We start from the raw sequence: 101,414 nt of genomic DNA on the forward strand, positions 1-101,414 counted from the left end.
ATCGGTTGCATTTGCGCGAATGTAATCGGTGCGATTATTGGTTGCGTTTTTCAAGTTCTATAAAAGAACTTTTATCAAACTTTTATAGTGTAATCCCGGCCTTAAGACGCTTCAGTTATTCCCAAAAGTGGGATTTTGATTAAGACTCCGAGCAGGTCAGTCAATTTCCTGAACACCGCAAAGAGAAATTTCAGCCCCGATTGCCCCAGCCTAGTTACGGCCCTGCATGGCGGAAAAATCTGAGGATTTCCACAGGGACATATGCTTCCTCTTTAAAAGACATTTACATGGCAGACACATTACGAAACTTACGTAAATGCGCAGTTTTTTTAAGGTCTACATTAAGATTCAGCGCAGCCATCTCAACAGGGGTATAATGGTAGTAAATCACCCCTGTGGCGATAGAGTCAAGACTGTGGTAAAGTGTAGTAGGAGGTTTCGGAAATGGTTGCTCATACATGCTCACCCCACGGCCCGCAGGCTAAATATGGCCTTCGGAATCTTTTAATGTAGCCCGCAAAAAATAACCAACCCACTCAAGTGGTCCACGAAAGATTATCGAATCCACATTTAAGTGGCCTGTGCCACATTTCCAGATTACTTCAGTGGCTCGCGGCAAATTTCTAGAGCATTTAAGCTGCCAACAGCGTATACCCAGATTACTTAAGCGATCTCGAGCAATCACTTGAGTGACCCACGGCAGTACTTCAGTTCACTTAGATGGGGCATGTGATACATTTACCGATCACTTAAGTGGCTGGCGACACATTTCCGAGTGATCCGCGGCACTCTTCGAGATCACTTGAGTGGCTTGCAGCACACTTACAGCAAAGTCGAAAAGCACTGACTTTGTTTCAACTGCTTGAGATCATCACATATGGTTCGGAGTTGCTCTGCAGGACACTGCAAAAAATGCAACAGTTCACACAACACACTGCTGCATGGAACGGATGTCGATGCGACGGCTTCAGTCTTTACGTCACAGTTTTCGCGTACAAGGAAGGCATCGACATCCAGTTGAGTCATCTTGCCGACGGCCATCGTCAAAGGGGTTCGATAAAATGGGTCCAGCTCACACATTCAGGGCACTTCTCGACTCTGGGAGCATACGTTCAAACACTTGGTCTCTGACAACGTAATTGCGACTTGAATCTCTCTGGATTATCGTCAGCCAAGCTTGGCAAGGTAAGAGGACTGGTTCATTTTGACATATCTTCACGAGACAAGGTATAACGGGCCACTCAAGTGACCTGCGACACACTAACAGTTCCCTTAAGCGGCCCGATGGCTCGTTTCCAGATCATTAAAATTACCCGCTTGACACATTTCCAGACCATAGCGAGGGTCTTGGATTAAAACGCCTGCCTTTGTTTCGATTTCGCAGCTCGACAAGGCGTGGAATTTTCAAACAGAAATAAACTTCGGATATTTCTGAATTTATGCCCATTTTTTAGATGTTTTTGTTCAGCAATTCTGAAAACATTAAAGCATTAATTTGCATTCTTTCCCTTCGGCAATGATATCGATATCACCGAACGCAATATGTACCTGTTTAAGCCAAAGAATTCGGCAGGTGTTCGTAAAAAATTCATCCACATGTTTTATCGAACTTTTTTCTTTTACCTTCTCTTTCTTCTTGATTCCATATTTATCTTTCTTTTCCTTCTATCTGGAAAAGATAAGTTTCTTTTTCTCAGTTATTATGATTTCTTATACGCTTTGCCAACACTAAGGGTTTTTTTCTCTCGCACGCGTAACGTTAAAAGCATGGAATACGTCAAATTTATCGCGGAGTTGTTCTTCGCCGTGTCCATCCTCAGTAATGTTGATGATTGTTACGCCAACAACTGTCCGAGCATGGCCCCAGATTCTTCGTGCGAATGCTCGGACGGGGGATACGGGAAAAGGATCACTTGTTCCGAAATGGACTCGGAACTGGATGTGGATCGCGTGCTACGGTGCATCGACAGATTCCACGCCGAAGAGTTCGTCATCAGCAACTCCACTTTGAGGTACATCATCCAAGGCAGTTTCAAAGACACAGGTTATGAGGTTAGTACGTATAAATAAAGATGATTCACCTTTTTATCATGGTTTACTTGTCTTTCGAGGGACAGCTCATTGTACCAGATTGAAAGCCTAAATTACGCATTCATCGAGTAATAAAGATTTAGATTCCTATGTACAATCTGACAGCAATCCCAATCAGCAGTTACTCAGCACCTCCTAGAGATAGGCCTCTGCAGTGTTTGCCATAAACGTCATTCACACTACGTAGCACACAGCATCCTATTTCTTTTTATTTTGGCGTAGAATCTTCCTGATTGGCTCACAAATAATGCATGGTGATTGGATGTGGGGCATAGAAATCACCCCGATCGAAGTCCGTTTCCGTGTAATGCTTGTTATGTGTAGTGTGCTGCCATCTGCCATCAAATTTTCTAACTGCGAGTGTAGTGTAATAATTGTATCATTGTAGGACTGTTGCTCTCTGTGGCCGAGACTTTAACGGGGAGACTGGCTGGCATTTGCGCCTTGAAGTTGGGAACAACAAAAAAAACCAACTTCAGCCCACTGTGGCGACGGTGGGATTGATGGCAGCAGTGGAACACGGAACGCGTATAACTCTGACGACATACATACGTTCTGGCACGAACCAATTCGTAATAAATTCCTCAGAGGAATGTTCACATTACATTAACGTTAAATAGCAGTTGCTTTTCACTGTTCATACCATAAGGTTTTCTTAGCGGTTTACAGAGCAAGACTTAAAGCTCTGGGCGGGGTACCATGATTTACAGCTTGATATCGACGGATGGAGGACTTTCATTGAAAATCTGTAGCAATTCTTGGCGAGATAGAGAAGCGACCGGTACAAACCACACGCGATGTTAAGCGAAAGCCTGTCCGTGTTCCAAACTTCTCTCCGCCAAATATTTTTACGTCTGTTCGATGATGAACGAGTTTGTCTCCAATACCGATTACCGCGAAGAAATAGATGACACCATTCGGGGTGGAAATAGAGAGAAGATGAAGAGCTCCGTATATAGTTGGAAATTGAACCCTGACTCGGTATACTTCGCCATTCACCTGACGCCTCCACCAAACACGCTACAGGGCTCCCACTATAATTTTAAACTAATTTTTTTATTTATTTTCACAGTACTATTTCAGAATTCTACGAGATTGACTCAAGCCAAAGCTAAATGATACAGTGTGTCCCACAATCAACTGACGGTTTTCAAAATGGGATAGCAAGAAATATGACAGATATTAAAGTCATTCTTGCGGAGTTTGAATGTACGAAGTCAGGAATTTCATCTCGGTCATTCATATTGCAAAGGGTTGTTATATAGTTAGTCGGACACCCTGTGCCCCAAAATCCGATTGAAAAGTTGTTCCCCTGTCCCTCCTGACTCAAAAAAGAAAAAAAAAATCCACGTTTCTAAATGTAATATTCGCAGGGATATCTGAATTCGAAAATCGGAAAAAAGTCGGGAAAGAAGCGTTGTCCGTTAGTTCATGCTTTCTTTCCCAACTTCCCTCCGATTTTTGAATTTAGAGATATCTCCTGCAAATATTGCACTGAGAAACGTCGGATTTTTTTTTTTTTTGGTTGGCATCAGGAGAGACAGGGCAACAACTTTCTAATTGGGTTTTCGGGCAGAGGCGCGTCCGTGTAAAAGTTGATTTGTTTATTTTAATAACTATACAAACCCTTGCAATATGAATGACGTAGCTGAAATTCCCAACTTTCATACATTTATAATCCGCAAGAATGACTTTCATATTTCTTGCTATCCCATTTTGAAAACCGTCAGTCGATTGTGGGGCGTTTTGTAGAGAAATAACAAAAACAATTTTGGGTTTGGGCCAAAACACCCCACTAGCAACCACTGATATTCTTTTCTGTCTCTTCTCCACGCCTTTTCGAATTGAAATTTTTTATTTATTACTATACATTTTTTGTATAGGTAAAAGTACAGTTTGCATAGCAACAAAGCAAGGGGTTTTTTTGGGGTGGGGGAAGAAAACTATAGAAGTGACTTAACAGTGAAAGGGATAGGAGAGTCGCATAAAGAGTGAAAGTTGGGGGAGGGGGGGGGGTGAGGGAGAGAAAATTCATAACGAAAAAGTGAAACGCTTTCTTTCCCCCTCCCCTTAAAAAAAAATCTTTGCTTTGTTATGCAAACTGTAGTTTTACCTATACAAAGAATGATGCGCACCATAATTTTTAAGGATGAGTAAATGTTAGCAAATGTACAATGAATGTACAATGTCTAAGACCATGAAATGTTAAATACAAATTATTTTTTCCACCTAGACAGAAGTTTTCGGTGACTATTCAAAACATTGACACAAAATGAGTTTTTGAATCCTCAAACTAAGCAAAATAAAAAATTAATAAACCAAATATTACACATACACCCAGGGGCGTAGCCAGAAATTTCGTTCGGGGGGGGGGACCAAAGGGACAGAACAATGGATTTGGCCATCTTTTTCCCTTTTTTCGGTCATTTTCTCACATTTCGGGGGGGGGACCAGACTCCCAAGTCCCTCCCCCCTCGCTACGCCCTTGCATACACCCCCAAACAACCTGAAGAAAAAAACACAAAAACACGATGCAAATTTTGCTTCGGCAGAAAAATCAATTGCAACCTACTACATTTCCATTATTTGGCAATATATCAATGATTCCCTTTCCATTTAGAAAAAAGTTCGTTATAGATTTTGTTAAGATTTAGTGAAAAAAAATTAGGAAAAATAGGGCAAGTGGGAGCCTCTGATGCTATCAGCAGTACTCAGACAGTGCTATTATGACACGAATTCACAAGTAATGGTGTGTCATTGCCATAATTGTTGAATAATGCTGATTGAAGAAGACGGAAATAGCTGCAATGTTTTAATCTTGAAAAATGTAGAATAATGCAAATAATTATTTGCGTTATTTATTTTTTTTCAAAAGAGGGCGATTTCAAAATAAATTTTTTTTTAATTCAATGTATCCCAAAGAATCCACTACAACAACTCAATAGTAAATGTACCTCGTGGACATTCCTCAGCGGTCTTTCTTAAAAATCGATATTTGCCAGAATTCGTGTAGCGAGTGTGTGAGGCCACTAACGTTTCTGTTGTTGGAGTTATGCTTGTTTCATGCTACTGGTGCTGTCATCTGTCTTTGAAGTGAGAATGGCAAATGCGTGAATTTTTCATGTTATGTAAGTATCGTTTTGAAAGTCTGCCTGCTCTCTGGGGAGAGACTTTTTCAAATGGTAGACCGGTTCGCATTTACAACTCGAAGTTAGAAAACCAACCTTAGCCGACCAACCACACGCCAGCAACAGGCTTCGAACCTACACTGGTGAAATAAATTAAGAGAATTTGCATATTTTATCGAATTTCATGAAAAGAACTGAACTGAATGTAAAACCACTGCTTCTAGACAAAAATGCAAATCTTGTACGTCAAATACGTAAGCGTACCTTGTGTGTGTAGGCGGAGCCAGTAGAGAAACAGGCTTTATAAGCGCGCGTAAGTTAAGACGTATTTCGTTCGCTAGCACACCTCGGCGAATTTTGTTGGTGTTATTTTGCAGCAATCGGTTAATTTCAAATTGTAACCGTAAAAATGAGTAACCACCAACGTTTAGATGATGGAATGAGGTGGCGAATTGTGGGGAGGCTAGAAGCAGGCCAATCTCAAGTCCAGATTTGTAGAGAGTTCAATTTAACGCCTAGCGTCGTGTGTAACTTATGTTCCAGGATACCGGATCCATCGAGAGATAGTCTGGGCAAGGTCGTCCAAGAGCCACGACGGCCAGAGAAGATCGCCATTTGTCGATTATAGCGAGGCGTAACAGGAGTGCTACAGCTTCTCAGCTCTCTCGTGACTTGTATGCAGCCACAGGAACCCGTGTATCAAGGGTGACTGTTTCCAAAAGGCTTCATGAGAGAGGGTTGTTTGCAAGAAGACCTGCTGTTTGCGTTCCGCTCACTTCTACGGACAGAAGAATCCGTTTATCATGGTGCAGAGAGCATAGAGATTGGAGTATGGATCAATGGGCGACCGTTCTCTTCACTGATGAGTCCCGGTTCAGCCTAAGCAACGATTCTCGTCGTACGTTCATATGCAGAGAACCAGGGATCCGCTACCTACCCTCCAATGTCCGCGAAATCGACCATTATGGTGGAGGAGGTTTAATGGTCTGGGCAGGCATCATGTTGGATGGCCGCACACCTCTCCATGTCTTTGGAAGAGGCACTGTGACTGGTGTGGGGTATAGGGATGAGGTCTTGGAGCCCTATGTTCGCCTTTCCAGGGGTGCAGTTGGCCCTGAGTTCATTTTAATGGACGATAACGCGAAGCCACATAGAGCTCTTCTGCTCGACGATTTTCTAGAGAGTGAGGATATTTTTCGGATGGATTGGCCAGCCAGATCTCCAGACCTTAACCCTATAGAGCATGTCTGGGACGCTCTGGGGAGGGCAATTGCAACTCGCAACCCCCTTCCGGGAAATGAAAACAGCGTTGCCGAACGAGTGGGACCAATTGCCATAGGAAATGATAAACTGCCTTATCTCAAGTATGAAATCACGCTGAGACCTTTGTATATCTGTAAGAGGGGACCATACCCCCCTATTAACCCATTTTTTTGTTTATTCTGCAACCGCTGTTTCATACCTTCCGACTCCAACGAGTGTTACGCACGATCATGCGCGCGTGTGCATATTACACACACGCACACACAATTATTGAATGGTTATTTGTTTTGTATTGTATCAATGTATGTACATATCAAATTTCATTAAAATCGGTGCAATAGTTCTAGAGATAATCGACCAAGTCTGCAAATTCTCTTAATTTCTTACACCAGTGTAGTTACAGGTGCTGGGTTCTAAGCAGGCTATAGCCTAGGGCGTCAAATTTGAAGAATGAGTGGTAGAGAAAATTAGATTAGAATGGGAGGTGGGCGACAAAATTTGTATATCCCTTAGGCCTACTGCACGCTTCTGTCAGCGGTGGCTTCAGAATATCATAGGGAACTCGAATCATTGTTCTACACAACTCTGTAACCACTCTTCAAACCGTAATTGGCCCGAACATTGGCTATAGAAAATTATAGAGATTGAATAAAAAAAAAATCTTCTGAAAGATGGTTGGATCAATGCTTGCTAGGCCATCTTTTTTGATGTTCGTTTCAATCGATATTTACTGTTCAGAAAAAAAGCTGTCCCTCGTAGACGCGGCCGCAAGTTTTGACGTAAATAAGCTTTTTTTTGTGACTTGCATCGCGTGGTAGGTACTGACATAATGAAATTATGCCATTATTATCGGCTTTGCTTTTGGAATAGCTAAAAACTATACCAACGTCGCTTATTTTCGTTGTGAACTGCTCGAGATATAGCGAAAAACACTTTGTTACGAATCAGAGCAGCGGGCCTGGTGCCCAGACGGGAAGAGAGATTAAAACCGGAGTGATATTATTTGATTTGTCTTTGTAATTTGCATCTGACGATATCATTACTTCTGACTTGCGTTGCATACTTTTTGAGATATGAGCATTTAAAGAATTTCGTCCCGCAACTGTTTTGCGAATGCTCCCAGCGTCGCTAGATGATTTAAAAGACGTATTCATGTCAAAAATTTCTCTCCAGACATTTAAAAAAAAAATGTTTTATTATTTTTCTAGATGGTGTCGATTCAAGACACCGTGCTAATGGCATTGACTCACGGGAAGACCGCCTTTCTCGGCCTCGAGGACATCCTGCACGAGATCCGGATCATCGGCTGCACTTACGCGAACAAATGGGATTGGAGCAGCCTGAAGAACCTGCGTAAACTGGAAGCGATCGACGTTCGGAAATCAGACATAAATCATCCGACAGGTTTCGAACAGCTGTCCATGAAGTCCCTACAACGGATATCGATGACAGGTAACACGGAGTTGACGAGTTTTCCGAAAGGCGCTTTCGCTCATCTATCGGCACTGAGGGAGCTGAAGCTCATAGGAAACGCTATTGAGAGCATAGAAAGGAACATGTTACCAAATAGCCTGGAGAAGCTCGATTTGGGGTACTACAAATTCATACATAAAAATTACGTAATCTGATTGGATCTTCAAACGCAAAAGCTGATGACTTCTCTTCTCTCACCCATGTAGTAGTAACAGAATCCAAGCCTTGCCCTCAGATATCTTTGAAGACCTTCCAAGATTGACAACAATTAACCTGAGTGATAATCTATTTCATACGATGAACGAGAAAGTTTTCAAGCCAGTCTGGTCGAAGCTTTACCTGCTGGACTTGAAATGTGAGCCATTTTCAATTTGCTGTTTTTGTATTTACCAGCAGGTATAGGTGTTTCTTTTCCCTTGTCCGTGTGGGACTATTACAAATTATGCCATAAAAGGTGAATTTTCTTGACCGAATCTTCTAAAGGGCGCTACACAGTGCTCTGACCACAGTACTACACAGTGCTCGTGGAACCACATCACGTCATAGAAGTATGTAGCGGCCTTAAATCTGCCGCCCTTGATACTATATTTAGCTCAGTTACCCCCCCCCCCAACACACACCTCTTCTTGCTCTTTTTCTTTCTTTCAAACCGATTACTATTCTAGTTTATCGCCAAGGCCAATTTACTACCGAATGAGTCGTGTTGGAAGTGTGCATGTGTAGCCTACCTAACCACAGCTGACCCAATTCAAGGCCAACGAAGCTAAACATCACGTGACCTTATCTGTCCGAACGGCAGACATGGTCGATTCGATGAGTTTGGTCACGTGACCTTCCGGCTGAAGCACTGGGGTTGAACTTAGGGAAGAAATTTATATTCGTAGAAAATATATTTAATCGTAGGGAATATATTCCCTAGGTTCGGGTGGATAAAGCTACGTGATCGCAGCTTTATCCTCTATCATAATATAACTTCGTTGGCTTTGTGATGAGTCTTCCGTGACCTAACAGGCCCTAAGTGCGTAACTAATGTTGTGTGTAAAGTCATTTTTTAGTGTTGCCCTCGATTCTCAAAATATGAATGAAGCGTAATGACAATATTTCTACCGTTGTATGTCTGTTGCGAGACTTTTTTTTAACGAGGGAGACTGACTTGCATTCACGTCTCGAAGTTGGTCCACTGTTAAGTTGTCGCTGTGCGATTGAGTGTGGTCATAATGACGGAGTCGCAGCACGAGGTCCCGGGTTTGAACTCCACCGGCAACACAGCGAAGCCTGGCTGAAGTTCGTTTCCTGTGGTTCCCAGTTTTGAGGCATGATTGCGAGCCCATCTCCCTGTTAAAAAGTCTCGCTACAGAGAGCAATAGACCTATAATGGTACAAATATCAAATCATTACACTTCACTCATAATTCGAAGTATAGATGGCAACACTAAAATTCACAAACATTAGTTACGTACAATTCCGCCACAACTCAATCAGTAGCAAATTACCTATGGAGAGAGAGACTGAAGTAGTGCTCGGTTTAAAAGAAAAGCAAGTAGATGCTTATTGGGGAGGGGATCTGTCAAAAAAATTAGGCTCTCGTGGGAGGATTTGTGATAGTCCTATACGGGTGAGGAAAACGCTTGCCTGTTAAAACAAATGGTGCTAGCGCTGTAGTCAGAAATTTATTTCAGAGGGGCGGAGGGGGGGGGGGACAAAGTGATAAAACAATTAGCTTATGCACGCCAGCCATTTTGTAACATTTCGGAGGGACTAGATACTTTAATCTCCCCTTCTTGCTACAGCCTTGAGAATGGCATCACTACAATATATTCCGCCAATCATCCAGATTGATTGGAATGGGAGGTAAAATCCTACTCTGCCTAGAGAGCGTGAGACTAGGTCAAAAATGAGTGACCAAAAGAATAATCTAGAGTTTGCAAGCAGGTAAGTGGCCAAAAGAGTGACTTATACAGGGGCAGGGCTAAGCGAGCTGTAGTCTGGGGTGATAAATTTGAGGAATGGGTGATCAAAAAAATGAAACTAGAATGGGAGAAAAGGGAGGGGGCGAAAATTGGTGTGGCCAAAACCTCAAATCTGCCTGACCATATGGAGGATACAATGTAAGAATAAGACACCACTGCCATCTTGCCATTAGGCAAAGGCTGCTATCAGGCAGAAATTTTTCTTTCAGAGAAGGACCACTTGCATTTTGTGTGTGTGTGTGGGGGGGGGGGGGGTACCAAAGAGATAAAATAGATTTGGCCATCTTTTCCCCTTTTTCAGTCATTTTCTCACATTTTGAGAGGGGGGGGGGGCCTTGGAGTCTGACCCCCCCTTCCCCCCCCCCTACGGCCTTGCCTGTAATTGTGACACACAACCTCAAGTCGTAGCCATTTCAACACATTTTGTACCTCCAGCATACAAGATAATGGAAGCACTTCTAAACACACAGAATTCCAGACATACACATAAAATTCTTGTAATACTTTTTTAAATACTCTTGACATCTCGTGTTATGGATTTCACATGTCAGCGAAATTCATTGCATCAGCAAATAGATGCTTCGGTATCTTTTGTGCTCATCTATCTGGAAGAAGATCATCCATTAAACTGAATGATATAGAATTCAAGTTTAATCAGAACTTGTCAATAATGCCCAGAGAAAAATTATCTGTAAAATCGTGATTACAGTCTTTCTGGAAACTGCCAAGACTGAAGTCAATTGGATTCAACCAAGTCAATGATGCAGACATTTATTTAAGCACATAAATTGTATTACCTAAACATAGTGATGAAAAATATTTTGTTCTTTTTCAGTGAACCCGTTGGTATGTGACTGCCGAATGAAGTGGATTGCAGAAACTTCTTCTTTGCCAATGTTTTTAGAAGTGTACTGCGAAGCTCCGCAGCATCTAAAACACATGAACATCAGGAACATAACAGCTGCTGAATTATCGTGTTGATTGAAAAAAAAGGGAATGTTGTCTCCACCATTTAAAATGTAAATAAAATTATTTCACGGCAACAGCCCAAATTTCACAGTTGTCCACAGTTACTATTCAAAAGGAATAATTTACCTATGTGATATGTTTGATAAGCTGCCTATGAAAGGTTTTCTAGATTACACATATACAAACAATAATTTTACAAAAGATAAAATTTTCATAATTTTTTTTTTGAGAACAGCTGACTGAACTCATGGGCTCACCTGAAGAGAGGATGGCCTCTCAGTGCATGGGGGAGGGGGCAACATCTTCCAGATGATGCTGTTAAGATGACCCTTTGTATAGAAGTAGGCCTCGTACAGCAAATAAACCATGCAGATATACCATTTCATAATTAATTAAAGAAATAATGAATCAAGCTTTGAAATTTTCTTTTCCAAATAATGAAAATGGGGGTCAAATCAGTTCAAAATCGCAAGAAGCATGGTTATCGAATATGCAACCCAAATAGTGCTTACCACATCTATGATATGGTATTAATTATTATCTTATTGACAATTGTCCGACGGCATGATTGATACCTTGGCCCAATGGCTGAGAGATGCTGAGTGAAGCAACAACGTTTTTCATAGCCATCAGAGCACTTAGCACATATTAGTAACAAAACATTCAGCTCGTTATTTCAGTGCTAATTGGCCAGGTAATCTACCAGTAACACAATTTTTTTTTAGTATTAGTAAGCCTCGTTCATTACCAGCATGCCAAGAAAAGCAAAGTTCAATAAGGATCATATGATACATTGACAACCGATATTAATCTATATTATTAAATACTAATTACATGATGTGCAACTGGAAATGACCATTTTTCACTGTAGCAAACTTGTTTTACCCAAGAATTTGATAGCAATAATGAAAATTAAGCATTTACTTATCTCACTAACTTATCTGTCAGCCTGATAAGCAATTCTTGAAAAGGTATCTTCACATTCTTCTAAAGTGATCCTTCCACTTTTCAAGGGCTTAGTTCATCCTGGACTGGAGTATTGAAGACCATAACTACAGAGGGACATAAGACTTGGTTGAGGATGTGTAGAGAAGAGATATGCACGCTCTTGTTGGTACACAGGGCTTGAGCTATGAAGAGAGACTTCACTTTTTTAATATAACTCCACTGGAAGAACGTAGATGTCAGGGGGATATGATTGAAGTTTTTAAATTTTCAATGGAATGGGTAGGATGGAATCATGAGTTATTCATAAACTGTCAATTGAGTGTTTCGACAAGGGGACACTAGTATCAATTAGTGAAGGACAACTCCAGGGTGGTGTCGCAGGGAATTTTCCTCTAACAGGGTTGTGAATGAATAAAATAGCCTGTCCCCAGAAGTCCCGAATTCGACCGAAATGAATACACTTAAAAAGAAATACAATGTTTTTGATGGGATGAATCGATAAGCTATCCATAAGTAGATGAAGACAACCATAATGTTTTATGAGCAGTGTATTTTATTTTACCATAATCATTTGTTTGTGTTAGGTTAATTTTATTGTTAATTTTTTTTGTGATTTGGTCTTATTAGAGTTCTTTCTTTCTCTCTTTCACACCGAGCACAACTCCAGTCTATCACTATGGGCAATTTATTAATCATTGAGTTACGCGAGAAGTGGGAGTGTGTGTACCTAAGTCTGAACCTGTATATAATATTCTATGTGAATTTTAGTGCTGCTGTCTATACTTCAAATGAGTGAAATGTAATGACTGAATATTTGTACCACTATAGCCTGCTGCTCTCCTCTTTGTGGCAAGATTTTTTAATGGGGAGATTGGCTTGATTCCCCCCTTGAATCTTATTTTGTGTTGCTGTTTTTAGTTTTACATATGAATATTATAATACATTTATAGTTTTTTTCTGGGCATTTTTTTAACAGCTATTCCGTTGGGTATTTTGCCTGTCGTGGCTTTTGTAGTTGTGAAATTTAAACTATTTCTAACATAGTTCATAAAGCACAAAATATTCAAAAATGCAATGAACAGACAAGGTTAAAGCCACCTAATTCAATCGATTCTTTGAGTCCAGGTATTTAAGAATTTTTCGGAGTCTGACTTGAATTTCCCGGCATGTCAGAAAAAATGGGTGTTCCTGACATGCTGGCTAATGTGTGTGTGTGTGTGTGGGGGGGGGGTATTTTTGGGATGTTTTCCCTTCTAGAATGGCTCAGGAGCAGATGGATTAAATTTTTCATCCAAATGACAAGGATTGGATTGGATTTTGATTTTATTGGCACAAGGTCTATCTAGATCAAGCTGCGCCAAAACAAATGTTCATATAAAATTAATACAAGACATTTTTTTTTTCAAACCGAGCACAACTCAGGTCTATTGCCATAGGCAATTTACTACCTAGTGAAATACAAGACGTTGTCATGTCAAAAGGTAAAAGAATGCATGAAACATAAAACAATAACATAGATTGTAAAAACTATAATTTGTCGTATAAACCAATGGCTTTGATGAATTTAAAAATGTGAGATGCATCGCAATGGTAATTTCAAATGTCATGATCCAATAGACAAGCGTCCTTTTATTCTGGTTACCTTAGACGGTTGACTATAGCTGCCTCATGACGACCCCCCCCCCCACACAAGGGTGGGGCTGACATGAATCCAGCCTGGGCACCTGGGACGAGCTTCATAATTTTTTGTTTTTTCACACTATAAATTCACTATAGGAAGGGGGGGGGGTTCCTCTAGGGATGTAACTAAACTGTGGCAATAGGCCCCCCCCCCGAGCCGAATGGGGGGACCTCACAAATAATGTATATTTATTTTGCATAATTTTTTCCCTTTTAATTGATGAAATTGATGTCTGTCCGCCAGAAAGGCACACTACAGCCCTAGGGCCCACTAAAGATCTCAGCTTAGGAGGGAGGGCGGATGGGCTGCCTAATGGTAAAGCTGTTTCCTATTTTGTTTCTATCCCAAAATAATTTTAAAGCGGCAGATAATTATTTCTTTGACTGGCAACAACAAAAATTAAATTAGAAATGGTCATATTATGAAAAAGGGTTTTTAAACACGTATTTATACATCTGGACATTTTACGAAACTGAACAAACGTGAGAAAACTTAATAATACATTTCAAGAGAGTATGTTATTTTGAAGTTAAATTCCAAGCTCTTGATTAAAAATGTTTTCTAGGGGGAAGAAAAAAGTTATCTCGGCACATCGAAGAATGCTTTGATCTCACAAACAGCCCTATCAAAGCTGCTGCATTCAACAATCCTGTTACACAGCCATTTTGGTAGATATTTCAGAACAGAACTGCCCGCGTATCTATAGTCCAGCAGTAAAATGACAGCATAATCCATCTTATGACGAATAGCTCTTCCTATTGATTGATTCACTGCTTTCATACACTGTATGTGATAAAAGTCTTGATTATCAGTATAAAACCGGTTATAATAGGTTATCTTTTCCTTCAGCTCAGAATCTTTTTTACCGTAAGGTAAACCAATCATAACGACACACCGGCACAGGTCATCCGAAAAGTTTATACCTTCGCTCATTTTCCCCCCGACGACGCTGAACAGAATCGCTCCAGTTAATTTGATTTTACTCGACTTGGCTTCTTTTATGATACGGCCAAAGTCCATTAAGACTGTTTCTGTTTTATGAGAATCCTTTGGTTCCCGCATGACCAGTTTGTAGGATTCGATTTGTTTCAAACAACCTTTTTTGACTAAACTGTTATAGATGAAATTTTCGTAGCCGTAAGATGGAAAGAAGCAAACAACACCACCTGGAACTGTAACGGAAAGTATTTGTAGAGCACTGCCAAGAGCATCTACTACACTACTGCTTTCACGTGAACCATAAGTAAAGTCTAACAATATGTTCTTGTCCCCATGCTTTACGGGAAGTACGGTAATGTTTTCGGGCGGTACTACATGATCGAAACAATGGTGTACTATTCTTTCTTTTTTGGCACCAGCAGGAACAAGTAGCAAGTTAACAAACTCGGATATTGGTGACATTGTACCACCAGCTAACACTACTGATCTCGCTTCGCAGACAATTTTTTTGAAATGAACGGCAGGATTCAAATGCATAAATTTCAGTGACGAATCTGTAATTTTTTCTTTCATAACGCAAATAAACTTTCCACACTCAGGGGGTAGAGTCATCGTTTTCAGAAATTCCAAGAATGACAAGAATGATGAGGGTTGGCATGTAACTCCTGCGGAATCTTGATCGTTATTTCTGATGGTGCCACTATCATTCGAGTTGGCATTCCTGATTGTCTCCAAGAACTGTTTTGTGGATGTGTGTGCAGTTTTGTTCGTTGGTTTGGGTTCGCCTTTGACATTGTTTCGACAAGCAATATGATACAGCTTGTTCCCGATGTGGCTTTTATCACAGAAGTTGATCATTTCGAAGACGTTTATCTGCTCAAGTCCAGTTTTACATAGCAGGTCATAACAAGAAAGAATCATAGCGCTTTCTTCCGATTTCTGATCATCAGCGGCAGTTTTTTTCATATCAGAAAAGAATTTGAGAAGCGTTTTCAGTATGTGAGAGAGCTGCTTAATGTTACGTATTGAATTGGGAGAAAAGTTTCTATTGTATTTGGTGAAATAGCTGTTAAGTTGCCGGAGACATTCTAAAAGACACGTTCCATCAACATAAGCGGAGTACATGGAGTTGACAGCCTCTATAAGGTTATGAGCTTCATCAACAATAACAATGTTGTTTTTCAGCTTGATCCCGTATGATTCACGAGTAGGTTCATGTAAAATAATGTTATAGGGAAGAAGAACCAGTTCAACTTTTTGTACGATGTTACGAGTTGCATAATACGGACATGCTTTATAACCTTTCCCGAGCTTCAACAGATCCTCAACATCACAAGCTTTTGTGAGGACGTTTTCCTGTAAGCGTGAGATTTGTTTGGTGTTGTAATAAGGGCAAGAGCAAGAAAAAGATTTTCCATTTGATTTTGATTCCTGTTTCTTTGCTTTGTTGCTAAGAAGTTCGGCACATTTCTCATTGACCATACTATGAGTCTTGAGCTTTCGAACTGAGTCATGAATACATAAATTTGATCTGGAGCCAAGAGTTGTGACAGTTACATCACTGTGATATGGTGATTTTTTTATCTCATTTATGAACTGGAACAGCTGAGAATGTGTACGAGTAGCGTAAAATATTTTGACAATTTCGTGCTCTGGTTCTTCATTTTTCGACGGACTCTTCGGAGTATCTTCATCAGAATCTGATTCATCAATCAAGTCAGATTCTTTCTTCCGCTCGAAGTCCATTATACCATCACTTTTCATGGATTCAGAGAAAAAACTGGATTTTTTGGTGTTATCGTTCAAATTACTGATTAAATCTTGTGGATTGGTTTGTCTCAAAGCACGTCGAAGACCAGAAATGTATTCACTTCGTTTACGTAAGAATTCAATTTCTTCCTTGGCCGAAGCTAGCTTTTCTTTTTTCTCTTTTTCTTCAGCAAAAATGGAAATCCAGTCATCTGTGGATGAATTCAAATCTACTTCAGAGCAATCCTTTATGACGGCTTCCAGATCCGCTTCTCTTTGCAGCTGTGTATCTTTCAACCATTTTAATGCACCACATATTATGCTGAGAGATTTACCTGTTCCTGTTGGACTTTCAAATATCCCGATCTGTCCATTTTTAAGAACGTCATCCAGAGCTCTCATGAAATTCAACTGGGAATCATATGGTTGAAACGGGAAACAGAATCCATCTGGACTCACATAGGTTTCTTTCTTGTCCATTACCAGTAACCTGAAATAAATACAGATGTGCTCATAAGAACTCATGTTTTAAATCAATACTGTTGTATATGAACTCAACAGCATATCCAGTGTAGCAAATAGCAGCTTGGTCAGTGGAGGGCAAGCACAGCCTTCGGTGCCCAAGTGTGTGGTGTTCGAAGGATGAATTTGGTGCCTATCTGGTTTGACGAATGGGCACCAAGCTTACCTGCTCGTTCCTGGTTATCAGGCGATAAAGCATTGGCATCGGCAACTAAAGAATTGGTCTGTGCATAATTACTGGCTCTGGCCCTGCCAGCCCTACCCTTGGGGGGGGGGGGGTGGTCATGATGTGGTACATGTTCATAATTATAGTCCTGCAAGCATGAGATGCAGATTGGCTACATCACGTGAGACGATTCTATTCTTCTAGGTTAAGCAATTGTGCACTAAGAATCACACATTAGCAATTACACTTTCTTGTTTGGTGTCTTTAGTGCTATCTAGGTCAGGGCTTGACAAATCTGGAAAATATTCATTTTTCCACATTCAAAATCAAGAATTCCCCCCCCCCCACCCCATAAAGATTTTTTTGCTAGTACCCCTGAGGAGACCATCAATAGATGGTGCCTTCATTTCCCACCCAACTCTACTGGTTGAAAATTGCTGTATGGCGGTACACTGAAGTTGGTGTGCGGTAAAGTAGTTCCATCTCCAAGTCTATGTTTTTTTAAAGGTCTAAAAATTTATTTGCTGCAGCTTTCCAAATGTTCTATCTGAGAAAAATATTATGTATACATAGTGGTTAATATATATTTACATTTGTTGCATGAATCGTAATCTTTGAATTCATCAGGGAAAAGTATTTAAAATTACTAAAAAAAATAAATAAATGAAATTTGTCATCACTCACATTATAACGACCCCCACATTTTTAGCAGCCATTCCATTACAACGACTGGTAGCACAAGTCCCAAATGATTTACCAATAATGATATACCTATATGTTTTCTTTTCGATATAACAACCATTCAATATAAAGTCTGTTTTCAAAGGAACGATGGGGGTCGCTATAACGAGCATAGACTCTATTAATGATATAACTGAAATTACGAAAGAAAATAACAAATTTCAAAACGTACAAGGAATTTTTTTATTCAAAGTTCAAAGCGAACATTTCAGGAGTGAAATGACACTGGCGAAACTGCAGAAATAACTTGGTGATGAAAACCAATTTGCGCCAAGACAGCGTATTAGCAATCCGAGAGAATTCTTCCTGTTTCCCTGCATCAAAATTGCTCCCTTTTCACAGAAGGGCATTCCGAAAACTCTTCTTGTGGTTGTACCAATATACTCCGAGGAATGTTTATGAAGTGCGCATGATTAATCACTCAGAGAAATGTTAATGGTTAAGTAGTGGTGGGTGTACACAGAGGCGTTGGAAGTGTTTTAGAGCTCAACTTAGTCTTTATGTAAATTTTGCTTTCTGAATTAATTCTGGGATGCTCAATCTGGGGGCTTCAAAATACTGTGGGTACTAGAGCACCCACTGTATCTGTGCCATTGGGTGTAAATACTGGTGTGCTATATAGTTATAATCATTATAATTATGGAGTTTGTTATAATCTCGTTATAACCAACTCCAAGAGACCAGAGAAATCACATTATTATAACAAAATTCTAGATTTTTACAATGTTACTATGTTAACTTATCTGGGGAATTAGAAAAATTTTCATTAAAACAAGATTTTTACTATAAGTATATTCATTAAAACGGGAATCAACTGTATATGTCACATATATGCTTGTATATTTCACTATATGGTCACTATATGCTTGTATATTTCATGCAGCCTATATTGTGTCACAACTAATGCTTTGAAACATTACTTGTGACATAATAGACAAGTGAGTTTCATGAGGATACTGAAGTCTAAAGACTAATAGAAAACTCCATATACAAGTGATGCAGCGCATATACTGCTATGGTGCTCTTCACACAAGAATATTGGTGTATTGGCGACGAGATATCCTAAGTCATGAAGTAACTGGCAATCTGGTGTGCTAGCGAAACAGCACATTTGTAGCAAGACTCTGAATCATTTATTCATATTTTTGTCTGTCAAGGTTGTGCGATGAGTGACCATGCATTGGGGGAAGAGGTTCAACTTTTATTTTCTACAGAAATTTTCCCTGATGCATCCCCCCCCCCAATAATCTCTCTTTTGATTGGAATGCGTGTAATGTAAACACAGTCTAATCCCATTATAACGAACTCCAAGAGACCAGAGAAATCACATTATTATAACAAAATTCTAGATTTTTACAATTAACTTATCTGGGGAATTAGAAAAGTTTTCGTTAGAACAAGATTTTTACTATAAGTATATTCATTAAAACGGGTATCAACTGTATAGGTCACATAACGTGCGTGTGGGAGGATATGGATATAATCCTATACCCTTCCAAGATAAACACAGTTACATTTTTATCTCCGTACAGTAACAGTATAGTCAGCTCTTATCGAAATAAATAGAGCTTGTTCCTCTTATAGAACTACCAGTCCCTTTGAAAATTTGATATTTACTGCATAGGCGGAGATAGATCTGAAAAATTGGGGGGGGGGGGGAAAGGAGGCACGAGGATGTCAATTCATATATCCACATATACATTAGATCAGACGACTCTGCTCATGTAGTCCTGAATCTGAAGGATTATTAGCAGTCGTTAATCAGGACATATCTATCATTCCCTCATTATATAATAAACCTCATAATTCCGGGTAAGTGACTAATTTCCTCATTCCGTAAATTGCTAGGAATTTAGAATACGATTCCTGGCCAAAACAAATAGTCTACATATTGAATGCTCTTTTCAATGTGTATGGATGGACGTATAATTTTCTTGTTTCTGCTTTTATCGCGGAGATAATACTACTACTAAACCACACATGTATCTTGTCCGTATTCCTCTGCGGAACATGTTAGAATGTGCACGTCAGTGTTGTGAACCTAATGTGAAGCTTGTTTCTGTGTAATGCTTGTTATAGTGCTGCCATCTACCACATATTTTTCAAACTATGAGAGAAGTGTAATGTTTGATGATTCTACCATTGCAGGCCTGTTGCTCTCTGTGGCGAAACTTTTTAATGGGGAGATCAGCTTGCATTTGCACCTTGAAATTGGTTGGGAACCAACTTCCAACTCGGAGATAATACTGTAGGATAATAATTATTTACAATATAATATCATCTTCATCAATGCCTGAAATTTTATTTTATTGTATCCAAAGGTTTGATAAGGAGGTCAACTAAACACTGTGTAGTTTTTACTCATTCTTCTCATTTAGTAGCACTGTGTGAGGAAGAACTGGCAACTCTATTTGAGTATAACCAACCTGTAACATACCTCCAGAACAGGACCGTAGCCAGAAATTTATTTGAGACGGGGTAACTGACATTTTGAAGGGAAAGGGGGGGGGGAGGAACCAAGGTGATACAACTATATACTCAAGCATGCTTTCCCATACATATTAGTCATTTTCCAACATTATTAGGGGAGGACAGGATTCTTTCCCTCTCCCCCAGTCTTCCCCCTCATTACGACATTAGAATCACTACCCTAACCAGTAGTGTATTCAGTATTTTCTCGGGGGGGGGGGGATGCAATGTTTAATCTTTTTTTTTTGCAAAAATACACTATAACCTGAACTCGGGGGGGGGGGGGTGGTGCCCATGTGGGTACAGATGCAGTATAATCCACATTGCCAAGGGCACCGTAAGTCGCCAAGGCAGGCATAATGGTGCCAGGTTAATCTAATTTTTTCTTTTGATTTTCCATTCCAGGTGGTGCTAATAATGTGGGCTATTCAAATGGCATCTCCCCTTGTGTAATAGTATTTGAAATAGCATCATTTCGTTTTCCGTTGTCTAAACGTGTCGTTGTCTGGTCTCCATAGGCGGAGATAGATTTGGAAATTTGGAAGTCTGTCTATACATATATACATTCGATCAGTTGACTTCAAGGGCTTAGGGGGGGGGGACTTAGGGTCTGGTCCCCCCCCCCCCAAAATGTGAGAAAATGACCGAAAAAAGGGAAAAAGATGGCCAAATCCATTGTTCTGTCACTTTGGTTCCCCCCCGGAACGAAATTTCTGGCTACGCCCCAGGTTGACTTCATCTTTGATGATGGGGGGGGGGGGGCAATGTTTCTGTCAGGTATTTTTCCGATATATTTACTCTTATTATTTATGTAGCTTCTGCCCTTCCGTTTTCAATGTCGTAAAGAAATATCATTATTTTATATAGTTTACTATCGCTGTTCATTGGTCCGGATACCCAGAGTGATTTGTGCCCAGATTGGTTAATTTTTCAAAGAGAGTCCAGGTTTTATTTTTTTTATGGAGAATATTTATTTTCACAACTAAAAGGAGCCGTAGTTTATTCAAGAGGGAATTCCTAAAAAAGCTGGATACCTAGAGAAACTTATGCCCGTATCGATTTATTTTGAAGAGAGTCTGGGTTTTATTTTTTTCATACCGAGAATATTTATTTGTAATAATACTATTGTTGTTTTTCGCTTTTGTTATGCTTTCTACGCTGGTTTTTTGCCTTGGCGACTTTTCCTCGGGCCGTGTTTGGCACCGAAAAAACAAAAAGGCTCCAAGGGATCTGGATTATACTACATCTGTTTCCCCCCCCCCCACGCGTAAGCCTATGGTCCTATCCCATCAACCACATGGTGTATCATAAAAATACATGAAATAAAACACAGGCTCATGAAATTTGATTAAGTAAAAAAAAAATTACCGAAGCTAGATTCAACACGTGCAATCTATGTACCCGACTTCTAGGATGTCAATCGAAATTTACCGACATCTTTCGAGCGATTTAACGACTTCAACGACCTCTTCAAAACCCGACCACGATGTTTTTGTTGTTTTCCCGCTCATTTGACTCTGTTCTGATGATAGTGTTCGGACTACGGGAGATTCGAAGTCCTGCCGGCAGAAAGAAATATTTACCATCAAGACATAGCTTCTATGCTACCATCTATCGGTGAGTGTATGTACTTACATATTGATTGGTCACTCATTGAGTGATTGATAGATGGTAGCACATTCCCCAAAATTGGTTAATTTCTCACTAAATCACAAGTCATAATGGCGGTAGTTGGAGTAACGTAGGCTGACCATATTTCCTCCAGAGAAATACGGGAAATTGGAATTCCAAATACGGGAAAATACGGGACATTGCCAATTATCGCCAAGAATGACGTCAAAAGTGCACAAAGTTGCCAACTATAGCTGAAATTACAGAAAAATCGAAATGGCGGGAAACGAAGTGTTACTGCGAATTGCAGTGTATTAAAATGAATTCCACGAAGTAAAACGTTCAATAAGACAAATGCGGGAGATTAATGTTCTTATTTATAGTTGTAATTATCATAATATAATTTATGAGATGAAAAATAATTTCAATCGTTGACTTCAATGAAGAATAAAAATCCAAGTAGGCGTCATGTAAAAAACGAAAAAAACCGGGACACTTTTGCAAAAAAGTCGGGACGGCCAGAAAAAGGAAAAAAACCGGGACTGTCCCGGGAAATACGGGACGTATGGTCACCCTAGAGTAACGTTAATAAGTTGGCAGCAAAGCTGTCTTTACATCATAATGATCACCATTATTCTATCGAGAAAACGGAAGTGATGAATCTCTCCTAAAAATGGGAAATTGCCAATTCCGGCCGGATAAACTTGCCAAAGGTGGAAATAACTGCTAATTATTTAGGCTAGGATTTTTATGACCTAAAAACTGGCAGAATATGCTTCATAAAATTTCATTTATGCCCTCTAGAAAAGCTGAAAATATGCCTTTATAAATAAGCTGACAATATTTTCCTGGAGGAAATTACGGGGAAATCATAATTTTTGTCGATTTTTAATCGCCAATTATCGTGAAAAATTATGCCAAATTAAAGGTACACAAATGAAATTGCAAACTTTGTTGCATTTTTGTTGCTAATATCGCCAGTCATTGCTGAAAATGATGCTAAAGGTAAGCAAAATTAATTACCGCTACTACTAATTATAATTACTACCAATTATTGCTAATACATGGGGTGACCATACGTCCCTTATTTCCCGGGACAGTCCCGGCATTTTTTGTTTTTCCTGCTGTCCCGACTTTTTGGCAAAAGTGTCCCGGTTTTTCCCGTTTTTTACGAGAAGCCTACTTGAATTTTTATTCTTTATTGAAGTCAAAGATTGAAATTATTTTTGAACTCATAAATTATATTATGGTAATTACAACTATAAATAAGAATATTAATGTCCCACATTTGTCTTGGTGAATTTTTTTTTTCCGTGGAATTCATTTTAATCCACTGTAATTTGCATTAATGCTTCATTTCCCACCTTTCTGATTTTAGCGCAATTTCACCAATATTTGGCAACTTTGTTTAGTTTTGGCAATAATTGGTGATGTCCCGTATTTGGAATCCCAATTTCCCGTATTTCTATCGAGAAAATATGGTCAGCCAACTAATACCGCCGAAAAATCGTCAATAATGGGAAACGAAACTGGATAAGAAATAGCATTGGAGGGGGAATCCCTTTTCATTGTTCTGCTGAGATATGCAATAAAATAATATGCAGCTAAATATTGCCCTAAAATATGTCTTAAATTCTGAAAATCATTAAAAAAATATCTCGAAATTTCTGAAAATCATGTAAAAAAAAAGATTTAAAATTGCTGAAAATCGCGGGTTAACACGTAAAAATAGCGAAATCCTAGCTTTACTAATCATCGTTAAAATTGCTGGGAAAAAAAGTTGGCCTGAGTAAGAAATGAGTGCTACTGCAAATCGCAAAGGGATTAAATGCAGGTTATATACGAAAGAAAAAAAAATTGTATATGAAAAATTTACGAGATGAATATACTGTATATACTGCCAAAGACAGGGCCGTCTTAAGAGGATTAAGGGGCCCCCGGGCCAAGTGGCGGGTGAGCCCATGCGTTAAGACGGCACTGGCCAAAGCCCGAAATTGGCCAGGTCACGAAGTAGATAATTTCATTTTAAATTGACTTGGCCAATAGCGGAATTTCGTGGTTTGTCCATGCAGTTTGCGAAGTGGCCGTGGATCCCAGGCCACTGTCCGATGACAAAAGACATCAGTCGGGGGAATCATCATCAAGTTTGCGTATTTTTCCGTGATAATTATGGCCACGTTAGCTATGGCAACCCATCTTATTTGGTCACGACATCCTATCTGGGTAAGGGAAGGTAAGACACACACACAAAGAAGCATTTTTTGTATAGCAATGTGGAGGTCGGAAATGAAAAGTGTTGGCGGAAAAACACGAAATGCTAAGGAAATGAAAAAAAAAAAAAACTTTTTATGTACAACATTTTGTGAAAGTCTTGCTGATAAATGATAAATGCCGAAACGTTCGACCATTAAGGCCTGCAACGATGTTAGTGGTGGCACATTTGAGCACTTACTGTAATTATTAATGTAAATAAAAAGCTTTTCTCATTTCCTCAGCATTTCGTGTCTTTCCGCCAACACTTTTCATTTCTGACCCCACATTGCCTCATACAAAAAATGTGTTTCTTTATGTGTATCTTACCTTCCTTTGAAGTTTGGCTCATGAGTTCAGGGACACCCTGTATAGCCATGTATCACCCAATGCAATTCAATTCGCCGACAATAGCCCCGGCGAATCGTCTAAGGACAATTTACTGCCGAATCGCCATGTATCACCCATTGGTGATCATAGGCGGAGATAGATTTGGAAGACTGGGGGGGCACGATGATGATGATGATGTCAATTCATATATACATTAGATCAGTCGACTCCACCTTTGACGCTGGGGGGGGGGGAAGCAATGGCCCCCCCCCCGTATCACCGCCCATGTTGGCGATTACAAAAAAAGGAATCAGCGCCTACAGTACCGTCTTACATCATGTCGCACCGATGGGCCCAGCACATCGAACTTTGGCCAGGGATCTCCGGCAATTCTCGAATTGGCCGGCCAAAGTTCGAATCATTTCTGAAAATCGGACTTTGGCCAAAACTCCCGGCCGTTACCTGATTGGGCCCACGTGTTAAGATGACCGTGTCCCAAAGTTTTACGGCATTCTGGCAGAACAGTTAAACAGTTACGGTTGTAGACAGCTCAGAAGAAAGGCATTTCGACAACACAGACGCCATTGCAAATTGACGAATGCAGGCAGCGGTCGGGAGAAAAGGCACCAATTTTCTATAAAAGTAAAAGCGGATTCGCGTGGAAATTTTTTTTTATAGAATCGATGTTCTTCATGTACGTAAATCAAATTACATAAATGATGATTATTCAGCCCAGTTGGTTCAAACATTAAGGTTGAAAACACCCCCTCCCCCCTTCCCAACAAACGGCTAATTTTGAGGCAAGCAGTTATTACACCGAGTGGCAAAAACACCAAAACTTGAAAATCACATGGGCTGTACTTATTTATTCCTAGAGCAGTGTCATCAATTACGTAGTCATGACATTACATAAACCTGTAAATCCCATTAAACCATATCTAATAAATGCATGAACATTAAAGGAAGTAATTACTGTCAGCTTTCTCTAAGGTTCGTGCAAAGAAACGTCCAAACGCGCTGGGAAACCGTGTAATTTAACCACCGATCGATAACGTTAAATTACAGTGTCGGCAGTCGGTGTTTTTTACAGCGTCGTAATTAGTGTACATTATTACATTACTGAAATTGGAAAAATGTCAGATTTGTTGGAGGTTTCTCAGGAAACAGTAGAGAATAGTTTCAAGAAATGGAGATGGGGTCCGTATTTCATTCGTACACGCACGTGGGATCAAATCATTTATTTGTTGGAACGCCCTGGAGCGGCAGTATGGCAAGATCCGTTGTCGAGTCTCGGTTCTTTTTGGCGGTCCTGTTGAAGACCCTCGCCGTCGCGATTTGTGCGTCCAATAAGAACGAGCAGCTCTATCGGCTGGTGGATTTGGACATAGCCTGCGAACCTAAGGCTAAAATATCGGCCATAGATGCCTATTCACTTTCAACGTGTGCCTCGGCCTGCAAGCTCGATTCCCATTGCGGTCTCTTCGCGGTAAATTATTCGAAGAACTCCTCGGACCTACAGAGACCGAAAGGACGCGGCAAGATCGGCTGCGAATTGTGCAGGAGCGGGAATGTGACGTCGACTGCTGACAGGAAAGGATGGTCCGTGTACATGGTAAGCGATGTTTACATGGGTTAACGCTGAGATTTTTGTGGTTTATAGCAAATCAAATGCGTCAAATAGCAAATCAAAATCTATATGTGTTCTTTTTCGCTGTTGAATGTATATAATAGAAAGACGCATTATGTGTGAGAGAAAAGTCATTAACAGATAGATGCCCAAAAAACGGGTAGATATCTGGGAGTGTTGTGGATAATTAAAAAACACTCGCAGTATTTGTGGCCTTGGGGGCTGAGAAGATGAATAGTTCAGAAGTCATACATAAAGCTCAAGCCGAAGACCCACAGTTCTGAAACATTTCCGTCGCCCTCTGGCGGTATCTATGCATAGATCTCATTTATGCAAGGTGGCCCAGAACTCTAATGCCAAGGGGGCGCCAAAGAGAGGGAGTGAGAGTATACGTCAAGACAAGCAATTTCTGCGATTTAACCTTAAGTCACAAATGAATACTTTGTTTAGCGCATTTTTACATGTGATCTCAGTCCCGAGTTCATTTGTTGTACTGACAACCATTCAATGTTTTTCGGTAGAGTTCTGGGATACCTGTTTATACAGTGAATCCCACCTTACCCTATCTATTCTTTAGTTTACCACAGGTTCCATTGGTTGCACAGGTATAAGATCCATATCCGACTGTAAGGTTCATTTGGCGTAAAATCCATTTGACACCGCCTCGTGGCTCTACCCCAGACGATTCCTACTATTTTTTTTTGTTTTTTTTTGTTTTGCACATTGAAATTCACTGTAAAGGAGCCGATAAACTAAGATCTGGGGCCCCCACAAAAGATCCTCCAAGTCTAGGGGCCTTGCTGGAGGATGTGGGGGTGGCGGAACCATGCATAGCCTCTACCCATCCTTTCACGTGACCAAGCTATAGTCGAGTATTGAATTCTTTGACATTATCGGGACTTGGTCCGGCACGATTTCTGATTATGTTCATGGATTTCAGAAATGGCAGCGCGAGATCAAATTCCACATCATCAGGACGGACGACCAGGCTTCGCAACCGAACCTTCCTCCTATAGAGCCGTGGAACGTCGACTGCAACCATCCAGACATCACCAACCATAGGAATGGCATGATTATCGGCATATGGTAAGTGAGACCGTTGATCTTTTTTAGTGATGAATCAGCTTATATGCAGGATGAACGTGACATGTTCTGCCTAACGAAAGGGGAGGGATAGACGAACCTAAGTGAAACACCCTACCAACAGAGGCCCCGACGTGAAGAAAACATTGGGAGGGCTGAAAGATGTTGGTCGTCCCGTATATACGGGACTTTAGCACGTACGCAGATGAGGGATGGTGCATTACATTGTTTTTTCAGAAATTATTGTAGGGGCTCAGCCCCCTTAAAAAATTTATTGTCGGGGAGGGACTCAAATGGCCTCAGCCCCTAGGTTCCGGCGCCTATGCCTACCAACCTTGTCTTATCTCCAACGGTTTTCGAGTTATGGGGGGGATAATCGATTATGGAAAATACATATTTTTTAGTTTTTATTTTAAAATGCGGGTCATTTAAGTGATCTGGGAATTTACCACATGTCGCTTAAGTAATCTGGAACGGTGCCGCGGGTCACTTGAGCCATCTGCGATATAACACGGGCCGTTAAAGTCATGTGGAACTGCACCGTGGGTCACTTAAAAGTATCTGGAAATGTGCCGCATAGTTGATTTTTTTTACAAAATTAGGTTTGAAGGGTCCCATTTGTCCCGCGGGCCACGGGTCGAGAACATATTAGAAAATCATCAAATCGCGGTGGATATATAACTCTGGTATTTAACCATTCTGTCTCGGCCTTGACCGTTTTGTTAATTATTACGAGAGAAAATACATTTCTTCTTGCAAAAAAAAGAGAATAATAAGAAACCATAGGAAAAAATAAAAACGCAATTATATTGTGGCAAGGCCTGTAATTTTGTACTGTTGGTATCACGCCCGTCCGTTATTATTGCTCGCATCCTTGATAACATTAGCGGATAAAATAATGATTATGATGTTTGGCCTTGACTTTTAGCCATCATGGCACCTTTTGGAGGTACATTTGATAAGTATGAGACTGATATTTTCGGTTTATTTGAGATGAAAGTGAATTTCGATTTCGTTCATCTCGTGTTGATGATGACACGAGTTGGAAAAGACGTGATGAGAAACTTTATGTACATGATTGTGAGTTTTGTGGGAAAATATAGATATGTAATATTTTATACTGAAAAATCATTAAAAAGGTCAAATTTAACAAAAAGAAAGTGGTTTCGAAAACCGGAATGAAAAAATAAAAAATTTAAATGTAAAAATACATTAAAAATAATGTAATGAAATTGATGAAAAATTAGAAAAAAAAGTGAAGAAATTAGATTGTTTTTTAAAAAAAAAGAGAAAATGAAAAAAACGTTAAAATGTTAAAAATATAAAAAAAAATTAAATCTGAAAAATATCAATAAAAAGAATTTAAAAATATTGAAATAAAAATTTTGAGACGAATGAAATGAAAAAAAATTGAAAAAAAATTTTTTTTTTAAAGAAAAAAGGGAAAATAACAATATCAAAAACAAGCTGGAATTTATTAATCAAAATAACAAATAAATAAATAAAATATTCGTAACTAAAACATTTACGCAAATAAAATATTATTAAATAATAAAATAATGAAATATGCGTAAATACTCGTAAACAAAATAAATTAAATTTTTTCCCTAAATAAAGTAAATAAAAAAGAAAATAAGTAGATGAAATAAATAAAAAATAAGTGAATTAAATAGATAAGAATTGATTTTTTATGCAAAAAGAATGGCAATTTTTTTTTCAAATTGAAAAATTTTTATTATAAAAAAAGTAAAGTGGTGTTAAATTTAAAATTTAAAAAAGAAAAAGAAGAGAAATAACAGAAATACAGTCAAACCTCGTTAGTGCGTCACCTGGTTAACACGTCACTCCGCTTACCAGGTCGATTTTTTTAGAAGTCCCAATTGTCCTGAGGCAGGAACTAGCACAGCTGTGGCTTACTCCGTTTAACGAGTCACTCCGCTTACTAAATCATATTTTTGCTCTCCCGAGAGTGACTCATTAACGAGGTTTGACTGTATATATTTAAAAAAAAATTAAAAACCGAAAGGAATTGGTTAATTACGGGAAAGGCAGAAATTAAAAAATTAAAATGGTTAAAAGTTGAAAAATTAAAAATAGAACTTTTTTACGATAACAGAAAAAAAAACCAACCGGAATTTTTAAACTACAGTGAAACCTCGCTACAACGATACTCGATATAACGACAAATCCCTTTGCAACGATATTTTTTCAAATCTTGTTTGAAATTGAATTTAGTCTAATGCTAAACTCCACTCGATAAAATGATATCCTTAAGTACGATAAATCCCTCTATAACGATATGTTTTAGGAGATTTTTGAAACCGCTATAAAAGAAAACGGTATTTTTTTATATTTTGCCCAAAATCGTTTTTTTTTTTAAGTTTATTTAACACGACGAAATAGTACATAATAATCTTCGTACGTAATAATAACTAAACATCGACATTTTGCACTAAAGGATCACCGAAAGCTAAAGGAAGTTATTGGCGTCGCTGCTTTCTGTGTAAGACACGAAAGTGCGATGCGGTCCAAGTTTATTAATTTTCATTACAGTCGAATCCCGTTATAACGAACGTCAAGAGACCGGAGGAATCACTTCGTTATATCGAAATTTCGTTATAAAGGAATTCCAGGGTTACCTAGCATTGTTCCTATATAAACTTATTTGGGGGATTAGAAAAAGTGTTCGTTAAAACGAGATTTTCGCTATAATGGTATTCGTTAAAACGGGATTCGACTGTAATGAACTTATCAATTACAACTTTTTACGACGAATAAACTATAAAAGTGCATGTTATGGTGGTATTGACAATGCTGATTCAGAAATGATGACAACGACAGCATGCGTTTTAATACACGTGAAGATAATGTTGCCTCTCCATATAACGATATTTTTTCTTGTTCTGCCGAATATCGTTCTATCGAGGTTTCACTGCATATATGTTACTTACAGAACCCGAGATTAGCCATTTCGTAATGTGACCGGCCACTTCGCGAATTGGCCAATCTCGTTAAAATATTGTGCCGGCCAATATCCGAATTTCGGATATTAGCCGACCAGTTTGGGAAATGGCTACTGCTACAGTCGAAACCCGTTATAACGAACGCCAAGAGATTGGAAGAATCACTTGGTTATAACGAATTTCCAGGTTACCTAGCATTGTTCCTATGTAAACTTATTTGGAGGATTAGAAAAGTGTTCGTTAAAACGAGATTTTCGCTATAACGGTATTCGTCTGTACTACTAAATCACACATGCAACTCGTCCATATTCCTTTGCGGAACCAATAACAAATTGGTACATGCGTGTACGTGTAATAAAACCTGACGTGAAGTTTGTTTCTGTGTAAATGCTTGTTGTGTGTAGTGCTGCCATCTGCCACCAGCTTTTCTAACTATGAGTGAAGTTTAATGATTGAATAATTTATCGTTGTAGGCCTGTTGCTCTCTGTGGCGAGACATTTTAATGGGGAGAGTGGCTCGCATTTGCGCCTCGAAGTTGGGAACCACAGGAAACCAACTTCAGCCGACCACCACTGTGGAGACGGTGGGGTGCGAACCTGGATCCTCGCGATGCGAGTCCGTCACTATGACCATTCACTTGACCACCACAGCGGCTTTGGGAAATGGTTGGTGATACTCGGCCAAAGTCCGATGATTATTCGGAATCATCACCAAGTTGGAGTATTTTTTCATGATAATTATGTCAGCGTAAGTTATGGCAACTCATTAAACCGAAGTCACGATGCGTTAATAATTTTTTTTCCAAAATGTGGCAGTAAAATCCAAATGTATATTTAATAATTTTTATATAGTGTTTTTTTTCTCTCGTCACATGGAGCTAATCCAATGACGAGATAAATAGTATAGCAGCTGCTTTATCCATTGCAGCTGCTATACAGTCAGATCCCGTTTTAACGAATACCGTTATAGCGAAAATCTCGTTTTAACGAACACTTTTTCTAATCCCCCAAATAAGTTTATATAGGAACAATGCTAGGTAACCCTGGAATTCCTTTATAACGAAATTTCGTTAAAACGAAGTGATTTTTCCTGGTCTCTTGGAGTTCGTTATCACGCGATTAGACTGTATATAGACATGTATCACACATCGGCGATTAAGAAAATGGATTTGGCTCCTACCGTGCTGTCGTACATCAGCACATCGAGCTCTGGCCAGGGATCTCCAGCCACTTCGCGAAATGGCCGGCTAAACTCCAAATCATTTCTGCAATTCGGACTTTGGTCAAAACTCTTGGCCAATTCACGACGGAGTCAGCCACTTCACAAATTAGCAGTAACATTCGGGCTTTGGCAGTAACATACAATTGAAAAACTAATTAATCGTGATTATTCTTAAATCGTCACCGCAGCAGATTTTAAATAATACAATACAATACTTGACTAATTATGTATCGGTAATCGCAGGGACGACAAAGACGGATTCAAAGACCTGGACAAAGTGAAATGTTTTCTTTGGGGCGACCATGACTTGTTCAGTGATAAACCATCCAGGCTACTGCACATCCATCTCGAAGACTACAGGCAGTGCCCCAGGAACTACATCCTCACCGGTGAGTATATAACGTAGCATGATGGCAATACTGACCGTATTTCATTGAGACCTGAAAACGGGACATCAGTCTAACTATCCTCTTAACGGCAGAGGTTCTTAACCTTTCCCAACCGCGACATAAAATCAACAAGAACAAGATCAGCTTCGCGACCCACGGGATTTTGTTTTTCGAAATTAGTGAAATCGGTAACGCAATAAGTGTATTTATAACAGGACTGTACGTGGATTTTTACGACCTATCTAGGAACCCACTGCGAATGAAGACTGGGTCGTGACTCATAGCTTAGGAATCCCTTGCTGTAAGTGAATTTGCACGACCCATCTCGGAATCCCCTGGGAATGAAGTTTGGGTCGTGATCCATAGCTCAAGAATCCCTGCTTGTTAGTGGATTTGTATGACCCATCTCGGGAAAAAAAACGCCCTGGCCGTAAATATACGACCTATCTCTGGAGCCCACCACTAATGAAGTTTAGGTCGTGATCCATAGCTCTCAAGAATCGATGGATGCAAGTAGATCGGTACGACCGTTCTCAGAAACCTGCGAATCAAGTTTCGGTCGGGACCCATAGCTCAGGGTACCCGGCTGTTAATGGGTTTGGACCATTTGGATTCGGACAACGACCCATCTCGGAAGCCCTGCTACCCAAGTTTTGATCGCGACCCTTAGGTTAAGAACCCGTGCTTTACGGTATTATTTGTCACCGAACAGCATTAAATCAAAATCAACCAAGTTAAGCCAAACCGAACCCCAATCCAGCTGATTGCTGCTGGGAAGTGTCGCGGAGTGTAAAGGGTCAGAAACAGCCAAGCTGAACCAAAAAACAAAATGGGATGTAGGACCACCCTATGGATGCCAACTATACAGTTCTAACTTATCCCATATTATTTTCTAGACGCGAAGGCCAATAGACTCTTACGGTTTTTTACATAGAAAAAATTGCTCGAAAAAGATTTTCGAAAGAATTCGTGTAATTTGCGAGACTTCTTGCCAAATTAGCTAATCTAGCGCTAAATGTAAAAGTAATGTAATCTAAACGTGAAGACCGTGCCTAGGATTCAAGGTTACTGTGTCTTTTCTGACCCACACCAGAGACACGCCAAATTAGTTGTTGATTAACAAGTGGAGTCACTCCCTTTGAAAATATGATGAAACCTCACATTTTTGGTAGAACGATTTAAATGAAACATTCCCTTCGAAAAGCTTAAATAATGAGTGAAAAAATGCAGAAAACAATTCACACAAGTAATATAATTCGAAGAGATTACGACCTGAAAGAAGGTCCATTACAGGGGAAATACCTTACTGTAGACATTATTTTGTACAATGAAGCTATTATCCTTTTTGAATTATTTAATTACAAACACCAGAACCTATCAGAAGAAGTATGTACAGTCGATCCCGTTTTAACGAATACCGTTATAGCGAAAATCTCGTTTTGACGAACATTTTTCTAATCCCCCAGATAAGTAAGTTTACGTAGGGACATTTTCAAATAACCTGGAATTCCTTTATAACGTAATTTCGTTATAAAGAAGTGATTTCTACGGTCTTTTTGGAGTTCGTTATAATCGGATTCGACTGTATTAGGCAATAAACTGAGAAACTATGTACAATGTAGAAAATTAAATTAATCCGAAATTTTTTTTTCATTGAATATTAATTTCCATTGATTCAGAAATTATTTTTTCATCAAATAAGAATTTTCATTAATTCAGAAATTATTTTTCCATCAAATAAGAATTTTCATTAATTTAGAAATTATTTTTTCATCAAATAAGAATTTTCATGAATTCTGAAGTTATTTTTTCATCAAATAAGAATTTTCATGAATTCTGAAGTTATTTTTTCATCAAATAAGAATTTTCATTAATTCAGAAATTATTTTTTCATCAAATAAGAATTTTCATGAATTCTGAAGTTATTTTCTCATCAAATAAGAATTTTCATTAATTCAGAAATTATTTTTTCATCAAATAAGAATTTTCATGAATTCTGAAGTTATTTTTTCATCAAATAAGAATCTTCATGAATTCTGAAGTTATTTTCTCATCAAATAAGAATTTTCATTAATTCAGAAATTATTTTTTCATCAAATAAGAATTTTCATTAATTCAGAAATTATTTTCTCATCAAATAAGAATTTTCATTAATTCAGAAATTATTTTTTCATCAAATAAGAATTTTCATGAATTCTGAAGTTATTTTTTCATCAAATAAGAATCTTCATGAATTCTGAAATTATTTTCTCATCAAATAAGAATTTTCATTAATTCAGAAATTATTTTTTCATCAAATAAGAATTTTCATTAATTCAGAAATTATTTTTTCATCAAATAAGAATTTTCATTAATTCAGAAATTATTTTTTCATCAAATAAGAATTTTCATTAATTCAGAAATTATTTTTGATAATGAAATTGAATTTTTCGCATGGAAATTCCTACTCAATAGGAAAAATAATTTCAGAGTGAATGAAAATTCCTATTTGATGAAAAAATAATTTCAAAATTAAATAGGAATTATCATTAATTCAAAAAAAAATTTTTTCATCAAACATGAATTTTTATGTGAATCTAAGATAATGAAAAATTCGGTCCTTCTTGAGGCCCGAATCGGCCAATCCGGTCACGTACCGGGGCCTCAAGTATGTAGAGGGCCTTAGCTATATGATCTAGTCAGTGCCGTAACTATCCATTCCTGTGCCCTATGCAAGAATTTGTATCAAGTCCCCTTTTCTGGGGCCCCTTCCAAGTGGGGCCTGCGTGGGTGCACCTGTTGCATCTGCCTAGTTACGGCAATGAATCTAGTACCAATTTTCGATAGTAAGAATGAAATCAATAGGTAGATACTTCGAGCCCAGTAAGTTGCCCCTTAACATTATTCGGCCCGCTGGAGCCCCATGATGCTGCGAAAAAAAAAGAGCCTTTATCAATATATTGTCATCTTGTTTTTTCTCTCATTCCATGAAGCGATAACGGCCAGCAACTCGGAATTCCGCAACGTGGACAAAGGTAAGTGTACGCCACTGCTGCCGAGGTACGAGATCGACTACGAGCGTTGCGTGACGGTGTCCTCGGACGGACAGGACGGTGGTTCGTCGGACGAATGGCGTCCGTGGAACGTTCAGTGTCCGACACTCGGGCCGCACGTCGCCGTCTCTCTACACCGGAGGAGGAGGATAAACACTGGCCTGAAGTGTTGCGTCCTCGTGGGACTGAGTCCCGACTGAGCAATCACTGTATTATGTGTACGGTACTATTACAACGCAAATAAAATAAAATGTAATCAGCTCGGAGGTGTATGGATTCTATTTTGAAGTGAAATTTTTTTTAGATAGATTCAGGTCCGTCATTTGTCTCCCCCCCCCCCCCTCCCGGCTTTAAAAAATACACCATGAATGGTACATATGTATGTTATTTCCAAAGCGCGAAGTTGGCCACTTCACGAACTGGCCGGCTCAGTTTATCCGAAGTGCCCGAAATTCGGGCTTTCACCAGCCCCTTTATATGTCGATCCCTGTATATGTATCACTAAGATATCGATATTCAGATTCCTTTGATCGTTAGGGTTGCCATAGCTAAGCATAGTAATTGTGGTTAGCTATGGTAATTATAAATGGCCGTAATTATCACAAAAAAAGTACGCCAACGGGGTGATGACCCTGAATAGTAGGGTTTGACATATAGGGCCAACCACACCCGGTGAAAGCCCGAATTGCAGATATTTGCCGGTTCAACTGAGCCTTTCCAACTTCGAGGCGCAAATGCGAGCCGGTCTCCCCATTAAAAAGTCTCGCCGCAGAGAGCAACAGACCTACACAACGATAAATTATTCAATCATTACACTTCACTCATAGTTAGAAAAACCGGTGGCAGATGGCAGCAAGCATTACACAGAAACAAACTTCACGTCAGGTTTCACTACGCGAACACGCACATTCCCGCGTGTACCAATTCGTTAGAAGTTCCGCAGAGGAATATGGACGAGGTGCATGTGTGGTTTAGTTGTAGTAGTTCAACTGGACTGGCCAGTTCGTGAAGTTGACAACTTAGGGCTTTAGCAGTAACAAATACATGTATGTATTGAGTATATGGTCTTTGCCGTCCCCTCCCCCGGAAAAAGTTGAAATGACGCGGGAATAGGCCAGGGGAGGGAATTTTTGTGAGGGAAAGGAAATTAACCACAAAAAGTGAAACGCAGAATTACTGATTATGTGATGAAGTTCCGAGAAACGGATGGGTTGTGGTGGTGCGGGTATTAATAAAAATTCGACCATGAAAGAAAATAAAGTTGGGGGAGGAGTTGGTTTGAATGATTTGTGTCGGACAAAGACAGTTCTTTACCTTTCCCTACCGTGACGCCGCACCACCTGGTCAGAACCCCCGAGAGTTAATCGACCAATAGTTGATCGCAGTTAAAAATTTTAGTTGAGTTGCTCTACTCCTAAGTATTTCCCGTTTAAGAAGAGTTATGGCGGATGGATTCTAATGTCATTTTAAGCAACTTTTCATTTTCAAGGACAGACATGTTTCAAACATGAATTTCCGGGATCGACTATATATACATAAAAAAAAAAATTCCGATAATTATTCTCTTATATTTAATTTTTGACGAACAATCGAATGCTTTTCCGTCAATAGCGTCCATATATTCGACGATGATTTAAGAGTTCAGAGTTTCGTTCGGTTTTCTTCCAAAAAAAAAAAAGAGTCGATGAGGTTTTTCACAAACACACACAACAGAATAATAATATCCTGTTCCCTCAACAAGTCAATTTATTCGACGGGGAAGAAACGAATAAAAATCGAAGTTATCGTCGTGAAAGGTCATCGGCCATCTTGAATAAGGTTGTCAAGGTTGAGATCTTTGTTCGATGAAGGAAGGAAGAGACTGACGTTTTCGATGTTTGTGAAAAGGATTTTCTTATTGATGATTTAACGTAGAAATTCACGCCTCTCTTCGGTGACCAATACGTTCTCTTTCCTGTCTTTCGAGCTCGTTGGACGACGAAATGCATAGAAATTGAATGGCACGAAAACCACATAGGAATTAAATGACGAACTTCCAGAAATTAAATGGCGTGGAAAAACTGCATAGGAATTAAATGACAATGACGAACTTCAACAAATTAAAGAACTTGAAGAGAAACTAAATGAAGAACTTAGAGAAAAATTAAATGAAGAACTTGGAGAAAAATTAAATGAAAAAGTTGGAGAAAAATTAAATGAAAAACTTGGAGAAAAATTAAATGAAGAACTTGGAGAAAAATTAAATGAAGAACTTGGAGAAAAATTAAATGAAAAACTTGGAGAAAAATTAAATGAAGAACTTGAAGAAAAATTAAGTGACGAACTTCAGATATTAAATGACGAGCTGCAAGCAATTAAATGAGAAGAATATGTGCATGAAAACTGCATATGATTTAACTGATATGATGACTGCATACAGAGTGGTTATAAATAAACTTACGCTACTCGGAGTATGTAGCGCCCATTCTGATAGAAGTATTTTGATGAAACTTGATAACAGTTATATAGGATACGTGGACCATGGGGAAAGAAGAAAGATTCAATAAAAAAAATAGTTCAATTTTCGACTATCAGGTGAAAAAGTGTCGCTTTTTATCGGTTATCTTTTTCCCATAGGTCCAAATAACGTATATGCCAAGTTTCAATGAAATACACCCACTACAAAAGGGTATTACGTAGGTCGGGGAGTAGTGTCAGTATAATTTAAGCTGGACGTATTTCATTGAAACCTGGTACACACGTTATTTGGACCATGGGAAAAGATAACTGCAATAAAAGCGTGCCACTTCTCCACCTAGTGGTAAAAATTGAACTATTTTGTTTTTATTGAATCTTTCTTTTCCTTCATGGTCCTTATATCTTATATATGTACCAAGTATCATCAAAACACCTTCATCACAATGGGCGCTACATACGTCTGAGTAGCGTCCGTCCTGTATAAGGAACCTTCTCTTATATGTCGTAAAAACGTTTGATTTTTGGAGAAAAAAATACTCTCTAGGAGTGAGTTTTCTCCAACCACAAAACTTACTTCATGAACTTTACGGGACACCCTGTACATTAGAAAAATATTCAAAATTTGTTTGGGTTCCGCGGGAACAACCACAACCTCATAACCATCAAGAATGAGAGATTTTACGTTAGAAACCTCTGCCCTAGATCTAAAAAAAAATAGGTTCTTGTTATGACTAATTTAAGCTAAATAGTTTTTTGCGTCTGTCTGCTCACAAAAATTCGACCACCCCATCGGTCCTTACATTTTTAACCACCATTTCTTACTCATTTCCCTCTCTTTAGTATTTCTTCTTCTAAAAACCATCGACGCTAATATTTCAAGAAGGCTATTCTCGGAAGTGAACACGCAACTCTCTCAACCAGACTTTTCCTGGGAAAAATAACAACCCGCAACGTTGATTTAAAATAAAAGAAATATATACGTTACTGCCAATTCGCGACGGGGCCGGTCGCTTCGCGAATTGTCCAAGAGTTTTGGCCGAAGTCCGAATTGCAGAAATGATTCGGACTTTGGGCGGTCATTTCGCGAAGTGGCCGGAGTTGCCTGGCCAAAGCTCGGTGTGCTGATGTAAGACGACCAGGTAGGAGCCAAATCCATTTTTTTTTTCATCTCCAACGTGTAAGGGGGCCGTTCAAGTATTACGTAAGCAAATTTTCAGCCATTTTTGACCCCCCCCCCCTTATCAGCAAAAGAAAGCAAAACTCTGACCCCCCCCCCTTGTCAGCAAAATTTCGTCATCAGCTCTGCCCCCTCTGAATCCTAACGCATATTGGTGGGATCAGAGACGTACACGGGGGGGGGGGGATAGAGGGCGCTCGTGCCCCCCTCTCCCACGATCACAAATTTATCTTTTTAATGCTAAAAAATATTTTTTTTAATTGAAATTTCGGAAGAAAATACCTGTATATGTTATTAAAATCAATTTCTGTTAATTTCAATGTTATTTGAAGGCTAGGAACTCAAAATTTATCTTTAATAAACTCAATGCGACCCACCCTCTAAGTCGTATAATGTTAAATCCCATAAAGGCCCTTGACCCGTGAACCAAATATGGCCCTGAGGGTTATCTGATGCGGCCTCTCTCCTCAAACCTAATTTCGTAAAAATGAACTAAGCGGCACACTTACAGATCGCTTGTGTCCCGTGGTACAATTCCAGAACATTTAAGTGGCCCGTGGCATATTTTCAGATCACTTAAATGACCCAGGACACAGTTCCAGAACACTTAAGCGATCCGTTACACATTTAAAGATCCCTTGAGTGACATGTGACGTAGTTTATGAGCACTTAAGTGGCCCCCAGTGCGGTTCTACATCACTCAAGTTACCCGCGGTACATTCTCAGATTATTTAAGTGATGCGTGGCACAGTTCCAGAGCACTTAAGCGGCCCGGACACACGGATCCGCGAAACATTGAGGGATCACCAAAGTGGCTCTGTAGGGCACTTATCAATAGGAGAGATGTTACTTCAATTACCCACAAACTATCGAAAGGTTTTTCTCGTTTTTGGCGCCCCCAATAAGATGCCATTAAAAATATTTCATATTTTCATAAAGGGTGGTTGATGACGTAAGCATTATCCAAACCCGCCCCCCCCCGTCATCAAAAGTCAGCAAATCGGAACCCCTTCCCCTTCCCCATCGATCATGACGTAATACTTGAACATGACAAATATGTGAGATGAATATTTATATTTAGTCTTATGTCATTATGACATAATTTATAAATTATGCAAATTATTTCTATCCCAGATTCTAGTAAAGGTTATGTTTTGGACCAAGCTCCCTTAAAAAAAACGGGACATTTTGTGGGAAAAAAAATTCGGGAAGGGCAAAATATACAGTCAAACCTCGTTAATGAGTCACTCTTGGGAGAGCAAAAATATGACTTGATAAGCGGAGTGACTCGTTAAACGGAGTAAGCCATAGCTGTACCAATTGCTGCATGAGGATAATTGGGACTTCCAAAAAGTGATCCGGTAAGCGGAGTGACGTGTTAACCGGGTGACGCACTAACGAGGTTTGACTGTATTACGGAAAAATACATGGATCATGTTAATGAGTAAGTCGGAGCGTCAGGCATGTAATAAATTCAATTATTTTCGCCCGTGTTTAACTCGGAGCCCTGTTGGACATGTATGAAGATCACACTGTAAATCAGTTAAAAAGCCCTTAGAAAGAATCTGGATTCTTATAATTATAAATACATCAATATGAGATAGTGAGATAATAATTCGCGGGATTCGTGAAGTTTCGATTCGGCCCGCGCGCGATGTCTGAAAGATTGAAGACCACTGCGTCTAAGAAAATCAGCCCTGACCGCAAATAATTGACGTTATATAGACAAGGTGTCGTTACAACCAAAGTCGTTAGAACCGAGTTTGACTGTAATGCACACAGTATACCATACAGTCTGGGAGCCGATTATCTCGATTCGTAAATTGTAGATCGCAATATTTTTGCACAATTTATCTCTTTTACTACAGCATTTCTCTACCTTTCTGAACCCAAGGACCAGTAGAATCTCTGAAACAATTTGACGGACCACTTGTGTCCCGTATTACGGGGCATTCCTTTAATTTTGATTGTTCCGATTTCTTTATACAATAAATATTGAATTTATAATAATTACTAAGGTCCACATGAATACACAGCATTTTCATGATATATATAAATTATATAGTATTATGATAATTATGATAATAAATATTCATCTCGCGTGTTTTTCAGAATCAATGGTTTTTTTCGCTATTTTTCAGCAGTTTTAATAACAACTGGTGATTGTGCCTTCTTCTGGCAAAGGTTTTGGATGACAGTTGGCGATTGTCCCGTATTTTATATCCTATTTAAGATAACAGCTCAGCGTATCTTTCTCAATAAAATATGGCCGTCTGATGATGTGAATATTTTGTTCCCTTGAAATACAGTTTTTATTCACTGCAATTTTTTTTTTTTTAGCAGTCCTTCATTTTCCTCCCACCCAGCAGCAATTAGCAAATTGCCTTTGAGGCAGTTAATTGCATTTTGTGATGAAATCCAGTGATACTCCGTATTTATCGCATCCCGTAGGATCGCAAATTCCCAACATTTTCCAAGATGATGTATGCTGAACCCAAGTATGAAGGTATAATTTTTATCTGAACTCATATGAAAAAAAAAAAACCTAACATTAATTACAAAAGGCTGAACAATTTTTCATTCAGTTAGAATTTCATTTTATTAGAATTATATTTATCAAATCTGGTTGCGGACCATGGGTTGAGAAACACTGCCCTATTATCAAGGAAACATTTTTAGTTTCTGGATATTATGCTGAGGTGACTCGGAAAGAAAAGTCATCTTGTAGGCGGACGAAGCTTATAGCGCTGAAGTAGAGGCTACTAATGCCTCTACTTCAGCGCCTCACGCCACAGTGCGTGAAATAAGGAAGGCAGGGTAGTGTCTCTCCAGTAGTGTAGATCAGTGTTTCTTAACCTTTTTTTGCCCGTGGCCCCCCTTTGAATCATATTTTTTTCTCGTGGCTCCCCTGTCTTACCCAGGGTTTTCGACCCCCATCTAGAAGCAAAATCCTTTATACGTATTGAATTTATTTTTTTCAGTGAATTTATACTGAACGAAAATTTTGCAAATAAGATTGGCCCCCAGCCCCACTGTGGCGTAGAATTTATTGAGCTCCCCGCTAGTCCAAGTTCTATTCAGGGCCATCTCAACATGATGGGTGCCTTAGGCAAAGTGATGCTATGGTAGTCCTATACTTAGCTGGAAATAAACAGCCTACATATTTCCTACTTATTTTCAAAATTTATTGTACTATACAAAATATCACAAGGTGGGGTCACTTATGGACATGAGACCCCTGGCATGACCCCTCACAAGAGTGGGACTGACAGAACTGAAGTCCGGGGGCCTGATATGGTTTTCATCGTTTTTTGTTTTTTCACTCTAGGATGTGAAAAAAAATCTAGGAGCTGTGAAAAATCTAGCCGAGGGCCTGCGAAAACCCCATCCTAAGGAACCTGATTCAAAATGTAGGCGATGAGTCCCGGGTGGGTCCATCCCCAAAGACGGCCCTGGTTTTATGGTTGATTATGTTGGATTCTGTAAGTGTATAGTCACTAATATAAAAACTTTATTTCTTCACACCTTCATTTTTCTTAGCTCTCTGCAGCAATCCAAACAACCTGTCATGGCCCTTTTCTCCATTTTATTCCATGGCCCCCGCTTGAAGTATCCCAATACCACTAGGGGCCATATGGCCCCCGGTTAAGGACCACTGGTGTAGATGGCGGCATGCTTGCCCAGTATGCAGGAGGACCTGGATTCGTGTCCCGGCGGAGACAAGATGACTTTTCCTTCCGAGTTCACCTCAGCATAATATCCAGAAACTAAAAATGTTTCCTTGATATCTTGGGCTGAGAAAAAAACCCATCATCTATCTCTCACTGCCCTATTATATATTCACAATTACAACCTCAAACTGCCGGAACAGTTCCTCGATCTCAATTTCGAAATCGAAAATACTATGGCGAGCATTTCTCGGGATGAAATCGACTCCAATGGACTTTTAAGAACGACTTTAAATCTCAGAAGCAATTATATCGAGAATGACATGATAAGAAACAGATGTAAGTGACGTCACGACCAAGTCTCCAGGATGCATCATAATTAGCATCAATATTATTATCGTTTCTTTTCCCCTCCTCATCACGTTTTTAATTCCCTCGCCCTTGTGTCTCCATCTCGTGTATTAATCTTTCTCCAAAGAAGAGAGTTTCTTCTTATATTATCCGAAAGGCAAAAGAAAACACGAAGAAAAGAAGTAAATAAGAGAAGAAAGTTATAAAACAGGTTCTTACGTAAAAAACAGAAGTGGAGATTGCGAAAGCGAAAAAACGGCAACCACCACATACAAAACTTGGCTACCCTCTTGGAAACATTTCTTATCGCACTCTTGTCACACTTGTCTCAGGCAAGAAGTAGTGAAAAAGACGTTTTCTCTTCTATTCGTAGACACCATTCCAGGTCCAAGTTGTCTTCTCTACTGGGAAAAAGAGTCTACCTATCTACCTTGGGAATACGGATAACTAACTAATACTGGTATATAGATTGTTTTTTCCCATATTATACTTGAAACAGTGATTATGAAGCCAAATATTAATGATTAATTTATTAATTTTTCTTTAAGGTGCTCGTAAATTTGCCGGAAAAGTTTATTCTTCAATTTTTAAAATACTATACAATTTTTTTTTTGCGTCTAGCTGCGGTCGAGTTTTTTGTTCTGCCTGCATTTTTAAATATTTTAATATAAATTACCGGCAGGGATTATGTATATGTTAATGTTTTCCATTAAAATGCTATTTCAGGGGAATAGGTGCACGATCTTAGCTTCAATGCTTTCCTATGGAGGAAATCCCCTGACTTTAAGGAAGATTTAAAAATTTTCTAGGCACTCAATTGTTTCCCCCCCCCCCACTTAAATATGGATTATGTATTTTCCTATAATGGATATTTTTATACGATTTAAGGAAAATTTTTAGGATTTTAATAATTGGTTATTTGTGAATTATTTTTTTTGGAATTCCAATTTCAACAACATTCACCTTTTTTTCAGAAATCACCAAATTTTATCCATACTCCAATGCCAGAAAAATTTCTTCTCATCATTTTAATGAGAAATCCTCCCGTTAAAGCATGTAACATATCAGTGCTGAGAAATACACAAAGTGTTGAAAGCATCACTCTTTGGAAAGCGAAAATTGCGCACCCATAATACAGCACTGAGTATTTTTTTTAAATACAGATGAAAATAAATACAAATACAACGCCATAACAAACAAAATGCCCAACGAGGTGGTTGAGAAAAAGATGCCCATAAAAATATGGATGTCATATATTTCAAAAATACAGCAACCCAATTAAAAATGCAATTAATAAAAATTATAAACAATATATACACGTGATAAAATATTGTACAATGCCCATAAAGAATACTTATGGTTGTCTTATTCTGAGAAGATGTTGTAAGAAAATTTTTAACTGAAACAATCATACACCAGCACAGCAATTTCATTAATTCGAGTGGATTTTTTTAATTATCTGAAATAGTTAATTAAGGGTAAAATTTACCGTTTGCCTTAATGTTAACTGTAAACAGATAAAAGCTTGCTCAGTAAAGGTGAATAGTTTTTATCTTGAATTTTACTTCGAATTCCGTCAATTTTGAGTAAAATTTCAACAGCTCTCAAAAATATGACACCAGCAAGGAATCAACTCTTTCCAGATAAAAAAGTGTTGTACTTGTGGAGTCGTATTTTATACTGAAAATGACACTAAAAGGTATGCTTTCTAAAACAACAGAAATGGGTATTATGGGTGTTTTTTTTTTTACCATATACAGTGTACGATAGCTTGATTGTTTTGACCACGTGTATGATCCTAGAAGCATACTTTCAAACGGGAAAATGTATCCAAATAACGTGTAGACCTCAGATACAACATTCACATTACAAGAGGGTTGTATAGTTATTAAAATAAAATTGGGTTTGAAATAAAATTTTGGGTTTTGAATTGGGTTTTTAGTCACCCTGTCCTAAAAACCCAATTCAAGAGCTGTTGTCTTGTCTCTCTCCTGAGACAAACAAACAAACAAAAAATTACATGTTAACTGCAATGTTCACTTAGATATTTGAATTCGCTGAAAGTGAGAGGGAAAAACAACATATATATGAAGCGTGAAATGAGCTTGTCCGTCAGTTTATGCGATTCTTTCCTTCATTTTTAGTGATTTTCTAATTCAAATATCTCAGCGAATATTGCACTTAAAAACATGGGTTTTGTTTTGTTGTGATCCGGACAGACAACAACTTTTTAATTGGGTGAGTAAATAAAGAAGTTAATTTTTTTTATTTTAATAAACTATGCAACACCTTGCAATATGAATGACATATCTGAGGTCTACACGTTATTTGGAAACTTTTGTCTACTTGGAAGTATGCTTCTGCGATTATCGGTTAACGAGTTACTCTAGGATAGAGAGACTTTCCTATGTACTCTGTCATGGCCCCCAGAAGGCGAGGGCTGACAGGGCTCTAGCCCTAGGGCCCGGGACGATTCTAATCATTTTTTGCTTTTTCATGATATAACTGAACTATAGAAGGGCCCGTGAGAAGTCTGACCGGGGCCCCCTCGAAAGATCTCAGCCCAGGGGCCCTACTCCTGGATTTGGGGGGGCCATGCACTCTGTATATGGTGATGTTTTCAACATTAAAAAATGCTCTTTTCTAAAAACAATGTATTTTTTGAGATACAATGTATATTTTGCACTGAGGTTTTACATGCTTTGAAGAGAAAATTTCTCATTTGAAATGATTTAAAGAAATTTTATGGTACAAAATATGGGTAAATTTTGGTTTAAATGTCGTTGAAGTTAAAATTCCAAAAAAATCAAAAAAAATCGACTGTCAAAATCTTAAAAGATCTCATTAAATTGAATGAAAATATTCACAAAATTTAAAAAAAAAAATCGAGTGCTTGAAAAATGAATAGAAAAATTCTAAATGTTACTTAAAGACAGGAGATTTTTCCCATTGGAAAGCATGGGAAGCGAAGATCGTGCATCCATCTTTATTCCATTGGAGTTCACTTGAAAATAATGAATTTTGAGACGGATAAACGTTTGAAATTTCATATAGTCTTTACATTAATTAATTAATCAATCAATTAATTATTTTTTAAAGGGCATTTTGACATACAATATAAACGCAAATCAATCAAAAAAATTTTTTTTTTTTTCTCTTTCTAATAGCTAGTTTTGGCTCAGGTTTGAAAAGGTTATTGCTATTTACTTCTACGATCACAGTGAAAGAAGACGGCCTAACCGTTCTTTTATACCCCCAGAACAAAAATCGCTGTTCTTCAAGAAATTGTTTACCAGTGTCTTAGGCCCAGTATTACACTATAAAAGTTTCATAAAATTTCATTTATAAAGCTTGAAAAATTCAATCAATAAGACTATCGGTTGCACCTTGTTGGTTAAATTATTCAAGTTTTATAAATGAACTATTATGAAACTTTTATAGTGTAATCCCGGCCTTAGGCATATTAGTGTTGTATCTAATTTATCGAGAAATTAATCGATATTTTTTTTTAAAACGATGATCTTACCTTTTTCCTCTAAGAGATAGCTTTTCACGTCGTCCCATTTTTACGAACTGAGATTCGCATAAAACAACTATACGTCGAATTATTTGACAAGCTCCTATATAAGTCGCTGACAGCCGCTGTGGTGGTCGAGTGGTTATAGTGACGGACTCGCGATGCGAGGATCCGGGTTCGAACCCCACAGTGGTGGTCGGCTGAAGTTGGTTATCTGTGGTTCCCAACTTCAAGGCGCGAATGCGAGCCGATCGCCCCGTTAAAAAGTCTCGCCACAGAGAGCAACGGTCCTACAACGATAAATCATTCAATCGTAACACTTCACTCATAGTTAGAAAAACTGGTGGCAGATGGCAGCACTACACATAACAAGCATTACAGAGAAACAAAAAAAAACTTCACGTCAGGTTTCACTACATGTACACGCATATTCCCGCATGTACCGGAATTGTATTATTAGCATAAGTGGAGGCAGACATTTGTCAGTCCCTGTTCACTATACAGTAGAGCAGAGATCTCCAACCTTTTTCTCCAGTCACGAGCACTGCCTGTACCCATCATCAAAAGAAGAGCACACCTTACAGAAAGTTTGACATAGGAAATGCATGAAAAACTAGGATGGTTTCAATTTTTGAATGCAATTTGTACAAGGTGTTCAATTGGAACGTTGATCCAAAAGTGCTCGCGAGCACGAAATCAGACGTAAGCATCGAGCACTCTGGGTGCATCGGACAGCAAACACAGTGGTGATCGCGAGTAACGGGCTGAAGATCCCTGCAGTATAGCTTCTCGATAACGGACACCTCGTTTATACGACGTTTGGCTTCGGTCGTAATTGGTTCGTATAATTATGTTACTGTGTGAAAGTGATAGACTGGTGGTCATGCACAATCACCAATCGTCTCGATAAAGGAAGTTTCATTGAATTTCACTCCATTTATATCACTTTTATCGGTGATTATGCTTAATTACCGATTAAAGTTGCAAAATTTCATCATGATCGGAGTAAGATCGAATGTAGTTTTGTATGAATTACAAACACCAAAACAAACGGACACTCTTCTTTACATATATTCATGTCAAAGCCCCAAGTTGGCCAGTTCGCGACGGGGCCAGCCCAATTATCACACAAAAAAATACGCCAACGCGGTGATGACCCCGAATCATAGGGACCGATATAGGGATCTATAGAGATCGATATATTGAGGCCGGCAACAGCTCGAATTTCGGACATTGGCGGATCAACTGGGCTGACCCCGTCGCGGATTGGCCAACTTCGGGCTTGGGAGTAACGTATATATACAGGGTTCACAGCAAACGTGGGAGCGGGTATGGCATTTTACTGGCGAACCGTTGATCTTGGAGGTATACTTGCAATTCGCAATAGTTTCTAAATAACGGGTGTGTAGTACGCAGATCAGTGCAGTCTTAAGGCATGGGCCCACCCGGGCACGGCCCGGGGGCCTCACAAAAATGGGATCTGATTGAGATTTTCGAAAATTTGCCTGGTAGGGCCTCAGAAAAATCATTTGGCCTGGGGGGCCCATGATGCTCTTAAGACGACCCTGACTCAGATATGTCATTCATATTTCAAGGGGTTGTATAGTTTTATTAAAATAAAAAAAACATTTTATACAATCCCCGTATGCCCCAAAACCCAATTAGAAAGTTGTTGCCTTGTTTCTCCTGATGCCAACTAAAAACAAATTCCATGTTTTTAAATGCAATATTCACCGAGATATACGAATTCGAAAATCACTGAAAATGAGGGGGGGGGGTAACAGTTCTGAATACGGAAAACCACCTTACCCGCATTTAACTGTTTTTTTCGAACTCGAAAATATCTCACTTAGTGAATATTACACTTGGAAACATGGAATTTTTTGTCGTTGGTATCAGGAGACACAGGGCAGCAAATTTCTAATTGGGTTTTGGGGGGCATACGGGGACTGAACGAAAAGTTATTATTTTTATTTTAATAACTATACAACCCCTTAAAACATGAACGGCATATCTGAGTACTACACTTTATTTGGAAACTTTCTCTAGTTGGAAGTATACCTCTAGGATCAACGCATCGCCAGTAAAATACCATACAGCCCCCTCCCTCTTCCGTTTGCTGTGCACCCTATCTATATATTCAATGTTTTTTTCCATAAAATACATTTTTCATTTCACAGCATTCCTATTCCTTCAAGTTCCTTATTTCCAAACCATTGGCGCAATTTTCAAAAATCACCAATTCTTCCGGCAACTTTTCCCGTGGCAATCGGTGATTTGAAATATAATTCCCGTATTGACAATCTCTTTGTCTCGATAAACGTGGTCGTCTCAGAGAACGTGAAAGAAAACCAATCAAATTCACGCTTAAACGAAACGAAAGAGCAACACTTTTCACAATGAAGTGCTGTCGAATAGTCTTTAAAAACGCACCGCGCCAAACAAAGAAACGGCTTCATTGTACGTGAAAGTGAAAAATCGATCCTAAATCATCAAGTAGGTCAAAAATCTACACGACATGAATACGTGACAGCTTTCAACGCGTCACATGAGGTGTCCATCATAAAAACGCGTATCGTTCAGTGACCACCGCTTTTTTTGGGAAAAACCCGATCAGTCGTTTCCGTAAGAAAAAGAAACCACACCGTGTGAGTGTGTGTTTAAACTTTTCATTTTGTCTGCGGTTTGAACTAGTTTTGTGTTTAACGAGGGAATAGACCGTGTTATAATTGGATATAAGTTGCTTTCCTTGTGTGTGTGTGTGTTTGTATGTAATTCCATTTCGACATCCCGCGTAAACAAACTAAATGTGTTTCCTCTTCTATTTCTTCACGTGGTCACCTGACCCACATCCTCAAAGGCTTCTGTTGACCTCCATTTCAACCTTTTCAGACCGAGATGGCATTAAAAAAAATATATATACCATGGTTCTTATTTCAATAGAACATTCATTATCTCTGTGCAATTCGGTGATCACTAGCACTTTGATGTAAGATAATGCTTGGATGATGAGAGTCTTGTTGCATAGTATGACGCAAATTTAAGAAAACCAGAGACACTGGGCCGTTTTAACCGCATCGTCGGGGGGGGGGGGGTGGTGCCCAAAGCCTCCTAGAAGTACTAGGAGGTAGTATATCTAGGAGGTTTTGGGTTGCCCCTACTAAGCTGTGTAAATGCCTTCCTACTAATTCACACACGGTGCAAGCCACTTATTGTGATCACATCGGGAAACTTGGTTTCTGATAGCAAACAGCCGATTGATAACTATACCTGAAAAAAAACCCGGATATCAGTACGAAGACAGGTGTTTTTTATATACAGTCGAATATCGTTATAGCGAAAATCTCGTTTTAACGAACACTTCTCTAATCCTCCAAATAAGTTTGCACAGGAACAATGCTAGGTAACCTGGAATTCCTTTATAACGAAATTTCGTTTTAACGAAGTGATTCCTCCAGTCTCTTGGCGTTCGTTATAACGGGATTCGACTGTATATACAGGGTGCATAGGTACTACTACTTCTCCAACTCTGGCCATATCGCTATATTGCAATTTACTGCCATAAATGAGATGGAAATGAAAGCGCTGTCTATCGGCGGTCTCGCCTCAGGTTCGTTAGGGAAAATATCTTATCTACACATCCTCCTTTGGGTTCGAAACCGGTACCGTGACAGCAACCTTCACGGTAGTAGACGAGCATCTTACCACCACCCCCTCACTCGGGGCCCAGGGCGCATAGCTAACAACTGGCACCACAATTTACTCGCGAATCGTTGATCCTAGAGGTATACTTCCAATAAGGGGAAAAATACCAAAATAACATTGTGGACCCCTCAAATGCGTCGTTCACATTGCGAGGGATTGAAATGTCATTTAAAGTGAAAAAAAATAACTTTTTATATGAACACCCTGTGCTTAAGAACCCAATTAGAAAGTTGTTGTCCTGTCTCTCTTGAGATCAATAAAAGAAATCCCTCGTTTCTAAGCGAAATATTCGCTGTGATATTTGAATTTAAAAAAACGGAGAAAAATTGAGGGGTGGGGGGAGAGTATAAACTAATGGTAAATTTTTTTCCTTCATTTATGCTGTTTTATTCCCAACTTTTTTTCCCGGTTTTTGAATTCAAATACTTCAGCGGCTATTGCACTTAAAACGGGTTTTTTTTTTTGGTTTGCCATAGGAGAGACAGGGAAAAAAACTTTCTAACTGGGTTTTTGAGCACAAGGTGTGTAAATATAATTTTTTCTACATTTTAATAACTGTACAACCCCTTACAATATGAATGACTTATCTGATGCCTATACACGTTATTTGTACAGTTTTTCTAATTGAAAGTATACCATTAGGATCAACAGTTCGTCAGTAATTTGCGGTGCGAGCTGTTATCTACGCACACTGTATCTATGCAGAAGACAAAATCTGAAAGATTACGATGATTTGTAATGCGATTGATGCCGGGATCACTGAACTTAGACCTGATGTCAATGAAGATCCAACCAGATACCTAAAATATAAGGTTATTCCCGGGCTTTAACAATAAATTCGCGTAATAATTGCATCAGACGAAATCTCGTCAAATAATATAGCGTAAGGCGAAGGATGACTTTACTTTCTTTTTTTTTTTCTTTCTTTCAAACCGAGCACAACTCAGGTCTATCGCCATAGGCAATTTACTACCTAGTGAGTTGTGCCGGAAGTGTAAGTGTGTGTACTTAGCAGTCTGAGTGCGTATCTAGTGTTGTGTATGATTTTTCAGTGCTGCCATCTATATCTCAGAAGTGAAGTGAGTGATGTGTAGTGACTGAATATTTGTACTGTTTGTAGGACTGTTGCTCTCTGTGGCGAGACTTTTTAACGGGGAGATCGGCTCGCGTTTGCGCCTCGAAGTTGAAAACCACAGAAAACCAACGTCAGCCGACCACCACTATGGTGACGGTGGGGCTCGAACCCGGACCCCGCGATGCGAGTCCGTCACTATGACCACTCGACCACCACAGCGGTGGATGACTTTACTGTAACAAAAACGGGACATTATTACAAAATGTAACATAAGTGAAGGACCGGAATCCTTATAGATTGAAGATTGATCTGAAGTTGGCTTTTCGACAACTAAGGAGGGAGGGGGGGATGGTGGAGGAGAAAATTAGAATTGGATCATGATACGAACTTCGAAACTAGTTATGGGGCAGAATGTCATTGAAGAGCAGTGGCAAGCGCACATGGAATTGAGCTAATCGATTTGATAGTTGTCGATGTCATCGCAGTAAGCTTACTGTCGCTGTTAGACTAACAACGTGCGTGTGGAAGTGTAAGCCCAGCACTTCCGAGAATCGAAACGTAAGTGGCCATCGAGGCCCGTGAAGAAGAGCGGAAGTGGTAGCAAACAGGAATAAAGGTGGCCGCCCAATAACATGGGCGTCGGACGAATGGACGTCGAGGCTCTCGAACAAGAAGTGAAAGCCGCTGTTCAGAGCCACTGAACTTGCGCTAACGGTGGGTGCGTACTGAACTTTGAAGTACTAGCATTTCTACGATTCAGAACGAAAGTGGCGGCCGAGGAAAGAACGGAAATGGAGACAGAGGGCCAAAAAAAAACTGCCATTGCTGCTCGGGCCCTCGAAAGTAGCGTCGAGAAGCATCTCGTTATTGGTGGTTTCCGTGGGGCTTCGTCACTTCAATTAAAACGCATATGCCTCCAACTTTTGTTTCGAGAAGTCCCTCTCAAAATGAAGATGGATCGGAAGTCGGCTTTTCGGAAACTATGGAGGGGGTGATGAAAGACAAAAACTAGTATATTCGGAAGAACTGAATTTTCTGTCCAGGCCTGATAACAAGAATGGCCGCTCAGTCCCGAAAACTAGAACAAAAGTGCCTCTTCAGTCCCTTCAAACTCGCATATTTGTGGGGCACAGTGCCCACGAATATGCCTGTGGTTTAAGCAAACTGGAGTTCCACTGTTGATGCAAATTATTGGTTACCGTGGAGATTCGTTTCTTCAAACGAGTATGTCAAATTTTTGTTTCGAGAAGCCCCCCCCCACGCCCCCAACTTAGGAAATGGGATGGGGGAGGGGAGAGAGAGAGAAGTAGAATGGGTCATCATGATTATTATAAGATAATTATGGGAGCAGAATGCCACAAAAGAGGAATGCATGAAAGCGCGCTAAGCGATTTGAAATTGTCATGGCAGTAAATCAGTAGCTGCTTTTACACTTGTTCTAACAATGCGCGTACTGAACTAGAGATGCAAGTCCAATAAGGAAGTGTCCTTCAAACACGAATGGCACATTCCAAAACTGCAAAAACATTTTACTGTTACGGCAAATTCTTGGTTACCGTTTGATTACCGCTCCAAACGAGCGTGCCTCAAAGTTTTGTTTTGTCAACCCCCCACCCACATAAAAATATGAAGATTGATCTGGCCTTCTCCGCAACTAAATTGGGGTGATGGTGATAGAAAATTAGATTGGATTATGATACCGTAACTTCGAAACTAGTTACGGGGACAACGTTCCTAAACAGGAGTGCAAGGAAGCACATAAAATTGCGCTAAGCGATTTGAAACTATTATGGTAGTAAACTGGTGACCGCTGTTAGATTTTCCCCTAACAATACTCACTTAACTAGAAGTGCAAGCCCAATACTTCTCAGATTCAGAACAAAAGTGACCGTCTAGGCCAGCAAACAAAAACGCATCTGGTTGTCGAGGAACGAAAACTAGAACCAAATTGTGAAAAAACTAGAACGTGTTGCCGGGGCTTTACGGGTGACGTGAACCTAAGATGAGTGACGTGATTTTAAAATTGAAACTATAGGAATATAAATAATTATTTTTTGTAAAAAAAAAAGCAGTTATGAATTCATTGCTTAGCATGTATGCCTTCCACTGATAGCGGAAACGCAACGGCGACGTGAATTGAAGATGAGTGAGACGTGTACGTAAGATGAATGTCGTGAGCGCAACGTTATATCCCCAACCTTTTTTTGTCCCATCGCCCCCAAACGCAATTTAACCCATAGCACCCTATGTTATACCCGTAGCTTCTACCGCCCCCGGAACATTCCATCGCCCACGTTGGGAAAATCACTGTTCTAATATAAACGTCCCGAGTATAGACCCCGTGGAGGTAGGGTTACCTTACGTCCTACTTTTTGATGTTATTTCAAGCGTTCTATTACGGTTTCGGAAAATCCACCTTTTTCTCCTTTTCAGGTTTCCGGAATTTTTTTTTCTGAGAATTCCCCTCTACTTTGAAAGATGAGTGTTAACATGGGTGCTTTTTGTGGGGTTTTTTTTTTCTATTGGCCAATAGCCGTCGAAATTCCCAGGTTTCCTTTTTTTTGCGGTTCTGTTTCAGTCTGAAAGCCAATTACCAATAAGAAATAGTGGCACCACATCTGTTGTAAAAATTTGGGAAGTGACCTCACTAGTGGAGCGAAGAGGTAGGAGTTACAAGAATTGCGACTAGGAAGAAAAAAATGCTAAGGGGTGCAGGGGCGTCGGAAGTGTTTCGAACCCCTGGGTGCTCGTCTTGAGCTTTATAGTGGAAATTACGATTTCTCAATCAATTCTGGGACCGCTCAGGCCTGTGCCACAAAACACCGTGGGTGCTTGAGCTCCGACGCCACTGAAGGGGTGGAGGAAGAGATGTCCGTGCTTAAGTAAAAGAGGAGGAGGAGGATAGAGAAAAAAAATGACCAGAGTGGTTCTGAAAAAAAGGTATGATGATGATGGTGATCTCTGCTCCCGCCGAAGAGAGGGAAAAAAAAACGGAGAAACGGACCAATCAGCTGATAGCAAAAATCAACAGATCGAGATGAAAACAAACAAGTTTGTTCAAATCGCGCACCTCGTTGAGTGGCCTCTTGGGGCCATTCAAGTATTACGTAAGCAGATTTTCAGCCATTTTTGACCCACACCCCGTCAGCAAAATTTCGTCAGCAGCTTAGAATATTTCCTATCTTCAAAAAGGGGTGGTTGATGACGTAAGCAACCTTCAACCCCCCCCCCCCCACGTCATCAAAAGTCACCAAATCCGAAACCCCATCAGCCCCGATGCTGACGTAATACCTGAATGACCCCCTTTCTCTATTTTTGGCCGGGGTTCGAGTCCCCGTGGAGGCAGAGATGAATTTCATCTCCGCAAATAACCAGTCTTTCGATGAATCTTGTATTAACAAGTGCAGAGGACATTTCTATATACCTATGCTCTGGCATAAGGCCCTAAGGACAGACCCCTTTTCAGACTTTGTAATAAAACGTACGCAATGTAAAAATAATGTGTTAAACTGTTGCTGAAGCTAACGAAATTTCTAAAATATTTCCAAGACGCCTATTGTGGGGGGGGGGGGGGGTTTGCAAAGAAATCTATTAACGAACTGAAATGTCCGGAGTCTGGTCAATTCACACATTGGCAAAACTTTGGACGAAGTCCGTTCAGGACTAAAAAAACACTGCTCAAAATATCCTCTTCGGAAACAACTTTTCAATCCGAACTTGAAACGAATGTGACACGTGACGTGTGTCACACGCTCCTTTTGGTTTTCCGATTCACGAACATACATATACATGCGTATGCCCATTATCAGATATATGCCAACGACTACACACCGGTCAGACATGACCAGACGGATAGAAATTACACGTTCTATTCAGAATGTTTACTTCAATTTTTGTCACGAGAACGGAAAGCACCGATAGATAAAAACTTGAAAAAGGAAAAATGAATAAAATAATTGTTTCGAAGAAACACATCGAAAGTTGTCACGGAGGATAACACCGAGGAAATCATCATCATAATAATAATAATAACAATAATGGAAAGTTATCATAAGTTAATGACCACTGGCGAAATAAGATGGATGATCTCGCGACGGAAAAGCCATTCGTCAGGGAACGAAATCTGCCTTTTTTTTTTGGCCGAACAGAACCACCAACCGTTTGTGGTTTGGATTTAGCTGTGAGTCGAGGAGAAAAAAGAGGGAGTTGCCTTTCGCGCACCACAATGGACGTGCTCCACATACATATTCCCAAAAGTACAAGGAAAGGCCCTGGCCAAAGATGAAAATAATATCAAAATGATGGAACCTGTTGGGATGTTCTTCTGTGATTTGTGATGACCCGTCTTGCGTTGGGTAAGACCAAGGTCAAATTGACGGGTGAAGGTCACGCCACGGTCTCCACCAATATTAAACAAGCTCGGTCTTGATAATGTATAGAAAAAAAAAATGCCTCAATCCATTTGGTGCGAACCTCTTCTATCCTTTTTTGTTGTTCACTTATACTAGTGGGTTTTGCATAGAGTGACAGAAATGATCTAAAAATTGAAAAAAAACCATTTTTGAAAGAAAAAAAAAATCTTTATACAAATGCAAATACAACGCCACAACAGGCAAAATGCCAAACGAGGTGGCTGAGATTCTATCAGTAAAGATTGTAATATGTTTAAATATGTAAATATTAGTTTTAGGTAGGTACGTTTCGACTATGTGCTACACAAAGACGGAGATTGTCAATTATTCATTAGACAAGGAGAGATTTTTCTTTTGTCTCGGTTAGATCACTGTTCCTAATTTTGTTTTTGCCCGTTAGGGTTACCATTTTCAAAAACCGAGAAAAGATGTCGCCTGCGGGCAACCTCAATGATGTCACTTATCCCCAATTTCCACAATAGAGGGCGCCACTGTTCCAACCAATAAAAACCGGCCACGACAATAATTTTTCAAACAGAACAAAAAAAAAAAGAAGCAGAAACAGAAAAAATTCTGGAATTTCGGCGGCTATTGGTGAATGCGTGTGGGGTGGGGCAACTCATATTATAACCACTCATATTAATGAAGAAATATATGTTTCAAAGTGCGAAAAAAAAAAAAAATTCCCCAGAAAAAAAAAAATTCCGGAAACCTGGGAAAAGGAGGACAAAAGGGCGATTCTTCCAAAACGTAGGAGGACGCTTGAAATGACATCAAAAAGGAGGACGGTGGTAATCCTACCCATAGCCCAAACACAGTGTTTTATTTTCCTGCAGGGCCGTCTTAAGAGCAACATGGGGGCCCGAGAGACGAGTATCATTTCTGAGGTCCTATTAGGCAAATTTACATGCGCACTCTAGAAAATTTCACCCAGATCTTATTTTTGTGAGCCCCCCCCCCCCCCGGCTTCTCTTGAGGCCCCAGGCCATGCCCGGGTGAGCCCATGAATTAAGACTGGTACTTTTTTCATGGCCTCCCTTTGTATTATCCAATGTCGCGAGGCAGCTCCCTTGAAACCATGAAGGATGAGCGGCTGGACTTTGAGGGCTGGGCGACGGCTGGCCAGGTGTCAGGCAGTTGAATGCATTCTGTGTGTTGTGCACTTAGTATACAGTCGCTTTCGGCCGGGCGTACTCGTGTCGCAGTCGGGGTATTTGGGGGGGGGGAAACACTCATACTTCCAGCACAACTCAATCGATAGTAAATTGCCTATGGCGATAGACCGGAGTTGTGCTCGGTTTGAATGAATGAATGAATGTATTATCCAATGCTCATTGAAAAGTTTCTACTTATTGAATTGATTTTTGTGAAATTTACAGTGAATTTTTTTTGATAAATAAGACATAAATAAATGAATTCTTACAAAATTGATGCCTGATGTCGATTGGTTTTTATGATGCTAGAACTGTCTCAACATCATGGGCCTCTCACCAAAGTTGTGGTCTTTGAGACCCCGTACTTACATATTTATACACCTACTCTCGAATATTACAGCACTTTCCCCCCAGGAACAGGAGTTCCTATACTAGGTTTGATTCCGCGCGGGAAACAGATTGATCACGCATGGCGTAAAACATGACGTATCTCTGGCATAAGAAACACTAAGATTTCTTCGAAATAATTTCTCTGCATTATTATTATTATCTTTTTTAATTCTATCGTGTGGATAGAAAAATAATTACCTCATTCGGGAAGAGACGAAAAGCGGGAAGAATGCATAATCGTCATTTCAGCCTCGATTAGTTAGAAAACCAGACGGATGTTCGCAATTTCCTGGAGCGACTTTAACGAGCTTCGAATACGAATATTGTACTCATTTCCTTCACCTTGACGTTGACGAGGATGAAAAACAAATTCCACGCAAAGGACACTTTCGATGCGAATAAAAAGACGGGGCATCGGGGTGCTCACGAGAGAAAGCGGTAACGACATTTCTTTTGGTGCCATTCGGGTTTGTTAAACGGATTATTTACGGTCAACGATATTCAGCACGGTCCAAACCTTTACGGTCCACGTTAATGGATAAAATTCTGGAAATCAGCAAAGTACGTTGTCTTCTATCATTATTTATTTCATACTTCGCAATTACTATGTTTTATTTTTAATATATGCACCGTATATACTCGTGTATAAACCGAGTTTTTTGTGGAAAAATTCGTTCCCCAATTTAGGGGGGGGGGGGCCGGGTCAGTTGTTGATGAGAAAATATCGACCCCCCCGCAATCAGTAGTCATTTTTGTAGCAGTGTTAGAGAAACCGGCATTATTGGTATGGGATATGTTCAAACCCCACGGAACTGATAATGTCAAAGCCGAGGCAAAGAAATCGAAAACATCATTGGTGGTTGGTGGTGGCTAACGTTGATTGTACAACCTTTAGATGTGAGCATCAACAAGCTCTCTCAAAGACTATTTGAGGAATTTGCGGATCGAATGGATGAGTTCCGACGATGAAGAAACTACAAAAAGTGGTGCCTTGAAGAAACCTGACATTGGCCTAGTGTGCCAATGGGTACATGAGGCGTAGAATTCTGTTTCCACCAAAATTATCATCCGATCCTTCAAAAAGTGTTGCATCAGCAATGCGATGGACATAAGATATGCATAAGATATCCTCTTTGAAAGTGATAATGGCGATGACAGCCCAGATGAGGATAAAAACGAAGATGCCACACTCTATGACGATCTGATGGATTACGATGAGCTTGGAGACTCAGAAAAAACGAATTAAAAAGTTTGAATCATTTTCTATTGTAAATTTCCGTAGGCTATTCATTTTGCATGGAAATATCATACAATTTTTTTTCTCTGAAATGCACGGATTTTTTGGGGTCGGCATATACACGAGCATATACGGTATATTTGTGGGTACTTATTCCACAAAATGCTTCCTGACCTGTGTGTGTTACGTGTACCCGTTGGGAGCGTTCGTATGGGGCCACTGGGTCACCAAAATTTGTCAGTAATGACAGAAAAAAATAGGTAACATAATGAAGAATACACAGTGATTATTAAGATACAAGAAACAATATCGCAAGGAGCAGTACGTCTTAACGGGTGGGCTAGAGGGGATCAGGTCCATGGACCCGAGTATAATAGAGGCCCCAAATTAACGAATAATTTCATTCACTCTGATTATTATTAATTATTATTTTTTAGTTGGTGCACATTTTCTTGTAAATATTTCCAGTATTTCTGCGTGTACATGCATTTTTGGTTGAAGTATATATAACATCGGGATTCAAGGATTCACAAGGGAAGAACCCTAAATTATGTTTAGACCATGAAACACATCGAAACGGTCTTGCAAGGAGGGCACGTAAGTCACATACACGTATTCAAGGTGTACTTGAAGCATGAAAGATTGGAATCACTACCACGTACTACTAAAAATCGCAAAAGCACCCTCGTAAACATTCCACTGAGAAACTTCTGACGAATTGGGACATGTCAAAATGTGCGCGTGTGTTTTGTATCTAACCTAAATTTCGTTTCTTAGGAATGTCTGTCATGAGTTTGAGCAGTGCTGCCATCTCTTGCGCACTAGGAACAAAAACAGACTATGCTTGGGAATCACTGATAAACAGTGATACACCGTGGGGGAAAAAACAAAAACACATGAATGAAAGCTTTGCCACTGCTGCTAATTACTTTCCTTGTACTTTTCAGGAACATTCGAAGTTTCTACCGATCTTGAGCGTTGATTATCTCAAGTGAGACAATAGAAATTCTTACATTATCAATAACACAGGGTGTATAGGAATTCCCTAGAATTAGTTATCCGGAAATTTTACTAGTTGTCCAGGGAAAACGCGGACCGTTTATTCTAGAGAAACATACTTTCAATAACAAAAAGTATCCAAATAACGTGTAGACCACAGGCACGTCATTCATATTCAAGGGGTTGTATAGTTACTAAAATAAAAAAAATAACTTTTTATTTGGTGACCCCCGTGTCCTAAAATACCCTATTAGAAAGTCTCGTTGGATTGTCTCTCTCTCTCTCTCAGATTCTCATTTTCAGCGTTTTTAGAATTCAAATATCTAAGCGAATATTGCACTTGAAAACATGGAAAATTTTTTGTTGGCCTCAGGAGAAACAGGGCAACAACTTTCTCTCTGATTGGGATTTTTAGGGCAGGGTGATCAAATAGAAAGTTTATTTTTATATTTCAATAATTATACAACCCCTTGCAATATATGAATGGCGTATCTGAGATCTACACGTTATTTGGGTATTTTTTTCTAATTAAAAGTACGCTTTTTTTTTAGGATTAACGAGTTATTCCAGGATAAAAGGGCTTTCCTATGCACCCTGTATAATAGGCTCCTATAATTCATTAATAGGTTGTTGGGGGTATATTTTGGGTTTGGCAAGTGACCAGTTCGTGCGTCTATCAGTGGATACATTACAAGTATTACCAAGTGAGTCTGAACTCTATAAAAGAGATCTGTCTCTGTAAAGATTAGATACGCAGTGCCGTCTTGACACATGGGGCCCACACGGACACGGCCTGGGGGGGGGGGCTAAAGAGAATAAGGGCCTCCGAAAAATGAGAAGTAGTTGAATTTTTCGAGAATTCGCCAGGTAGGGACTCAGAAAAATCACTTGTCCCGGGGACCCGTGATGCTCTTAAGGCGGCCCTGTAGATCCAGAGCTTCCAATCGAAGAGAGCACCATAATCTAAAAATCCTCATTCACGCCTACGTTGCATAATTTCTGCAATCGCGTGAAGAGATTGCATGTTACATAACTACAAAAAGGCTCCTTTATTTACAAAAAGCCTAACACTCGCAGCTATTTTGAGCTCCCGAATTGACAACCGTGAAAAAGTGTTGAGAGATTTACCAGGAAACTTTCTGTAAGATCTTTCTAGAAAGTTAGTTCTTAATTGCATGTATCCGTCTTTGTTTCTTTATGTTTCGGGGGGGATCATTTTCTAGACTCAGACAGACTGGAATGTCATCGAGTATTAAAGGTCATTAGGAGAAAGCGTACATGATGGAGAGTTTCTGAAAAATGCTGTATAATGTCTACAAAATATCTGAATTTCTTCGTGGTTATATAAGATTCGTGACCTCCAAAATATTAGCTAAGGGATAAGAAGAATTATAATAACAATTGTTTCTTTCATTTCTTGCTCTTAAATGGCTATTCGTCGATGCTTATCTTCGTGAAGGGCGTCTGCGGAGGAACTCAGCATTACATGTACGTACTAATGAATTGCTCGACTGCAAAATACTGCAATTCGGGGTCAAAAAGGTTAACGTTAAGGAAACAAGCCTCTTTTCAACATTGTAGTAATTAATTCAAAAAGAAAAAAAAGTAGAAGTTTTAACGAAGGATTTAACGAGTGGCTGTTAAGGCTCAAAGCTTTGAGCACATCATTAATTTCAGTTTTTAACAAGAAAAATCACAGGTACTTACAGTATATTGTAGATTATCCGAACCTCCTAGACGCCAAAAATAATGTTTAATTAAAGTAGGAATCTTCAGCATGTTGCCTTTGGACACTATTGAAGCACCCAAAAGTGCTCCACGCTTGCAGCTAATTTTTTGCTCAGGATGTCTCCTATGATGTCCTCTCGATCGATACCTTAATTAAACCGCATCATTCATAAATTTACATTAATTCTGGGCTTGAAATAATCATCCGGACATAATCTCTCGAATCGATTTCTAAAAACTTCATTTTTTCTAATCTATTTTACATACAAAAAAGGGCGCGCGGTAGCCCACGTCGATAAGATACTCGCCTAAAGTACCAAAGGATGTTAAGAGGTGTCGCGAGTTCGATACTCGGTTCGTCCTTGTCAGAAAACTTTCCTGACACAGGGGCATAACAGAAACGGCGACATGACAGCAGAAAAAATTGCTACCGCAGGGAGTTCCCCATCAAGGGGTTAGTTAGCGCATCGACCTCTCGATGAGTATAAAAAACAAGCATGCCGTTCGGAATCGGCAATAAATTGTAGGTCCCGGTCTAAAATTAGCCCTCGTGTGCAGAAAATGACCGTGGTGCGATAAAAATAATCAAACATACAAAAAAAATCATGGAAATTTATTTCTTATCGTCAAGATTTGGCGGTATTGGGATTTCGGGTTATCGGGATTCTGGTGCAAACCCCAGACGTTTGGTGCTAATTTTCTGACTATGGGCTTGAACGGTGCTCGCCATTTGAAAAAAGAAAGGAATTGAAACTGAGTTACACAGTGAGATTACTTACAATTGCATTGGCGGCACGGAGGTGGTCGGCTGAAGTTGGCTGAATGCGAGCCGGTCCTCATTTGAAAGAAGTCTCTCCGCGGAGAGCAGGCAGACGTACAACATGATACTTACGTAACATTGAAATTCAAGTATTTACAAACCGTGTTCATTTCAAAATATAGTATAAGAGACAGACAGCAACACCAGCTAGGAAACGAAACAAGCTCTACTTTGACGACATAAACATTTTAGAGGCCACACATACCCTCAGAACACAAATTCCGTCATGTACCGATTCGTTAAAAAATTCCGCTGAGAAATGTGTGCGAGCTTCATTATACGGTTAAGTAGTAGTGATTGCAATCGTTCGAAATTTTGATGCATTTTAATTTTCATTCTAATTGAGGTATATGTCAAACACCCAGGATATTCCGTGTAAAGTGGGGGGGGGTTGCAATGATACGAGACTAAAGAAGCCAAAAAGAAAAGCAGGAAAAAAAAATCAAATAATTGTGTAAGTGAAGGGTTTGAAACCATTTCATAATTGATACGGAAGTCTATTTCAACGGTCTGCAAAGTTCAGACCGTTGTTTCTTAACCTTGTTTTGTCCATGGCTCCCTTTGACCATATTTTCTTCTCCAGGCTCCCCCTGTCATATATCTACTCTCCCCCCCCCCCCGCCATCCAGGAGCATGATCCTCTACACTTATGGAATCAAGAGAGTTTTTGAGCAAATTCTTGCTGAAATTTTGGTTCTATGCAGGGCCGTCTCAAAATCGCATGCGAAAGAACAGCTTCGCGAGTATCAGTAACAAGAGAGCTCTTCAGGAATCTTCAAGAATTTTTAAGGACTCAGTGGTGGTTGATCATGCGGAACCCCAGTTGGAAACCCATGCCCTATTTCACTCCCTACGTAGTACACCTCTTATCCATCAGTATAAAGCCATGATAGCCTTCCTTGCACAGAGATTAATATCGATTGCAACAAGCTTGTATGTAAGGACCCCACGCAGTGCTTCTCAATTGCTTCTACTACATCAGTGTTTCTCAAAAAGTGTGCTTCGCCAACCTTTAACAGAGGCGTCGCGGCGAGCTGGAGATATTGATTTGTGTTCCTATTTATGCTCTGAAGTGGTTATTTCGTATGGGAAAATATCTACCAAACTGCTCTGGGGAGCCACAGATGAACCATGAGTTAGGCAAGGATGCTACGGGTGACAAGTCTGAGAACCACTGGAATACATGATGTGAGTAAATGGCCCTGAAACTACCGTCACATTATAAATAATTATCAATAAGATCAATTTTTTGAAAATAAAAACAAGCTTATCTTTGCTCACACACATGCATCATTGATTGAAAGAACAGAAATGATATTGTAAAATATTTCAAAGTATGTATTATATTATAAAATCTCGCAATATACTAGTAAATGTAATAAGGTTTATGAATCAATCATAACCGTCTGCCGGTTCCAGATCTTTCGGATAATTAACGCTCCAAGGTTCTATTTTTCCTTTATAATTCTATAAATTCAAGATCACTGAATGCATTTCCGCAAAAATAAAATAATTTAAATTCAATGCATGTAAAATGTCTTCCCCCCCCCCCAAAGATATAAAACAAAGTATATGGTAGAGACGACCTTGAGAGTTAATCATGTGTAATTACAAGATGGCGCCTCTGAAAACATTTTGATAACACCGAATTCTTTGAATGTATTTTATTTTATTTTTTTCAAATTATAAAACGCACCTTGAAATGGGCGATTGCAAAAATATCGTGAATCACGTCTTTTTAGAAAAAAAAAAAACCCCGCATGTAAAACGTTATAAATCAAATGAATAAAGAGGATGGGAAAACCATTCTATGATGTGCATCGAGCCTAACAAAATTACGGGCTGAAGCTAGTGTTTCAAAGCCTTTTCGCGGAATCCTGAAAATAGTTCCGTAATTCTTGAAGCAATGTGGAAGTTTCTGGAACTCTTTTATTTTTATGGAGTTTTATGAAACTCTTGGTGCTACTTACACGTTCAATGACTCACCTGTCAGACCAGACACGACCTAGGCTCTGTCCCTTCCGGGATGTAAGCCCAGGGTGGGAATCAAGGACTCACCTGGAAACTGTCTACGGACTAGGAAAATATCCGTGACGAAGAAATCCCTTAGTAGCTAGAATATAATGATTTTCCAAAAAGTGGTCCACAGAGTCTTGGAGTTCTACAGGGAGTTGCCATTTATCAAAGTTAGTTTTATACATGCCTTAGGGTAGCCATTACTGATCAAAACTCGAGGGGGGGGGGGGGAATTGCCCAAAATCGGTCCATATAAGAAATTCCTTAGTGTTGTTGAAAAATTTGAGATTTCATCAAACAAAGGGATAGTTTAAATTTTTTTTTTAATGTAGCGCAATGCTCTCAATTTTATATATTATCTGCATATTTTCATCAATAGACAGCAACACGTTCGTTTTGAATGCGTGGGAAAAATTTGCTTAAAAGAGAAAACTAAACAATGTTTTTGGGCATGTAAAATATTGATTCCGGCATGCATTTCAAGTTGCATGCCCGAGAGATTTGTCCAGCCCTGATGCAAATCCATTTTAGAATTTGCTTTGAACTACAGATTCATCATGGATAGCCAATGTTATTCGTGTCTTTCATCAAATGTTGTCCGAAGGGATACATCAAAATCAATTGATATCAGTCTCGAGAGGAAAATGAAAGCATAAACGAGTTAAGGAAATATATCAGAAGATTATAGGGTGATCGATCGTTTAAGATAAATAATAAAGTCCGTAACTCGAAAACGTAAAGTAGTTGTCGAACCAAAAAAATAGTAACATAAAAAGATGCCGGAGAAAATATCTTTTGCCTTCAACTTTGACCTTGGACATAACCCTAACCTTGAACAAGAGAGGGCTAATTGGTCTCTGGACTTCTAGTAAAAATGAGCAAAAACATAATATACACTTCCTCATTCGTACGAATTATCGTCATGTATGACATTCCGGGTGGAGAGGAAAAATACAGAGCTTTATACATACATATTAATTTTAAAAATTTAAATATGGAGATACAAAAAAAAACAGGAACTGATTTGAATAATCCGCAGACAGCTTTGAATGCAAAGGTCACGGGAAAAGAAATAATGAATGAAAGAAATTGCGCTTGTGGCGTCAGATTTCATTAATTAAGAGAAAACAGAAACCGGAAATTTAAGTATCGTATTAAGTGGGCTGCGGCGGCCAATTTCTTACGCGATAGAAATAATAATCATTTGGGCTGTTCCGTAAAGAGTCACTGAACGCGGTAATTATACGCGCAATTTTATTAATGGGTGGGCATCGTCGCCTAGGCCTTTCTATGCATTGGAAACAGAAACAAAACAAAAAGTTTGATCAATTTAATTGGTTCGACCAAGTGTCTTCAACGCATGTCCCGTGGGCCACGTGTGGTCCTCGAAACTTTTTGCAGTGGCCAGCCGACGGAAAGGCTTGCGTAATTAAACAATTGGAAATGCTGGGGGAAAAATGAAAAAATGTTCGAAAAAAGTAAAATTACGAATCACTTTTAAAATACATTTCAAAACTGAGAGAAATAATATCGAAATTAATGAGAAATAATTTCGGCATCAATGAGAAATAATTTCGGCATCAATGAGAAATAATTTCGGCATCAATGAGAAATAATTTCGGCATCAATGAGAAATAATTCCAGACTCATTGAAAGCAATAACCTTACAGTTAGAGGAAGAAATATTTTTAGAATTACTGGAAGAGAAATGATTTGATAGTTATAGAAACCAATGATTTGATAATTATTGAAAGAAGTTATTTGACAATTATTGAAAGAAATAATTTGATAATAATTGAAAGAAATTATTTGATAATTATTGAAAGAAATTATTTGATAATTATTGAAAGAAATTATTTGATAATTATAGAAAGAAATTATTTGACAATTATTGAAAGAAATTATTTGACAATTATTGAAAGAAATTATTTGACAATTATTGAAAGAAATCATTTGGTAATTACTAAAAGAAATTTCTGAATTAGTGAAAAAAAAGTGTTTCCCGATTCATAAGAATTCATAATTGATGATACATATATTTCCAGAATCATTGAAATAAATATTTTCAAAATTAATGGAAAACATCTTTAAGATTATTGAAAGAAAAATTTTCCGAATGAAAAAATAATTTCAGAATTAATGAAAATTCATTTTTAATGAGGAATTAATGAAATTCATTTTTGATGAAAAAATAATTTCAAAATAAGTAAGGTTCTCAGATAATATAGAACTCTCTATTCGACTTGGAGTTATTGGCCCCGTTGGGCTCAACCCTTCAGACACCACTACGTAAATCTAGGTACTGGAGTATGACTTATTGACCCTCGGGTGGAATTTATTTATTTATTTTTTGGCCCGCAATGTCTGAAGCGGGAAGACCCCCATTCAGTCTGGGGGGGACTGAACTCAAAGCCTAGTTCAGCGTTTCTCAGCCAGGATTTCGAGGATCCCTAGAGTTCTCCCGAGATGTGATTAAGAATTTTGCAAAAGATGGAAATGAATATCAATATAAATAGTTACGTGTATATTAATGTTACAGGGAACATGAATATTATTTCAAGGGCTCTCAACTTTCCGTATGATTCCTGAACCATAAATATCTTCTTAGATCAGTCGTTCCCAATTAGAAGGTGCCTGGACCTTCGGGGGATCAGCGATGTTTTACTGGGTAAATTATAGGAATTATAAACAAAAAATTAAAGCTGAGTTAAAAAAATAAATAATGTAGATACATTTCGTAAAAGAAAGTTTTTGATCAAATTAACGCGCAAAAAACACCACTGCAACGTTCGTAGATTGCAGTGATAATATTGTTATGATTTGATAAAAATTGTACTCGTGGTGACATCTCTCGATAGGAGAATGAAACGTTGTTTTAGTTCTTTTGCAGCCCAGTAGATGATATACCCCAGTAGCATTGATATCGTTCCAATTTACTAGTACTAGATAGAATGTCCTGCATGTGGTTCGAGAGCATTCTCGCCAAAGCTGTATTAAAGAGCTTGCTTCTTAGCTGCTGCTGCTTCTTAATACAGCTTTGATTCTCGCTATTAGATGGCTGTGGTTTCTGTTGCTGTTAATGGAGGTCCATGGCACACACCATGATTTCCGGGGGTCCACGACCAGAAGTATTTGGGAACCGCTTCATCAACGTTTTTCAGTTGATTCATAACCATGAACATTCTTCCCACGCGATCCCTGGACAACGGTTATTTCCCACCAGTGATTTCTAAATCTTGAATATTTTCTAGACCAATTTTTCTAAATTAAGCGGTCGACTTCCCTTGGCTATGGCATTACCCCTCCCAATATTTTTCACTGCAATTTCTGTTATGAAATACATCCTGTAGACTCAAGCATGCAAGTGGGTTCTTGTATGTTAAGAAGCGGGTTTTTCTTAAGCATTAGAGGGTCGTAGACCCCTTGGACTGGCTTAAGTGCATGGCATTTTGACCACATCGTGATATTGCGACATAACTTTCTTTGGAAACTGTTTGGAGAGGGCCCACTTCTGTTTCAACATTATCTGGCTCTAGCCCGTTCAGTATTCAGTTGGTTTCTCAAAATGGGTGTTCAGGAATTTGACTGACCTTCTCAAAGGCCTCCTGACATGTATCAAATTGCTCAACTTTAGGGTTAACTGGAGGTCATTAGTATTTGGCAAATGGATGGGGAAGGGGGGGGGGCACTAAATCATCGAAAACTTTTATTAATTCTGAAATTATTTATTTCTTTAATTCCGAATTTTTCATTAATTCTGAAAAATAATTTATTCCTGTAATTCTCTCTCGGAATTTTCATTAATTCTAAAACTATTTCCTGTACAATTCTGAAATTATTTCCATTCGTAATTTTGAAATTATTTGGTTCATTCATTCCGAATTTTTCATGAAAGAAACTATGGTATTTGGATACGCCCCGCCCTCACAAAATATATAAAATCGGGGCTCAATGGGCAGGAACTACGACCCTGAACTTCTCAGCTGGCTCTGGCTAAATGATTTCAGAGAGATATTAGAAAATCACGAAAAAAATCAAACTCGCAATGAAAAACAGTTAAATATTAATATAACTATATAATACATTCATATAATACATTCAGTTGGCATAAAATGAGATAATGTCATGGTCAAGCTCAAGGAACGAATAAAGAAATGTAAATATGAAACTTGATGGCTATTGAATAAAGAAAAATAAGAAGAAAATTTTTCCAAGGCTATCCACAGAGTGGGTTTAAGATCATTTTTACGATTGCTATGAATGTTAAAGTGGGCGGAAAAATTTATTTCAGTTTTTTTATTCTTACGGTCGACATGACTCCATTAAGGGGATATGAATGATTTCATCAATGAAAGTATTTCATAATTTGTTAAAGACCTTTTTTATTGACCTTTCGTCAATACCATTCATGCCATAAAATTATGTTTCAGAAATGAATATCAATACAAACATCACTGACATATGATTTCCTAGTCTTCACTAAGAATAGATGTTTCAATGGAAATCGTTTTCAATCTCGAATCACATACGGCCACTGTTTAAATAAACTCAATCAGACTCCTTACAACACCATCGAAAATTCCGCAAACTGTTGTCGTTACAACCGAGGTTGAAGTTTTCAAGACCTTTTGACAAAAAATATCATCAGATTCTGTGCATAAAGTTGTTATTTCATTGTAATTTGGGTGACCGTATTTTATGAAGAAACGTACGGGAAATTGAGATCATAAATACGCGACATTGCAGAAAGTGCTATCAGTCGTAGGCGAAATTGCTAAATATTGTTCATCAACTACCCTTAACGAGAAATATAGTGATGCAGCAAATCTGTTGTGATTTCAAATGTATTTCACGGGGGAAAAAATTTTTACATAACAAACAAGTGAGATAAATATCTATAGCCGTATTCATTATAGTATAATTTATAAATTATTGCAAATCCTCTTCTTCCCCGATTCTAGTAAAGATTACGAATTTAAGTATGTTTTGTTGAAAAAAATCGGGGAAAAAACGGGACAACATTTTTATAAGGAAAGTTGGGAAGGACAGAATATTGGAAAATACGATAATGATCGTATACGGGTCATGTCAATGAGGAGCAGGTCATGTCAATGAGGAGCAGGTCGGAGTGCCAAACATGTGTTTTTTTTTCAACATTAGCCATCAATAGAACAATAGACAAACATGGTCTGAACGTGATGAGTTGTAATTCTAGAAATTTCTTGAAAAGCGCCATAAACACGGAAGCAAAAGCGATGAAAAGTGCGTCATTATATTAGGTCGTTGTGATTTTATCAACGTTGTAAGCAAAGTTCTTTTACGTTATTCTTTATGGGAATCAGCCCAGACCGACGATGTTATAGCCGGGTTGACGTTACAACCGAGGTCGTTGAAACTAAGTTTTTTAAAACTACTGTATATCTAAGTGCATTCTTATATTTCTTTCCAGGTGCAGCAGCAACATTGATTCAACGATTAACGCCACCGTCAGCAGTTAAACGCTCCAAGCCAGAAACTGCGTCGTCTTTTGAAAAATGTCCAATAGGCACTTACCCGGTGGTGCCATCACACCCATGGGTAGGTTCGGACCCGGAAACAACGAAATTACCACGGATGATGCGGCCTATAGGAGAGAAGAATATGCCAGGCTTCGGGCAGACCTGGAAAGAAGGAGGAGAGCCGTAGGGCCGCAGCCTTCACTGAGAGGTATTTCCGATTCATACGTCTCGTAATTATTAATTTATATTACTAGATATTCGAGAAAATTACTCTAATTGGAGAAGTGACTAATTAAAAAAACTCGTGTTGAATACACATTGAATATTTTTTTAATAGGCAGTAAGGATCGAAATACTAGAAGTAATTTCTCCAGAATGAACTTGAATTTAACATTATTGGGGGTGGGGGGGGGGCCTGATTGATTCTCGAAACGAATGAATTTATATCAATCGTGTCCCACGCCTAAGGTCACCAGTGTTTTCATTTTTGTAAAACCTTTGTGGTTTCGAGACTGAATGGAGCCCAAAAAGCATAAATGTTACTACAATATAGATATTTTGATATCAACAAAGAAAAATTCAGTTTTGATACAGTAGAAAAAGCGGAAAAGCTTTCGGTTGGTGAGCCCTCAGGGTTGTGAAGAACGATTTTTTTTGCACTATGAGTGTTACTTTACCGAGTAAAAAATGTACAGAGGCCAAATTCTCAAAAAATCTTGATCTGTTGACCAATTAAAAACTCTAACTTTGGGCAGCTCTAGAATGTGGAATTTTAGGATTTATCTATAGATGATCCTCGTACTATCAAACGAAAACTGAGAAAGTAGGGGCACTTCTTAAATAAGACATCGACAGATAAGTGACGTACAATAAGTGTATGAATCTTCACAATGCTCATAACACCTATGATAACATTATATACAGTAAAACCTCGATAAGGCGTCACTCAAGATTTCTGGAAATTGTGACGACTTAAGCGAACTGTCGTCAGTTTCAAGTGAATTACTGCAAAAATCGTGTGAATGTAAAAAAAAAAACATTAACATGCAAATTGAAATTGCAATAATAACTGATTTATAGATTGCAAAAGCAAAAACGGAATTTTTTAACTTTTTATTGAGTTTTACAGCATTGAAACCGCTGCTTGTGAATGCATAGTTGTTTTGTAAAATAAATCTGTGTTGTCGTACTTTGCCATAACTTATTACGGTTGAAAATACACGGGGTACATTGACGATTTATACCAATTTTATTTCAATTTAAACTGATCAGAGTAACAGTTAGAATAGTTAATTTTTTCTCCAGCACATTAATTTTACAATACATATAATTTTTGTGCCTTAAATTCTTCAGCAGTAGTTCATGGTACAGGCATATGGTAATCTCGAACACAGGGTCTGGTTTTGACTTGAAGGGGCAATAAGGACGGTAAACTAGGATTATAAAGCCTCCTTGTTTTGGGAAAAACCTCTGGTTTGTGTGTGTGAGCAAACATATTTTTCTCAAATTTGAATCTCAAATTGGGAAGGGGAGGGGGGAGCTCTTGGCAAATACCCCACTTGCCCATGCCAAAATCAGGTCCAGCTTGAACAGTCTCTACCGCTTCAAGAACTTTTGTTGTTTTAGTTGGAAAATTAACTTTCTCAGTGTCACTTTCATCACTTTAACAATTCCGTTTTGATAGACGAAGCTTCTATGGTCGCTTTTTGAACATATGACAATACTATTACCACGGTTTTTCTTTAAAGGGAGCCATAAAAGTCACTTATTCCCCCCCACCCCCCCGCCAAACTTTTCTGTAGTGACGAGTTAACCGAAATTAGCGACGAGTAAACGAGGGTTGTTGACGAGTAAAAAAACATTATCGTCTATGAAAACTGGAACGGGACCGAAGAAGAATGACGACTTACCAACGTTTCACTGTATATAAACACCTCAGGTAAAATTCCATAATCTGAAGCCAGTTGCAGCTTTCGAGCTTACGTAGTGGTCAAAACAGTTCTCGGTATTAAAACCTCTCGTCTGTACAGATAAAAGTATCTAAAAAAAAATTCGAAAAAGTATTAAAAAAAAATTAAGCACTACATTGTAGAAAAGATTAGCACACAAACAAGGAAGGGAGCGAAAAGAATAGAGGACCACTTAGGCTTCAAAAATCTAATCATTGAAATGAATAGTTGAATGAAATTATTTTTGAGAGTTTTTTGAGTTTTTACTCTTCTTTATATATATATATAGTAGGCCCTCAACCAGTTCAGGTACATGGCGTGGAGCTGTACGCTAAAGAGAATGCCAAAATTCACAACACTCACATGTACGAACTCCTTGAGGGAAGAGACTCGGCACTTATTCTGAGAAGAGGACAAACTTTCTATATGGCCATCAGGTTCAAGAGAAATTTCAACACTCAGCAGGACAAAGTGAAACTGCACTTCGAATTTGGTAAGCTCAATCATGAGAAGTTTTCCAAGCAATAAAATTTAACTTTAAAGCTGTGGAAATATGTTATTTATTTGACCGGGATATATCTGGATCTATAGGTCCACCACCTCATCTGATGAACAAGGGCACTCTGGTGAGCTTGCCGATTACCGGATCACCATCCTTCACTCGAGACCGGCAACTCTGGGACATACGTACCCACCAGCAAGAAGGAGCAGTGGTCACGGTGGACGTACAGATTGCTGGAAGTGCAGCTGTCGGAGTCTGGAAGATGAAGATATTCTCTTACGCCGATAACGATCCACGTTCGCAACCTGAAGTGTATGAAATACCACAGAACGTGTATATCATCTTCAATCCTTGGAGTAAAGGTGAGACGTGAAGCTAATACTGTATGTTGAAAAAAAGGATAAAGGTGCTCACACACACTACTCGGACGTGACGTGGGACCACGTGATAATGAGTGTGATATGAAATTCTGATTCGTAAGAATTCGTCACGTCAGAATAGTGTGTAAGCACTTTTCCAATTCCGTTGGATCATACGCGTTTTATGTTATGATAATGTACAGTATTATATGTGTATATTTGAAAATTATTTCTTATGAGAACAGATGATACTGTGTACATGGATAGTGAAGATCAGCGCAGGGAGTACGTCCTGAATGATGTTGGAAAAATATTCGTTGGGACACAGAAAGAACCGAAAGGTAGAAGATGGATCTACGGACAGGTGAGATAAGTTTAAAGCATCGTTGACATCAATAAAATTAGGTTCTGACGTTTCTTACCGAGTCACGAAGTTTTGTTTGTACCTTTCATGCAATTCATAAATGAAATTCGTCGAGAGTTTTAGTAAATAGTTCTGTGCAATTTATCGTTCATATAATGATTCTTCTATTTCTCACAGTTCACAGACTCTTGCTTGCCAGCCGCCATGTTGATGCTTAATCACTCCAAGTTGGATTATACGGGAAGAGCGAGCCCGATTCTTGTGTCAAGGGCTGTCTCAAGATTGGTGAGTATATCCGATTCGAGTAATTTTCACTTTCTTCTTTTCTTTCCGTATCAACCTTCTTTTCTATTGCGTAACTCGAATCATTCCAAAAATCTATCAGATACAATTGAGACTGTCTTGGCACAAAATGTCTCTGTCTTGGAATGGACTAACGGTACCAAACTTTGGGTTTTGGTGACAGAAAAAAAAAAGAATTCTAATCCGAACTAGATAAGAAGATTAAGGGAGAAAGACACTATCTTCGTCGTTATCTGGTGTTCAGCCAGAAACCAACTTACAATGACCAAGTTGTTCGACGAATTTCGGTGAACAACACGACCATTCTTTACTCGGGTGGGAATACGCCTTATCTCGTCGGAGTAGTTAATTCATCACTCCCTTGTTGAACAACGAGTCATTGATCGTTTTCCCATCCAAGCAAAGAAAGTGCTGTACTAACTAAATGTTCAATCTCACGTTTCATGCTTTTATACGTGAACACAAAGTGAATATTACTTGAATTCTTGTCTTCGCAGTTCCACTTTCTTAGATTTATTTTTACACAATTAAATAAAGTTATTCACTAAAAGTGGAAACATGCTCGAAATAACTAAGCATTTCTTTTTGACAGGTTTTAGTCGTCTGCAAATATTTTCAACACACTTCGTGATAAACAGGCAATGACGAATTCCTTTTGATGCAAACACAAGAGAAAGGGCACTCGATTTTTAGCCCAGCATTCGGCCTCACAGACTTCCTATAGCCAATTTATATTATGTTATTCACTATATATTCATTACATTATTTAATGTCTATTCGAATAGGTCAATAGCGAGAACGAAGACAAAGGCATAGTCGTTGGCAATTGGTCTGGGACCTACGACGATGGAGTCGCTCCCTGGATGTGGACAGGAAGCGCCGCTATCATGGACGAGTATTTCAAGAAAGGCGGAGAACAATCGGTCAAGTATGGACAGTGTTGGGTGTTCGCCGGTGTAACTACCACAGGTAACAATTGTAGTTTTCTCAATTATAAGTTACATCTGTATTGCCTTCGCTAAAGGTGAAAATTGTTTTAGATAAATGTAAAACTGATAGAGGTAAAGGCACCAGAGGATTTTTTTAGAAATTCCCAATAATTTATATAACGAATGTGTCATCTCAACAGTTTGCCGTACATTGGGTATCCCATGCCGGACCGTAACGAACTTCGTATCAGCTCACGACACCGACAGGAGCCTTACCGTTGACAAGTATTTCGAACCGGATGGTGAAAAACTTGAGAAATACAACACCGACTCTATATGGTACGTTTAAAAAATTCAACATTAATGAACTATACTTTAAAAATTAATTCCCATATAAAACACAATATGGCAAAACAACGTCTCTTTTTTTATATAGAAGTAAGTCATACCTTCAAACAACTTTTTAAAGTTTACAATCTGTCACAGTAAGAATCTAATATCAAACGATAATTTATAGCTGGCTAAGAGCTTCAACAAGTACGTCTATGATAGTCCAAGTTTTACTTCTTTTTAAGCAGTAGGCTACCGATAAAAAGACTAATTTTTGATTACCTAAATGGGAAAATTATTGCGTAAAGTAAAAAATGGTTTTCAACATTTCCTATTATAGGAATTTCCACGTATGGAACGACGTATGGATGGCAAGGCCGGATCTTCCGACGGGATACGGTGGCTGGCAGGCAATTGATGCAACTCCCCAAGAGTTGAGCGGCAGTAAGTTAGCCTAACCCAGCATACTCAATACCACAATACCAGCATACACACAGTATACCACATAAAGAATGTTGAATTTATGATTATTGTACGTGAAGTGAAATTTATTTGTGTTTTTTAATCTAGGTGTTTTCCAAATGGGTCCCGCATCAGTTGAAGCAGTGAGACGAGGTCAAGTTGGTTTCGATTTTGATTGTCCGTTCGTTTTTGCTGAAGTGAATGCTGATATAATTAAATGGATTCGCGACGAAACTCTGGAAAGTGGATGGAGAAAAGCAGCTAGTGACAAATACAAGTAAGCAACGGTTTATTTCCCCTCGATATTACGGATTTTTTTTTTTCGTGTGGAAGAATGGAAGAAACAATAAGAAATGGAAACAAAAATTATACAGCTTATATGTAAAGATGAATTCGATCTCTCTTTTTATAGCTAAGATGATTCATGAATGACTGAACTTGTATAGCAAACTAACATTATGAAAATATGATACATAACTTTCGAATACACAATTAAAATGAACATATTCAATCAACACGGCTCAAAATTATGTTTCCTTTCTATATTTTCATTTTCAGAATTGGTCAGTTCATCCTCACGAAAAAAGTAGGTGTTGACGATGACGATGGAGATACTGATGCGGAGAATATCGTACACGAATATAAAGATCAAGAAGGTGAGAGAATTGCATAAGTAGTTTTGAAATTGAATAAAATATTATCTAATTTAGAAAATCGAATGCATTGTTCATTGAAAATTATCAGCATGTAAATCAAACAAAGTACCATCTTAACAGCATCATGTGTCCTCAGCAAAGTGATGTTCTCTGGGAGGAGGCCTTTACCTGGCTGCTAGATTCTGTGCCAACCAATTCCTAATTCTAAACAATTTTATTCACAGAGACAATACAGTAGAATACAAGTGAAAAGAAAAAAATTGCTAAGAAGCCGACGGGACTCTTACTAGCAATCATAAATATTTGATATTAAATGTATAGATTATATAATTCAGTATAAATAGAAAATAATGAAAGAAAAAAAGACAAAAACAAAAAAACAAGAGAGGAAAAAAAATCTAGAAAACACGAGATATAAAAATTTAAAAATTTAGAGTACCAAATCTCACTATCATAAGGCTCCTATGTCCTCGACTCCCATCCCCCCCCCTCACGGGTCTTGCATTAAGACGGCTCTTCATAGGGATCCATTGGTAATTGAAAATTTCTTTTGATATTTCATTGCAATCAGGTACTCCGGAGGAGAGGATGGCAGTCCTGAACGCTGCTAGGTACGGTGTAGCTCCCAGTATACGGTACGCCGTATATGACATGCCGAAACCCGAGGCGGAAGACGTAACATTTGACCTTGTCGAGATCGAGCATATACTGATTGGCAGACCGTTTTCAGTCACTGTAAAGGTCAAGAATCTAAACAGAACAGATGTTAGAACAATAAGCGCTGTCTTATCGGCTAGCACAGTCTACTATACTGGAGTTCTGGCGAGGAAAGTTACCAGGCAAAGAGGTAACTTTACACTGAAGCCAAATCAATGTAAGTATATCAATTTCCATACGTAAACACACGTATTGCGTTAGAATAGCAGATTTTGGATAATATGCAATTAATTGTCTGTTGATGATAATGATGATTAAAGAAATAGAGAAGACAGTTCGTCTAAATAACTTCCGCTGACAGAACATGTTACTCTTGCAGCGGAAGAACTGTCAATCACGGTAACAGCGGATGAATACCTTGATAAACTGGTAGATTACTCTATGATGAAAATTTACGCCATCGCCACAGTGCAAGAGACTCAACAAACGTGGGCTGAAGAAGATGATTTCGCCATTCAAAAGCCAAAGCTAAGGATTGAAGTGAGTAGCTTAGTGAGACGACATTGTCAAGATTTGCGAGTATTTTACGTCAGTATTTATGTTATACATGTTGAAACGATTCATTGTTCCGCATTAGATACCGGACACTCTGAAAGTTGGACAGAGAGTTCAATTGGTGGTTGGTTTAACTAATCCTCTCAACCGACTTCTTACGGACTGTGTTTTTGTGATCGAAGGCCCTGGACTGAGTCAACCTCGAAGAGCCTTCTTCAGGTAAAATTTTCATACAATGCCAATCGCAGAAGTTTTCTGCATACTCGTATACACACAGGATATTCGTGTATGATATGTAATATTCCGTAATGAAATATATCATGGGAAAGAGAAAAATTCAAAATAATTGTTTTAATATTTTTCCAATAGAAACATTCAACCCCACGAGACTGTTTACCACAGTGAAGAGATTATACCACAACGTCCGGGATCCAGAGTCATCATGGCTAATTTCAGTTCCAGGCAGCTCATCGAAGTGTTAGGTTCCAAGCATACGAACGTCATCCCATAATTTTTCTTTTTAATTCGGAACAAACTAACCAAGTCTCAAGCAAATTGCAAATCAAGATAAATTTCGAAACACGAATATGTTTTGGTGATGAACAATGTTTAGATGAGCCTTTGGAGGGAAAAAAACAAACACAGTAAAAGCAGAGTACTGCACAAGAGTTTTATAGGCTTCCCCAATGTCTTTAATGAAAAGACACCATGTTCCCATATTATTTTCATAACTCGAATCATTTTTGATAAATATACCGTGCTTAATGAAAGAATTAAAAAAATAGATTTATTTATTTCGAAAATAAAAAAAATCTATTGCCATGCAAACTATAATTGCTATATAATTATCTTTCTTTTTATGAACACTGATTTTTTTAGAAATGAATTTCTATCAAAACATGTGCCTTCTTTTGTTACTGCAATGCTTCATAATAAATATCTTCGAACAAATATAGTTGTGTTGAAATTATTATTATGTAAGAAAAAAAGGACCAATTTTAAAACGAAAAGTTTTTGAGTAAATTTTTGAATGAGTGTTTAGTGTAATGAAAATCTAAATTCAATGAAATATTGAACAAAAAAAAACTTATTGGAAGAAAATATTTGTATCACAATGAAATGATTTTCTTCGAATTTCGTCACTCATGAAAATGAATGAATAATCAGTGAATGTTGGTCGGAAACAGTAAAAATTATACAACACAGTAATAATTACATGATATTTATTAGGGTAAAAATTTCTGCTTTAACCCTTTCACTATGAATTTTAGAATCTGTGTATGGGACATATACGTTTCGGTAAGCGTGAAAGGGTTAAGAGTTACATCAATATATGAAAACTTTCTTCAATATAACTACGTTATTTAAGCTTCATTTATTTAACCACCACCGTAATACATTAGTCACCACCTACACACACAGATGTATCCTATACTGAAAGAGTACCTTCACGATGCGGGATGAAAATGGTCGTAAGAAAGTACATTTGGCAGCATCGACATCGTTATTCCTCACTGCCGCCCTGCATCATGCAATTAAATACCTCACGACGTTCAGTCAGAAGAGTAGATTCCTTGGCCAGAGCTTCGTTGATTACTTCATCCAAGGCTTTCAGGCCAACCTTCTCAGATTTCTCCATTTCGCTTTGAAATGATAAAAAGAAACAAAATCAGTGGTTATTACGACAATCAGCAGATTTCTCTTCGACTCAACTTATATTACGCGATCATGCGGTAATGTTATAGTATTTTTCGGAATGGGCACTTCATGAGCATTTGCGCCATTGAGAGAAAAAAAAATCAAAATATATCCGGGAATTAAATTTATATAGATCATATCAATCGTTCTCAAAGTGTGCGTCGTGGCTCCTAAGGGCGTTGCAAACCTTTGCCGAGGGCATCGGACGAATAAATCATCTGTATTGGTAACTGATTCATGTGAATGACAACAATTTCTGAATACACAAGATTATATATATAGTATCATTTTCTGGTATTGATATCATATCTTTGTGATAGCAAATAAAATTATAGGCTTGGGAGAACATTTTTAAAACATGAACACACACATTTAACATAAAGTAGACTATGAGTTCTTGAAGTTGTTTCTAATTTGGATAATGCATTCAGAAGATAATTTCATCATAACTTCAGCGTCATTATTTTAACACATAATTTCATCAAAAACTTTACATGCTCTTATTGTTTTTCTCAATATACACCGTGTCCTGTAAGTGTTAATGTGGCCTTTATCTCATCAACCGGCTGTCATAGAGGTATGATTCTAGTTTAAAAAATGATCAAAAGGAGTTCAAAATTTATCCTGTACCAGTTTTAAGAGTGAGAATATACAGTGTAAATAAAAATCTAATTTTTTATACCGTTCCCTTGTCTTCTAACTTTCAATTAGAAAGTTGTTGCCCCGTCTTTGCTGAGCCCAAAAAAACATGGTTTTTAACAAAAATTGGAGAAAAGTTGGGAAATATCAGGGCTCCTTTCCCTACTTTTCTCCGATTTTTGAATTCGAACATCTCTGAATATTGCAGTTAAAAACATAGGGTCTCTTTTGTTGGATTCAAAAAAGACAGGGCAACAACTTTCTAATTCGAAGTTAGAGCACAGGGGAAAACCATATAAAAAATTATATTATTTTTTTATTTATTTTGTGACACTGTATTTTCACTCTGAAAACTGGTACAGAGTAATTTTCGAACACGTTTTGAGAAATTTTTATATTGAAATCTCTACGAGACAAACGGTTGATGAGATAAAGGCCGCATTAGAACTTACAGGACACCCTGTATGCAAAAGTAAGTATGACAATATAAAATTTTACTTACTCAAACGATTCTTTGTATGCTGACAAGATCTCCTTCAAATTCTCTCCAATACCTTAATGTAAAAAAAAAAAAGAAGTACGTCAATATTCTAATTATTGATATATCTTAAATATAAATGTTGTATGTGCGAGAATCTAATCTTTATCCCATTAAAATAACTAGATGCTGAATTGAAAAAAAAACCATCCAGAAATTAAATTTAACAAAAGAAGAATGAAGCATCTCTTGTGAAAATCTCTTGTAAATTCAAAAGACGTTATCGAGTAGAAATTACTCGTAGAAATGATTTATTATTTTGTAAAAACTTAAAAAACTTACTGTAATTGCATTCTTAATAATAGTAAAAAAGCTGTATCAGTCATCGAAAAATCTCAGGAAAAGAGCTAGAACTTAGAGCTATTCTGCTACTTTAAACAGGAATTACGGCACCCTTGAGGGATGAAATTAAAATTTCAAACTTGCGGCACTTACGTCACGGCAAGTGTTATCCGAAAATATAACTTTGAAGAGTAATTTTTTTCTCTTAAATTTTTAAGGGATATTTTTTGTAAAAAGAGGACCCTTTTTTCTTTTATCAGTGAGAAATGACTATTAAAAAATCAACTAAAATTTGAAGGAGTATTTTTAATACTCAACTAATTTGGAGGAGTAAAATTGAATTTTGATGCGTGAATTACGCATCTAGATGCGTATTGGCGAACTCTGCCTACGGCACATAAAATAGAATCACTGACCTCAAACTCTATCACCACTTAGTTCATTCATATTTCATATAGAATCATTTCAGGGCTAAAAAATTTAACTTGATAAAAATTAAAAAATTTCGTCTCGAAAATTTGCATAACATGAAAAATAAGAAAAATGCATCGTAAGTCCCATGTATTTTTTAAGGCAGATGTTATAAAAATTTATGAAGCATCAAAACATTGACGAGATAAATAGAAACTTCAGTTTATATCACGGAAAATATAAATACGTATTATAGATCTGGTGGCATCGAATGAAATTTAAGGTTAAAATTAATGGTAAGACGCATGCGTAATTAAATTTGGACTTTATCTGAACCAATGCAAAACGAACTTTCAGATCAAATTAATGATGTTTATATGCAAATAAAATATCATTAAAAATTTATTTACTGATAAGCAGATCACCCAAAGCCACTTTGTCCTTCGTTTTCGGATCCATGTTATAAGTCTAAGTAAAATTATAGGATCTGAAAACAAAAATGAAATCAAACTTAATGTTTTGTCTAAAAAATTATATGACAATAAAAATAATTCTTCTAATCAATGTCATTCAAATGCATTCTTATAGTCAATCATGAAAAATTATCAATTAGGGAGTAATTTTAAAATATACATTAGTCAATGAAGGAAAAATGAATTTTGAATGTACCATTATTTAATGGCACATTTTGATTGTTATTGTCTTTTTTTTTAAATCCAACTATTACAGTAAAAAAAATTAATTAAATAAATAAATAATAGCATGTGTACTGTAAATATTATAAATAAAGTAATACCTTAGTGTATATATGGTTATACCTATACTTCAGTTCATATTCATTTTATGCGCCAAGCCATAGGGCAGCGTAGCCGGTCAATTTGTCGCACTCAACTTGTCGCGATCAACTCGTCGCGCCTCAATTTGTCGCGGTACAAATTCGTCGCGGTACAAATTTGTCGCAGCGCCAATTCGTCGCGGTACAAATTTGTCGCAACTTCAATTCGTCGCGGTACAAATTTGTCGCAGCTCCGATTCGTAGCTGTACAAGTTTGCCGCCGTGTCTATTCGTCGTGACGTCAATTTATATATTACAGCGCAGAATCAATTCGTCGAACCGTCGATTCTTCACTGTACATGTTCCACGCGAGCTTGTATGTAGGTTTTTGTCTTACACGTGAAATAAAAACATGAACAAAAGTGTACACGCAGTTAACTGAAAATAATTAATTTTTGTCAATGCAGAAAGGTCATCGAAATTAAAATTGCAATATCAATTACATTTAAAAATTTAACTGCATATAAAAGTTTAATTATATTTGAAAATTCAGTTATAAAAATTTGAAATGTTAAATAATTGATTTCTGCTGTGATAAAATTTCAATATCATGTGGAAAAATTTCGGTTTGTATGATATTCCCCAAATTACAGTGAGCCTATCTTTAACGGTAAATTTCTATCTGCCCATTACAGTATTACCATTACAGTATCTCCATAAGAACCTGAAATATTTAATTAATTAATAATTCAATTAAATTAATATTTAATTTCACCGTATAAGCCGCACTTACAACCACACAAATAAACCAGCCAAAGATATGCGACTGATTATAAACATAAGATTAATGGTTATATTACACTGAAGAGCCAAAAAAACTGGTCCACCTGCCTAATATCGTGTAGGGCCCCGCGAGTCCGCAGAAGAGCCGCAACACGACGTGGCATGGACTCGAATAATGTCTGAAGTAGTGCTGGAGGTAATTGAAACCATGAATCCTGCAGGGCTGTCCATAAATCCGAAGGAGTAAGAGGGGGGGGGGTGGAGATCTCTTCTGAACAGCACGTTGCAAGGCATCCCAGGTATCAAGGAAACAGTTATTTTCCGGATATTATGCTGAGGTGAGCTCGGAAAGAAAAGTCATCACGTCTCCGCCGGGACTCGAACCCAGGCCCTCTTGCATACCGGGCAAGCATGCTACCATCTACACCACTGGAGACACATCATGAATCTGCCTTCCTAATTTCACGCACTGTGTCGTGAGGCGCTGAAGTAGAGGCATTAGTAGCCTCTCTTAACTTCAGGAAATGGCCCCCGGGTGGGACGGTTTAGAGATATATAGATGGCTTTTTTCTCAGCCAGAGATATCAAGGAAACAGTTATTTTCCGGATATTATGCTGAGGTGAGCTCGGAAAGAAAAGTCATCACGTCTCCGCCGGGACTCGAACCATCCCAGACATGTTCAATAATGTTCATGTCTGGGGATTTAGGTGGCCAGCGGAAGTGTCTAAAGTCAGAAGAGTGTTCCTGGAGCCACTTTGTAGCAATTCTGGACGTGTGGGGTGTCGCATTGTCCTTCTGAAATTGTCCAAGTCCGTCGGAATGCACAATGGTCATGAATGGGAGCAGGTGATCAGACAGGATGCTTACGTACCTGTCGTACCAGAGTCGTATCTAGACGTATCAGGGGTCCCATATCACGCTAAATGCACACGCCCCATACCATCACAGAGCCTCCACCAGCTTGAACAGTCCCCTGTTGACATATAGGGTCCATGGATTCATGAGGTTGTCTCCATACCCGTACACGTCCATCAGCTCGAAGCAATTGGAACCGAGACTCGTCAGACCAAGCAACGTGTTTCCAGTCCTCAACAGTCCAATGTCGGTGTTGTCGGGCCCAAGCGAGGCGTAAAGCTTTGTATCGTGCAGTCATCAAGGGTACACGAGTGGGCCTTCGGCTCCGAAAGCCCATATCGATGATGTTTCGTTGAATGGTTCGCACGCTGACACTTGTTGATGGCCCAGCATTGAAATCTGCAGCACTTTGCGGAAGGGTTGCACGTCTGTCACGTTTAATGATTCTCATCAATCGTCCCGTTCTTGCATGATCTTTTTTCGGCCGCAGAGATGTCGTAGATTTAAGTTTTTACCGGATTCCCGATATTCACGGTACACTCGTGAAATGGTCTTACGTGAAAATCCAAATTTCATCGCTACCTCGGAGATGCTATGTCCCATCTCTCGTGCGCCGACTATAACACCACGTTCAAACTCACTTAAATCTCGATAACCTGCCATTGTAGCAGCAGTAACCGATCTAACAACTACGCCAGACACTTGTTGTGTTATATAGGCGTTGCCGACCTCAGCGCCGTACTCTGATTGATTCCATATCTCTTTATTTGCATACGCATGCCTGTACCAGTTTTTTTGGCTTTTCAGTTTATGTCTATGCGACAGACCCATAGTCATCTTTCTTATTGGTGATTACATTGCCTTTGTCGGTGCTCATCCTGTGGGCATTATGAAAACTTCATCGAATCGTCATTCATAAGCACTGTACATTTCCACCCTTGATCTGCGCCTAACTCCCTTCGCTGTGAGAAATAGAAATCCCGGGAAGCGCGGCTTATACGGTGAAAATGAAATATTAATTTAATTGAATTATTAATTAATTAAATATTTTGGGTTCTTATGGAGATACTGTAATGGTAAATGTTGGTGACTCTCGAAGGGGGGGGGGGAACTCGCGAGCCCATGGGGCAGATAGAAATTTACCGTTAAAGAAAGACTCACTGTAATTTGGGGAATATCATACAAACCGAAATTTTTCCACATGATATTGAAATTTTATCACAGCAAAACTCAATTATTTAACATTTCAAATTTTTGTAACCGAATTTTCAAGTATAATTAAACTTTTATATGCAGTTAACTTTTTAAATTTAATTGATATTATAATTTTAATTTCGAGTGTCATGTACATGAAGCTACATACAATGGGCCAATTAAAAGTCTGATTTCATTCTTTTTACTCGAGAGTTGTTACTTTAGAGTTGAAAAAAAAAAATCAAAAATCGATTGACATTTGCAGTGGTGACAGAGATGCTGTTGGTGCCCAGGGTATTTTATGGAATGGGTATGAGCACCCAGAGAAATGATTCAGAAATCAAAATTAACTACTTCAAGATCAAGACAAGAACCCACAAGTTCCAAACACTTCCGGCATCTTTGGCCAGTCAAAGGTGCCGACATGAAGGAAACATTGAGGAGGTGGGGGGGGGGCTAAAAATCGCCATTCATTCCGTTCATAAGGGACTCAAACCCGTACTCAGGAGGCGAAATGGTGCATTGAATTGTATATTCATGAGTTAGTGGAGTTGGGGGGGGGGAGCCTCAAATGGCATCAGCCCCCAGTTCTGGTGCCTATGGTCGGACTGTTTGAATATTATTTCGGTGTGATAATACAAAGTGATTTGAAATGTACACTGCATTGCAAAAAAATAATTTGAAAATAATACTTTTCGCAGCTGTTACATAAAACTTAGATACGTTGTCATAAAAAATTCCTTAAAGATATATTCTCTGCATGGATACATAGAAAGCGGGAACCGCGGCCTATACGATGGAAACTAAATTTTCAAAATTTATTTGATCCCAATTTATTATTTGGGTGAGCTCCCAACGCCCCTCACTACGAGAAATGGAAATCCCGACAGAAATGCGGCTTATATGGTAAAAATTAAATTTTAAAAATTTAATGACTTCAATGAATACTTTCCTTCATTTGTTAAAAATTAAAACAGATGGCAAGGGGGAACATTTCCAATAAATAAGGAAAAAAAATTAGTTCCATTTTTTACGCCTAAAGCAACTACCCTATTTATAAGATCACAACAAACACATGAATTTTAAAGAAATTCAAATTTGTCGCGATGAAATGAACCTGCGACAAATTTGTACTGCGACGAAATGAGCCTGCGACAAATTTGTACAGCGACGAGTTTGTACCGCGACGAGTTTGTACCGCGACGAGTTTGTACTGCGACAAATTGAATGCGACGAATTGTCCTGCGACAAGTTGAGCGCGACGAATTGACCTAGACCCATAGGGCAGTGTTCTCTAAAATCCGACTAGGGGATTTTTGCTAGGCTCACAAACAGGGCCTGACTTCTGCATTGACAAATGGGGTCCCAAAATTAAACCATGCATATTACAGATTAACCAAATAATTTTAACCCGTCACAGGGGAAGCCCGCTAATTCCTGCTTTGCCTCGAATTAAATTGAAATCAAAGTTAATATCGCAATGTGTTAAAAATAATTTGTCTTAAGATACAAATCTCTCAAAACCATCTATTATGTCCTAATAATTAATCAGTAAAAAAAGAAAAAATTCTCACAATGGTTCGCAAATGGTTACGTTATGAAGATCTCTTCAATGATTGGTCCCATACTGTACTTTCATAGCAGTTGAAGTTCACATGAATACACGAGTATAAAAATTATCCTATCATTAGTAACAATTTCCGAGTTTTATAAAGATTAAAACTTTTTATTTCGGTATTTTAAGATTATGCAGGGCCCCACATCTTGAAATGGGTTTTTTGGGATCATGGCTTATTTCACGCAGCCCTCTCTAGTCTGCTTCACGAAGACCAAAGATTCACGGAGCTACGAGACACTTCATTATAGCCTAGAGCAGGGGTCTTCAACTCATGGCATTCAAAGCTTTTTGCAGTGCCCCGCGAATAAAAAGGCTTACGTAGTTACAGAATTTATAGGAATAATTTCAGAACTAATAAGAAATAATTTCACATAACTTTGCAAAAATAAATAACTTCATATAATTTTATTAAAATAAATAATTTCATGTAATTAACCTTTTTTTTTGAGCTGATAACTTTTTCCATAATTAATGAAGTCTATAGAAAACTGGGAAAAATATTTAAAAAAAACTATTCCGAATTGTGCTCCTTATACAGCAGGGATTCTTAAACTATGGATCACGACCCAAACTTGGGTCACTAGGGATTCCGAGATAGGTCGTTTAGATTAACTGACAGCCAGGGGCTCTTGAGTTATGGGTCCCAATTCAAACTTGATTCACAGGGGCTTCCGAGACGGGCCGTACAAATCTACTTACAGCCATTGATTATAGTCATGGGTCACCACCAAGACATGATTCTCAGGGGGCTTCTTAGATGAGTCGTACAAACCCATTTCAAGTCAGTCCTGTAGAAATGCACTTATTGTATCGCTGGTTTTACCCATTTCGAAAAATAAATAGTCCCCATGGGTCGCGAAGCTGATCTTGTTGATATTGGGTCGCGGCTGAAAAAGGTTAAGAGTCCCTGTTATTCAGGATCTTAAAGAGGACGTACAGAGGCCGTAAAAAAATCGCATATAAAGTAAATGTATTGAAGTATTATTACTTCCCAAATATATATATATTACTTCTTTCAAGTAATCGGCGATTTGGGTAATTTTCCATATATCCCACGCGGGTTATGGCAAATTACCCAAATCGCCGCATTACTTGAAAGAAGTTGAAGAGAAACCTCATTTAAATAATGTAAATTTCTGTGGTCCTCTTTCACCATAGGTATTTATCTAGGGAGGCCCCCCATAACTTCTACTTTTCCCAAGACCCTGCATATAAGTTCTGCCTTGGATACGTATTAATGTGTTTTCGTTTTCCTCACAAACACACGAAGGGAGAAAGCTAGGACGACCCGAAAAAGCTAGGACGGGCCAGACTAGCACACGGCCGAATTATAGAATACTGTATTTTACAGATACTCATGCTTTCCCCCCCCCCCCCCATCCTACAGTAAGGCTCCTGAGCTGGGATTTTTCACGGGTTAGCAAAACAGTTTTCACGGGCCCTACAATAGTGACCTTGTGAATTTGTACTGTAAATCCCCAACAAATAACAAGAACCGTCCCGGACCCCATGACTGAAGTGCTGATAGATTGTATATTAGTATTTGTATGGCCATCATTATGGAGGCCAAACAATTCAATTTTCATTTGCAATAGTGTTTCTCAAACTTTTCATCCCATGGTTCTCTTTGGACCATAGTTTCTTCTCGTGGTCTCCATGTCTTATACAAGCCCCCCTACCCTTTTCCAAGATCGAGAACATTTGCTACTTATTAAATTGAACTGAATCACAACTAAATTTATGTAGTGCACAAACATTTTTTTAATAATATTTACCTCTGGAACCCTAGGCACGGTGGGTTCCTCCCAAGCATTGGCGTACGCAAGGGAGGGGGGAGAATCCCCTTGAGCCAAGATTATAGTGTTATTTTGCAGGAAAAAACAAACCCCCCCCCCGTCCCCCTCAGAAGGATAAAAATCTGAAACTCCCTCGAGAAAATTCTGTGTACGCCTATGCTCCCTTGGGAGATCATACCCTTGTATTCAGTTTGTGTGTTGTTTCTGTTATGTGTCATGTATTTTATTCATTCAAATAAAGGCCTTTTCTTTTCTCTCAAGACCCCCTAATTATATGGTAAAAATAGGTCAGCATTACTACGGGACGATTCAATCAACCTACAGAATAAATCGAACCTCTCGACACATCCCCCTGGATCCACACCTACCCTGGGCTAGAGTTAAAAAAAGCTTCCTTATTGTGACGGTTTTACGCATGGCCGTCTCAATATCGTGGGTGCCCGGGCATAGTAATATTTTGTGGTCCTCACACTTAAGTTGAAGTAACAGCTCACAACCAGTGCCGTCTTAAGGCATGGGGCCTCAAGAGAAGAGGGGCCTCAGGAAAGTGAGAAGCAGTTGAATTTCCCAAGAATTCGCCAGAGAGGGCCTCAAAAAAAATCGCTTGGCCCGGGTGCCCATGATACTCTTGAGACGGCTCTGCTTACATTTGAAAATCCTTCCACACCAGATATTCCTTCTGTAGCAGATTCCCATCGTGTTGGCCCTCTGTGGATATGGCGTACCGGGTCATGCCCACATAGGACCATGGGTTAAGATAGCCCTGGCTCTATGGTCATGGTCTAGCTATGCTGGGTTCTGAAAGTAGACATTTCCCCCCCCCCCCACCCCACTATATTTCACTTCAAAGCTTTATTTCTTCACAGCTCTCTTTGTAGCCCTATTCCCCCCCCCCCCATCTAGTCGTGGTTTCCCTTCCATTTGATTTTCACATTCACATCTACCCCCCCACCCTCCGAAATATCCCACGACCACAAGGGGGGGGGGGGGAGCAGGTTAAGAACCTGAGAAATCAGTCCGATATACCATAATACGCAATTTACTATACTTTATATATACTCGGTACTTTTGCATATTCACGTCTAAATTAGCTTTAATTTTAAACTTTTTTCTGAGATAATAATAGATATAATCCGAAAAATAATAATTAGATAATTAAGAATTTCGCTACAGGAAAATTTAATTGAACCTCACCTTCGATTCGATGACCACCAACTGACGCCGGCTGAATATTGTTTCGATTCAACATCAGAAAAATTAGCAGACGACAGGAACGGCTCGTTGCCATATTTTTTCCAATAAATAATCCTACAAATTATTTTTCCCTCAATTAAACTAATTAAGGGAATGAAGTATATTTTTCTCAATATGTTTATCTGAATCATCAGTAGGAATTTCAAAAAATTTAATTCAATTCATATAATCAATATTTTATTTATTTTCTCTCATGATGGATTCGGATTAATTTTGCAACTTACGAATATTATCGTAATTAGTTGAGATAAAATAGTAAGTTTTAATGTCCTCTTTTACTCGTTGAATATGGCGCCATCTACTGAAAATATCGTATACTACAATTGACATTATAAGCATTATATTATTATTCTCGAATTTTACTTATTTCGAAATTATTTTCCCATTAAATATGAATTTTCATTTATTTCAGAATTATTTTATTAATGCATATGAATCTTCATTAACTCCTGAGAAGTATTTCAATATAATTCTGGAAATATTGAAATATTTTTCATTAATTCTATATATTTTCTTCATGGTTTCCGGAAATATTTTTCATTGATACTGGAAATATATTTCATTAATTATAAATTTTCATGAATTATGAAATACTTTTTGTCGACTAGTTAACTAGTCACAAACAGTAAACAACTAACAGTGTTTTTTAAAACTACTGCAAATTTCTTTTCATCGATTCTGGAAATAATTTTCATTAATTACGAATTTTTATATGAATTGTACTTTTCCCACTAAATCTGGAATTTTCTTTCAATAATTATGGAACCATTTCTTTCATTAATTCTGAAATTATTTCTATGTTTCTGGAAATATTTTTTCATTAATTCTCAATTTTTTTTCATTAATTTTCGTGGCATGCAAAATACTGTTTTTGTCACAACCTGAATTTTTTTTAAAAATAATTATTAAATAATTTTCTTCCAATAATTCTAACATCATATTATCAGTTCTGGAAGTATTTTTTTATTAATTATGAACTTTCATAAATTGTAAAGTATATTTTTTCCTTCTAGTTCTGAAATTATTTCTCAAAAATTAAAAAAAAAAATTGTTATTCCTCTTATCATTCCTCTTATTAATTTAAATAAATTACTCTTCCTTACTTCTTCGCGTTCTCCTAAAGTCATTCTTCCGCTTTTTCGAGGCTTAGTTCGTCCTGGACTGGAGTATGCTGTAAGGTTTTGGAGACCATACCTACAGAGGGACATAGACTTGGTTGAAGGGGTGCAGAGAAGAGCTACGCGTGTCCTTATTGGCACACAGGGCTTGAGTTATGAAGAAAGACTTCATTTTTTGAATATGTTTACATTGGATGAACGCAGGTGTCGAGGAGATATGATCGAAGTGTTCAAAATTTTCAATGGGATGGATAGGATGGACCATGAACTTTTAGTACACCGCCAATCGACTGCTTTTACAAGGGGACACCAGTATCGATTGGTGAGGGACAATGCAAGGTTATGGTGCCGCAGGGAATTTTTCTCTAATAGAGTTGTTAATAAATGGAATAGCTTACCCCCGGAGGTAGTAAATTGTAACACAATTGACACGTTTAAAAAGAAATACGATAAACATGTTGGGGTAAATCGAGAAGCTATCCATTCTTAGAATAAGACAACCATAAGTATTCTTTATGGGCATTGTATAATATTTTGTCATGTGTATATATTTGTTTGATAATTTTTAATAATTGCATTTTTAATTGGGTTGCTGCATTTTTGAAAAATATGACATCCATATTTTTATGGGCATCTTTTTCTCAACCACTTCGTTGGGCATTTTGCCTGTTGTGGCGTTGTATTTGTATTTGTATTAATTCTGAAATGTTTATTAAAGGTAATTTCGAAATTACTTCTTTCAGCAATTCTGGAAAATACATTTTCCCTCTCTCTCTCTCTCTCTCTCTCTCTCTCTAATTGAGGTTTTCTCCCCGTCAGTATTTCTACAAATACTGTAATTGTGTGTATAAGCCTCTTCGTCGGCGCACCACGGTAGAAAGCTCCGAAAGCCATGTGACCATGCGTTGAAGACTCTTGAGTTAAGCAATGTTGTAAAGTAAAAATAGTAATACAATAATTGCCTCCCAGTTTTCCTTTGAATAACTTATACGGTAATTGTTACAGCGCTCTCCTCAATACGTTAAGTTTGAATCCTCTCCTTGAGAGAGATACGCACGCATTTTACGGGTTGCCTCCGTCCGCCCATCTAAATGGTTTTCTAGTAAACTGTTGTTTAAGGACTTAAATAGTTGTTATTGTTACTTCTTAGTGGTGAGAACTTATATAACTCGATCCTCTGTCTTTGGTGAGAACTAGTTAGCTATTTAGAAAACAAACATACAGTCCACGAATATACAGTAATACTATTCAAAAAATATAGAAAAAGATTAGAATATTCTAAATTTTGTAAAAATTGTGGTTTTTTTTTACGGGGAAACTATAAAATTTTAAAAACTCAGTAAAATAGAATTGACATTTTTTAATTTTTTTCCTTCTTATTTTGAAACATTGGAGCGATACACACAGGAGCGAATAGTCCATTGTTAATATTAATATTATATCTCGAGTATGTTGAAAACTTTAATTGTTAGAAATTATTAAATTGAAATCATATGCATTTAAATACTGAATGTGGTTAGTAAACAGACCATTATTCATTATATTTTTTCATTTAGGAACATGGGCAGGGCCGGTTCTGGGCATTTTTCAAGTGTAAGCGAATAACATTTTTGGTGATACAAAATCACCCTTCCTCTTCAGATGGCACCCTAAAAAATCCCCCTCCTTCGGTTTGCTCCCTAAAAAAATCGCCCCCCCCCCGGTTAGCGCCTTAAAATTCGCCCCTCGCCCTTCAGTTGGTGTCTTTTGCGTCCGTGTAGTTCGCAGGTTTCTAGATTCGGCCCTGAACGTGGGGCTCCATATGGATGACTCTAGCCCTAGTGTCCGGGATTAATCTTATTACTTTAGTTTTTTTTGTACAGCATAAAATTATGTACTAGAAATAGGCTTGCCAAACACATCCCGGTTTAGTGGACCCCATTTTTTAGGAGACAAAAGATTTTGATGGCTTCTTTTGATAAAAAGTGTGATATTCAGCAAAACAATTATTGTTTTTGTCTTCGAAAATGGGCCGCAAATAGAGAAGCCACTTGAAGACGAACACAACATAAGTACGTGCTTTACGAGTTTTTTTTCTTCGTTCGCAAATATAAGAGCATTTATGTACTTTTCCTTTCATCTCATGTTGCGGTATTTTTATATCTTCATAGACTTCATCCGCGAATGTTGTGACCCAATTCATGTGAAAGTGAAGAGAACTATTTAGTCCAATAGAGAAGAGTTATAGTTGAACTAAATAACTGTTCAGAGTTCCATTATTGTAAACATCTTTTTGACGTCAACTGCTTGTTGCTGATGAAATAAGCCAGGAGAGTCATGAGCGAATGTTAAAAGGTGAAATACGAGCACTCTGAAAATTGATGAGCACTAGACAAATTTTAAAAATTGATAAAGAATCAACCAATTTACATAAAACGATGTGGTTTGTACTGAAATACTTTAGGGCTTGGATTTTTTTTTTTTGGAGATTTAAAAAATAGTTTCAAATTTCACTCACAGGTGACACTGTAAAACGAAAAATTTGACATGCCACATAAAATGCAGTCTATAATGAAAGTTTACGACAATTCGCGCTACACACACACATAAAACTACCATATTTCAACATGATCACTCATATTGAAATGTGATAGTTTTATGTAACGCAAATTGCAATAAATATTAATTATACACTGCCTGTGTTACATTTTATGCAAATACAAGGCCACAACAGGCGAAATGCCCAACTAGTTGGCTGAGAAAAAGATGCCCATAATAGGTATGGATGTCATATATTACTAAAATACAGCAACCCAATGAAAAATGCAATCACAAAAAATGATAAACAATATATACACGACGTCCATAATTAAAAAAACCCTATTTTAAAGTAGCCTTCAGGCGAAACCAGTCATCAGAAAATTGTGAAATTTCTTGGAGGACTTCATGAAGCGATGGGAACTTGTTTAAAGAGGGAAAAATTAGTTGCACGTGATAAGAAGTCACTTGTTACGTCGAGCCTTGCATTTTACAGTGCCACCTGTAAGTGAAATTTGAACTTTCCTGTTTTTATTTATCAAACTCCAGGCCATGGTAAGTATTTTAGTGTAAACTGCATATTTTTTATGTCAATTGCTTGATTTGTTATTAATTTTTTAAATGTGTCCAGGACTTCTCATCCTCCCTGTACCATCACAGTACATCGTCTGAACTGGGCGGTTTGTGAAATATTCTGTTGCTGGTGTCTTAGACATAACTAGACAAATGGCACCACTGTAATTAAACGAAGTAAAGGCAACAGAGCAACACCGAGGCGCGAGAGATGAACGCAGGGTCACCCTTGTCACAGCCAGGAGCGCCTTAAAATATGTTTGGTAGCCCCTTTGACAATGAATATATGTATTTTGTGGGGGGGGGGGGGGGTGACGATGGTTTCCAAAAATGCATGCGTACTTTATTAGTAGAGATACGTTAATTTCGTAAATAAAAAAATCCAAATTTCTCAAAAAATTCTAAATAGTAAGCTCACATTTCGCATTTATTCGCAAAAATAAAAACGTTTCAAGTCAAGAATTTTGCATTCTTCTGCAAAAAAAATTTTGCGTTCATCCACAAAAAAAGTTTCAAATCACAAATTTTGCATTCATCCGAAAAAATATTTTTCAAATCACAAATTTTGCATTCATTCGCAAAAATATTTTTCAAATCACAAATTTTGCATTCATCCGAAAAAATATTTTTCAAATCACAAATTTTGCATTCATTCGCAAAAATATTTTTCAAATCACAAATTTTGCATTCATCCGAAAAAATATTTTTCAAATCACAATTTTTGCATTCAGTACATAAAAATATTTTTCAAATCACAAATTTTGCATTCATTACATAAAAGTATTTTTCAAATCAAAAATTCCACACATATTCAACTAGCAAAAAAAAAATATTCAAAAGCAAAATTTCGCATTCATTCATGAAAATAATTGTATCGATAATTTTCGGGGTATTATGCCGTCTTCGAGGCTTTTAATAAGCAGACGTTTCGTCCACTACTACGGTGAACATCGTCGGTGCATTTTTAAAAAGTTCAAACATGCCATTACAGCCCGAAAAAAAGTGTGAATACCATTATATGACCATTATAAACTCCGACAGTGAAAGGTTACATTATCCATTCGTGAAAATATTTTTCAAATGAAAGTTTTGCATTCATTTACATTTACCCTATTTTTGCTTCAAAAAAAAAGCGCAAATGATCAATATTTCGAATTTATTGCATTTATTTCGTAAATACGAAGAAAATTGCGTATCCCTAATTATTATATATTATAAATGGAATGCTGAACAACATCCTGACAAAAAAATATATAAACCCACAATTAAATGCAAATTGACAAAAAAATTTTATGAAAATTTCGAATCGATGGAAGTCCAGAACCGGAAAAAAAATTGAATGAGTGTAAGAAATAATTTAAAAAAAAAAAATGAAAACCAAAAACCTTTGGAAATTTCCATATTTTACGAATTATTTGCTATCTCAGGGTAGCCATCGAAACATTCATTTTCATTCAGGAGGAATATATATGTCAGGGTCTACCACGAACAGCATGTGTTGGACACCTTACCGTGACAGGTAACCACAACCCTTAAAATTTCAACAGGAAGATATTATTTTCGGCAAAAAAACCGCACTTGTTCACTCTCCAATAAAAACTGCTAAAATTGCATCTAATAGTAATATTACAGGGAAAAAAAACCCCAGAAATACGCATTTCCATACAATAGTGTCAGAATGATGTCCGAAACAAAGACAACGCAATATTAAAAAATGCCTATAAATTTAGGTTATCGGTATTTCCTTGGTTTTCGTTTTGTTTTTTTAAGCCACGGTGTACGTGACATGATTCATGCTCAGAATTTTGCTCTGAAAAACGCCAATTTTATTGCTTTCCTGTCTGGTGCTGCTCTTCTCTTTCAAGAGCAACTTATCTCGCGAAGGCCTTGACCCCATGCCTTTGTGGTAAGCAGTAGGCCCATTGCCCTTCTTCAAGTTTTACGATCTATAAAGATGCCAGACTCTTAATTAAATGATAACAAGAAACAAAAATTGAGAAACTCTTTATGACTCATGATCCGGGGATTTCATTTTTTTTAGATCTTATTACGTGGGGAAGAGAGATAAGAAGGATAACACACACATTGATTGATTGGCATGTATCAAGGTTATCGGAAATCGAATTAGCAATTTTAATTGTTATTTTTAGATTTATGCTGGAAGATATTGGTGGAAATCGATCGGATCTTGATGATTGGAAATGGAAGTTGATGCCTTTTTTATGGACATTGGTACAGATACGTAAATTTCGCAATTAAAAAATCCTAATTTCACTGAAACGTTTCTAAATCGGAATCATTTACTCGCAAAAATGAAAAAAATTTTCATGTGAAAAATAAGAATTTTGAATTCCATTCGGAAAAAAAAAATAGGTTTTGATCAAAAATTTTGCGTTAATCCTTAAGAAAAGGTTTCTCAAGTCAAAAATTTTGCATTCATCTGCACAAAAATATTTCTCAAATCAAAAATGTTGTCGAAGATATTTGTGGTGGAAATTGACGCTTTTTTTTGTTGTGGGGGAAGTAGTATTGTGTGTAAAGTTTTCAGTAATTTGGAAATTATCTCTTTCCCACTAATTTTGTAATATGTTATTATAACTTATCTGAGTACGTTTAACCCTTTTACGATCACGGACGAAACATTTCGCTCAAACGCCAGTGGAAGAAGTTCTACCCAGTTCTCTGTGTTTTCTTTCCTCTATCCTTATCATCGCGAAGCTTTATTAGCTTTATTGTAACCCTATGAACCGAAGTTGTTTTTTCCTACTAAGACGAAATTTTTAAAAAGCTGGAGTGTTGAAATCTCAGTGATTTTTCTCGTAAAATGTGTTGAAGATTCATGCCTCTCTAACATTATTGTTGTTTTTTTTTGGAATATCAATGTAACATTTTTCACTCTGTCCAAACGAGGTTCCATACGCTTGTTCGACCCTAAAAAATGTGGTTAACTTACGGATAGATATATTGGAAGCCTTTCAAGTATTGCTCCAGCAAATTTTTAGACATTTGGACTCCCCCCCCCCACCCCCCCCGTCAGCAAAATTTCGTCATCTCTGTCCCTACTTCCTAACACATATTCGTGGGGATCAGAGACGTACGCGGGGGAGGGGATAAGAGGGTGATAATAAGATTTGTGTGCCTCCCCTACCCCATTGCCCCTACATCCTGCGTCAGGGCCTCTAGGCTGGAATCTTTCGCGGGTCCCAAACCAGATTTTAAATGGGGACCCTTTTCTACAGTTATGGCGTGAAAAAAAATGTTGGGTATAGAGTCCCGGGCCCCCGGACTGGAACCCTGATAGCCCAACCCTTGTGGGTCATGATCTTTCCTCATGACTTATCCCAACATTTCCTAACAAACTAAAAAAAAAAAAAATTCTCTTTCATCTCGGATTTAGCGCCTCTCCAGAACGGACAGAAATCCATTTCTTTGGCCAATAAAACTTTTTTCACCCATTCACCTCGGAGCTAGCACGCCCTCTTGAGGCTCGAATTAACCAAGTTTCATCAAAATATCTCCATCAGAATGGGCGCTACATACGTCCGAGTAGTGTCAGTTTATTTATAACCACCCCGTGATGATGAGAGTGCAATGAATCGCGATGAAGTGTTGATTTCGTATCATAAATGTGAAAGGGAAATAGAAAATATAAGCTTATTCTCCAGAATAACGATCGTTTGCTTGCCTGCGGCAGCCATACATGCGATGAGGTATTCGTCTGAGGGTGTGTTTGCATGTCGCAGCTGCCGACTTGGTGATTGCACCTGTGATATGAAGAGCAATGATTTAAAAATGCGCAGTCGATGAGAAAACGTCCCCCCGATAAATACGAAATGGAAAAATATTCAGTTTCCTCTGAGGGACATTTTGTGATTTAATCTGCATCGTAATCGTTTGCCATTATGAATCGAATTCACGGGAAACGTCGGCATTAACACTGTGTATTTGTCAAAAGAAAAATAAATCACATTTTTTATGAGAATAATTGAAGGGTAAAAATGATAAGGGGTCATTCAAGTATTACGTCAGCATCGGGAGGGGGTTTGAAGGTTGTTTACGTCATCAACCACCCCTTTTTGAAGATATGAAATATTCTAAGCTGTTGACAGGGAATTTATGCTGACAGGGGGTCAGTGTTTTGCTGACTTTTACTGACAAGGGGCGGAGGGGGTCAAAAATGGGAGAAAATCTGTTTACGTAATACTTGAATGGCCCCTAAACACTGTAAGTGCCAAAAAAACAAATCCAAACACTGTTTTTTACGTTAAAGTGGCAAATCAGCAATGCTTTATGATGTTGTAAGTGCCTGGTCTTCCTCTGAAGTTCAAAATAGCATATAAAAAAAACCTTTTTAAAACCCCTTGAACCTTTAATCACTTTGTTGCAAATGTAAACGTCCCTAAACGGGCTACACAAACGGTGTGGGTTTTGTTTTGTTTTTTTTGCGATTTTCAAACATTTTTCCTTTTTTTTTGCATTTACAAAATGTTTACCACTTTCAGGGTCCGAATTTTTTAAATAAAAATAATACATTTCTAATATCTCTTTTTCGAATTTTCATAGAATTTAGTCTCACCTTCGAACATGAATCACTTTCACCAAAGTGGTCATACTTGCTGCTTGAAATAAGTCATATGGAATGAATCGTTCTTTCATTAAAATTTCACATGTTTTATGAGTTATACCTTCATGATAACTTATCGTGTTTGATGAGTGTGTTACTTTTTACGAGAATTAATCCCGTTTGTGTTTGATGAGTCATACTTTTACGAAAATTTATTGTCTTTGTGATACGTCATGCTTTCATGAGAAATATTGTGTTTGTAATGCGTCATGCTTTCATGAAAGTTTATCGTGTTTAATGTCATAATTTCACGCGGGTTTAGCATATTTGATGGATTATAATTTCATGAGAATTTATCGTGTTTGATGAGTCACACTTCTACGAGAATTTATCGTGTTTGATGAGTCACACTTCTACGAGAATTTATCGTGTTTGATGAGTCGTACTTCTATGAGAGTTTATCTTTTTTGATGAGTCGCTCGCGTACTTCCATGAGTGTTAATCGTGTTTGTGCGTGTGAGTGCGAAGAATCATAATTTTATGAGAATCAACCGTGTTTATGATGAGTCATATATTTATCGTGTTTGATGTATCATAATTTCAAGGGAGTTTATTGTGTTTGACGAGTCATAATTGCAAGAGAATTTATCGTGTTTGATGAGTCACATTTCTATTAGAATTCATCGTGTTTGATGAGTCACATTTCTATTAGAATTCATCGTGTCTGATGAGTCACATTTCTATTAGAATTCATCGTGTCTGATGAGTCACATTTCTATTAGGATTCATCGTGTGTGTCCTACTTTCATGAGAGTTTAGTGCGTTCGATCTCATAATTCCATGATAATTTATCGTGTATGTTGAATGATGCTTTTTACAGAATTTATCGTGCTTGAGGAGTCATACTTCTATGAGAATTTCTCCAATTTTCATGAAAGTTAGCTCAGAGTTATGCGCGAGAATTAGTAGTTTTGACTATCGAAATAATACTCTCACCAAAATAAATTACATTTGACTAATATGAGTGCAATATTCATCGTTTTTTTACTGTTATACTTATATTTTAATGAGTCAAATTCTCATCGAATTTTTAGCCTTTTATTAAAAAGTAGTCAAATTTTTCCTAGTTTTGTTGTTAATTTTTTAGTGATACCTTCACTGAATGAGTCAAAGCTGCATAAAATCCAGTTATACGTACTTTCAACGAAACGAGTAAACTTTTCATCGCGTTCATTCATACAGTCACAATTCCAAATTTCATCGTTTTTTAGCCATGCTTTTACCTAAACGATTCAGTTTTTTTTTACAAATTTAGTCACACTATCACCAAATTGATCAGCCGTTTTTCATTCGTACCTTCATCTAAAGCTAAACGAATCAAATTTTCATCGTTTTTTAGTCATACACATTCACAAAAATGAGTCAAATTTTTGTCAAATTTAGAAACGAATCGAATTTTATCGTTTTTCATTCATACATTCACCACAAATGAGTCAAATTTTCAACGAATTTATGCTAAAATAAGCGAGTCAGATTTCTACTTAAAATAAAACGAGTCAAATTTTCATCGTTTTATATTTTAGTAACACCCTCACACACACAAAACGAATCAAATTTTCATCATTTTTTAGCAACACACTCACCAAATTGAGTCGAATTTAATCGTTTTTTAGTCATACATTCATCCTAAACGAGTTAAATGCCATCGTTGTTTTAGTCATAAGTTCACCAAAACGAGTCAAATTATCATCGTTTATCAGTCATAAGTGTTTCTCAGTCAAATGTTCATAAAATTTTGTCTTGCCTCCATCCAACGAATAATTTTTTATTAATCGTATTTTGTCATACCTTTATAATCGGTATAACCTTTATTATCGCTATTAGTTTCACTAAATTAATCCGACTATCAAAAATTATGAGAATCATTACTCTCTCTTAAAATATGAGAATCATTACTCTCATAAAATATGAGAATCATTACTCTCATAAAATATGAGAATCATTACTCTCTTAAAAAATATGAGAATCATTACTCTCGTAAAATATGAGAATCATTACTCTCTTAAAAAATATGAGAATCATTACTCGCTTAAAAAATATGAGAATTATTACTCTCTCATAAAGTATGAGAATCATTACTCTCTTAAAATATGAGAATCATTACTCTCTCTTAAAATATGAGAATCATTACTCTCTCTTAAAATATGAGAATCATTACTCTCTCTTAAAATATGAGAATCATTACTCTCTCTTAAAATATGAGAATCATTACTCTGATAAAATATGAGAATCATTACTCACACACACGCAAAATGAATGAAATCATTACTCCCATAAAAATGAATTATATTTCCATGAAGTCATATTTTCTTCACAATAAAATAACTTTCAGTGAAAAGAGACATTGGTTTCCATTAAAAATGAATTAAAATCAAAAATGAACATTTCTTTAAACATAATTTTTTTTTAATTTCTTTGTAAAAATAAAATCTACATAAAATCAAAAAATTCGAATCCAAAACACAAAATCAATCGCTTTTTCAGAAATTTTTTTATAAAAAAATTGGAAAAATAAATAAAATTTAAAATTAAAAATAAAAAAAGCATTTGAAGCTTTTTTTAAACAAGGATTTATTTTCCTGTGGGAGAAGTCAATTTCAAGGATTTATCTTTTGTTTTTGACAAAACAGTCTACTAACATTGTTGATGTTTCAAGTATTTGCTGACGAAACTTTATCGTATTTTGTCGGGGTTTTACGAGACGCCGTAAACCCAGATTCCAAAAGAAACTGCTAAAAAGAAAATATATTTTGAGGCGAAAAAGGGCAAAAACTTAAAATAACCTCAAACACACACAACTGCGATAATCATATACAGTTGAACTCGATTGTAACGTCAATAGTTAGTGGCTGTGACTAATTCCCATAGTCTTTTTTTTTTGGTGAACCTTGTTTATAACGCAAATGAAAATTACCTCGGATATAACGACACATTTTTTGTCGTTAATTCCGTTTTTTTTTTCGTTTTTATATCAAAATTAGCGTGTTGATATGACTCGTACATGGAGCCAGTGCCGTAACTAGCCGTTCCTGTGCCCTGTGCAAGAATTTGTATTTAGGCCCCTTCTGGCCCAAGAAGAGGGCCAAAGCGCGTCAAATTTTCGACAGTGAGTATGTAACTTGTTAACCCTTTCTAAGGCCGTGGAAAGTAGGCCTATATTTACCCACTAAACTAATCCATTTTAAAATTTCCATAGGAAGTTATATTTCACATCCTCATTACAGCTATCTATTAAAAAAATTGCAAAAATGGCAAAAAAATCAATTTATCTAAATAAGCTTAAAATTTTATTTCACGTTAATAAGCTAAATTAATTTCTTTCCTTAAATCAATCTCAAAACCCCAAAAATTCTTTAATATACCCTTACTAGAAAAAATGGCCCTCTAAAGGGTCAACAGGCATTTTTAACCTGATGGGGGTGGGGGCGAGGATGGAGGTGTCCCAGAAAAATCACTTTGCCCAAGGGCCTGCTGCATTCTGTTAATTAGGCCGTGTTCAATTTTTCTTCCCGCGTGACATAAAAATCACTGCAGATTACTTGCATTGTAATGTTTTACTGCAACTGTGTTATTATTATGCCAAGAGTTATTATTAAGAAATACTGTAATCGCGTTGATTTGGCTGACGGTTGGCAAGCAACATTTTCAGCGAGAATCGCGACGCAGCATATTTATAATTGCAATTTCTCGTATTTTTCTTGTGATCACCCTAATTATTAGGGGCCATTCAAGTATTACGTAAGCAGATTTTCAGCCATTTTTGACCCCCCTCCCTTGTCAGCAAAAGTCAGCAAAACACTGACCCCCTCCCCACCTGTCAGCAACATTTCGTCAGCAGCTTAGAATATTTCATATCTTCAAAAAGGGGTGGTTGATGACGTAAGCAACCTTCAAAACCCCCCCCCCCTCCCCCTACACAACACTAGATACGCACTCAGACTGTTAGGCACCCATACTTACACTTCCGTCACAACTCACTGGGTAGTAAATTGCCCATGGCGATAGACCTGAGTTGTGCTCGGCTTGGGAAAAAAAAAAAGTCAGCAAATCCGAAACCCCTTCCCTCGATGCTGACGTAATACTTAAATGACCCCTTATAAAAAACAGCAACTTCATACACACTACATCTCATTATATTTTTTGAACTTGAAAAAGGTCTTGAAAACGTCAACTTTAGGTTTAACGAAACCTCGGTTATAACGACAAAATTTCGCGGGATCTTCGATGTCGTTATAAACGAGTTTGACTGTAATAAGGTTCCATTTGATTTAAAATTAAGGCTTATGAGCCTAAAAAGGAAGTGTGATTGATTTGTGATTCATGTTAGTTGCCTACGCGGTAGACATCCCATGACTACCGCTTCCGTTAATCTAACGCTTGATGAGTGAGGAATGATTCTTTTTCAAGACGTTCCAATTAATTTCCTTCAATAAATAAATAGAGAAACGTAAAAAATAAGGACGTGTTCTGACTCGCACGTGACCGCAAAGTTCATGAAAAGAGAAAGTGAGTGGTCGTGGATGTGAATAATGACGGGAAGAACTATCTTTTAAACAGAACAAGATGTTTCCGGTGCTTGTGAATAAGTGGATGATTCTGATTTTCTTTTTTCACTTGACTTTCCGTCATCTCTGATTAATCAGATTTAACCGAAGCTAAGCAACATAATATATCGGGTGTCTTAAAATCACGCTTAAAAACTTCAAACATGGAAAAAAAATGACCGGAAATGCCACCGGAAGGTACTAGAAGTAACACAAAGCTACCGAAATAAGACAGTAGTGAGAAAATTTCACAGCATAAAAATGCTGAAAAACCGTGAGTGATGTCACAAAAGATGCTTAAAGTTAGC

The 101,414-nt window shown here is 38.0% G+C and overlaps 4 protein-coding genes and 1 long non-coding RNA gene across 6 annotated transcripts; 3 read left to right on the forward strand and 2 right to left on the reverse strand.

Annotated features, from left to right (window-relative positions):
• The first annotated feature begins 1,717 nt into the window (after positions 1-1,717).
• Positions 1,718-10,984, forward strand: LOC149068819 (leucine-rich repeat transmembrane protein FLRT3-like). Its single transcript, XM_089250835.1, has 4 exons — positions 1,718-2,052; positions 7,691-8,073; positions 8,162-8,310; positions 10,761-10,984. The coding sequence occupies exons 1-4, from the start codon at positions 1,768-1,770 to the stop codon at positions 10,904-10,906; spliced, it is 963 nt and encodes a 320-aa protein (XP_089106961.1). The 5' UTR covers positions 1,718-1,767; the 3' UTR covers positions 10,907-10,984.
• A 2,165-nt stretch (positions 10,985-13,149) lies between these two features.
• Positions 13,150-21,649, reverse strand: LOC149068820 (ATP-dependent DNA helicase DDX11). The gene is made up of 2 exons (XM_089250834.1): positions 21,478-21,649; positions 13,150-16,701 (listed from the first exon to the last, which is right to left on the reverse strand). Exon 2 carries the CDS (start codon positions 16,689-16,691, stop codon positions 14,103-14,105), a length of 2,589 nt encoding a protein of 862 aa, XP_089106960.1. The 5' UTR covers positions 16,692-16,701; positions 21,478-21,649; the 3' UTR covers positions 13,150-14,102.
• A 3,918-nt stretch (positions 21,650-25,567) lies between these two features.
• On the forward strand, positions 25,568-34,816 carry LOC149068821 (uncharacterized). The gene is made up of 4 exons (XM_089251225.1): positions 25,568-25,912; positions 26,868-27,013; positions 31,439-31,584; positions 34,557-34,816. The coding sequence occupies exons 1-4, from the start codon at positions 25,568-25,570 to the stop codon at positions 34,814-34,816; spliced, it is 897 nt and encodes a 298-aa protein (XP_089107351.1).
• Positions 34,817-42,374: 7,558 nt separating this feature from the next.
• Positions 42,375-76,837, forward strand: LOC149068822 (hemocyte protein-glutamine gamma-glutamyltransferase-like). 2 transcript variants are annotated; one of them, XM_089250753.1, is made up of 15 exons: positions 42,375-42,729; positions 68,772-69,028; positions 71,059-71,262; positions 71,361-71,633; positions 71,876-71,994; positions 72,172-72,279; positions 73,083-73,266; positions 73,427-73,565; positions 73,897-74,000; positions 74,127-74,295; positions 74,577-74,674; positions 75,246-75,548; positions 75,711-75,871; positions 75,969-76,105; positions 76,256-76,837. In XM_089250753.1, the coding sequence occupies exons 2-15, from the start codon at positions 68,857-68,859 to the stop codon at positions 76,395-76,397; spliced, it is 2,313 nt and encodes a 770-aa protein (XP_089106879.1). In that variant the 5' UTR covers positions 42,375-42,729; positions 68,772-68,856; the 3' UTR covers positions 76,398-76,837. The 2 variants fall into 2 exon arrangements, with proteins under 2 accessions (XP_089106879.1, XP_089106880.1); XM_089250754.1 differs by lacking the exon at positions 42,375-42,729 and adding an exon at positions 56,906-57,083.
• Positions 76,838-77,091: 254 nt separating this feature from the next.
• On the reverse strand, positions 77,092-87,716 carry LOC149068823 (uncharacterized). Its single transcript, XR_016195139.1, has 4 exons — positions 87,671-87,716; positions 79,865-79,941; positions 78,726-78,777; positions 77,092-77,529 (listed from the first exon to the last, which is right to left on the reverse strand). It is a non-coding gene; the product is annotated as an uncharacterized LOC149068823 (long non-coding RNA).
• Positions 87,717-101,414: the final 13,698 nt, after the last annotated feature.

This window comes from Pholcus phalangioides, unplaced genomic scaffold (genome assembly GCF_987345545.1).
Source record: "Pholcus phalangioides strain wild (caught in Gottingen) unplaced genomic scaffold, Ppha-v1.0 ptg000024l_1, whole genome shotgun sequence".
NCBI lineage: Eukaryota > Metazoa > Arthropoda > Arachnida > Araneae > Pholcidae > Pholcus > Pholcus phalangioides.

What these genes read in the sequence shown, in the direction of transcription:
- LOC149068821 (XM_089251225.1), top strand. Translation starts at nt 25,568, where the DNA reads ATGGCAAGATCCGTTGTCGAGTCTCGGTTCTTTTTGGCGGTCCTGTTG. An exon ending in AAGGATGGTCCGTGTACATG is followed by an intron (nt 25,913 to 26,867) that starts GTAAGCGATGTT and finishes CATGGATTTCAG; the next exon opens with AAATGGCAGCGCGAGATCAA. An exon ending in GGCATGATTATCGGCATATG is followed by an intron (nt 27,014 to 31,438) that starts GTAAGTGAGACC and finishes CGGTAATCGCAG; the next exon opens with GGACGACAAAGACGGATTCA.
- LOC149068822 (XM_089250753.1), top strand. Translation starts at nt 68,857, where the DNA reads ATGTCCAATAGGCACTTACCCGGTGGTGCCATCACACCCATGGGTAGG. An exon ending in TCCCCAAGAGTTGAGCGGCA is followed by an intron (nt 74,001 to 74,126) that starts GTAAGTTAGCCT and finishes TTTTTAATCTAG; the next exon opens with GTGTTTTCCAAATGGGTCCC. An exon ending in GCAGCTAGTGACAAATACAA is followed by an intron (nt 74,296 to 74,576) that starts GTAAGCAACGGT and finishes TTTCATTTTCAG; the next exon opens with AATTGGTCAGTTCATCCTCA.
- LOC149068820 (XM_089250834.1), bottom strand. Translation starts at nt 16,691, where the DNA reads ATGGACAAGAAAGAAACCTATGTGAGTCCAGATGGATTCTGTTTCCCG.
- LOC149068819 (XM_089250835.1), top strand. Translation starts at nt 1,768, where the DNA reads ATGGAATACGTCAAATTTATCGCGGAGTTGTTCTTCGCCGTGTCCATC. An exon ending in TCAAAGACACAGGTTATGAG is followed by an intron (nt 2,053 to 7,690) that starts GTTAGTACGTAT and finishes TTATTTTTCTAG; the next exon opens with ATGGTGTCGATTCAAGACAC. An exon ending in TTACCTGCTGGACTTGAAAT is followed by an intron (nt 8,311 to 10,760) that starts GTGAGCCATTTT and finishes GTTCTTTTTCAG; the next exon opens with TGAACCCGTTGGTATGTGAC.